Source organism: Clinocottus analis, unplaced genomic scaffold, assembly GCF_023055335.1.
Source record: "Clinocottus analis isolate CAN_PGR_092001 unplaced genomic scaffold, fCliAna1.0.p SCAF_15, whole genome shotgun sequence".
Classification (NCBI taxonomy): Eukaryota; Metazoa; Chordata; class Actinopteri; order Perciformes; family Cottidae; genus Clinocottus; species Clinocottus analis.
In genome coordinates this window covers 13,621,835-13,766,013 of record NW_027175876.1, presented here as the reverse complement: position 1 = coordinate 13,766,013, position 144,179 = coordinate 13,621,835, and the positions used below count along the sequence as shown (strand labels likewise).

General features: G+C 45.8%; 1 protein-coding gene across 4 annotated transcripts; it reads left to right on the top strand.

Moving 5' to 3' along the window:
* Positions 1-49,494: 49,494 nt before the first annotated feature.
* epha7 (eph receptor A7) lies at positions 49,495-135,560 on the top strand. 4 transcript variants are annotated; one of them, XM_068576911.1, is made up of 17 exons: positions 49,495-49,677; positions 51,431-51,495; positions 52,004-52,673; positions 70,966-71,121; positions 80,363-80,698; positions 112,375-112,499; positions 113,663-113,831; positions 115,772-115,880; positions 117,233-117,288; positions 120,091-120,204; positions 120,696-120,881; positions 122,005-122,066; positions 122,301-122,510; positions 123,694-123,843; positions 127,399-127,592; positions 128,241-128,396; positions 130,026-135,560. In XM_068576911.1, exons 1-17 carry the CDS (start codon positions 49,584-49,586, stop codon positions 130,138-130,140), a joined length of 2,967 nt encoding a protein of 988 aa, XP_068433012.1. In that variant the 5' UTR covers positions 49,495-49,583; the 3' UTR covers positions 130,141-135,560. The 4 variants fall into 4 exon arrangements, with proteins under 4 accessions (XP_068433012.1, XP_068433010.1, XP_068433009.1 ...); XM_068576909.1 differs by having other exon boundaries at positions 120,079-120,204; XM_068576908.1 differs by having other exon boundaries at positions 115,772-115,916.
* The last annotated feature ends 8,619 nt before the right edge of the window (positions 135,561-144,179 follow it).

The window sequence follows — 144,179 nt, the reverse complement described above, 5'->3', positions numbered from 1 at the left end:
AAACTGTGGAGTAGAAATTAAAATACCAGTTAAATACGCTCCATAGTTCCCATCTGAACCACACAAGCCTTTAATGTATCACACAGCTAATACATTACACTTAATAAACTACAGCTTCACAAGTCATGCTTGAGCTATGAAGGGATTTGAATCATGTGAAAGAAGAAAAAATCAAGACGAGTTTATGAAACCTAAATGTGAATGTGTGGCCCAGGCGTTCTAACGTTACGCAACATGTGTAAAGCCGACGCTTACCTTTGTCTTCACACGGGACCTGAACAGCGGTCACCTGGTTGAAAGTGTTTGTTTAGCTCCTCCCACTCTTAGCGGACCTTCTTGCGCGTTATATTCGTTATACCATGCAGCTGTATGGAAAGTAGTTAATTATGTCATCCACTAACATGCATATTGATGCAGTAATCACATTACTTTTTACATATGACCAACATTTTTCAGACAGTAATACAAAGAACTCGCTAAAGTAATTTTATATCATCATCGACATATAAAGGATCTAATAACTCCAACAGAAAAAGAGTTACAACTGCATTGTGGGTAATGTAGTCACCAGGTTTGAGGAGAGGAAGAAAGGAGGGGGGGGGGGTCACCCTGTCTGTGTGGCGGTTACCACGTGGCATTGTGCATCTCTCTGCAAGTGTCATATGAAGCTGATATGACACTAATACATAAAATGTGTTTGGTCGACAGTCAACGCATCCTGTGGTTGGCAGGAATGTATAATGGCAAAAATATTTTTATGCGACTGGTTCGCATTTGATCAGATGAACGATGTGAGAGGAAAAAACCCAGAACTAAACCATCAAACGTGTGGAGCTTCTAAATGGGAAGACCACCCAAAATATTTGACTTTGACCGAGAACCAAGAGCTTTAATTTCATGCATTAAACATTTCTGGATATCTGTTTAATAATGTTTATCTCCTGATTCTGTTGTTTCAAATCAAAGAGAGCAGAAACACCATCGCAATTCTCCATGTAGAAACGGAGAAAACATCCATTGTTTGAACTTCCTGAGAGACACGACAGACCCTGGGATGCTGGGCGGCCCCAACCCTCATTAGGAGAGTATTACACTTTGTCACATTGACCGTGTACGCACCCAAAAAATAAATAGACGGGGTCATGCTTATTCACGGCCAGTTATACATTTGCCTTCGCTGGGGCTGCGCGTGATGAGACCTCTGCGGCTACGAAGAGGAGTAAAGCCCTAAACTCTGTCATCAAAAGGCAGCTGACAGTTATTCAATAAGAGGACAGCAAGGGGTGTTAAAGATTTTACTGAGAAGGGATTTTCACTGAAGGCAGGGCACATAAATCTGGACAAACAGGGCGCCCGGCCTGTTCGGATGACACAAATCGTCGCCTCGTTAGGATCAATAAAGTAAAACACAATGCTGCAAAAGCACAAGTGCAAACTGTGAGGCTCCGGAGGGATTCAATAGCCCCAAAGAATGCGTGGGAATGGGGAGCTGGGGTTGGAGGCGAGCTTCAATCCCACCAACTCTGCCATGAAATAGAAAGGGAGAGAGCAATTGACCCGTGAACCAGGCTGAAAGAGAAATCACTCGTTCCCGTAATGACCGCCTTCCACCTCGGCAGAGGGCTGGTGGATGTGGCCTCGCAGTTGGGCAACTGTGCCGAGAGGGAGGCTGAGGAGAAGGGCGGTTTGTCCAGCTCCTATGGTCTCCAGCTGGTGGGCAGAATGATGATCAGCCTCTTCAACGCTTACTACCCCCCCTCTTTCCTATCCAAACAGGCGCTATGAGATAAACACAAACACGGCTGCGTCTCGTAAAAACCGAATCGGAGACAAATTAGCCAGCCCATTAGGCAGCTGAGGTGAGTTTCCTGAATGAATAGCCGAATTGGAAGGGTTTTTTATTCAGCTCTTGTTTATTTACAGAGAACAGCCCGCTCATTTGCATTCTCCTCTCCAAGTACAGGAAGACTGAAGTGGGTGCTTATGTCTTCTGTGATAGAGGGGCTTATCCGGCTCTTTAGGGAGCATCTGTGGGCCGCTGCGTTCCAAACATTCCTTGCTTCCAAGCGCCACTCGCCTCAGTTCCAAACACAACCGGTGTTAGTTAAGGAAACCTCGACGTGCCAACTAGATGAGCCATGGATCAGACCGGACGATTGTCCGATTAGGCACACAGACTGTCCATGTACACACAATAATATATTCATACTCATGCCCAATTAAACTACAAAATGTACATTTGATAACACACACAGATCTTTATACGCCAGAATATAATATTGCACATTGCCTCTTTAGAATCCATATAAGTAGACTTAGTTATCTTCTCTTTTGAAGCCCAGAGTTCAGCCTTTTGGCTGTCGCCATCTTGTTTTTTTTGGAACCAGAAGGTTTGAGGAGAGGGTGGAGTTTAGTTAGTGTAACCAAATGATGAATAAGACATTTTTAAGTTGACCAAAACGATAAAATTATCTTTCAAGAACTGAAAACAGAGTGAAAGGGTTTAAGTTCTAAGACAAAAACAAGGACAAATCCCAGACCGGACGAAGCTGTGGTAGCAACCAATCAATCACAAGATATCCACGCTCGAAAGAATAGCCTTTATCGTCTATTATTTTTTTTAAATGGGACCATAATTTACTAAATGAACATCATGCTGTATTGTAGAAGACTTGAGACGAGTGATTAAGGCCATAAAATTCATTTTTCAATGTTAAGTGAGGTAATAAATTAAGTGAAAAGTCAAGTCCTTTTCTCAGAGACTTCTATACAATTCATTTTGCAACCAGAGGAGTCGCCCTCTGATGGCTTTTAGAAAGAGTACATGCATTTCTGGATTCATATTCATATGTAATAAACATGTTTTTGCCAGACATTATATTTTTTCTTCCCTTCCTTCTTTACAGGAATCCTTTTGTATTCATGTGTACACCACAATATATCTGGTATACGCGTACATATATCCCATATTACCATCTTACCTCAATCGACACCCCTAAATCACCCATTAACAGGATCACACATCCAAAAGGCAAACACAAACAAACACACATCCATATATATATATATATATATATATATATATATATATATATATATATATATGCTGATTATGTTACTTTTTTTTACATTTGCAGTCGTATTTAATCATAAACAAGTCACAGCGCTGTAGCTGTTGTCGAGGTTGTCGCCGGCGCAGCTGTGCTGCAATGTCGTGTCTGCACTGTGCCGGGTCAGTGTCGCGGTTTTGTCCGCTCTGGTGGTTGAAGTGGCTTCGTGGCTCATTGCTGTCCACACATGTATGAACGCGCCGTGTATTGAGGGGGTCGGTCTGTGAGAGTAACTCCGGGCACACTTTCCCCCCCCAGTCCTCTCGTCATGTGGACTATACGGCACTGATTGAAGGCCTAGGTCTGAAACCCACGGCCCGCAACTGATATAGATAGATATTTTGTACTTACTTTTCTGAAAATTACAAATGGAAAAAAGTCACTGATACAACTTCAGAAGAAAGAAGCAAATTAACATGAAGAAAAAAAAAGCACAGGAAGGAGTTAATGCATACACAGAAATGAGTAGAAACACAAAAAATGTCCATTCACTTACAAAAACTAGATTTTAAATGTTAATACATCGGCATGTTCAATGCGTTGTCTCAACCCAAGCTGGTGGAACAGTGGCTCGGCAGGAAGTGGTGTCAGTGGTGTAACGGGACACACACATGGTTAAATGGTTAATCTCAACTCTCTGCGGTTGATTCCGGTGTTGAGCGTGTGTCCCCATGTGTTAAATTGGCCTCACCCCGGCCTCCCAAAGCCTCCCTGTGATCCTGATGAGCAGCATTAACTCCCCCTCATGACCCCCCCATGCCTCCAGTCATGTATTAACTGCCCTCCCTCTCGGTGACAGCCCCTTACAAACGGCTCCTCGATAGCCGGGTATCCCTTTGCACTGCTTGCACGCACTCAGCGCTGCCCGCTACAGGTCATCCGTCTTCCTCAAATCTATCTAATGGCGTGTTTCACGGCCCTCTCGGCGCTACACCAGCCTGTCCCGGAGGGTGGAGGGCTGGGGGTGGGACGGGGCTGAGTATCTGATGGCCCCTAGATATTTTTAGAGCCACAGGAATAGATGTACGGCCTGGATGGCATGAGCGAGACAGGTCGGCTCGCTGACGGTTCAAATGCACGGAACGGCTGCAAAAATGTTTATGGTCTCGGACACGTTGAAAGTCACAATAGATAAAGGAGGAATCCATCACGTAGCCATAATTCCTCTTCAGTAAAAGCCTATGAATTTTAAAAAGGAATTGTTGGGAATATATATAGCTCCCCCGTGGGGAGAAATAATTCATAAAGGTGGTGAAATGGACTTTTCTTGTAGCATAAATACACCCATATGCAACCATTTGGAGAACTAAAAAGGTAACGCTATGCCACACAAATGACAAGATAATGCTTCTTTGGAAGAGCCTGTATCAATTATCTCTACTGAAGCCAATGACAAATTTAAAAGGTTCCCATAATTATATCTCCAATCGGCTTTAATGCGGCCTGCCGCAGCAAGGGGAGGGGGAGGAGGGGTGTGGGGGGATCCTAGTGCTATTCAGAAGCGTCTCTGACAAAGACGTCGGCTTCTGACAGTTTAACAAAGAGGGGACGAGAGGAGAAAAGAATATATCTGCCAATGCAAATATTGACCCAGTACCACAATTGCTAATTAGTTGCAAAAATCTCAGACGGAGTGACAGCTAATCTGCTCATTTCGGCAGATGAAATTCTTCTGGGGAGGAAAAAGAAAGAGAATTCCTCAAAACACACATCTGCTGTGTGTAATGGCTTTTTCATTACACAGATTGAACCAGTCAATAGGCTGTTCATTCTCTGCATACTAAACCCACAGTCACCTTACTGCTTAGTGTCGATTTCAGCCCTGAAAGATGTGTTGGTGTTTGAAAAATATTAACAAACTCAAATTGGACACGTCCGTTCTTTTACCTGATTACATTTTGCATTTTTTGCTATTTCTATTTTTACTTAAAGGGTCATTTCATTCGAATGAGAAAAAAAAAAGATCTCATTCACTTCTATTGCTTAAACAATACAGCTAAGTCCGGGTTTAAAAGATATCTTATCTGAGATGTTTGCCTTCAACTCAATACAATTGGAACTGGAGTGTTATGGTGCGAACAACATTGGAAAATGACATTAAAAAAATTCTACCTCTCTTTTCAATGACAGTGTATCTGTTATTAATATATAATTATGGTTTATAAATTTATTAATAATGTTTTCAATGTTAAGTGAGTCTTCTTTTTGCAACCAGAGAGGTTGCACACTAATGGTCATCCGAAGGACTGCAAGTGTATGCAGTGGTGTATAAAGTACTCAAAAGCCATACTTGAGTAAAAGTAAGGATACCGTACTGGAAAATGACTCCAGTAAAATTGAAAGTCACCTATTAAAATACTACTTGAGTAAAAGTATTTGATATTTACTGTACTTAATTATCAAAAGTAATTTTCTGATATTAATTGTACTTAAATATTAAAAGTAGAGGTGCAAGTAAAAGCTGTTAATAAAAAAGCAAAGCTTCAGAATTTTGAGAATTATGAAGTTTATTCATTAAGTGCTGTGGTCACCATAACCAAGGACAAGTAGTTGGGTTAACCCTAATCGAGGAGCTTTCTCTGAAACAGTGAGAGAAAGACATTTTGTAAGCATAAAAACTTTAGCTAACCCCACTTGCTACACACACTTTCATGCATCTCCAACTCCGACACGGTACAAATTGTAATGCTGCGCTCTTGCGGCTGCTGTTCCTATGGTGTGGTGGCTAGCTAACGTTAGCCAACTAGTGCTGCAATGGTTATAGCTAAGATGACTCAAATCAACAAAATCTCACAAACTGTCAACACTTCCTCAATTTATTAACTCGCTAGCGATCCGTCTACTACACTAATTGTCTCATTTGATTCACGCTAGCTAGCGAACGTTAGCCTAACATACACCATGTATAGCTAAATTAGAAGATCAGACACCTGTCTTCCCCCTTCCCTGCCAAAGATACGACAATCCTGAAGGAAACACTGCTAGACATCCTAATTTACCTCAATGTGTTTCCTGAAGTTGGATGGGGAATTTTTGAATGGCACTATTTCAATAGCTTTGGGTAAGCATGAGAGGCACTAAACCCGCTACGAAGAATCTTTCACTCCAACAACATAGAAAACATCCCTCGCAAATATGGCCACGGGTGTTCGTCTTCGTCATCAGCGTCGTTTGTTACAGGAGTAGCAGATGCTTCCATCATGAAATCAATCATCGTAGAGTCATAGTTGCTCGCTAGCATCACTGGTAATTCTGTGTCTGTGTTCCACCACATTCCCCGATGTTGGTCTCATGATTTTTTTTCTAAAGATAGATTTGATTTTGTAGCGAGTACCAAAGGTTTCAGGGGAAATGTATTAGAGTCAAAGTATCAGGTTTCTTTGCAAAGTTTAGTGAAGTAAAAGTAATAGTAAACAGAAATATGAATAGTAAAGTTTAGTACAAATATCCAAAAAAACGACTTCAGTATACACCACTGGGCTTAAGGCAGTTTTCAGACCACGCCTCGGCATGAATTCAATGTAATTTTTACCTGCAATTAATTTACAAAAGTTCAACTTTTTAGTCACTTCTGTTGTATTGGGCGGAGATATATGAAACCTGGAGAGATCAAACAAACACTTTCTGCATGAGCAAAAACCATGAGAGGTAAGCATAAAAATGCTTAAAATAGAAGAAAAAAATGTACCTAAAAATCAAACATTTTGCTCATGATATCAGAGAGGTGTGTGATTTTGGAAAACTAACCAGATATCAGAACACGAAGGTAAAACATTTAAAAGTCACGCGATGGTGGGCTTTCCTTGTGTACATATGTGCACATTTTCACTGCAGCTCTGTTTGGGTGAAACTTGAACGCTGGAATGCGGCGTCCCTCATTCACTGGAATGTTTACTTCCCAATATGACTAGGCATGGAAAAGGGCAAAATGTCAGCCTCTCCGGGGGAGCTTCCAAGAATAATTTGGAGGAGATGGTTGGATTTCACTTAGAAGAAGTTGAAAGGAAAGGAAAGGAGGTCGGAGGTCAGCGAAGGATGAATAATCAATTACAGAGGAATTACAGGCGTTACACTTATTTGCAAACAATATAACTTCCCTGATTGAATCTGGCAGCCAGAGAATGGTCTATTCTGAGGCGGCACGCAGCCTCACTTCACGTATGAGTAATGGATATGAACATGGCTGCTGCACAAAGAGCAATGGATACAAGAGAGCGGATAAAATGGCACATTTTTTAATTGAATGTGGAGTCCACAGCCGAGCACACAGGCCCCTTTCAATCGCCCGTATGACTTATGATCCGTACTTTTCAATAGTTTCGCTTTGCACGTTTAAATTGCTTCTATTGTTGTGTGTCCTCCCTTTGCTCAAAGCTTGCCTTCTCCAGCCTATCAAGTTAAATATTAATTGTGTGCCTCAGGAGGATCGCCTATCAGGCTGAAATCAAACACTGCAGTGAGTCCCTTTGGTGACAACAGAAAAAGAAAAAAAAAGTTGCCTTTTCCTCCGTGCCTATTGTTTTCCTCCAAATCGTTTTTACACCGCTCTGTGGGTTGTGTATCCGTGTGGACGGACACAATAAGGAGGTTTTGTCCCGGGGCTGAATTTCAGCATCATGAAATTCTGGAAATAAATGTCCACCGCACCTCAGACAACACTTTTCACCGGAGAGAAGAGGAGCTGATGGACATTCTGTGACTCGTATGATTTCCTCTGGTTTGGAATGGCAAAGAAATCAGAGTCAAGCCAAGTAGAAAGCAAAAGAAAGAAGAAATCGTAACGATTGCATTCACAGAATCACATCCAAAAGTTTTGAGGATCTTTAGGAAACCGGCTTTGAACTTTATTCATTTCAGTCTTGAAACTTTTCCTGCGACGTGTGTGTGTGCGCGTGTGTGTGCGTGTGTGTGCGTGTGTGTGCGTGTGTGTGCGTGTGTGTGCGTGTGTGTGCGTGTGTGTGTTCTGTAGCTTGAGATTGCAGGGTCAAAGAGGTCAAGGAGTTTGTGATATCACTGGGATGAAATGTGCCTAATGAAATCTCTCTTCCCAGGGTGGCCTGGGAAACACATGAGCACGCACGCACATGCGCACGCGCACACACACACACACACAGTGAGTGGGGAAGATATAGACACGCTCACGCTGGTACACATGCATATTACACACTTTCAGAACTTGTGACGCAGATCTGCGTTTTCCTATGTTTACGTTTTTTAAATATTCATATCTTCGCGATAAAACGGCACAGCAATAAGACTTAAATGTTGCTGGAGGCACAAGGCTTTCACTTCCTTGTTGTGCGTTAGATCCTACGTGACCCGCACAGGAGAACTCAGCCTGTGGCATTTTTGTCGAGGTCCGCCTTTCACCGTGATTTGTCAATTCAGGTGTCCATCAACATTTTGTGTGAAACGACCCAATGAACACTCAGGAAATCCCTAAGGACCTACCCACACCCTAAAAACACTAGCTTTTAGTTAAATAGACAACACACTACACACCTGAGAAGAAAAGAAGTGTTATCTTGCACTGTACTAAAACACAACGCTTGCCACTTGTTTTTTTGCGGTCACACAATCTTGCAGTCACTAGTACACACACACACACACACACACACACACACACACACACACACATACATACATACATACATACATACATACATACATACATACATACATACATACATACATACTTACATACGTATGTAAGTATGTATGTATGTACTTACATACATACATACATACATCATACATACATCATACATACATACATACATACATACATACATACATACATACATACATACATACATACATACATACATACATACAGAGTAAATATGTTGTTCTTGTTCTGAAAACTGTTCTTGAAAATACGAAACTGAAACATGCACATTGTGTAATCATTGTAAATAGTTTGTTTTTCTATAGTACACATTTTGACTCATATAGTGCTTATTTAGTTTGACAAAAACTGTTGTAATTTCAGGTTCTGCAATATTCCATGCAACACATGGGTATGCATCTCATATCCAAATGCCTATAAAAGGTGAATTTAAGAAATTATGTAAAATCAAGAAAATGACCTCAGTCCCCAGAGGGTTAAACCATAAACATACAGACATATGGCTGATATTTTTCTGAAATTGGGTCTTGCTTTTGGCCTTCATCATTTCGGTCAATCAGGATTGCACTCAGCAGCTTCTGGGAGCTTCAGGACGTCGCCAGAGCAAAGTCCAACAGAAAGAAACACGAGCAGTCGGACGCACCAGACGGAATTCTTAAAACAAAAATGAAGAAACTGCATCTGACAACTTAATCTTAACTTAAGGTCAAACAAAGTCGTTGTGACGATGGGCATGAGAAAGCATTTAAAGAGTTTGTTTACATGGGACATATTTAGTTGAGCGTGGAAGCTCATCCCTGACCTCGGAGAAGGTACTTGGACAAAACAATCTTGACTCGAGGTCTGCTCAAAAACAATGGTTCGGGTCTTTTGAAGTGACGCTTTCTGAGGTACTTATCCATTGTAATTGCGTTACCGACAGTAGACCCCCAGCTTGAGGAAACACAGCGGTTATATTTAGACAGTTTTTTCTGCTTTACCCTTCCGTCACACAGCCCTTACTCTGGCTCTCTTCAAAGCCACAAGACTCCTTTGTCCAAAAGAGTCCTTTTACCTTGCTGGTCAGCTACTGCCTCTTCTGCTTATTTGGTTTGAGATTTTGTGTCACGTTTGGTGTTTTAAAGGCTTAGCTCGGACTCACCTATAATGATATCCAGCCCCATTTCCTCTTTGTGGTTTGAAGTGGGGGTTTTTTTGTTTTTAGGGAGGGGTGTTGGTTCTATTTGCTTCTGAATGTTATTTTTCACTCATTCCATTCCTGATTTAATTTGCTTATTGCTAATTTGGTTATCTTTAAGAGACAAGAGGAATGCTGGCTTGCATTAAAGCATGCGGTTCTCCACATAGTGCGGATACATTGTAGTAGTTCTTCAAAACACTGTGAGTATAAGAAGATATGAGGAGTTACAGATGACAACGGCTTTGCGTGGCAAGCGGAATTGCAACATGCTGTCGTTTCACATGATTTGGGTACGTTAAGGATCAGGATGCTGTGAGTGTACACCCACATCTTAGCTGACTTAAGGGTAGGGAGTTGTCCGAGCTTCATTTCAGATCAGAAGGGCTTTACGTTGCGTTTGAGGCAAATTGCAACGAGCTCATTGCACAGATGCAGGATGGAGGTTTTACGCGTCCTAATGCGCTCGCTGATTATTAAACGGGGGAGCAATCGTTTTGTTTTGGCGGGGGATTAGCTCACTGAGCAGAATCCTCCTCGTTGCTTGGATTATTGAGGATTCTTTGTAAGCAGCCAGGCCTTTTGCTGCTAAATCTAACCATTTCATAAATGGTGGATTCCTGCGCAACGTGTTAAGGTCAGGCAGAGCGCACTGACGTCGCGTTGTAAGGCCCGATCGCTGGCAGCTGAGATACGCTTCATCATGATAGGCTCAGGCTCAGTTGTGCCGCTGGGAATGTCCAATCAGTGAAAGGGTTGGGATCCAGCAAATCCGACCAGACAGTGATGTTCGGGTTCAGCTGTAGTTCGGACGACTTGGAATTGTGCTTGAAGTTCTTTGTACTGAAAAGTTAGGGTCCAGATCACACTGTCTGTGCTTGTGCCGATCGGTGCCCTACTTTTTCTTGGGAATAAGTGACTCCTATTTTGTGCTAAAAACCAACAGTAAGCTTATCCGAAATGTGATAATCCCTCATTTCACGGGGAGGCTTTACTGTACAGTGGGCCAAAGTTAAAGTGGCATGTTGCATTATTGTAAAATTGTTTTATTTTTTTTACCTTGTCGGATCATTTAACTGCTCATGTATTGGGCCCAAAACGATGAAAATAAAACCAACGGACCAGAAGGATCCTTTTATTTGATCATCATTCGCGGAATGTCTTAGGTCTGCTGGTAATGACAAGCGATGCTGCTGGAAGGAGACCAGCTGTCAAACTGTAGTGAAAACAAAGCGTAATTGGCACAAGGTCAGGAGGCGTATGGGCGGAATGAAGTCAGGGCAATTGCCTGTGAGCATGTTAGATGCAGAGTGATGTGATAATTTATTGACCGCTATGGGGAAACTCTCTTCTCTTCCAGCGGGGAGGTCAGAGGTCAGGGTCGGCTTCGCAGCAGCTCACTGGCTCCACCGCTATGTTTTTTCCCGTACGCTCAACCCATGGATGGAATGAAAAGCATGCGCGTCGATTGACGTCCCGTCTCGGTGTCGATTGAGTCGGCTGCGTGCCGAGACAGGCTCCTCCGCTTCAGTGTTAGTTAACACAATGGGTTAGTGGCTGTGCAACTCCTTTAATGCGCCGGCTCTGTGAGAGGTGATGAAATGGATGAAGGGAGAGTTCAGAGGGAAGCAGTTCAAACAAACAAGCGCCTCAGTGATGCAAAACGTTAGCAAGATGCTCCCAGCCTGGCATGACACCAGTTTTCCAACACTTTTTTTTTCTCTTTCTAATTTCTGATCCTCATGCTTTGATTTCCTGGTTTTGACAAAAGTCACAAGTGTAAAGGATAATTCCCTTGCATGTTTTTTTTTCCTTTTTCTTATAGCATTGAAAGCATTCTGGCCGATGACTTTGCGCCCGCCAAGTTAATTGCCCAGACTTGGTAACAAAAGAAACGAGAGCCGTCAGATGATCAGACGGGTTGTGAGTCAAACCTGTCCTTCAAGGAAACGGCACACACACTCTCACAGTTAACAAACCGGATCATCATCATCACGTCCAACCAGCAACACAGCTCGGCGCCCAAGCTTCATGGACTCCGTTTGTGGCCGAATGCTTAGCCGACCTGAATGCGCACAAGCGTTTAAAGCGACGTATTAGAAATAATAATCTCCATCCATTTTGTTAATACGCTTCATAACGCATATCAAATGACTATGTGCCACCGATACGCATTGGTACCACAGGTCGCTGTGGTAGCTACCTGAAGGTAGCCATGCACTAAAGCACACCCTGCTTTATTGTCTACTTGACTGTAAATGGACCATAATTTACTAAGTGAACATCATGCTGTATTGAAGAAGACTATAAACTAGAGATTGAGACCATAAACTCACGATTACAATGTTTAGTGAGGGAATAAATCCAGGGAGAAGTAGGATTATTTTCTCATAGACTTCTATACAGCCAGATTTCTTATTGCAAACGGAGGAGTCGCCCCCTGATGGCCTTCAGAAAGAATGCAGGTTTAGGGCACTTTTGCCATGGCTTCACTTTTCACAGCCGGAAATTGCCCCTCATTGGCGACATAGTTTTTATTGAGTGAGCGATTATTCAGCCGAAGCGATGTAGATAAGCTCGCCCGATCGTCATAGTTTCTTTTTTGGTGACAGTTCCCAGATCATAGCAATTACTTTGATGTGCCAAGTTGTAATAAAGTGAAGATTAATAAAAACAGTGACAAGTTGGAGGAAGAAGAACTCTCCTGAGAGCAAATCGGCTCACTTCCCGCCGGGGTTAGATGCGAGACAGTCGGGTGTAATTGTTCTCACCATTCCACCCCGCTGTCACGGACCGGGCCACGCAGACCTGTTAATTGGTTGTCCTGTGTACGCCGCTGAGGGAATCAAAGTGTGAGCTTTGCATATGAAGCAAAGGCGCCTCATGTCGTGTCATGCAGCTCGTGTGTGCCTGACAGGAGTGAATCCATCCACCACTGCCTCAAGCGTTGCTTTTATTTTGGGAAACCCCACAGATTCCTACAACGGTGCAGATTAAATCCCCTCGCCGTCACACCGTGCTTATTTCTGCATCATTTTGCTGTTACGCTGTAAAGACAGTCAGCATGGATTTGTGATTTTACCTGCAGCAGGGCTGTTTGTTTAAAAAACATTTAGTTTGATAAAATGTGGCGGGGCGGCCAAAGCTGAAGTAGACTCTTTAGGTCTGGATGCATAGGCGCATGCTCTAGAAGGCGAAGGGTTTGACATGTGCGAGCAGGTATGTGTGAGTGAGGAGGGGACGAGCACGGGGAGGAGAGGGAATGGCTGGAATCACCGCACAGCAGATCAAGAGTATCGGGTGAGAAACAAGAACACGGCTCTCGGCGCAAACTGAGATTTTTCCGTGTTTCCTGTGGCCCGGACATGCACACACTCCCCTCCCAACCTCCCCGCCTCAGCTTCCAGCCACGCTCAATCACAGAGCAACTCTTGAGAAAGCAGACAAAAAGTCGGCGGAGCGTGAACGACGCTGACGTTCCCCCCTCAATCCTTCCAGCGAGAGGCCTCAGGTTCAGGTTTTGGTATGCCCCGCGCGTCCCCGGGTTGCCAGATGGACGGACGCTCATGTTTTCTTTTTCTTCTTCTTGACATGCCGCCTCACAGTTCCCATCCTGTGAATGTACAACCAGCAGAAGTCCAGAGCGAGACGTGGCGTCGGAGCGAGCGGAGATCGGCTCGTAATCGCTCACACCGATGATGTGCGCGGTCGATGAATCAGATCGGACGACCTGCAGCGCAATCAGCCTCCGATCAATATAATCCCCCATGGCATTGTTTCACTTTGGGTTTCCCTCCCACGGCCTCCCTTCTGTCTCTTACCGAGTTACGCAACACACACCGACCTGTGTTCACACTGCAGGCTTTCAAGCTCTAATAGAAATTACTTGTATCTGACTTTTCAGTAAAAATGTTGATATCGTTGTACACATCTTGATAGCCTATAAACGGACGGCAAGCTTTACATGCTCAAAGTTAAAACTAAGGAACATCTGTTTCGGTCTCCTGCCTGGTTAAGAAAGAGTTGAATTCCAGCACACTGTCAGCATGAGGTTATTGAAAATGCAACAGTGCAAGTTATGGACTATCGCCAGGCATCAGATTCATAATCCGTAACAGCAACCTCTTCATACTGGAACCATGTGCTGCAATAACCAACCAAAAATGGAGTCAAATCACAACCCGTGAGAGAGAAATTAAAACATATCTACTGTGTGTGTAGTATAGGATATATAATACAATAAAACACCATTAAATGTAGCACACTATACATCTCAATTACCCTAGAATATATTTACTACAGGGATAGAAAATGTTTTTTCATTTATTTGATGCTTGTTAAATATCAATTGCAAGAAATCTTGCAATTGATATTTTTTCACATTTGTTGTTACAGTATTTTTTTTTTTTTTTAGCATGGCTGTATGGAGGGCAGGAGCTTACAGACAACCCTTTGTTATCTATTAACTCTTCGAAGCCACAAGACTCCTCGGACAAAATACCACCCAGAACATGGCAGTTGTCGGTCTCCCGCTGCGTCGATAAGCCAGTTTCATTGTGTTATTTTGTGACAAAAATGTAAGTCGCATTGGATAAAAGCGTCAGCTAGATGTAATGTAATGTAACATTCTGATTGCAAAACACATTAATTCAACCAAATATCTAATGTGTTTATGAATACTTAAGGAACAACACTGGGAAGCTACAGAAGTATCTAAAAAAATGTCGAACAAAATATTTTTAATAATGTAATAGCCTTTTTAAATCAAGAGACGTTCAACACAGTTGTATTGTTGTATTGTACGGGTGTACTTTCAAATGCCGTGTGAACATTTCCTCTCCCTCTCCCTCGCTCTCTGGAGTTAGATGTAGGATGCTGTATAGGCCCTGCAGAGGTGACCTGCTGCCACGCCGCACAGCGCTGTGTTGCTGGAGAAGGCGGGTGCAGTGCCAGGGGCATCTCTCTGACAAACAGAGCAGATGCCTTGCACTAACAAACAGCCCACCGGGGCTCGGGCAGCCTCCCCGTCAATCCTCTGCTGCTACATCAACTCAAAAGTGCTGAGACTTGCAGCTGCTGCAGCAAAGACTCTGTGCCCTTACCGCTCTCTATCACAACCAAACACGTAAAAGCAACCCAACGGGGTCACTTTCTTGTATTCGTCCGTGTGTAAGCCTCCGCCTCCGTCACCTGCAGCTACGGAGCTTCATATGATTGCGTTCTCGGTCATGGGCAAAAGGCTATTGTGAATATGCAGCTCATATTTATCTACACAAAGGGACTATTGTGAGAAGCTTATCCACACATTAAAGTTAAGCTGTTTATGCACTGTGGGCCGCGGTGGCTGTAATCGCAACTGACTGCAGAGAAGTGTGGAGAGATTGTGATGTCACTGTTTAAAACTCGAGCACTCTGAAGGCCTTTCTTCCATCATTACACACGACCAAAAGATCTGAAGATCCTGACTTTGTTAAACACAACTTTCTGTTTTTTGGAGGGTTTTTTCTATCAGCACATCCCCCATATGGAGTTTGTTTGTTGCCTTAATTGTGAGGTCAATCCTGACTTCAAACAACACCCACCCACACGCATCCATCGTATCCACATTTGCACACAAGCACGCGCACATAATGGATGCCAATACAGAGGCGGGGAAGAAGTCTCATTATCAGGAAATTTTGGGTTCGGCCAAAGTGCACAGCAGCGCCTTGGGCTTTGAAATAAGACACAAACAGATATTTAATGAATTTATCTTGAATTTTTCACAGCAGGATTATTATTCTAATTTAGTGTCTTGGGTTATGGATAAATTATGACGGGAAACAGGCCCAGTTTACATGCATTTTAATCTCAGACTGCAGGGGAAGTAAAAATACTTTTATCCGCTGCCAAGTGATGGCCCACCGACAGCAGCAGCAGGATGACGCCCGCTCTGATGAGTGCCGCTCTGGCCGACTCTGCCGACTGGTAATAGACACCTTACAATTCAGCATCAGTGTGACATTTCCAAACACAAGCCCTGCATATGATTTGGGATTATGGACACGAGTCAGCATGCAAATAACACGGATGGTCACAGGTAAATCATTGTCGTCACAGTTCAGACCCAGGTCAGTGTACTTCCATACACATCGCTGCTAAACCATGTAGTCACACCAATGCTGCCATATTTAGTGTCAAAGAGTGAATTATTTTCTCATCATATGAGAGCTTCATGCAGCCGATTATGTTCTAATACAGGGCTCCTCAAGCTGTGGATGATGAATGATTCATTTCCATTCACTACACTGTGGGTAGTTTTTCAGAAAGTACCTCCTCAGTGTAGGCGGGAATACAGTTTCAGAGTTTGGGTCCATGCTACCTAGCTCTGTGGGGCCGCATTGAGATAAACACCTCTTCAGCGTGTCAGCATGCAGATATTTTCGGAGGAAGAAAAAAAACACAGAGCAGCCTACAGCGCAGGCTGATGGGAATGCCATTCGTTTTGCAGGCATTTAGTCAGAAGCCGAAGCACTGTGGCATATTTCAGGGCAACCCATCCAATAGTTATAAGAGCATGTCACTAAAAGCCAAAAATGTCAAAGACAAATGTCATGAATCATGGATGAGTCTTAAGGATTCATCCCCTGGAGAGCAGGAATGTCTGGAGCAAATTTCACGGCAATCCATCTAATGGATGTTAAGTTGTTTCACTGTGGACCAAAGCGGTGGAGATACCTTCGTACCTTTTAGCCCCCAAGCCACATCATATATACTGTAGATAGATTCAGTTGACATAACTTTTATATTACATCTCCCTGTGACAAGGGGTTCAGAGTTCTATGCTCCGACTTAAGGGTTCTATGCTCTGACCTAAAGGTTCTATGCTCTGAACTCAGGGTTCTATGCTCTGACTTAAGGGTTCTATGCTCTGAGCTCAGGGTTCTATGCTCTGATCTCAATGTTCTATGCTCTGAGCTCAGGGTTCTATGCTCTGACTTAAGGGTTCTATGCTCTGACTTAAGGGTTCTATGCTCTGACCTAACAGTTCTAAGCTCTGACCTCAGAGTTCTATTCTCTGACCTAAAGGTTCTATGCTCTGACCTCAGGGTTCTATACCCTGATCTCAAGGTTCTATGCTTTGACCTAAAGGTTCAATGCTCTGACCTAAAGGTTCTATGCTCTGACCTCAGGGTTCTATACCCTGATCTCAAGGTTCTATGCTTTGACCTAAAGGTTCAATGCTCTGACCTAAAGGTTCTATGCTCTGACCTCAGGGTTCTAAGCTCTGAGCTCAGGGTTCTGTGCTCTGATCTCCAGGTTCTATGCTTTGATCTCAAGGTTATATGCTCTGACGGTCCCTTAAACGTAACCCCTTGAAACCTCACCGTCACCGTGTCAGTCAGTTCAACCCCCCGAACTTTTTCTGAAATTCTTGAAGACATCAACCCTAGGCAATGAGCCAGGTCACATTAACTTGTTGACCCATTAAAAGGCACATTTTTCTGGGGTTGTTGGTAAATCAGGGTAATGATGATGATCTACAGACGGTGCTTGGGGCCTCCAAACTACACAGCTGGAGAATTGTGACAGCTGCTTTGCAGAGGAAAGCATCTTTTATGTGACGGAGCTGAAGAGGCAAAATACAAGCACGCTCACCTCGGCTCGCTCCGTCTGGCCATTGAAGAGACGTCGAAACAAATCTGATCACAGTCTGTAACCTTAGCTAAGCATAATGGACTTACTTCAGGCCATTTACCCTCTCTGGTGTTCATACCTGTTAAACATGCTTGAAGAAATAGCTGACTTTAAGCATCAGTGAAGACTGGGAATTACACTCCCTTTGTTATGCTAATCCCTTCACACATCGACTTTCAGCTATCAGAAGACAATTTGTGTCACCTTGTGCCCATGACACCATGTAGTTTGGATCAAGATTCCATTACTTTAGGTGGATCCCCAAAAAGTATATTGCCCCTCATTCTCTCCACTACCAAATGTCCTCACTCCTTCTCAGGAGTGCCCTTGTCACAAAGCTGGCATGTATCTTATGAGTTCAGTTGTCATGACAAGACATTAGTGTGGAAAAAAATATGCAGTTGCTGAAAACAAACTCATAATTGCAACCATGACTGAATGTTATACATTTAAATCCAGACTGTGGTTGACCCAGATTGGCGTCGTACATCCTCCGCTTCACAATATATTCAGTGGATCAACACGTTGACGACCAACAACAGGCCAACATTCATCATCATGCTTTCTGCAGGACATTATACAACCCGTATGTAAGCTATATATTTACAAGAAACCTTTTTTGGGGCAATGTACGTTTCTGCTAACCACAGAATATATTTCTAAACTGAGAATACATTTGTGATGTCACGTCACAAGAAGGATTACTACAAGAAACACAACAACAGCAAGCAGGATTTTACAACTGGATCTTTTATCAACCAGGACAGGCAGTAATTTAACAAAAGAAGAACAGCAGAGAACATTTAAACCAACCAACATGTCTAGGCCGGACATAATTTCCATTTTGGGAGAGGGGTTCAGAAGGAGCTCGGGTCACCAGTTACAAACCAACAGATTTCTGAGGGTGAAATTTGCCCAGACGACCAGCCAACAAGATGACACCTTAGTCAGATTAGCCACTACTTTATTCGGAGGGAAAACTGAAAGTCGCCATACCTGTAATGTAAGAGTTCATCATTGGGCAACAGAACTATATGAAAGGTCAAAGTTGAACCAGGAAGTAAAATTCTAAACGGTGGTAAATGTTTACGATGGACAGTTTGGGTCATACTTTGACTGTTCGCCGTAATACTTTCTTAACCTTTGAGTATTGGAGAACACTTCATCTTCCTCTTGTTTTGTTTAAAGGCTATTTTAGTTTACACCTCTTGACAATAGCTCCCCTTCACCCAAGCTAAATGTGGTCCTCTTTTTTTTGCAGGCCATAATGTGCCACGCTAGATTCATGGTCTGAATGTTCCAGTCCAGAGGAAAAGCAAAAGGAGTGAAAAAAGCTTTAGTGTCAGCCAATTATCTCAGTTAACAAACTGCGCTCTTCTAATCTGTCCAAATGAACCCAGATGAGAAAAAGGTTCCAGAGTTTGAACAAACCAAAGCCAGCGGCGAACATACTCTCACTGAAAAGATAACCAAACACCATTTGATACAGCCAGTCGTCTCATTTACACACTTTAGCTGTCAGCATTCCCACACGTCTGTATTACAACATGACAAACTAATCAAGCACCATGGGAACGGGGTGAGCCCGGGAGCCATCTGCAGCCGTATGGAGGGTGGGACGTGCAAAGCTATTCTATTCACTACGCCTCGTTCTATTTCTAATAAGTCATCAAGTACCGTCCTGCCGGCCCCCTGAGCTGTTAAGCTCTTGCTCAAACATGATCCTTGCCATGTTAGTGATTTGCAGGACAATTGGCCCACTAGGGATGTGAAAAAGGTCAGGCAGAGGTGCTTGTCCGGTCCACTATTTTAAAGCTGATACACAAGCAAACCCTAATCTCTCTCAGACTATGCCACTGGCCACCTAGCTAGGGATTAGAAACTTTGCTGCTTCACTTTCTCCTGGAGGACATGTGAGACCTCCGGGTCTGGACCGGGTTCAATAAGGACGAGATGCAAACCTGCTGGACCGGGCATTAATGTCAGTTTGGGTCTTTTGGTGGAAGTCCCCAGAAAATCAGTCCTGCGCTGTACCAAAATGAAAATACAGGACAGACAATTGTTTTCCCCAGAGGAAGCATCCCATTGACGTTGGTGGTTGCCAGACTTTCCAAGTCAAAACATCACTTTGTTTCATGCACATTTATTTGCATATGTATAAGGATTTTACTATCAGCCTGAGTTCTGATTTGCAGCAGCATTTAGTCACAATTAGTTTCTAGCATGTTAAAACATCAACTGCTATAATAAAAAGACACATTTTTAAATACTGACTCCAAACCAGATATGCATTTAAATAAACAATTTTCCGATCCCAGTCAGATCTTCAACAGTTTCAAAATATATGTAATGGTTACTACACCACTATAGCTATACAGGCTCTGTGAAGACGGGGAGGTTAACCATCCAACCTGCTTAAGATACTGAATCTGAAATCAACGACATAAACAGTATCCAAGTAAAACTAAAGGCACATGCATCCCCAATAGCAGGATTACAAAGAGAATGCATATATACTTATGTATTTAAATGAAAATACAGTTGTAAGATAAAAGAAAAACATCATATTTTGGTACATCGCAAAAAACCCTGTTTATCCTGCTTAACATCAGCTTTTTACCCGTCATTGTTAGCCTGTTAGCATCTGTGATCAAACCTTTGTGCTGAACTACAGCGTAATGGAGTCACCGCTGTAGACTGAAATTTGTTTTAATTATTTGGCAAGTGGTGTGATTTGTATGAGGAAGTAGTTCAAATGGGAGGGGCTTAGCTTGTTGGGGGATTTTCCGAATGTACCATAATACTGCTGATTGACAATTTTTATAAAGGCAACCTGGAGACAACCCACACTGGTTTATGTGTGATAAAATGATAGGACATTATCTTTATGTTTCTTCTATTCACTGCACAATTGCATTGTAATATTCACTATGAAGAATTATCCATTTGCAATCAGGACATACATCCAGAGTAATTCACCACATGCCATATTATTCTTTTATTACACGGACATCTTTGATGCATAGTAGTCATCACTGCACTATATCTGCACTGCACAACCCAGGGATCTCTTGTCAAACACTTTTCTTTTGATTTACTGCTGATGAGGTCTGACTCTCTTCAGCTATATTCATTCTTCGGTCTTCTTCTGCTCTGCTGATGCCAAACATTCATCTTCTGCTGCAGCCAGTAGCTGGTGCTTTTTTTTTTTTTTTTGAAGTGCAACATATTTGTCTGCACGTATCTCTGTTTCTTCGAGGAGAAAATAAAAGATAAGCTGAAATAAATACTTGGTTGCAGTGCTGTTTACAGGCCTCGGAGTAAATGGATATTAATTCATCCTCTTCCTGTTACATGTTGCGCAACACTTTTCACACCCTTGTGTGTGCGTGCGTGTAGTTCTGTGTGTTGGTCGGGGTTGCGTCGTCGCAGCCCTGAAGAGAAATCGGTGTGTGGTCGTTTTGTTTTGCATTTCATTCTCGACTGAGAGGGACATGGAGGAGCAAGTCGAGAGCTGTTTACCAGAATAACAGAATGATTAACAATTGGAAAAGATATGTCCCATTTCATAATAGAAAGGCCTAATTCGCAGCCGGGAGGCTCGGTTGAGCTCCAGCTGGCTCTGGTTCAGTAGGATGACATACACTGTAAATTATACGCTGATTAAGTTTTGACCTGTCCGTTGCCTCAAAAGTCTCTGAATCAAGGGTACGTTTTTCTATGTAAACCACAGAAGTTGTGGCGGTAGTTTGATGTATTCATTTGTGATTGTAGCTGCAGTGGACAACGGCTAATTCAGCTTCTGCTTCGGGACCAACAGTAGAGGTTTTCACAACTTCAGACCTGATCCAGGAGGTGCAGTTTATTCTTTCTGATCAGGCCAAGTAGGATTATGTACTTTTGCAGCGATGCCATGGAAGTTACTTGAGATATGATGATGATTTGGATGAAGAATTTGACATGTTTCTGCAGGAAACGGTGGTGGAGGTAGGATGAATGGACCTGATTTTGAATTAATTGGTTGAAATTGCCAAATAGTGGCAACATTCGGAATCCTTGGACACTTTGCATTGCAACGTATAATATTTTATGAAAATGTATCTTATAATTCTTCTTGCGTTTTTTGTCAAATGTTTAGCAAGCTTCTGCAGTGTTTTGGCATCAAAACTACTTAGTTAGGTTTAGGAAAATACTGTAGTTTGGCTTATAAATTTGACATTTTTGGTTAGTTGTGTTACTTACGGACGGAAGTTACTAAATTAAGAAAATGTTGACTTCCGATTTCACACGGGACACTAACGGTGGTCTCCTGGCTGAAAGTCAATGTTTTTAGTCCTGCCCACTCCAACCTTCTCCCTGACCTGACTTTTTTTTATATTACGCCATGGCTCAAGATGACTTTAAATACATCTGAATCGATTACTTGGGCTACAAAGGGATTATAGTGCATTACTTTTAGTAGGTATAGTTACAAACATTGCATGAGAACAGGCTGTGCTTTCAGATCAGATTTCCACAATCTTGTGATTACAAGCCCTGATTACTACCTCGATGTAAAACTGCTCGACTTTAAGCCCTTTTCCACTGCAGAAAATCAAAACATAATGTACCATTGTCTAAAGTTCTGCTGTTGCACTGCGCAGACAGAAGATGAAACTGAGCGCTGAAACGTTGCTCGTAATTTCAGTGCTGACGACTGTGACCGATCAAGAAGATGTGCCATGTCGTCACGTCACAAATAACCACGACATCTGTGACCGTCATTTCCTTGCTCCATTTGTTTCAACCGGCACAACTGATACTTGAGAAGAGAACAAAGGAGAAAGATTGTTGGGTAAACCAAGATGTTTCAGACCCTCGTTGTTGGAGAGGAGGCCATTCAGTGCTGTAGACAGCGGTTACAAACCAAAATGTTTTTCAGCATCTGGCAGAAATTAGGATACAACAAAGCCATGCTAGCAGCTGTGTGAGGCTGTACACAGCTGTGCTTTGAGCTAGATGCTATATCCAGCATGCTAATGTGATCACAATGACAATGTTAACAAGCTGATGTTGAGCAGGTATAATGTCTCCCATTTTCATTATCTTAGCTTAGCTGGTTAGCGTGCTAACATTATGATGATTGGCGTTAAACACAATACAAATGAAGCTGAAGGGAATGTCAATAGTTCTGCAGCTGTTTGGTCATAATGTATTGGACAAACTTAGATTTTGACCTGATGGCGGCACTCAAAAAGTCAAACATTTACCATACCATTCACGACCATCTCTGTAATATTCATATCTACTTACTGTAAATTGCAGTGTAACACGAGACGACGAGAAATACGCGCCGCCGCAAACAGCTGTGTGTCGGGAGGGCGTGACTTAAGACCGTAATGAGTGACAGTCACGTTCAACGCGTGAGACTTGAGAGCCCCGATACCTCCGTCTCTCTGCTCCTCTCTGCCGGCGGTCCCACAGTCGCGGACACAGTCCCGCGACCTTTTTGGGGTAAACAGGATGTCTATGCAGCGAATAGGTTTACAGATGCGCTCCTTAGCGCCATCTATCGTCGGGGAGTTAAAAAAGGAAGGAACGCGTCCAAGACTTTTTTTTTGGCGTGAGATATTGGTTGTGTGGCGTGTGAGTGTGTGAAAACATGAAAAAGCGTGTGTCACACGGCGAAAGCGTGAGAGTTGGTGGCTCTGTTACACCTATAAGCACAAGTGCGGATTACTCATCAAACCAACCAGTAATCCAACAAATGGAACTTGTTCAGTGCCCCTCAGCGTCTGATATGGACGATCTGCATAGGACGCCAATGTAATATAAGATTTTATTGAAAAAAATATTTTTAAGAGTCTATAAAATATCTACGAGCAGTAATGCTGTGTTCACACCGAACGCGACAAAATTTGGTCGCCCGACCAGATTAGATGCAAAGTCGATGCACAACTGCAAAGACGCGACTTTTCTGGCGAGCGATGCGACAGGCGCGTTTGACGCGACACGAACAGCGAGTTTGCCGCGGGGCGAACAGAGCGTCGGACGGCGAGTTGAAATTTCCCAACTCCAGCCACAAAAACGTGTGAGTCATAGTTGCGTCAGCCAATCAGCGTTGAGATGTTCCGCTCGTCACCGCCGTCCTGTTGTTGAATCAAACTTCTGCCGGTGATTGTGGGACTATGGATGATATTATGAACCCAGACACGATGGAGTTTCATGTTCTGACGTATGCGGGATTTACACAACAAGTATAAAGCAGAACTAGTGGTTATTTCCATGGTCGATGACTGCTGGTTACCGTTGTAGTAAGCTAGACGCAGTTCCTGGAGTCGGTGAAATTCAACAACTGTGTGCTGCTACAGATGCTGTTATGAACCCAAACAGGAGGGCGTTTGATGTTCCCACGTTTTTGTGACTTCCACAACAAGTACAAAGCAGAACTAGTGGTTATTTCTTCCATAGTTTATTGCGTAAAAGATCGTTATTTTACCGGAGAGAAGTGACGGGGATAAGCCACGCCCCCTTTGTGGCGGCTACATTAGTCAAAATTGTGTCGCGTTCGGTGTGAACGGTGTGATTGTGGTTTGAAATGTGGCAGCTTAGTTCACTCTTCATATGTTTTATGAATTGCCATAACTCGGACACTGATACTGACAATTTCAACAGTGTATTTTGTTCCTCCGTTCTGCAGCAGCAACATGGCCACTATTATTTTCAGCCCTGCATGCCTCCACAGCAGTTTTCAGTGCGGGAAGGCACCTGCAGGGCCGCAGATGAGATTGCTGATACGGGGGGTTCCGGTTGTCCCCAACCTTGGTTCGTCCGAGCACCCCCCCCCCCCTGTCGTCACCCCTCGCCTGTACATTTTGAGCGAGGGATTATGGGTTCATTTGCCCGTCCGTTTAGCCCCGCAAAGCCGCCGTCGGCCTTTGACTGGAGGGGCCTCCGCAACATGGGCCCTGCCGCATGGGGTCTGAATGCTAAAACGTAGACCGAGATTAAGGAGGCGGGCCCCCCTTCCTCCCTGACAGTCCCTGCCCCGCCGCTTGACGCGGTGTCAAGCCCAGGTGCCGCGGAGGCTCAGTTCCTCTCAGCGCTCCAGACAGGCCGGATCCGGGCTTTGACAGGCTCGGTCTGTGGGGAGAGTCTGAGTCCAGACGCTGCTCTGACCCCGCTGCCCTCATGTATGTTGTTTACCTTCAGGTGTTGGCACCTGCTCAAAGAGAGAAAGGAGGGGAAGGAGGAAAAAAAAGAAAAAGCGTGGATGTCTGCTTCTACCTCTCCCAGACAGGAATCAGAAACTGACAATGCTGGGGCTCAACACAGCCAGACCTTGTGGGTCCTGTGGGGCTGCCTAGAACTGACTGGACCTTGACCATGGCTTAAGCAGGTTCTCTAGGCCAAATGGACGTGAATTCATCTTTTTTTTTTACCTTGACAAGAAAAAGAACAGTTTAATCATACGTTTTCTCTGTTGCCGCTTAAAGGAGAGAAAAACAAACCCACTTTTATTTCAACTTAAGTTTGTATTACGGATTTTAAGTACATAATGAATGGCTTTCAGGTCATGCTGCATTTGAATTGACTAACTCCAACCAAACCTTCAATTACTGCCAGAATAAAAGAGGAGACGGCGGCCACGTGGGCAACCCCTACGTGATCTCACGCTGAGCAGACGCCCATGTGGGCAGCGCCGAACCTCCACCTCCTTCCCCCGGCCTCAGTGTGAATGCACTCTTTTTCATTAGCTTGATTTGATATAATTTCCCGCATTTAGTCCAACAATGTGACGTCCAAATGAGGATGCCAAAACACAATGCGGACTAAAATACATTTGGCCTCTCAAATTGGAGGTTAAAAAAAGACCGGACGGCAGTCGCGGCAGACACACTTGCTCGCCGACGGCTTTACTGCACACTGCTCCATTCTTGGTGAGCATCAGTGCATGGGTAATTATGGAGAATTATTCAACGAAGGCATAATTATGCAAAGTCTTTTAAATGACGGACAAATGTGTCGCATTATGTGCATTGTTTTGCAAATGCGGTTGACGGTTTTTCGTTATCTGTATCTTGCTCTGCAACACCTGTTTTGTATAATTAAAACAAACTTTGACATGGGATTTTTGACTGAGGCAATTTAATAGAATCATAAATGCCATTCAACTTCGCGGAAGGCTCACAGGGATTTATTTTCACGTGGCCGTTCTCTCTTTTCCCCGCGTGGGCGGCGAGTGCCAAACTTGACGACGAGTGTGGACTTGAACGTATGCCTCTCGGAGACTTCAGAGTGAATAGTGTAATTTTAGAATCCTCACAAAAGAGGGCTTCACTCACTCTTTTGCATGTTATTTTTAGTATGGCATGCCTTCATTATGTGTTCTGCTCAAAGACACCCACAATCCTGCCAATCCATCCGGGTTTACACGTACACCGCTGCGATAAACATGAGCTGAAGTGCTGTTTGGATGCTGTTCTTGGTGCCGCTTAAGTGAGGTAACTTACATTCAATCATCCCCATTCAACATTCGCAGGAGTTGTATAAACACACAAATACAACACATGATGTGACGTTTTAAACTCCTCAAATGAATCCTCCATCACCGGTGTAGTTTCTTTGTAACTGATAACACAGAAAAACATCATATTAGTGTGTGTTATGAATCTATTCTATCTACACCGGTAAAAATAATTTGTAAGCCGCTATAACACAATATGTCATTACAGACGATTAGCAAATGTTATAGAGCAGTTATTACCTGTTTTTATGGTGAATACATTGTTCTTGTTTAGCTCTTTTCTAGTCTTCCGAACAAGCGGTTTTAACACTACTTCATCATTGACCCACAGTCTTTCATACACTGATGGGAGCAGCTAGCATGCAAGGTGCCTGCCCTCAGGACTAACTTACATTCACACACATTGACTCACCGTAGGCACAGCTAATGGGAGCAAGTTTTGGACTAGCGGGCCGGGGATCGAACCGTTGATCCTCTGATTGAAGGACGACCCTGCTCATATGTTAAATATCAAAGTAACTGTAAGAACTTACATTTGTTGTATTGTGATACAATCAGTATAATAATGTCCCCAATATGTGCATGAGCAAATGTGAATTTGCAAACATTTATGCATCCAGGATTATCAAAGAGGGCGTGGTGTAAATATCGGGGCAGGGCTAACATACACCTTTCAACAAAGGAAGTCTCTGCTCAAACCAGTGATGCAAACGGTTGATGAGTTAGGCCATGTTGACGAAACGGAGGTGTAGATCTATTTGGATTGTGCTATTAATGGAACTCTAGTGTAAGTACAAAAAGGTCTCATCCCATGTCTGATCATGTAATCCCCCCGGGGGTCAAAGTCAATAGCCCATTACATGAATTAAAAGAGCCTCTTGTCCTCCACCGCTCACTTCCGGACAGCAAATAGTGGCTGATTTTTATTCATTGGTTTCTATCACAAAGACATAGTTGGTAAAGTAAGTGTCAAAGCAATTTACTCCCTAACATAGACTCCCACACAGAACAGGACTCCTGCTGCTCGCTTAAGCATTGGACTTCCTGACTCACAAAGAGAGGCAGAATAAAAAAGAGGAAGAAAAAGAAAGAATCCCATCTCGGAGGGAATCTTAAGCAGATGCATGGAAGCAGGAAAATCCCCCTGGATAAGCCGTTACGGTGCGACAAGCTCTTTCTGGTTATGAGCTGACAACACACTGCCTTTATTAAACACAGGTTTCATCTGTGACAGATCTAGGAAAAGGTATTTCAGAGCGACGCACCGCGGGGCTGCGTCTAACACAATCGGCCGATCCGAGCCGGGCGCGGGGGCCGTTCACGGCGCTCAAACTGCTGCAGCGGAGAAACCAGACGAGATCCGTGCCTCCAATCTCGCCCATGGAATTTCAGGTTCATGCTTGACGAGGTATTTACCCCGTTGATGTGTGTGTGGGTTAGTTCTAACAGACTGACATTTATCATCACGCTACATCCACAGGATCCAAGAATTCCTCCAGCAAAGCCCTGATATGTCCACATCAATTCAGAATAATCCTTTGTATATACCTAGATGCTGTATCTATAGATTTTTTTCTCCCCTTGTCTTTTTTTCTTCTCTGTTCTTTTCTTAATTTGATTTTCAAAAAGTTCACGCTCATGGTAATAGTACCAAAAATGAGGATAGTGTTAATATGAGAAATTTAAATAATTAATAACGATGATGTGTAGGCCCCTGACCATCGGTGGACAGATGTTGGGTCGGCAAACAGAACTGACATCGCATACAAATGGGTGAAATGAGCAGCGGGTATGACAACCAGCTGAGGGGAACTGGTTTGTGCCCAGTTGGATTATCACCTGTGTTGAACTGTGGGAAATGTGAAATAGCGCATTATGCCAAATTGTGAAATAGATGTAATTTACCGGTTTTACATTGGCGCTAAAGTAGTTGTTGCTCCTGGGACTGCATGCTGGGACCCGGATTAATCTCTAAAACCCTACCACAGCACTATAGGCCCATTAAAAACATATCAGCACTGCACCTCAGTGAAGCAAACTCTCCACAGGTCCAATCTCCTCAGCACTCGGGTGCTTGTGGATTCATAGCCAGCTGGTGCGATGCAAAAACTACAGTATCGAGACTCGGCCAACGCTGCTGTTTCTCCAATGCGTCCCGGTGACCTCGGGAGTCGATATCCTTATTTGCTTACTTAGTCCAAGGAACGCCATGGCGCGCCACAGTTGTTAACGGCAAAGCAGTGATTTATTTAGCCAATTAAACTTGGGGATAATTAGGTGGAGACAACGAGGGAGCCGGGCGGGGAATTTGTCCAGTACGCAGAGGTTAATGATAATCCTCTTTGAGATAAGTGCCATGTGACCAATGGGAGCTGAGACCGGAGCGGCCGGTCCAGCAGACGCCGGGATAAGGCAAGCCCGGCGGCTGATTTACTGTAACTCCCGAGTGTCGCGCTCATTATTGTAACGTCTTCTCCACACACCCTTCCACTCATTTCACCGTGTTTATTTCGACCTGATTAGCCCCATTTTATTTATTTTTTCTAGAAAGTGGATTAATTGAACGAATGGAGAGCGACTCCAATGTGGTGGAGCGGGCTGACAAACATTGCGGGTCTTCTGCTGCTGCTGCTTTCCACACTATTGACAGCAGCGTGTATAATGAAGTAATCATTGTCTACTCAGACAGATTAGGTGCTGTTTTTTTTTTCTTCTCGCACTCGATCATTAAAAGGAAATTTTGAGCATTTAAATACAGATTGATTGGCTGACTGCTCCTTTAATTTGGGGTAGGTGCGAGATAATCGCGGCACAATAATTGATAACATGCGAAGTCATCATCAGACAATCATATTCAGTAAATAGATCAAAATGTAAAGTGCTCTCACGTGATCATAGCATTTAAGATAACAGTGGGTAATTTAATTGATTACAATTTTGTGTGTGTTTTTCTCTTTTTTTGCCCAATGGTGACGATATGTGAGCGTGACTCATTGGTTATGGAGTGAAACGCTGTCTTTTCCACACGTGAGTTTAATTTTTTCAAATGTATATTGTCCTTAAAAACTGGAGATACAAGGTTTCCCCGTGAGACTGCGGGTCCAGTGTGTTGTAGCCACCTTGCGGCAGAGGAAGCGATGCGTTGTGTTAATATCTCTGCAAACATGTAGATACTTGTTTGCGCGGCTACGTCGTCGTCTGTCCATGAAGCGTGCCTCATCGCAGCTGCTCACGATCTGCTGTATTTTACGTGACAGCGGCACAGCCGGTGAGTCACATATTACAGCCCAAACCAGAGAGAAAGAAAACACCTTTTCCCATTCCTGTTACATTCTGTACAATCAGCCATACTATTACAGACAGACTTGAGTCAGAGCAAAGTGAGTCAGGAAAGGATTTCACCGCGGAGACGCGTCCCACGTGTCTCATCCCAGTGCAGGTCCAGACGGGAGTCAAATGGGAAGTCGTCCCCTCTGCAGCTTCACACCTTGCGCCGTCGTGTATTCCTCGTGACTCAGACGGAGGACATAAGCCGGGCTCGGCGGCGGTCTGCTCGCGATGACAGGTTTGTGCGATGCACCGCTGAGTACAGTTATTTAAAAACGCACACACTCAAGTGCATGTAGAAAAGCTCCTCTCGGGGGGAGCAACGAAATAAGTGGCCGATGGATTTGAGACACAGGTGGACGGAGCTGCGGCTGTTCGTGTGTCCATTTCTACCTGCTGGTAGAGCTGAGGGGGAGGGGGTCGAGGGAGGGGAGGGGTGAGAGTATTGAGCCCCTCCCCTACCCACGATGCAGCAGGCCTGCAAATCCATAAACAGCTCTGGTCCTTCAGGCAGCCAAGTTCCATGGACCCTAAAGTTTGGAAACAATCATGATGAATGTCCTCGAGCCTTAGAACTACGTCATCTTGGAAACTACTTTATCAGTGCTCATGAACAGAACGTCAAAAACCTTGTATGAGACAGTTTAGTAGCACTTAAATGTCACTTACTTCATAGCACTTATAAGCACTAGTTTAGCCTTCTTGGAGAAATTGTACTTTGTTGATTATTGTTATTCTGAGTTTGCACTCATGGTTGAACGCACTTATTTTAAGTCGCCTCGGATAAAAGCGTCAGCTAAATGCAGCGTCGCAGCCAGAGAGGGGTTTCAGCTTAACGAGTGGCCGTGTTAGCTGGTGACTCTCAGCCAAACACTTGCTCATAATTACCATCCGTGTGGGAGTAATCGTGAAAGCCTTGGAGCTATTTTAACTCCACGCTCTGTTTATTATATACTCCAAGAATTTAGGTAGATTACCGCGAGCATTCGGCTGAAAGTCACCGATGGACACGGTCGCTGGTTAAGAGTGGAAACACCTCTTCTGTGACGCTCGTGATGCCGTCCCAATGGAGTGGAACTCCACGCTGACATTCGAACACGCAACAGTCAGACATTTCTGATGCTTGTATTCAATGTTTAAATGGACGGCATGGGGGCCAAACACCACTTCCTGTAAAAGGCTCTGTGGGTGCACCGGCAGCAGCCCAAAAACAAACAAAGGAAGTGCTTTGGGAAGGGCGGCCGAATGCTTATCCGCACGGACATTAACATGAACACAGTGTGCGAGCTCTAATAAACAGACATATACCAGATTCCATCATTTCTAAAAGTGGGGAGTAATGATAAGTATAAGTAATGCATTCATAAGTGTATGAAGAGCAGAGAATTCCTGATTGAACGATGTAAATTTACATATTCCGGGGCACTTATTAATTCCAAACCCATCCACAAAATGATCCAACTGTGGGTAAAATTATGATTTGTTCCAGCAGTGAGCAATAAAAGAAATGTGATTATTGTCACTAATTTAGAATTATCTTTGTACCGTCTTATATCTAGCAGTAACCATACGGCAGTGGTTATGAATGGCAATAGTAATCACTGATTGTTTTTTAAATGTGACATTCAGAATGCTGTACACTCATCATAGCATACAAGCAATGTATTATGTATTAATGTGTGATTATGGAATGCTATTTTTCCTTGTGGCATTTGCATGTTCGCTCCACTGTGTGCCTCCCAGTCACATCTTTGATGACTATTGTCATCGTTTGGCTGCTGCTGGCATATACAACAAATATTTCAACAGATATAGCGCGTATTGACGTCCTTCATCCTGCGTACGACATCCTGAGCTATAATAAGCACAGTGCACAGTGCATTTAAAGAAATGGTAGAACAGGAAGTGGAAAACATCCAAGAAAACCAATCTGGCTTCAAGGTTGTTGCCAAAGTCAGAGCTATCCCTTCCAAATTTCATTCAATATATGAATATGTGTGTATATGCCCTTGTATATGTACATCTTGTGGGTGACTTTTTTTTTAGACTGAAACAAGAGGAAATGTCTTCGACTTTGTTCACAGAACAGAACCTTTCCCCGATAATACTGCTGGTTCAGTGGGGTTGTCATCAATATATGAATGACTTGTCTCAAATTGGTCTATGTGGAAGACGCTGTGAGGAAAACAATGAGCTTCCTGATGGTTAAAATTGTCATGGAGACTTATAAAGGTTGATGGCTGGAAATGCCATGGGGGTCATTGAAGTCAAAGGGTTGATCCCAGTGAGCTAGACCCTTCTGGGCTCATTCCCTGGGGACCATGGATGTGGACAGTATTGTCATTTCGATCTGCCTATTAGACTTTGAAATTTTTGCCTGATGGTGGATGCTGTGGAAAAGGTCATGGAGGAGAGGGTCACAGACATCAGCAAGAATGGTCCTCTGGGGACCATTAAAAACCCAGATCAGATTCCACAGCAATCTGGCCCGTAGTGGTTGAGATTGTTGCTCATGGACAGTCTTGGATCAGCATCGCCGGCCCTGATTCTTGTAAAAGTCGCCTAAATTCCTTCCAAGGGAAGCGTCACATCTCCATGACCTCTAGAGCGGAACCCTTTTTTAAGATGATTTCTGAGACAGTCATTGCTTTATTAAGGAGTTCACAGTGCATGGAAATATAAAGTGAGATGTGAAATCGAGCCACAAAATGTCTTGACACTGAATTTGTACTTACAGGCCAGAAAGTGAGCCACCAGGGCATTTCACCAGCAGCTTTTTATGGAGATTTGAGTTCCTCCTATTCTTGCCTGGCTGCCTCTTTCCCACTGGACAAAAACACCCATTAACATCTTTGGCTTTCAGTGGGAAAGGTTGCAATCAGCATTTATTCCAGGGACAATTGGCTCTGCAGTAGTCACAGGTATGTGTCTGCTCCAGCTCCGATGGGCCGAGGAGGAACCAGCCAATTTCTGCTCTGGACACAATGCTATGTGACGAACATTCAAGTATACAATATATAAAAAAGAGGTATTTGGAAAAGACCTAAAAATGATACTCATCAAGAACATCTTTGTTGGTCTTTCTACTCTTGCAACTCTGGAAACAAACTCCTAATTCAACTAGTTCGATATGAACAGCCCTCATATGCGCTCTGAAAAGGCACAAGGCTCCATGGACAGAAGCAGTAATTAAAACTCAACAGAAGCAGAACCAAACTCATCAAAACCGTCTGTGTTCGCCCTTCTACTGTTGCAACCATCTCCAACTCTGGTTTAAAAAAAAAGAGAAGAAAATGTGTAACATTGTGTGACGTAGATCGTGACACACCAGAAAGAAGAAAAAAAACAATAAAGGTATACTCATCTGGCAATGGGAAAGGAGTCACAAAAAAACATGCATGTACGTGCTCATTTTGATGGGAAAGTCCATGACTCGCCCGTACAGTTCCCCGAACACCTCGGCAGATTACTTGATTTTTGGTTTTCGCCGGGACCCAATAATATCCAGTGGGAAAGGAAAGGAATTTACAGCGCCTGCCGAGCATGAGCTCCAATCCTCGCAAAGACAAACTGCAGGTAAAAATAAAGTTGACAGGAATCTGATGAGATGCCTGAACTGCTTAGTACTCCGAGACATCAAAACGATGAGCGATTGCATGTGACAGACCTCAGCATGGGACGTGTGGCATTCTAAACAAGTGATTACGAGTTGCAATACAAGACAAGAGAGAGGGACGGAGACTCGTCTGCGCGTGGAAATTCTGTGGGTGGGACGCACAAACAAAAAAATTCGACGCACCCACTCTCACAGCTCGCACTTTTCATGCTTGAGTGTTGGTGACAGGTCATGAAAGGAGAGAACGCTGAGAGAGATATCTGTCACGGTGTGAAAGACGAGGAATGAAGACAACAACCATGACCGGGGGGAAAAGAAGACGGGAAACAACAGGTTAGATGTGAGGGGAAACTCTGATGAAAGCGTTCGCCACGACAGAAATACATGAAATAAAAGAGATATAAAAGACGACTGATAGCATCTAGCACATACAACTGAATCATTATACAGGATGAAACGCTCAAACGGAACATGGCTTGTTTGCATCGCGGCCATTTTGACTTGTATGTATTCAGGAAGGTTTCTCTGGGCGACGATCACACTGGAGGCCATCCCCGGTCACATACGTTACCTCTCGAATACTCCATCGCAACTTTGCTTGGGTATTGAAGTGTCATCAGTTTTTTTGTGAGCCGCCTGGTGCAGAAAGCGTGATTAAAAAAGCCTTTCAGTGTTGGCTTCTCTTTCTACGTCGCGTGCAGGCTCATTGTACCACTTCTTGAGAACGACTGTTGCAAAGCTTCACCATAGTTTTCAATCAGAGGAGACAGGGGTTTTTTTTTCCAGCAGGAAGTCTTAAAGAGACAGGTGCTGAAATGGAGCGTTTCAAACAGAGTAATACGGATATATTCAGACAAACATTATACGTTTTTTCAACATTAAAGCATGTAAATATATTCAGAAAGCCAGTGTGAATTTGAAAATGAGCATGACACGTCCCCTTTCAAATATTTTGTCCATTTGAAATCAAGAACAGTATCGAGAAGAATTATTGACACTGTTTTCCCCCTTTATTTCTACCTAATAAATACTAAAATATAGTTATTTAAAAAATATGAGCGAGCCGGACATCGTTTATTGTGTTCTCTCAACTCGCATAATAAAACATGTATTCAAATAAAAATAAAAAAGACGTCAGGACTATTGTCACCGAGTCATTTCTAATTGAAAGCCAAGACGCGTTTGATGGAAAGACAATCTGCTTTTTGTGTTACAAAGAAAACGCTTCCCTCCAGCAGCGATCAGCGCTGACACTCACTGTACGCTCCCGTGTGAATGAACCGCCGCGGTGTTTCCACTTGTATCTCTATCAGCTGGATATTGGTGGAGGCAACACATATTTCTCTGCCATAAACAGTGCAGAGGGGAAACAGTCTCTTTGCTGTGTGTATGAAGGCTCCATGGATGCATGTACTCTGGAAGCTGGTCTTTCCCACACAGGGAGGAGGAGCAACACACTGATCAGCATGCCCGAGCCGGCGCTTGGATTCAAGCTCGCTCCACTGTAGCCTGAAGTCATCAGATAGAGTGGGGAAAAGAAGAAGAGGAAGAAAAAAAGCTGTAAATCTAGAAAGATCACCAAGCCCTGACAAGGAAGCGAGGAGGCAATCAACACATTTAAAAACCACTGTATCCACTGCATCGCGTTCTGCACTGAAGTTTTGGGACTCGGCGGCGGAGGGACTAATGGGATTATCATGAATATCATGTGGTGATGTGGCAGCTACGCTGATGACTAGCCCAAGGGTGTGGAAAAACAATTATTGTGCAAAAGCACCACGGGGAAAAGAGAGCGCATTTTAAAAAAAGAAAGAAAAAAATGGTCCCCCCCACCCCCACCCACTCTTCATCTTCATAAACCTGCATGGAGAGAGAGGGAGATGCTTCGATAACTGTCACAGGACGTCACTCACGTTTCGGCAGCTATGACAGGTCCAACATTAACCCTCGAGCCTCGCAAGTGTGGACTGCAAAGTTGATGAGCTGTTAAAATGACTTAATACGTTGTTTTTTCCCCCCCGATGCCTTATCTATTATGTCAAGGGAACAGGGTTTCAATTTACCGGCAAATATAACTTTACAACGGCTCCAGCCTCATAAAGTGCGTATTTTTTCCCTCAGTCCTTTTGTTATATGGAGGCTATTATTAAGCAATGCGCTCAAAATGAGGAATAAGTGCTTCCCCTCGGTCTTTATTGTCCTCTGATGTTGCGATGCGTCCTCAGGGGTCGGAGTGGCAGCGTTCGATTTCACATGTTGAATCCGACATGTACGGCGACGTGAGGCACAATTGTTTGGAGATTTAATTATCTGATAGCATTGTATGAAGTATGGCTTTTCCGATTATTGGACGCTCTTGCGCGGCGCCCTGTCTTGTCGGTCAAGCTTCCGCGGCCCCTTTCTGAGCATCTTCTGGATCATAAACCGTATCGCGTGTCTTTATCTGCTCCTGTGTCTGGCATCTACGTCCTCTCATTCAATCTCTCAGCCACAAATCATACTGTCACTTTTTTTATTGCTTCCATCTTTCGATTCCACGTCGTCGACTCCCCTCAGGTCCTTCTTTGAAATAAGACAAAACTGTGTTCGTCTGATCTCAGTCAAACAGGCCCACCATCGAGACACACACACACACACACACACACACACACACACAGCTGGCATTAAAACACATTCTCACACCAAAAGCATCACATGTAAATATGTAATTGCCTTACATACTCTCTAGAATCAGTTTGGGGCCCGTCAGGGAGGCCAAAAAGATGCTCATGAAAGCGTCTTTTCGAGACAAATTCACGTCTTCACAGGAAGTTAGGCTCAGGGGACAAAAACAAGCCGGTGTTTAATGCGCTGGCGATCCGAGAGCCGATTAAAAGTGGGCAGCTCTGCCGCATGCGCGGACGAACCGCTTGTTTTCCCGCCAAATATGCAGGCAAACACATTCGTAATTCCCGTTCGAAGAGACCAAATATGTTATTGTTTTCAGCCATTTTTTTGGTGTTTTGAATGATTTTATTTACTGACTTGTGCTGCGCAAACAAAGCAATCAGAGCTATTGACGACATTTTTTGCATTGCGCTCACAGTGGAATGTTTTTCTGAAACGGCGCTCAATGCGAGGCTCGACACCTTGAACGTCACCACGACACATTTGACGATTCCTTTTGTTTTTCTTGGCTCTCTTGCATGAGCTACGCTTTAGCGATGGTTAGATCTTCCAACTCGTAAATCTATAACGTCTAGATAACGCAAAGTGGGAAAAAAGGGGGCGGGGTTTCTTTGGTAGCGATACACACGCGATGCTCACTTGTACTCGTGACTTTGGAAGGACACTGATTGCATAAACCCAATCCAAATAGTCACTTGGACCCTTAAACCAAGACTAAACCCTCAAACTGGCTTTTTGACAAAACATTTCCCCAGTTGGGTAAAATAATGTGTAAAGATGCTAATTGTCGACAACCGCCGATAACGCCCAGTCGGCTGATAACATGAAGCAGTTGGAGTCATTCTAGTTTAACTTCACTGATCCGTGCTGTTCAGGAAACACATTTCACGGAAGCATATTTCTCATTGTGGAAAAAAAAGTCTCGTTGCAGTGATGTCTCAAACTGTCTCTCCGTGCCCGACATTTCATAACAGCCTTTAATAAACCCATTACTGGTTTCTCTTGCAAGCGCTTATATGCATAGTGGTGGGATTTATGCAGGAAACATGGGAGGTGATGGGCTTCACACTATTTCACACTGGATATGTTTTGTGACAGCGAGCTGTAATGGATTGAAAGGTGCAAATCCATATGGATTTACCATAGGGAAGTAATAAAACATGTCGGCGGGCTTTTTTCCCCTTCTTTTTCAGGGGGAGTGGGCGACCCAGCTGCAGACCCCGGAAGATGAACAGTCTTTCTCTGTTTAGCGGGAACACAGACACATTTCACATAATCACAAATGTGCCGTTTCAATCCTCACCTCCCAACAAACGCGGGGAAACAAAGTGCTGCAAAAGGTTGGAGCTTCACACGCGTTAATCAAAAAAGTTGTGCCTTTCGCCTGTTTTTGACTTTCATTTTGTTTGTTTGTGATTAGAAAACAAGAATTGTTAAAATATTAGTTTATGTTAATTTGTTCATCTTTACTTCCATATTAATTTATTGAATGGATACAAACTCTACTCTCTCCTCCTCATATATATTGCTTCTCTAATTGCCTGCATCTCTGTTTAATCTCCCTTTTAATCCTTCATTTGTGTTTGATTTGCGTATTAAACTTTCCTCTTTTTTTCTCATTCGGATCCTTTTCATGGCTTTTTTTTTTTGCTTTCTGGTTGAATTGTGTGTGTGTGTGTGTTTTGTCAAAAGACCATTGAGGTTTCTGTCTCTCACCCACTCCCTGCTCATTTCTTCACTGGGAATCTGCCGCTACCAGTTGGATCATGCAAATAAAGCAAATGTGTAAAGCCGTGCAGCCGTATTGCTGTGAAAGGGACAGAAAAGGAAAGAAAAAACCTGGAAAGCAGGTGAGAGCAAAATAAAAAAGACATTCCTTTGCACAACATCAGTAAAATGTAAATTATCTGAAGGGCGCTATAACGTTGCCAAGGACATGAATTATGTGCCGTTCCATTATCTTTATCAATGCTTCTTACATTTAACATCTAATACAGACGAACTTCATCTCAAATACATTCTTCAAAGTATCCTTCAGTGTGACCCCCCCCCCCCACACTCCTTCCCCTCTTTTTATCTACATCACAGAACAACAAACACAAGTCTTGCCTCCGTGGTTCTGACAGCCACGCGGATCCCAAAGTCACCCAAGTTAACAAGTGGCATATTATAATTCCGCCGCTCTGGGAAGTGGGCACGCAACGGTGACCTCTCGCTGCGTCGAAGTACGCCGCCGGCATATTAATGCCGATGTAAACATAGTCCAGGGCTAAATGACAACGCTGCGACGGCATCCTCCACATTTTAATGAAAAGGATGCCGGTAGCTCCCGGTGTCTGTTAGCAGTGGAGCGTCTCAAAGGGCAGCGCGGTCACTCCAAGCCATCGCTGTGAAAGAGGCCTGAGGGCACGGCGTACATGTCTGTCAGAGGGAACTCATGCGGCGGGGTCGCCGCGTCAGAAAGTGATCAGAGATCTCATTTCACAGGGAGACGTGAGCACACAGAGGGAAAAAGGGATTCTCAATGTTGGTATATTGTAACGTGTATTATTAGATGTACGAACCAAATAAACACCATGAAAATGTTAAAATCCAAAACTGGATGTTTGTGTCTGACCCAGAACCTGATTTTAAATGTTGACAATATGTCGCATACATCTCCAAATTAATCGTCGATTATAGCTACCAGATAAATGTATTGGTGGGAAAAAAAAAGTGAAAATATAAGTAGATGAGATGAGATTTAACTTCAGGAATAAATGAAGAACAGCGGTTTCTATGTTGTAGATTAGTGAGGTGGTCAGGTTTAAGAATTACTAAATAGAAATAGCCGGTCTTCTCACTGATGGCATGTCATATAGAAGCATCAGTACATCCTTGAGTCTGTTTCATAACCAGTTGAAGTATCTAATTGAGACGTGCAGTACGATAGAAGCTCGAAATCAAAGAAGAAGAAGCAGAATTGAGAAAGTGACGAGTCAGAACTTCCCAACCCATAATTATCTGAATCAGAAGATAATTCTGAGAGTGCCGATCTCTATATAAAACCCTTTTCCCCCTCTAAAAGGCAAAGAGAACATAATCTGGAGTAAAAAAAAAAGGTGAGATGCAGGGTGTTTTAATGACAGAGAGGAGTCTGAGAGTTTGGAGCTCGCCGGTGGCGTCTCATTAATATAAACACACGGCGTGGGGCGGGCTGGGGCCGGCGTTAAAGGATGACTACCTGCTCCCGTATTCCACCTCAGTCAGTGATGATGCACTGCAGCCGAAGCGAGTGGTGATGAGGAAGGAGTTTAAGGGCGGCGAGTGGTGATTGATGTTATAATGATAGCGCGTTTCACCCAAGGCTTCAGCCTCGCTGCTGCAGAGCTGTAGGCCGAGCTGGGACCTGTTGAGGATGCTACACCTTTCCTCTGACTCGCTTTAACATTCAGGCTAAATGTATAAGATAAGATTGCAGTGCTGCAGTGCTTGAGCCTGATCTGATGCTCACAACTCTCCTTGTTTTCGTCTTCTCCTTTTCTTTTTTCAACCAAAGTATCTTCCCACATCGGCTCGTAAAAGAAAGTTACTTCTCGTTTTTGGTGCATTTTTTTCTACGAAAGCCAGCAACAGATGTCAATTTATGCTCGTTGCATCCCTGCAGTCTTTTCAAAATAAACTTCTGTCTTCTCAGGAAACACCTCAGTTCGGAGGGTTTAATCAACAAGCTGAGTTATGTTTAGTCATCAAGCTGGGTAAGGTTCACTCAACAAGCTGGGTTAGGTTCACTCAACAAGCTGGGTAAGGTTCACTCAACAAGCTGGGTTAGGTTCACTCAACAAGCTGGGTTAGGTTCACTCAACAAGCTGGGTTAGGTTCAGTCAACAAGCTAAGTTAGGTTTAGTCAACAAGCTGAGTTAGGTTTAGTCAAGAAGCTGAGTTAGGTTTAGTCAACGAGCTGAGTTAGGTTTAGTCACGAAGCTGAGTTAGGTTTAGTCAAGAAGCTGAGTTAGCTTTAGTCAACAAGCTGAGTTAGGTTTAGTCAACAAGCTGAGTTAGCTTTAGTCAACAAGCTGAGTTAGGTTTAATGAACAAGCTGAGTTAGGTTTAGTGAACGAGCTGAGTTAGGTCAGGAATAGTTTGTGAAATACGTAAAGAAATACATATTTCCAACATAACATCCTATCCACAAAAAAGAAAGCCATAAAAAAGACTAACTGAAATTCTGAAGGCAGTTGCATTGCATTCATTCTTACTTAACCACATGTTGTGAAAACAATCAACATTTGCTGATACATGAGCCACCTGACTTGGGAAGTACGTGAGGCGAGGTTGCTACTAAGCAGTGTGTGGCTAGCATTGTAGCATTGACATTACTATGCCTCATATTGAGTAAATCTGTAGGAAATAATATCCTAATACCAGAGATCTTAGTTTCTGCTTTGTTGGCTCAAATGTGTTCTTCTTATTTCCTGGACTTAGTTTGTCTCTGGAGTAGATTTAGGTTGTCTTCACCACAGCCTAGAGTTGCTCTTTAGGAAGCAATTTCCACATTGCAAGCGGCAATCAATTGCACGTGCAAATGATCACCAACACACATTTTAAAGTGAACCGCCATGTCACTGCCACGAAAAGGAAAGACCGCCCTGCTCGGCAAAACGTCCAGATGATATGCAGGGCTCATTATTTTTGGTTATATTCAGACTTCTGTGTGCCTCTCAGCAACATATCTTAATGTCTCCGAGTCAAGAGAACACAGGGCATGAACTTTATTGCATTTCATTTTTTTCCCCCCCATGGACATTAATAATATTTGCAAGTCATGAAATAAAAAAAAAATGTCCATTGGATGTTGTTGGCTCGAACAGATAAGCACTAAAATGAATATTATTTTCCTCCAGTGGCAAAATGCAGCAAACAACACGGACTAGAATGTTTCCATACCCAGTCTGCAACGGCTCCATCTGCATGCTAAAACATTCAGCCCATTGTGCGAGCAGCTGATTAAAGAGCGATCGTAAAAAAGGAGGAAAAAGAGAGGACATCTTTTTCTCAGGGGTCTTGAGTGCCAGACAGGCAGCTTGGCTGAAGGCTGCGTCTGGGCGGCGGACAGCCGTCGGACAGCCGCTGCCCGGTGGGAGACGCAGGCCGAACATCGGCCCGAACTGAATGCTGTCAGACTGCAGCGCGGGCAGCTGGAGAAACAGTGAAATAAGGCACCTTTTCTGCCGCTCATCCTTCGGGTTTGAGGAAAGGGGGGCGAGTAGGGGCTAGCTTCTTCTCTTTCAAGTCGCTGGAACCCTCCAGCGCCGAGGAGACGGTCAAGTAAGTCGACACTGTTGCTGCATTTGGATCGGGGTGATATACAGTAACAGTCAGTACCTGCAGGGCCATACGAGCCCCGTGGAGTCTCGTTAATCCTCCGCCACTTCATAAAATGAGATTTACAGCTGAGCGGGCAGCTGTACGATCCCATCGCTACACCGCGGGTTCGCAGTTGTGCCGCGACATATGTGAATCAACCAGAAAATTCTAGCAAATCAATAAATCAAGAGCAATATTAAAAGCTCAACTGTGATCGCTGGGAATGTATATTGTTCTTATTTTCTTTTTAACATTTCCTTAATTTATTTCTTGACTTACTTTATTTGAAAATGCCCCGATTCAAATGAATTTCTTTTTCCAACTTCATCATCAGCTAACGTAGCTGATGCTGGACGTCAATTGAGAAAAACACGTGCACGTTGACAGTTTTTCTACTTTGTCCACGGGTGTTTGCGACTAGCTAGCAGGAAACCGGAAGACAAATAGTCCCTGACTGAGCTGGGAGCTCAGCAGGGACTGGGAATGAGCTGAGCACAAACTTAAGCTTTGTTAATGGACTACGAGTAAAGGCCTTTATGCTCGACAGGCTGTTTGTTGCATTATTCTCCCAAATGCCAGCGGCCATACGAACAGTGTGCACTGTGAAGAGGCGAGATGATAACGAGTGTAACCGGAAAAACACCATAAACCAACCTCCACAACACCAAGGAGGGATTGTAATAACTGTAAACACATATCTCATATTCATACATATCATTTATTGCCTGTATATAACCCATGTAAAGAAAGAAGGCACAAATTAAATGCATTATAAAGAAACAAAGGTTGAACATCCTGTAAAGCCATTTGATGTGGTTGGCAAAGACGCGGATTTCTTAGCCTCCGGGTTCGAAAGCATTTCAAAATGAATCGTCCATCTTCATGAAATCCCCCCGGACATTTTGTTCGTCTGAAAAGCGCAAAAAGAAATCCTGATGCGCAGGCAATTCCGTCGTTTCCTGTGGCTGAGGAATGCCACAAACAGGAGCTCCCGACTTCCTCGGCAACTCACGTTTCACTATTCCGCTTTCAGACGTCCCGGCCGATTGGGAAGCCGTTTCAATCAGCGATAAGTAAACAAACAACCCAGCGGCGCGTCGGCCCACATGAACGATGCGGAGTGAGGCCGACCACATGGTGCCCGTAAGTGCAGACGTCTGGCTATCTTCATTTGTCAACAACCATTTCAACAATCCCGCCATTGTATAGAGAGAGCCGCGAAAGAACCGCGATCCGGAATGACGAGAAATTGGACTACAACCGCGGTGTCTGATGTTAATAAATTAGCACTACAGTTGACATTCATCTGCGTGTCAATATGAAACAGACTAAGAGGCTCGTCTTTACATGTGGTTCTGTCTTTAATTTGGATACATCATCGTGGCAACAATTACTACCGCTGTGTTTTATTAACGACGAGAATGTCGAGTCATTTGAGGCTCCATTAGTTCTGTTTGTGTCTCATTTTTCATTCGGGCTTGCAGATCTTCCCGTAATTACAGCAAATTAATTTATATATGGTTTATTTCTGTGCTGCGGGGAGGAAAAAAAAAACGAGTTGGCTGTGAAATCTTCTTCACTCTGAAGTTGCAATATCACCCTTCCTGTGACCCTTAAGTAAGTTGCAACACACTAGAAACCTCCCCCGAACAACTTTAAAATAATAGGACAACATTCCAGACAGCAATGTGCTTAACAAATACAAGCGCACACTTCTGTCTTTGAATCTCCTAATTGGATCACGGAGCATCGGGGCTTTCTGATGTACTTCCTTGTCTCCCGATGAACCCATTTTCCTAATTGTGACTCGAGGCACATGTGAGTTTTAAGCACAGGGGAAATTTTGTGTGGCGTGATGAGTCGTTCTCCGGCGCTTGGCGCTCTAGAACTTCACCGGGAGTCGTGGGCCGCCGTCTCCGTCAGGAATGTGATTATATCAACAAAAAACGGTGTCAGGTGCAAATGGCTTTGAGCTGCCCCACAACAATACCAGTTGAGTTTCCAACACTTGAGATTTCCTCTGGGACGGCCTTTCCATATTACCGATCTATAAAAAGAAGCAAATTGCCTGCCTGCTACAACCCAAACCGCCATTTGACGAGGAGGGGGGGCTCTGGGCTGCTCCTCATGGCCGCTATTAATGCTCTGGGTGGTGTTTTCCTCCAGTGGGGAGGGGTAGGGCTGACAGGCAGACTTCAGACCGCCACCCCCCCCCTCCCTCCTCCTTCCTTCCCCTCCTCCTCTTCCTCCTGGACGCCTGGATCAGCCACCGGCTGTGGACGACACTTACTGGCACAGCCCGAGAAGGAAGGGTGCACGGGAACAAGATACAACTGTGTACATAAGTAGCTCCAACTTCTTTACACATCTCAGCAGCAGTCGGAGACGGGTAATTCGAGCCTAGAGGGGAGGAAACACTGGTGGAGGAGTTAAGTGCTGCCTGCTGATGAGGACACCGGGTGAATGTTTAACAGATTCCTCTGGAAAGGGAAGACAAATTGTAAGCGGTTGTCTGTGTGGACTTTTTTTTTTTTTATACACAGTAATGCCTTGAGAAACATTTAGACCATCATGGGGCACTTAAACTTTCCACTTGACACCGGAGCTGGTGATATTTTTAAAAAGGGAAGGGTTGGTCCCCTTCAGTGTCAGAAGATTGTTTGTTTGCTGAACAAGGCTGTATTAACAAGCTCCGGTCAATCAAACACAGAAAACAGAAACGTGGCGGAGCAGAATGTGTCAGCAGCTGCCAAACTATCGAAAAAGTATTCTTCATTATTTCAGGAAAAAAAAGGGCGATACGTTTAAATTGCCGTCCTGTCCCTCGTCAGTGATGTCGACGCAGCCGGGAGTCCGATAGCACGGGGTCCATGAGGGGAGTGTCAGTCCACAGTTTGCAGTGACAACAGCTGCGTCTTCTTACAGCCACTCCCTCGCCCGTTGTTGCCCGGTGTGACAGAGCTCCTGTTGGGCCTAAATTAGCTTGAAAAGCGCCCGCCCCTCCACCCCGGCACGGAGCTGTTGGGGCTCCGACACGCAGAGCATCAGAGCTCCAGCAGCGACCTTTGACATGTCGCACAATTATGCTTTCCCCACTGTTCGCCAATCAATTTGGCGGCGACAAGGCGAAGGCGACGGCGGCTTCATTACCCTCGCTGCCGAGCATAATAGCTCCGAACGCTTAGTGTCACTTCCATATGAGGATGGCAGGAAGGCTTTAATTAGAGGACGCCACGGCAACGCCGGACGTGTTTACAGGTTCGGTACGATGATGGGAAACAGGCAGCTTCTAATGTAGAAGAGGAGTCTGAGCGTGTGACGAGGAAACTGGTGAAATCTAGGAATATGACCACGCTGCGGGGAGGAAAAAAGAAGCCAGAAAAGGCAAGAGGTATTAGCCAGGGTTCTGCTGCTTGGATGTGTCAGCGAGGGAAAGGATCGTCCAGTTTGTTGGAGGGATGGACTCGTCAGATGATCAACAGCAGTGCTGCCAATGGTGGAACAAGCTATAGATCACAGCAATAGAAGGGTCTATTGACCGTGTTGTTGTTTTAATGCATCCATCCAACATCCTTTTTCTCATTTTTTGAGAGGCATCAAGAATATTGGCTACCATCCCAACGAGATGAGCATTTTTATATAAAGGTGTTTAAAAACAATAAATGGTACTGACACTAAAGAGTACGAGAAGAAAACACCGTTTTTCTCGAGTACTTTCACACGGAACACAAATATTACACAGCTGAAAGAAGCAGCTATTTTTTTCAAATTGAGGTTGATTTTTCTCAGCTTTTGCGCTCCGAATAAAGGCACTGACATATCACGTTGCATTGAGACGGACATATTCAAAATGTCCACTACAACACTCATGAGGATTGCTGCATTTTACCACTTTTGAAAAAGGGCTAGTTAAGTGTCCGTCTATGGAACAAATGGCATCGCGTGACCAGGACGCTGTCATGCCATGGTTTGGCCACTGTTTAAACCTTACTTCAAAGCACGGAGCTCTTCCCGATCCACTACTTCCATTTTTTTTACCTTTCACAATAAAAGCCCTAGTTATACGTGCTGCCTAATTGTTTACCAGAGGGAACTATAATTCCTTCAGAGCATTTCAATGAAAGGAAAGTCAATAAAAAAAAGCTTGCAGTAGCTTAAGTTATACAACAATTTAGCTCAGACAGACAGCCAGATGCTTCTCTGGGTCAATAGGAGCTGTGTTGTTGGTCCACTGGTTGCACAACTCCATGGGATCCTTTGATAAACAAGTGTTGCAACTGTGGCACAAATTCGCTGGGAAGCATTTTGTATTTTCTGCAATGCTTATTTGTCACATCCCCGCGGTGTGTAAAAGGCCTCAAGGCTGGAAAAGAATCACCATGTGCACTTGGTTTGCAATTGTGCACTCGGCTCCTTAAAATCCATCAAATTCTCAGAAACCCGACAGAGGACTTTGGAGACCGAGGAAGCTACGCACGACCGACGCAGATAAGACCCAAGTTGTAATATATGGAGAAAAAAACTAGTTCAGTGATGGTGTGACACAGACGGTTTATGATAAAGGTAACAGTAATCCAGATTAATTCAACAATCATTAGTTACACACTTTCATGCAGGACTCGGCTGTGTATCAAGGGCAAAAAGGATTAGCGGCAATTTGCATAATAAACAGGCCAAACAAACACACAAATAGAGAAAAGCAGAGGTAAATAAACCTTGAAGGGAGTCCTTGTCTGCTTCTGTCCATTTTTATGTACACAGTTTATTAATCAATATTTGTGGCCATAATTACAGCTGTTTTGCGTGTTGGGAGGTAATGGAGATTAATTAGTGACCTGCATCGAAATGCTGTATGTGTAGAGGGATAATGAGCTCCGCTTCATGCTTTCATTTTTAAGTGATATTTCAAGTCATCCACGAAAGTTGGAAATTAACTTTCGACTTCTTAATTGCGTTCGTTGACGTTGACGTCGCCGTCGTTGTTTATCTTTGTTTCCTGTTCAAGGCCCCCGGCGGTTTCCTCCATCTTCTCGGTGAAAGTCTCTCAAGCAGCAGAGCGATAATGAACCGGGTGCCGTGGTCGCAGTGGGACTCTCCCTGGTCTAAGGTGACCTTCCACAGATTAAAAACAGCGTTTAGTGTCTCGCCGCGTGGCTCAAACGTTAACCACGCCGTCACAAACTAGAACTCAGCAGCTGAAGGGAAAAGACTTTCACACGGACTTGAACACTCTTTAACTGCTTATAAAATGTATGTGTATATATATATATGTATATAAATTATTGCTGTCACATTAGCGTGTTATTAACGGCGTTAACGCAAACCAGTTGTAGCTCAACCGGATGTAGCTCAACCGGAAGCAAAACAATAGGCACGCCGTTGGCGCTAGGAAGCTAGGCTAACGTTACGGTTTGAAATGAATGAATGGTGAGCGCGATACGGCAAAATGAATGATAAGAGGAGGGGGGAACAAATACGCGCCGCCAGCTCCAGTCCCGCCTGTCATTACATCTTACACAGATACAAGAGATACGTTTTTCTGAGTGGGTATCCGTGTGGCCCATTTCTTTTTTTTTGATTGGCTGATGAGTGGCTCCTCCAGGAGATTCAGGGGAGACGCGCTTGATTCCTCCGTGGTGAGGGCAGCGCGACCACGTCATGTTTACACACTGTAGGCCTGGTAACGTTGTGGAGGACGAGGATCTCGCTGAAAAATATGCATCGCATCCAAAGACAGGACCTACAAAGCCTCACTGCTATGTGTGTGTGTGAGTGTGTATATTTCTCTCTCTCTCTCTCTCTCTCTCTCTCTCTCTCTCTCGCTCCCTCGCTCATGAATGTTCCAACAACAATATTGCCAAAGTATCAAAACACATCAGAAAAACAGCAACAATAATAATAAAACAATAAGTAATTAAAATAATCTATCTCTCTCTCTCTCTCTCTCTCTCTCTCTCTCTCTCTCTCTCGCTCCCTCGCCCTTGTTTACCTGAATTGTGCACCTTATCATTTTATTTTGAACGGCCCTGTTTGGCAGTTGTTTTTCAATGAAATAAAACATTTGCATAAAGTAAACCAATCCACTTTTTCATGGTAAGAGCAACCAGATTGCTCCATCTGACAAAAACTAATAACACGCGCAATCACCTTTGTTAAAACAATGCAAATAAAGTTATATATGTGAAAAAAAAGATGTATATTTGGCAAAAAAGATACCAAGAACACCAGTTGGATCCCAGTTTTCTCCCCATAGTTTCATGTTGAAGTGTCCTTGAGCAAGACACTGAAGCCCCAGAGCTTCACAGCAGCACAAAGCTCCTTAATTACTAAGGATGATGGGTAAAATGCAGAGAATGATTCCCCCACTGTGGGATTAATAAAGGATTCAGAAACAAAATTAAGAAGAAGAATTTGCATCTTCTCCCGCGCCCCACCCGCAATACCTCCGCGCCCCACTAGAGGGTCGCGCCCCACAGTTTGAAACCACTGGTTGAGGGGAAGATGATGAGTCAACAGTAAATACCACGTAGTGATAAATATCAATGAATGAACTGTGAGAGTGTATGAAGGTGTAGAACAGTATTATAAAGGTACATGATGGACATTCCTTTGCTCATAAACATCAACAAGACTCAAACTCAACCTTTCGTCTTGTTGATCTGACAGCAGGAGGTTTCTGTTTGGTTACAAACGTGAAACTGTGTTCAGTGTTTTGTTCATTTTGAATTTGAACACGTGCCACAGGGCGATAGGCTGTAGGAAAATGATGATCTATGTTTTTTTATTATGTCTCAGAAAATGTTGCAGCAATTTTTTGGGGTTGATACTATTTGTTACACAGAATTGGTGCTAAACTCAATCATAAATTCAATCATTTCAATCATGTTTGAGCATTATAGTATATATATATATATATATATATATATATATATATATTATAATATATATAATATATATATATATACATATATATATACGTATATATATATATATATATATATATATATATATATATATATATATATATATATATATATATATATATATATATATATATATATGTATTCTATCTTATCCCAGAGGTCATAACAGGTCATTTCATACGGTGAAGCCAAGATTTAAAAAGCAAACTCCCTGTGAAATGGCTAAGATGGAGACGAACATAATCGCACATGAATATGATTGGACTCATTGAATCTGCAAAAGTCCCAGACTTTACAGTTACTCACAATTCCTGCAATTACAAAACTGTTTAGTTTAGAACTATTCAAAGCTCATAGCTATAAAACGGAGCCCTGCACAGCCGCTAAAAGACAGTGATGATCGTCTCTGAATAAATTATATTTGTTTTTATATTTGTATTTGTGCTTTATTTTTTTTATTAACATCTCCAGTTTGTCTGTCCTATGTTTGGAAAATCAAGATGGATGTATTTTTTCTCCACCTGTACTGTGTTGAATTGTGACAGATCTACTGTGGGTTCACCTATAGAGGCAGAAATCACCTGTTTTCTATTATATTTTTAGGGTTTTAGGAACAACAATATAGTTTTAGCTGACTTGTAATGTTATTTTTCTGGAATTATATCCAGATATCATGGCAGGCTGAGCTCTATTGCCTCTGTGGAGGTCTCTGATGTGCCCTCCTGCTTGGCCTCTGACAGGTTGGCCCCTGCTCCTCCTGGCCATGCCAAGAATGGAAGAAATAAGTCAAAAATATGTAATTAAATTTATGCAAAACTCAAATGAGCCAAGTGAGCTTCGAGTTTGTCGTTACGTCAGCCGAAATAAGAAGTGGGAAAATAGAAAAAACTAAAACAAAACAAACAGAAAATACCTTGCTAAACTATGTCTTTAAAACAGGCCGATTAAAAGTCACATGCACAAGATGGACGTTTAATAAAGTCTCAAAGGTGACGGAACAGGAACATGAAACACACTTTGAACACTGTGGGAGCTCATTGAGCATCAGAGGAGCGACTTCAACCTACCGGAATCCTCTTGTCCTGTGTGTGTGTGTGTGTGTGTGTGTGTGTGTGTGTGTGTGTGTGTGTGTGTGTGTGTGTGTGTGTGTGTGTGTGTGTCTGCGAGTGTGTGTGTGTGTGTGTGCGCGTGCGTATGCGTGTGTGTGTGTGTGTGTGTGTTTCGTGAACAGCCGAACAAGAGCGTGCAGATTCCCGAAGAAAACAAGAAATATCTAACTCAAGTTGTGACATTTCTTCCGCCGTGCGCGAGCCTCCAAAAAAAAAAAAGCCCCTTCTCCTTCCGCGCGCCCATTGGCTCACAGCGTTCCATCCCGTCCCCGCCCCCGCGCAGCGACTGGAGGAGCGCGCCGCCCGTCACTTTGACAGACACCGCCGGAGCCTCAGACTCCGCCCAGCGGCGGCAGACGCTATTTGAGTGGGGACCAGCGGATTGTTGTACATAGAGCCGGTCTCAGTGTCGTCAATGGGAAGCACGCGAGGCAGTGGCACAGAGAGTTACGGTCGAGATTAAAAAAGAGAAGAAAAAGAAACCCGCGGCTGCACCATGCTCTCCAGGTCCACCTCGTGTCTGTGGATTACATTTTGCCTTCATGTTTGCTGTCATGTAGACAGCGGAGAAGCACAGAACGCGAAGGAAGGTAAGTTCCGAAAGTTTGGGCTCTCTTCCCCTCATCGCGCTGCGGGGAAAACGACCTCCGGAACGAGCGGAGAGCTGTCCACGCATTCAGCAGCGGGCTTTTCTTGTGTTTTCTTGCTATGTTTCCCTGTTCGCAAAAGCCCACGCGAACCTTTGACAAATAGCTGGACGGTTTTTTTGGGGGGGGGGGGGGGGTAGTTTTTGTAAAGCCAAAGCGCCCTCAGACGAGGCCGGTGTGCGGGGATGACAGCGTCTGCTCCCGGGGCTGCTCCAGCGACCTCTCGGTGTTTTTTACGCACGGCGACGAGACGCCGGACAACATGGATTATAGACGCCGGAGCTGTTTTAAAAAGACATTTATTAGATATTATTTTACACCAGCGTTATCGGCACAACTCGTTATAGATTATCAATCCATCACGGCACAACTAGGTAGGCTAATATCGGCGGATCGATGGTCCCAGCGGGGCTCGTGAGTGAGCTGTCTTTAGTCTGGACGCAGTTCTTCTGGAGGGTTATTTCCTCCCCAAAAGTGGCCTCGGCTCTTAACTGTCTGTGTCTTGCGGGAAAGGAGGGGGTGGTGTGAGGGGGATTGATGCGGAGCCGTAATCTGCACCGAGACGCTCCAGCTGATCGGAGTCAAAGCTATAAAGCACCACAATAACAGGAGGAGGTGTTAAAATATCAGCAGAGAGCTGGAAAAAAAAAAATGTCACGTTTAGTCGATCGGATTCTGGTGGAATTAAGTGAAATGATGTCGTGCGTAAAAACAGTAAATCACAAGGGCAGGTATTGGTTGTGTCTCCAGCGGGACTACGGCGTTATAACCGCGCGCCGTGCGGATGTTATAGCTGATATGGATTGTAAACCCTCGGCATTTAAAATGCGGGATTTCAGCAGACCTCCACACGCGTGTCCTGTAACATATAACCGGAGCAGAATTATTTTTATATATGTCTATATCTACAGATATATATATATATTTTTTTACAACGATGCGTTCTGGCTGCTGCCCCCTCTCACAATGCTGCCTGCTGATATTAAATAAAACAACTTCGCCGTGGTTGCCGCTATGCGCTCTCCCGGACGCTTCCGGGACATAAAAACAGGCACATTTGGACAAATCTCCGTTTTATGTATTATTATTATTATTATTGTTATTTATTTTAAGCTGAAAATGTTCTTGAGTTGAAGCGCATTCGCCGTGTGTGTGTGCGTCGGGAAGAAAAGCAGCAGCGGCAGCAGCTTTGACCTTAACGCAACAACTTTCAATAATAAACGGATGCGTAAAAACCAAAACGCGTAAATGCGCTTAAATATCACGCGTAATGATTCCCGGCACGTTCGAATGCGCGTGTTTTTTTTTTAAAGGCTCTTTATTTAATCTCAATGCGCACTGTCAGTGTCTTCATTTGTCTCCCAGAAAGTTCCCCCGCAGACACGAGGACCTGTCTGCTGCAGTGCATATCTCTGTCTGTGTGTGTGCGTGTAAATGCATGGATGGATGTGTGTGTGTGTGTGTGTGTGTATATATATATATATATATATATATATATATATATATATATATATATATATATATATGGGGCTATAGGGGCTATATATTAATGAATGTTCCAGCTTTAGCTGCTTCTGGTAGGAATTAGGTCACGGGTATATGCGCTATAGGTATCGATGTGTGGCCTATCAGTAATACGCAGTCCCGGTGTCCCCGGTGAGATTTAACCACCTGCCTCTCGGTTTCCTGTCACTAGTGATTCTGCTGGACTCCAAGGCACAGCAGACAGAACTGGAGTGGATCTCCTATCCTCCCAATGGGGTAAGTCCGTAGAATGTCTGCATCACACCGGCGCGCTCCGCATCTATCCATTTGTTCTTCTTCCAGCTTCCTCTCCGATGTCCCACATCTGTGACGGGAATAATAATATTTAGAGGAGGGCACTGGGACACACATGAGGACCAGTGGCTGATATCACTCCTCCTTTAAACAAAAGATAAAGAATGCTCTCCTGGCCTTTGACATTCACTGCACAAAAGGGCCGTGGGCTACACGTCCAACCTGCTAGTCTGATTAAAAGCAGGCTGTGGGAAACTTTGTTTTTAATAAGTCATGCGAGCAGGAGCAGATAAACCTGAGCATTCGTCAGAGACATTCACTCACGGCAGTTTATTGTTTCCAATAAAGTCCGAGACGACTATATTTCTTATACCTTTCGTCACATTCACGACAGAGTAGCCGCCAGACTTTTACATCCATGTGGCCACATGGCGACCTCCTCAAATGTACGCGTTGATTCCCGAATGTCTTTTTGCTTTTTTTTCTCCAGTGGGAAGAGATCAGCGGCTTGGACGAGAACTACACGCCCATCCGCACGTACCAGGTGTGCCAAGTCATGGAGCCCAATCAGAACAACTGGCTTCGGACTAACTGGATAGAGAAGGGCACTGCCCAGAGAATTTTTGTGGAACTGAAGTTCACCCTGAGGGATTGTAACAGCCTGCCCGGTGTGGTGGGCACGTGCAAGGAGACGTTCAACCTGTATTACCAGGAGACGGATTCGGAGGTGGGCCGGAGCCTGCGGGAGAACCAGTACGTGAAGATCGACACGATCGCCGCGGACGAGAGCTTCACGCAGGGCGACCTGGGCGAGCGGAAGATGAAGCTGAACACAGAGGTGCGCATCATCGGGCCCCTGTCCCGGCGGGGCTTCTACCTGGCCTTCCAGGACGTGGGCGCCTGCATCGCCCTGGTCTCGGTCAAGGTCTACTACAAGAAGTGCTGGTCCATCATCGAGAACCTGGCCACGTTCCCGGACACCGTGACGGGCTCCGAGTTCTCCTCGCTGGTGGAGGTGGAGGGCGCGTGCGTGAGCGACGCCGAGGAGGAGGCCGAGAACTCCCCCAAGATGCACTGCAGCGCCGAAGGGGAGTGGCTCGTGCCCATCGGGAAATGTATATGCAAGGCTGGATTTCACCAGAAAGGGGACGCGTGTGAACGTGAGTACCCTTTATTTTATTTTTTGATTTGCTCATTATTGTTGTTTGTTCTTGAATTAGCTTTCAGAAATAAGTCAGGGGCGTCCTTGTTTTTCACACAACAAAAAGGCGGGCCAAGATGGGGAAGAAGGGAAAAACAACACAATCAACTGGGGAATATTTGTGATTTGATTATGCAAAGCAGGCGATTGGCAATTCGGCCACCGCCGGCTGAATAGTTGTTGGCAAATGGGATTCAAGCGTCTGACTTGACAGCAGTGAAGATGGACAAAATATAGAGGCCAAACGGTGTCATAGCCTCAGCGCTAATTGATCGCGAGGCTCTTAAACAGCCGTGATTGTGTTGACTCACTGGGATCAAACAAGAGCTCGAGTTCACTCCGACCCCTCCACTGTCTTCCTCACTGGCCCGGAACCAAGACAATCATACCGCTCTAGAGGAAGTCCAGACTGTTTTTTTTCTTCTTTTCCCCCGTATCGTCGTCCCACCGCCGGAACCAGACGACCCCGACAGAGAGGCAAAACAAATAGCCGGCCGCGCCGTGGCATTTAGGGCCTCGGGGGTGTTTGCGAAGGAGCCCAACAGGAAGGGCAAAGACGGCCTTCGCGAGCGGCTCGCTCCGGCCTTGTTGTGGTGCCGGATCGTGCCGCTACAATTAACAATAACGTGCTCTCTGTCACTCGGGGGGGATTATTTCCAGCGGGCACCTGACTTGAAAGATAAAAATCACAGTGGATTTTAAAAAAGAGGGTGGAGGGGGTGAGTTAGGTCACACAACTTAAGTGGCCTGCCCCTGTCAGCCGAGCTTATTTTTCCCCTCCTCTCTGGGCAACCTCAATCTAAGCAGCTTATGAGGAGCAGCAGCCAGCAATAATTGAATGGAATGTGTCTAAGAACAAATTAGTGTCCCTAGCAGGACGAGCTTTTACGCCACGCCGTCATCCATTAGGGACCCCACTGAGGGAGGTGTGCTAATGAAATGTATTAGGCCGTGTCATTTAGAGCAACACAGCCCGCCGCGAGTCGCCTCTGGTGCTGGCGTGTTCAACGGCAAGGAGCTCCTTCTATTGTTCTTTGTGGTTTTATCCAGCCGTGCACCACTGTGGGAAGAAAGCCCGCTGTTTATTTTCCACGGGGGGAAAGCGACTGCACGACGGCAACGAGGAAGTCTCAGCCCCCGCGACCCGTAGACTGTTGCATGTCTCTGTGAATCGTGTCAACTAAAACAAATACCACGGCACAGACGGCATTGCGGCGGTCCGGCCCCCCCCCCCACCCTCTCCGGCTGGTTTTAGAGTCTGCGTGCGGATCAAATTCCAGCCTCGACGCCGCACCTTTTTTATGAGCTTTATCTCCACCGGGGCATGAGAGGCCTTTTTGTAGTAACGGGTAGTTAATCTAAATAAAATGAGCATCGCGGTGCACCATCAGCACTTCTTCCGGCGGCTGACATTAAAACGTCCATTCGGTGGTCCCCCCCCCCCATCCACCCCTGAGCACAATCTCTAAAGCCGTTCAAAGTATTGCTGGAGGCCGAAACCCGCAGAGCTATAAGTCCAAGTGACCGTGACCGTTAAACATGAAGTCCGTGGCATTTGGACCAACTTGTCTTGGTGGGGCAAAAGCACGTCTTTATGTTATGGTGCCTCCGGGTGATGCTGCACCTTTTTTTTTTTTAGTTTGAATGGGTTCATTCAGTCCGCCCCGAGCAAACAAATGTGGTCCGAAACGGCAAAAAAGTCTTGTTTTGAATGGGCAAACTGGAGGAGGAGGGGGAGGAGCCTGCCGTCATTTGGAGAGAGGAATGATGACAGTGCACACCTGTGAACTTGTTTGTACAGATAGATGAAAATAATTGTATGAAAAACTTTTTTTTTTAAAAGAGCGCTTGAGAAAATGAATGCCAAGTCTTTGATCATAGGTGTGTGTGTGTGTGTGTGTGTGTGTGTGTGTCTGCGTGTGTGTGGTACATTTTCATTTAACTGTTCAAACAAGTTCCTCAGTAGATTTGATCTCCGAGCCCAAAAATAAAATCACATTAAAATGAACTCCCACATTCCAACATTGGAAAGTAGTGAGGGTTTCCAGATTGTGTTGACAGTCACAATGATGACTCTGTATTGACTTATCGTTCAATATATGGAATTAGCTTATCACCTCAGGCTCTGGTGTGTTTCGGGTGAAGCCAAATGTTGTTGTTCGTGTCTAACTTATCTCTAATATATTGATATGAGGATTATTCTTACCAAAATCCCAACTGATTGTCAGGATATTGTCTTAAGTAATGAGTGTTATATGCCGCTGTGCCAAAGTGTCCATTTTATTTATTGTGCCGGCTGTGCGGTTTTATTTGATTTGTTTTATTTATTAAGGATATGACATTTTTTACAGTCCAATTCCAATGTCTGAATATTCTTAAGAATTAAAAGTGTGTTGCTCTTTAAATGGGTTTACTAGCATTGCTATCATATTATCTCATGATAAGAGCAGTGGCACAAAGTCATCTCACGATGACAATAATATCGTGTATCGCACTGATTTCTGGGACGATGCGTCCGGTTATCGGCGAAGGACCACGACGTGGCGCTCCCTTCGTCGCCCCCCCCCCCCCCCCCCCCGCCCCCCTCGCTCTGGTATCGCCGTTGTGCTACGATTTACAACATGGCCGCCGGCAGGTGGAGCGAAGCAAGTTGAGCTGTCAGCCTTGTCATTTGAGAAGCCCCTCCCCCTCCTTCTGTGGATGCGAAAGGCCTCCTCTGAAAACGTGTTGCGGTCCACTCATTCATCACCGTCAGTGATGAGAGACCCCTTGTCTCTCCCCCCCCCCAAAACCCCCTCCACTGTCTCTCTTTAACTCTTTGTGTGGCAACTCTTTGGCAGTAAATGTCACTCCCCCGCCCCGCCTGCTGCGTTCACTGGTCTCAGTGTAATGGGTGTTTGGAAAAGGCCAGTTGAAGTGTCCCCGCAGCCTGCCGCGCGCGGGGGTTCTTCATTTTGCGAAAGCCGTGCGTGTGGCGGAAAAATAGCGGCCATTCATCCTGCTGGTCTTGTTCAGCGCCGGCCACTGGCGGCCGTGGGGCCGCGGAGCCGTTCGGGACGGAGAGAGGGCCCTTGTAGGGGCACATTGGCGCCTTTGTTCGCGCTCAATCCCGGGAATGTATGTTGTCCCTTTTTTTGACACATCGCATCATTGTGGCACTAAGTAACCAGTGGCTGGGAAATGATTAACTGTTGACCCTCGACCAGGGGAGAGCGAGAGAGGCCTCTATCTGGTGGAAACCCCAGATAAAACAAGGCTCTATCTTTCTGCTATCGGCGCACGCTAACAAGAGAATTAATGAGAGGATACAGCATCCTGTAGACGCCGGCACCATCCATCTCGACTGTCAGGGAGTTGGACAGAAGTTAGTTGGAGACTGATTGATGATTTGAGCCCCCCGAGGGACGGGAGAGGGAGACGGAGGGGGTGAGCTGTCAAGGGTCTGACCACGGCAGCTAACGTGTACGGAAGGCACCAGGCGGCGAGGCCCACCTCCTGGCCCGGAGGGCGGGGGGGCGGGGGGGGGAAGCTGCATTTAGCATTTCAAATGAAGCCAGGAAGCCAGGAGACAGGAGGTCCTCATGCATCTTGGCGCTCCCTTGATTGATAAGGTGTGAATTTAATACACCAAATGGCTGTCTTTTACAACCGCTCCAGAGCTTAATTATGCAAATGGCAGGTGTGCGTCGAATCCACAAGAGACCCAAACGGACCTAAATCACTCAAGATTGAAATAAATTGGTGACGGATGGGAGCTCATCCCGTCACCGCCGGTGTCGGCTTCCCGTGAATGGCAGCATTCTTCCGCAGCCCAGGGCTTCTACCTCCTTGTTGTCTTGGCCCGGCAGGTAGCAGTCAGACACACAGATGTGCTATTCTCTGCTCGGGATGTTCCACCCGTACAGTACAGGTGGTGTCCCGAGATGGATCACTCTGGATGAGATATACCGAAGGATTGTTCGGGTTTAATCATTAGTCGCGTTACGTAAAAATGCCAGAATTGGAAGTGATGTGAGGAGCTTTAATATCATCGTACATGTAAATGTTTGTGTGTGTGTGTGTGTGTGTGTGTGTGTGTGTCTGTGTTGTGGACTGTTGGTCAGACAAAAGAAGACATTTGAATCTGTCCAGGTAATTGAAATGTCAGAAAATAATGAGATAAGGCAAAGACTCAACAATAAAACATTAACTTGCTCTTTAACCATTATTTTCATTAATATTATTTCCCGATTATAAATTCCCATAATCCATAGCAACACCTGTGTAAGAACTACAGAAAGTATTCACATTAATAAAGGTGGCACAGGGAGATTATTGTATTTCTTTTTGCCCTTTTTGCTTACAAAATATCTCTAAATACACTTATATATATTATAATTATAATATGATTGAATTTAGCACCAATTCTGTGTAACAAATAGTATGAACCCCAAAAAATTGCTTCAACATTTTCTGAGACATAATAAAAAAACATAGATCATCATTTTCCTGCGGCCCATCGCCCTGTGGCACGTTCAAGTTAGATGTCCAGTATTATTAAGGTTCCAACAGCCATTTTCCTTCTGGATTACATATCGATGAATTTGATGTTTAGTACATAGTGTGTGTGTCAGTGGTGACATTTAGACATGTAATACTGATAACATGCCAGTTATACACATGATAATATCATGTAAATATGTCAGCACCTCAAATAATGTCCACGCTGGGATTTTGAGTGTAGTTTATTTCGACAAAACTCACAATGAAAGTTGAATATGGATTTGACGGGCGTTTCAATAGATACAGGGTTTTTTGATACGCCTTGTGAAAATCGTAGAATAGTGACAGTCCGTCCGTTTGTTTGTGTGTAGTTCGTGATCGTGAGCACCAGTCTGGTCACTTTCTCGCTGCACGCTGTCCTGAAAGTTTCCCTTCCTACTTCCTCCACTGCTTTCAAAATAAAAGGTCTCTGTGTCTGCCGTGGACCGCACAAAGACACTGTGATTTCAAAGCAAGTTTCTGCAACAAGAGGAACAATGGTTGTTCAAGATACAAAAAAGAAGAAAAGAAAAGGCCAATGAAAAGGTTGTTAGATTTGAGCTGAAGTTGCTTTACACAGAACAGAATGTAGGCCTGTCTCCATGAGCAGAAGATACTGCTGTATGCCCGTGCTCCACTAATGCCTTCTCATTAGGACGAGCGAAAGCACAGTTACCTCCCGAGGATGAAGAGACTGCAGAATGTTTGAATTGGGGATCTTAGTGAGCTGTAGTGAAACCGTGTTTCCACATCCAGTGCCCCCCCCCCCTCACCGCCCTTTTTTTTAATGCACGTCAAAATGTTAGTAAAGGCAAGAAGAAGTTGTTTCCCGGGATACTCGCCTGAGCTGGTGCCAGCAGGGCTTTCTGTGGGATCCGGCCTCCCTGTCAACATGTCAAATTAAATACAAATGGCTCATTTCAGATGTGAAAAAAACACAACTTTCACCGGGAGGCTCATTCACAAAGTCGTTTGGCTGGGTAAATATTTGTCTCAAAGTTGCATTCATATGATCCGCATGCAGGAACAATGGCAGGAAAGCAAAAGGGCCTGTCGCCACTAATTATTTGCTCCAACTGCTTTCCACTAGAAACACTAGGAAATACTATACAAAGCATTGAAAACAAGTCTACATGTGCACATTTTCCAGATTAACTCTTGAGCCGTGTGCTGTTTGTCGTCCGTATCGACCACGTTTTTTTTTTACCCAAACTCATTACTGGACCTGTCACGATATCTCACACTACATCGTCCCCCAAACTACTCCAAATACTATAAAACATTAATAAAATACCACACAATCAAACAAATGAATACAATTCTGACATGTTGGCTAAAACGTTGGTGTTTTATGTAAACGAATGCGTAGTATCGAGGTCAGCAAAAAGTAATCGGGGTCGATAAACGGACATGAGCTAGCATAAGTCGCTAGGGTAAAAATAATCGCTTCCATGTCTATTTATCGTACGATAAGTCGATAACGGGAAAATGTTCGCGGTCATATCTGTACGATCAGTCACAAACATTTAAGGTCATTTTCACACATTGTATGATGAATAGATAACGTAAAAAATCCCCAGATCTATCGTACCATAAGCCGAAAGCGTTGAGATAATTGATAATTATTTATATTGCGTGATAAGTTGATAACGTAGTTATCCACGCTGGCCTACTTTTCATAATATATCCAGGAATGCCATATCTAGTTACTTCTATTGTTACTTCTGATAGAAAGACAGTCATTGGTAGCTTACCTTACATAGCAAATAGGAACATGATGTAGACAGATCAAAGTTTTACGCAATTTGAAATGGTTGGGTATCGGGTTTCAACGCAGTGCAACCATCTGCAGACGATTAGATAGGACTCTCAATGCTTCAGTCATCAGAAAAGTGCTACGCAGATAATAATCAATAGGACTGCTTCAGATAGCGAGGGGAAAGTCTAAATGTAATGATTATCTAATACAAGGAAGAGCGCATTTCTACTGAGATTCCTCCGCAGCATTTATTGGCGTTTACTCTGCAAATGCAAATCAGCGACGCTGACGTCTCTTAGTGGAGTAACGTCGTGCTGAATTCTGGAATATGTGCACGACGTGTCGGTCGGGTTTGACGTCCGTCTAAAGGAAAAAGGGTGCGTTTTTTTAAGTGCAAATTGTGGCATCTGCTCAAAGAAACCGAACGCTGACTCATCAGTATCCAGGCCTTGGAATCTGACCTGCCGGTCCAACATTGAGGCCCGCCGCTGCATCCCATGAATAGACCGAATCCAAGTAAACAGTCCTCATTCTCACGCAAACAAAAGGCACATGGTCAGCTATGCTGGTGAGAGACTTTGTTTTAACCCCCATCCAAAGAAAAAAGGGAGACCCCAGTGACTTTTCGTCAGATAGTGTTATTTCCAAGGTGACACGGGGGTCCCGCATGTGTCCATGCATGAGGTCAGTGAATATTAACTTCATTTACACATGGCTGCAGACCAGCGCAGCGCCACAATGGAGGCCTGCCCGTTGTGTTTAGTAACACGAGCGCCTCGGCTGACAGGACACTGTCAAGACGGAAGATGGATGATCGTAGCAGTTGACCCCTGATCGCCAGAAGAGTCACCTCCCCGGCCCCCGCCCCCGCCCCCACCCCTCCCACCCTCACCCCTGCATGACAAAAGAGCCCTCCCCGCGGAGCGGCGGCCCTCATCTCCTCTTGCACTAACAGGTTCAGACATCTCCATCGATCCGCGCCTCAATGCCCCTTGCAATTCTAAGCTTTTGCCCTTTTTCTTTTCTTTTTTTGTTTCTTCTCTTTTTTCCCGCTACCCAAACTGTGGCGCAGATGTCGGTGTTTGTAATTGCCTGACTCGTCGTCCGCTGGAGAGCGACGCGATCAGACAGGCGAACTCCGTGTCAGAAGACAATGTCTTCGGTGTTCCGTGTTGCGTCCCCGTGGCATGAGGGTGAAAGTGATATGTGACCGGGGGTCTGGACACCTTGAAGAGGCGGCGAGGAGCGGCTCCTCTGGGAGGCTTCAGAACCCCTGGCTCTGTACTTCAATCTTCCTCTAAGAGGAGAATCGATAAGTTATTACGTAACTTTGCACGTCTTCTTTTTTTTATCCTCTCACCTGCATCAAGAGCAGAGGAAGCAAGACGTACAAGGTGCTGCGAGGATGGCTCTGTTTTGCGGGGACTTCTGGTTCTGTTTCTTTCAGAGACTTTTTTTTTGGTGCACTCAAATGACTCTGCAAAACAGGAGGGATCCAATTTTAGCGGAACCACAGTGGGATAATAAACAACTTTAGGGCTCATATATTTATTATTCTAACTGCGTAATACCCGGCCAGTGATCTTTCTAGAACGTTTGATGAATTGTTTGTTCGACAAAAGGTCAGAATAGAGCAACAAAGTTCCCAAAGCAGAATGAACACGAGTCATTTTCTGTCCACCTATCTTGAATATCTGCTGACCACGATAGTGCTCGGGATAAATATATATATAAAAATCCAGATTTTGCAAAAGCACACGTGGGCATCTAAGGTCAAGCACATTTTCGTGTATCAGGGGAGAACGAGGAGCTAGTTGCACATTGTTCCATTCCTTCCTGTCACAGCTCTGCGACCTGAGCAGGGTGGTGCTGGGTTGGGATGGGATGGGACGGGGGGCTGGGTCAGTGTGGGTTGGTAGTCAGTGACACAATTCAGAGATAATGCTCAGTTGCTGACTGGGGACATTTAGCTCGGGCTGCAGGGGGCTTTGGATCGGTCAGACCTTTGGACCCTCTGCTTTCATCCCCTCTTTTAGCCCTGCTTCCTTTCTTTTTTCTTTTTTCTTTAAAGCTGACCACCTCATCCAGTAAGAGGTGGCCGCGAGGCCAGCTCTTAAAGGGCTCTCCCCCACCCTTCACTGCTTCCATGTGAGTTAAATGAACTAAACAAAAGGCGATTAGGTAGGGTCTCCACGTCACTGACAATCCATTTAAAAAAAAAGAAGAATAAAAAGCTCACTCCGTGTGATAGCTCAAAAGAAGCAGAGTCCTCTCAGGAGGACTGTGGGCAGCGGACTCTATATGCAGCTCCGGCGGAAGGAGAGGTCCGGAAATCCACTGGTATAGCGAGTTTAGTCTTAAAAATGCCCTTCATTGTCCGCCTCCAAATCCATGCAGTAAATTAGCAGGAGGGGCCGAACGAGACAAAGCAGGTGTTCAAGTTGGTTGTTTGCTGCTTTGGACTCGCTGTCAGCGGAGGCCGGGACGCACCAGAAGCAGCTGTGTTGAGCGGGATCGTGTTACCTCCACCTCTATGTTACCCTCAAAACTCCTGGAGATGTTTTTTGCTTGATGGTCTGAGATTGAGTTTTATAAATGAAGCAAGATTGACAATATTCCGGCAAGAAAAGACCAAAACCAACTGCAGCCTGTCTCTCTCAATACTTCATGACTTTGCTACATCGGTACAACTGTCCCAGTAATTCACATTTAGGTTTGAAATACTTGTGTTCGGGACTATTTTCAGCTGCGGACTGATACACATGTTTTGTTCTGGTGATGGAGGTGTATGAGGGATTGCCCCACAATAATAATACATGGCTAGATATATTTTTCATGGTCTTTCAATGATATTTTCTGACAATGAGAAGCTTATTGAGCATCGCCAGCCTTATTCTTTAACTGAAATGCTTCACCCCAGTAACAAAAAACACTTTTCTTCTTTTTCTTTAGAGGTAAGTTAGGTGTCTCGCCATGTTGAAGTTTTGTTTGATTTGTTTCTGGGCTTTGTGCCTCCAAACTAAGTGAGATGAACGAACACCACTTGTCGTGCTAAAAGCAGTGATACTTTATATTTGAATGCCTTCAATGGCAGCATCTCTTTCATGTGATCAAGCGTTGCCATTTAATTTGGGTTAAAGTCTTGTTTTTGGAGGCTGCAGCGCTACTTACACCGCAGCAGGCGCATTAGCTTAAATTTTTTGAGTATAACTTAATCAAGTGTCTGGCTTTGATCTTTTTTAGCTCGCGAACAACCGAGCAGACACTTCCTTCAGCGCTCCCTGCTCGGAGGGGCAAAGCTGCATGCCCTCCAACACGGGCTAAGGGAATGCTAATCTTCTCTCTTTTGTTTCTCATGGAAAGCTACTTATCTCCCGCTAAGCACAGGTACCTCGGATGAATGGGCTGCTTGTCTGTATGTGAGGAGTGTAGCGGCAGCCAGACAGAGTCATTCCAAGTATGCGTGGGGCGGAGGGAAGGATCCAGCACCCTATGACATCAGATCACCTTACCGTTTGAGCTAACGCCTTTTTCACGCATCTTTTCCCACCGCCGCTGGAGCCGAGGTTTTATCATCTTTTTGCGATGGCACTCGGGACCCGTCGCTTGTTTGAAATTAACTTGTTTTTTTTTGTTTGGAAGGGGGTTTGGGAAAAAGCCTCTGTCCTTTTTTCTTTTCTTTATTTGAGGTGGGAGATTAGCAAAAAACACTGCTGCTGAGCGTCTCTTTCTTTATATGAAGCTGGAGATTTGGAGCACTGCAATGGGCTTAGGAGGAAAAGAAGAACAGAATTCACCTGCTGGTTGCTTTGTTGCGCCTGTGATAAGACTTAACAACTAATATTGTGAATATGACAAAAAAAATATTCTTAAGCGCGCCATTAGAATACTCTGAACGCAATTTAGACGATGCAAAGCTGCAAACAAAAATGTCAGCCAGCACTGTTGAGGGCTCAATAAATAACGCACGTCCTACTTCCAGGTGCACTTGATTTCTCCACAACCTTTGCAGCTACAAAAGTCCACACATCACCCGCAAGACGAGATCAATTGAGCTGTCCTTTCGGCTTTTCAAGTAGGAGAAATAGACTTGGATAGAAAGGCGTTGTGTGTTTTTTTCTTCTTCTTCCCTTTCCCTTCTTTCTTTCTTTCCCAGGTCTGCTTCCCTGTGTTGCCCTGAAATTACTCACAAGATGTACGGCCTCTTGCATTGTGGGGGAAAACACCACAGGCTTCAGTCCATAAAAAGAGAAGCAGCCATAGTTCAGCATGCATAAAATGCCAGTAAACAGAGCCTGATGAATGTCCACACCCGGGCCTTCCATTTATTGGAGGCAAAGAACATAAGTCACATCTAATCAGAGCAACACACACACACACACACACACACACTTTCACACACGGGCCCCAGGCTGCATTGATGCATATGGAATAAGCTCTGTGTTGAGCTATTGACATCCCTCTCTATAGTGACAACACGCGGTCACGGTCTCTAATTGCATGCCCTGGAAGTACAAAAAAAACGTGAAAAACATGAAGCAGGAGTTGTTTAGTTTTTTTATAAACAGCATTTCATGCTTGTCTGAACATTCAGCGGGACACGGGACATTTTGAAATGGCTGACAGAGAACGCTCATGACAGCATTAACAATATGCCGCAGCGTAAAGGAGAGTTTTAGGGAGAGAGTGCATTTTGTTTCCCCACGCGTTGCACCGCAGCGAAACCCCCAAAAAACCCGCCGTTGGAGTTAACGCCATGTGTTGAGACCACAGACTGTACACAGGAAGTGGAACTGGCCACCGTGACGTCACCCATCGGTCTGTGGACGGCCTTCTTGTGAAGCCTTGAGTTGGGGCAGTTATTTTGGCTGTTGGCATCTTGGGTCACGGCGATCGCCATCTTGGCTTTTTTTCGCAACCAGTGAATGAACGTGACCATATTTGGCGAGGGACACGGAGAGGGTAGCGGGTAGCAACCTGTCAATCACAGTAAAGCAGGTCCTGCAACATACTCTGCTTTATGGTCCATTTGAATTGGGACCATGACAACGACAAAAAATAAAGACAACATTGGCTTTTTTTAGAACCGGAGGTTAGCTCCTGGTTAGCGTGGGCGGGTCAACCTGCCAAGGAGCAAAAACACAAGCTCCCATGCCACCATGAAGCGAGATCGTGCCCTGCCCGAAAATGTTTTTTTCTTCCTCTCCAGACATGGGAATATTTCAGATGATGCACAGGCTTGTTCAGAGGTACGTGAAAAAGGGCCAGCTCAGCATCGGATGTCTGAATCACACAGACAAAAGGGAAAAAGACACTGGGTGGAAACACACTCCTATAAACCACAGGCGACAGGCTCCCCATCGTACCGGGCGTGTGTTGAGAGTTGATATTCATAAAGACGTTTCCCCAACCGAGCGGCTGTGAGCGCTTTCTTTTTTTTTTTAAATAAGAAAATGAACTGTTTCCTTTATCGCGCTTGACCCGTTCCACCTGGCATTCATCAGCAGGGGGGGGGGGGGGACTGCACGTCGGTCCTGTCGTTCGCTCTCCTCCCTCTGCCTCTTTTATCACTCTAATGGGGTGCTATCTCCAGGCCGCTCTCCCCGGGTCTCCCCCCCCCCCTCCCTCCCCCTCCCATGCGCATTCTTTCCACATCCATCCCGACACACGAGCGGATTTCACACATAATCAGGCTGGACGGGAGGGCAGCAGGAGAAGGTGTGTGGGGTGGGGTGGCCTGACAGGACTCATCACATCCGAGGACCTCGGACAGAAAGGCCCACACGAGCCATTCGTGCTCGGGCAGTCTGTTCAAAATCAAAAAGGGGAATGTCCCACGTTTCCTCACACTGCGATATTGAGATAGAGGAGGGGGAGTGCGAGGGGAAGAAACTCAAAGTCCCAGCTGCCCTGCTCGGGCCAGCAAGAGTTCTGCACGCTCGGTCGTATCCAGGGTTGTGACCTTGATTGGATTTGTGGGTTGTAAGCGAGCGAGGAAGACACTTGTTTTGTTTTCCCCGAGTGGACGCCGCTTCTCGTGCAGACGTCTACACACAGCTCCCACGATCAATGTATGATGTATGGATCACGTCCGCCCATGCGGGACACCCGGTGGAGCACAAACATGAAGCGAGGACGCCGGGTAGAGGGCGGGCCGCAGGCTTTCTCCACTCGGCTTTGGTCAGAGATGTTCGAGGTTCCAGACTCTTGAAACGCCCCCACGGCCCCGGACAAATACATGGCAGAAAAGCATGGTGGAAAAATGAATGCTCGAAAAGCTACGCGGGACAACAAAATAGGGGCACATCTGGGATCCGGCCTGTCGGCCGAGGTCTAGATTAACTGTAAAAGAAACCGCCGCCTCTCAGACAAGGGAAAAATTATTTTCTATTTTGGCCAGGAAGGGATATGTCAAGCTGTCGCATAAGCAGTAAGTCATCCCCTCTCGCTCCCCGCCTCCTCCCCTCCTCCTCCCTCTCTGTCCCTCACCCCGGAGTGTCATGACACTGCCAAAGCGCGTGAGAAACTGGATGCAATTCAGGAATGTTAAGAAGCTCAGCACTGAGAGGGGGAGAGAGAAATAAACCGAGATCTTAGAAAAATACAGATTATTTTTTGTGTGCGTATATATGTGTGTCTGCATAAGATAAGGAGACTTTGTTTTATTCTCTGGGCCAGTGTCTGTGTGTGTGTGTGTGTGTGTGTGTGTGTGTGTGTGTGCGCGTGTGTGTGTGTGTGTGTGTCGTGATTGAGACGCCAAAGTCACAGGAGCGTTTGATTATGTCTGTCTCCTTATCCCCGACTCCTCTTCCTCCCTCCGTATAAAATTGCTGACAGCAGCTTGTCGCCCCCCTCTCCACCACCAACACCCCACACACACACACACACACACACACACACACACACACACACACACACACACACCAATGAATCAAAGTGCTTGACCACTGGAAGGGAAACTACAGATGCTGGGCTCTGCAGCCCGCTGTAGCCCACGAGCTGGCTACAATGTGAGACTTCTTTTCTTCCCCTCTCTGCGAAAGCTCAACCCGCTTCTCTGAGGGAATGACTAATTTCTCAGCGTCGTAAATAAGCCGACTGTTGTGTGTCTGCCGCTGAGCTTTTTTATTTTTTTTAAAGGGCCGGTGTCAACGAGCTCAAAACCATTAGTCTGCCTTTATCTGTGCCAGAAGAGGACCAGACTTGCATAAATGGGCCCCTTTTCCTTTTTTTCCCTTCTCCCCCCCTTTCCAAGGAGTCACTCCTTGTACACTTCATCCTGACAAATGTAATTACACGTTGGACTGTTAAACCCTCCCGTCAGTGGAAGTAGTTCCGTACGGTGTTTTAACGCGTCATGTTGGCCGCATGGGCCGACTAGATATTCCCCACTCGGAAGGGAAGTGTTGCCGAGGGGGCGGTCGACAAAGAACCTCTCGCTCGCGATCATCCTCCCTTCTCCGACTGAGGGTGTTCTCCTCGGCGTCTGGTGCCAGCGGCGGGGGAGTCGCCAGCAGCGAGTCAGTGTTTAGCCGCTGGGACTGGAATGCCGGGCCGGGCCGGCTGTGTTTGTACTTGTCACTCATTGCTCCGCCAGCGGTGGCAGAGCTGCAGGAGCACTTAGTTGCCCCCTTGTCATACAGGCAATTTTTTTTTTTGAGGCCTCATTTGCCGCCGTGTTGCTTCTGTAAACATTTCTGGGTGCCAAAACCCAGTCTTGATTATCCAGGAGGATTTGTTTTTGCCGAGAAAAGCATTGGAAAATGAGCTGTTTTTTTTGTGGTTCAGGGAAAGTCCGGGTTGCTTTTTGTAGTTGGGGCCGTCGTTTCTATCCGTTGATGCGGCGTTGATCTCAACGTAATTACTTCGATTGATGCTGGGTGTCGATACCGGCCATTTGCAGCACATTGGGCATCGGCCCCGTTGAATGTGTTCCTGGCCCGTGTGCTGCCGACAGCTAGCGCTGGACAAAGCCACCGCTGATACCGCGTCACTTCCCGCATTAGCTTTGCAGAAGTGCATTTTGACACGGAGATGGTAATTGGCCTCCACTGTGAAAACCGTTGAAAATGGCATTCATGTTCAGCATTTAACATTTGTGCCTCCCTGCCCGGGGACTGCACATCCAGTGACGGGGGCTTGGAGCTAAATGTGGTTAAAAAGGATCTCTGGGTGTAGAGTGGTGTTTCCATTAGAAGCCTAAAAAGGTAAATGTAGGTGTTTTGACAGGCTTGGACACTGATTAGTTGCGCTGAGCAACATAATGGAAAGGACATGGCAGAGAAATAAACATTTTTATTTGAGGGGTGTTCGATCCGGTCTGATTGTCATCGGCGAAACCGAGCACTCCTATTGGACGGTGAGGAGTTGCCCTGAGCGATTACATTGCGCGGATTTCAGAACCGTTGTCCCCATTAGTTACTCTACGAACACCAACATAGGGAAATACGTTGCCACCCTGTTAATAAAAAAAAAAAGCCAGACTGACACTGTAAGTTTGTTCTGGTAAACTAGAATGAGACATTATTTCGGGTTAGGGTTAGGGTTAGGGTTAGGAGCTTTGCTTTAAAACGTTGAATGTCAAAAACAGTTCTTGTTGCATGTTCAACAAAGTTTGATGAAAGGAGACGGCCTCAGTACCGCAGAGGACCTGAAGCATTCGCCGCTGCAAAATAATAAAATACAGCTTTTGAATTTCAATTTCGTGCACATTCAGCGCACCTCACCTTGAGTTTGAGTATTGGCGTGAATGGAGAGAGAGCGCCTGTCTTCCCAACAGAAATGCTCTTAAAGCCATGAGTGGTAACACAAATAAAAATGGTAGTTATCTAGTCAAGTTACCTTGAGACGCCCTCCCTTCCCTCAGCCCTCAGCGCGTCTTAATCCCAGTTTGGAACACTGTCGTCTGCCGGACTGGCGGCGGTCACGTCGGGAGATAGCCCGCCGGCCACCCAGCAGACGAGCTCTTAGAAGAAAAAAAACCCAACGGCAAACAGACCCGCGAGCTTATCAGAATGTTTAAACAGCCCCAGCGAGCCGTTCTTGAACCTGCGGGAGAAAGCCCTCCAGTGTCACCGCCACCATCCGTGGAGGGATGTGTGTGTGTGTGTGTGTGTGTGTGTGTGTGTGTGTGTGTGTGTGTGTGTGGCGGGGTGTGGCGGGGTGTTTACTTTGCGCATCAGATAGGCGGCTTCTTCCCTCGGCCCCGTCTCGTCAGAATGCTGCCGCTCATCCGACGCGAAACACGCGGCAAATAAAGCAGCTGGATATGACGAGTAAGCGCTCTTGTGGGCACGTTTCGCCCGGTCAGCATTCGGGAGGGGGGGGGGGGGGGGCGCTCACACAGAGCCTCCTCGCGGCTCTGTTTTCAATTACCGGCTTGGGAAAGGTAAAGAAAGATTAGAGATAAAATCATGTCTTTTTTTTTTTTTTTTTTTGAAAGGGGGTTAAAAAAAGAAGAAGGGAAAGAAAAAGGTCTTGTTCCAGGAGGCCGTGGCAGTGCGATAAATGGAGAATGACAGGTCTTTCATGTCGCTGGAGCAGGGATACCCTAAGCCCCGGCCTCCGCTTCACGCCGTTCTGGAAGTGGTACGACAAGAAAGATTCCGATCCCTTTATCCCTCGTGTTCCGGAACCTGTCACAGGAGGCGTCGGCCAATATATTTCCCTCGGGGGGCCAAAAAAAAAAAGGAAGGAAATAAAGAAATAGCAGAACCCAGATCTGTAATAGTGGGGTGCGTCTGTGTGAGTGTGTGTGTGTGTGTGTGTTGGGGTGGGTACGACAACCTTTACTCATTTCCCCCTGCGGCTCATGAAAAATGCATTTTGATTATAATTTCATGGTTTGTATGCAGAGCTATTCACAGAAGTATAGATTTCTTGCAGATTGTTGAAGAAATCATGTGGCCCGGATTGCAAAGCCTTTTTTTTTTTTCTTTCTCCCTTCTTTTTTTTTTTCTTCGGCAGGCTGCGTTTTGCACACACAGCCGGTCACTGTGGATTAGGTCGACTCGAAAAGGCTGAAATAGCCCGACCCGGAATAGACATTTCACTCCTCGCCGATGCGTGCGAGTCGCAACGAGCCGGTGTTTTTTTTTTGTTTTTTTTCCCCCCGCCGCTTCACTTCCATCTTACTCGTTTGCTCGCCGTCGTGGGAATCATTTGTAACTTAAAAGGAAACGCTGGGTGGGTGAACCATTTCGGGTGTAAGTGTGTAATTGGGACCGGCCTGAATGTTACGTTCCCCAGGCCGAGAAACTGCATCGCCAATTATGTCATTATTTTAGTTTTTGACATATGGGTCGGGCAAACACAGGACTTTCACGCAGGAGACCGCTGTTCCAAAAAAAAAATCAATGCTGACTCATTTAAGTTCACGTCTGTGACTTAAATAACTTAAACAAACGTATAAGAAGCACATCCATGAGGTTTGACAAAACCTACTAAAAAAGGTAAATGTCGACTTTTTCTCCTTTCTTGTTGTTTTGTTTCATTTTCCAACACGTGTTTGAAACTGCAACCGTAATCCGGAAGATGAGCGTAATTGCAGTTCAGCCGTATGGGAGTGTAATTTCGTCGGAGACAGGGTTTGCAGTGGAAACCTCTCTCCCCACACGGGCAGCGCCGGGTCCTCTGATTAGTCGTGTCACTCACTCGGCTTTGTTTACCGTCTGGCTCCGAAAAGGTAAAAAAAAAAAAAACGTTGAACCGATGCCACGAGCTCCGTGTGTAAAACGCTCATCTCCTCCTCATGTTTCCTCTCCGAGATAAGGCATGTCGTAAACAAGTCGGACCCCTCCGCCGACCCGAGCATTCGTCCGCCTCGTTATTCACCTCCAGGAGGCCTCGACGGGAGATTTGCGGTGGCTGTTTTTTTCTTCCCGCGCTCCGCTCGGTGGAGGCTGCGGGTTGAGACGAAATACCGGCTGCTGCGAGACGTGAACACGGTGGTTTGTTCTGTCATGCCCTACTCTCTTCCTGATGGAGTTCAGGTGTGAAGCGACGGCTCTTCCAGGCTGTGTTTGCACAGGACCGAATTAAATATCACCTGGAGACGTTTGTCTGTGAAGCTAACGCCGTGTGAGCGGGTTTCTCAGCCGGGGTTTACTGAATATAAACTGAGTTTCTGGTTAAGGGTGGGAGTAATTACGCTTTTTGTTTTGTTCCATGCCAGCTCGGCTGTATTTACCCATCGCTGACTGCTTAGTTAGCACATATCTTGGTCATAATCCTTATTTGAACCACATTTAAGGGCTCAGATTCTTTTTAAACTTCATTATAGGGACTTTAAATCAATTTATTTTGTATAGCCCTGAATCATAAATTTGCCTCAGAGCTTTCGGGCTCGGTCATCAGTGGAAGATGGAACTTGACTCATCTGGTTCACAACAAAATTAAAAATATATAAAGGACAATCTATGCAACATGCGATATCCTCTGTAACAGGAAGACCCGCCCCCAACAAAAGCACCTTGAAGGGGAGAAAAGGATGTGACAGGATGTGCGGGATTAAAAATAAATATGACGTAGGATGCTGACATCAGTTTGAAAGTTCTTCAAAAGTACATTTGCAGCTGTCCTCTTATGGGGATGCAAGAAGATGAACACAAAGAAAGAACACAAATGTCTTTGATACGAAGGAGTTTGTTCTCTAAACATTTGCTTCTTTTGGTATCATGAATTATTGAAAAGGGACTCAAAACAACAACAAGAAAATGCCTTATTCAGTCGTCTTTTTCTTCTTCGTTTTATGTCTTTAAAGATTGAATATGACAAATTGAGAAATTGAGCACCTGTTTCTCATTTTCGCAGATTGCATGAGGCCGGGATTGTGGAGGAACCGATGTATTACATGACACACAATACTGTCTGCAAGAAGGGAATGTGTTTTTCTCCTTGCATTGACCCTCATCCTTCTTCTCTCCTCCCCCCTTCTCTCTCTCTCTCCCCCTCTCTCTCTCTCTCTCTCCAGCCTGCGGCCGTGGTTTCTACAAGTCTTCCTCGCAGGACCTCCAGTGCTCTCGCTGTCCGGCGCACAGCTTCAACGACCGCGAGGGCTCCTGGCGCTGCGACTGCGAGGACGGCTACTACCGGGCGCTCTCCGACCCGCCGTCCGTGGCCTGCACCAGTGAGTCCGCCCGCCCGCCCCGTCCCGTTTTCCATGCAAACACAGCGCTTGTTGGGCTGTGAATTTAAACAGAAGCACATGCGAAGGACCGAGGGAGGAAAAAAAAACACACACACACACACACACACACACACACACACACACACACTCCAGAGCTCCACGGCAGGCCTGTTCCGTCAGTCCGCATTGGCTCCATGAAAGCCCCAGATGTGTTCCGTGGCAGTTCTTCTGCCTCCCAGTGTGTCATTATAATTATGTTCGCAGGCTCCGCGTGTCTGTTTTCTGTCTTCGCTGGTCGCTAATGACGAGAGGAGCAATTTGCCATTTCCCGTCTGAAAGATTACAATTACAGTCGGCAGCCCGGGCAGCGGCCCCGCGTCCTCATTCGTCCCGGGCCAGTGCGACGGTCATGTGACGGCCATTGATGGCTTATTTACACAGGCCGAGAGGGGCGGGGAGGCTGATTTGCTCCAAATCCATTCTCTAGCGAGTTTATTTCAAGGTGCTCCTGGATGGGCCTCCCCTCCCCCTCCTGGTGCCTTCAGCCGCTGTGCAACAGGGAGTTTTACACCCCAGCAGGGCGATGTTAGCACTCTGCTTTATCTCTGGAGGTAAACACCCCTTCTCCCCCCTCTTTCCTCCCTCTAAACATAATCTCTGCACCTTATCGGCGTGCCGGCTTCATTCTACTGATAATGTATCGCAAGACTCCCGGATGGGCCCACAGGCTTCTGGCTGCTACATACGCACCCTTTATTTATATATTTATATATATATATATATAATTTTGTTTTGACACGTCTCTTGAGAAGTTAAACGAACAATTTAAGAGTACGATCATTTATTCTGCAGCACTTTTCATGTGGACGAGAAACAACAAGAAACAGATACGCGTATGCGGTTAAATCAGCACGCTTTGTTCTCATCCCAGAACACCCAAAGTAGGCCAAGTTTATATGTGTGTGTGTGTGTGTGTGTGTGTGTGTGTGTGTGTGTCTGACAAAGAGTAAGACCGCTGGTGAGATCATGCAAACAGTGGAATGTGACGAGCGACACGTGAACTTGTCTAAATCTGAGGATTAAAAGAGAGTACTACACAGGTTGGAGTTTGGATTTGATATGGTTCATATCCCGTATCAAAGGATTTCCTGGTTCTTATTGGCGTCTACCGAACTCTCTTTCCGTTGGTTTTTCAACACTCGGGTGCGTTCAGTGTTCTCCGGCCGTGAGTTATTTGGCACGGGCCTCGGGAGAGTTTGCACCTTATTTTTTCTCCGATTTGTTTGAATTCCGCTTATTGGTCGGCGAAAAAGTTCTGTTTCTGTTGCAGGTTCATTAAAGTGAAAGTGCATTATCGAGAAGAAGAAGAAGAAAAAAAACCACATTAAAACAGCGGGGGCAAGATAGAGGGTGGCGAGGAAAAGTAGATCATTACTTGGATAAGAAAGTTTTCTCTCCCGTTGTTAATGAGCTATGGTTTCCCAGAAGCATGATCTGTCATCCACATATCAACCTCCTGTTTCTGCATTTCAGCTGGCTGTGTTTCTCTCAGTTTCTTGGACAATTTGTACGAAGTGTGTTCAGCATTCGGGTCTGGAACCGCTCCCTCAGCACAAGCGGACTGTCCGGAGAGTCGGCCGTGTCCTCTTTGCCTGTAGCCCTGTGGGCTGGATTCACCACAGCAGGAGCAGACGCAGGGAGCCATCCCATAAATGCTCTCCTTGGAGTCAGGTGTTGAGCACATCGAGGGTTCCTCTGGAACACAGACTTTCTCTCAATGCTGCTATTCGGTCTGTAAATCCCGTTTCGATACATCCACGCTATAGACTGTGGAGAAGAAGCGGACGCAGTCCGCTGGACGTCATCCATATTTGGGTATTGGACGACGGCTTTTGGGCCTCGAGTCGCTCCAAGCACAAAGAATGAAACGGTGTGAATCCATTCAGTCCATTCAATTTGTTAAATTAGGGTTCACGCGAATGTAAAAATAAATACAAATGTCAAAAAGGTGTCATGATATTAGTACATTTGTATTCATCATTGCTTTGAGTTTCGTGGCCAAAACAAGTTTAAAACCATTTTAACAACAATGAATCAGACTTGACTCCAGAGTTGACTTGGTAGTTTTACGTCTTTACTTGGGAATTGACTTGGGGCATGCCAGTCCTGACTTGGTTCATGGGACTTGCCAGTCTTGACTTGGGACTTGCCTGTCTGGACTTGGCTCCAGAGTTGACAGTCTTGACTTGGTAGGTTTATGTCTTTACTTGGGAGTTGACTCGGGACGTGTCAGTCTTGACTTGGGCGTTTTTGTCTTGAGTCTGATCTTGTCAGTCTTGAACTGGGACTTGGGACTTGCTGGTCGAGACTCAGGAGTTTATGTCTTGACTCTGGAGTTTATATCTTGAACTGGGACTCGTCAGTCTCCATCTGGAACTCGATTCGAGGCTTGAGTGCAAAGACTTGAGACTTACTTTTGACTTGCAAAAACAATGGCTCGGCCCCACCCGTCCTTTCTTAGCCCGTCACAGATTAACATTCCGATGTTTTATTCTTTCTTTAATCTCCGATGTAAACAAAGACAAACAGAGTGCAGCTCAGCAGGAGACATGTTTGTTGTCTGCTGGTGACTCTGAGTCAGCCCTCCTAATGATGGAGTCTTTAAAGCAGCTGAAGTGGCTTCATCCCCTAACTGTCACTTGTGGCTGCGGTGTCTGCTGTTGAGAAGAAGTTACCGAGAGGCCAACCAGGCTCGCGTTGCCTCATGGTTTCAGACGAGTGTAAAAAAAAAAAAAAAAAGGAAATAAAGTCTGACGGAAGAATTCGTAGAAATAGAAAATGAGCTCTGTCTGCTGAGTGAAAGCCGTGACCTCAATTTGAACGCACAACGTTCCGACAGAAGGGCTGGGATCCGTCTGTCGCGCTCCGTGCCCGTCCCGTCGGGCACAAACAAGGCCATAACTCAAGCTAAGCTAATTTGAGGCCGGCCCGATGCCCACAAACCACCAGTCTCTCTGTGTAGCGGGAAGGCGACCGTACGGACCCCTGTTCCCCAAGACGGGTCCATTACTCACGTCTCCAGCCATCCCGATCAGACGTCAGCGCTCCGCTCCGACGTCTCCCGCTGGACGAGGGCGGGGACTCCAGAAAGTTCCCTTTTCTTTGCCGTGTCCTCTGGCTGTTCCTCTCTCTGGGTAATCACCTTGGCCAAGTAGCGTAGTAATTACTGAAGTTGCCTAATGCACACTTTCCATTATTCATTTTCATTAACGCCGGGTCTACACTTGATGACCTCATACCATTATATGTAAATATGTATTTTCAGCTTGTGTGAATAGCTTCGCTCTGCTCCTCGTTCACCCGGCACCATTTTATTTTTTCACGCCTCCGTTCGTGCGTTTCCTCATTCATCGCTGGATTAAGTCACTGTGACCAACAGTCACTGTGATTTCTTTTTTATTTCTCCAGACGTATTCACAGCAGGAGAGAATTGTAATTGAACATGAATTTGCGCTGCTTGAACAAATAAGCGTGATTGACAGATTGTCTTGTATTTCGATTTTTTTTGTATTTTTTGAAATAGGGGTTTGTAAAGGCAGGCCAGTGAGATGGATCTGTGGCCCACAGAGATTAAGGAAGTGTCGGTGCGGATTTGAGAGGAAATGAGACGAAGATGTAACGTGGGGAGGCGTAGAGAAACCCTGAATAAAGATGATGGGAGAGGTTTCAAAAACATGTACTTCCAGAAACATTGTTTCCCATGTGGTGTGTGTGTGTGAGGAGAGAGAGAGAGAGAAAAGGGGGCGGGAGGATGAACACTTGTTGTTTTAAATTTCTGGTTCACGCCATTCATATGCAAAGTTGTAAGATAATGAGGGATGTACGGAGAGGGAGGGGATGGGGGGGGGGGGGGCGGGGGCATGGCGGGGCGTCTTCTCCCGGGGCTCGACACAGGCAGGGGCCGCTGACAGGTTTGGCGGAGTGGACATCAATCACGCAACAGCTGCGAGCGGCGCTGGTGCTGGCTTCGGGGGCCGAGAAGGCCGGTTTGTGAGAAGTCCTCGCCCCCCACCACACACACACACACAAACACACACTGCCGCCGCTCCCCTTAAAAATGTGCCAGCTCGACAAGTTGCCTGTCCGTTAAAGAGGGAAAGAGGCTTCGTCCTGCTTTGTGAGTTGCTGTTGGAAGGCCTGCAGAAGGTGGAGGGCTGACCAGATGTCAGAAGGCCCCGGATTCACCTCAACGGGATCTCCAGTTTGATCCGCCACGCCTGGTCATCGTGCTATTCTTAAACCTGTCTGATAGCGGGACTGCTTGAGTTTCTCGCCCCGTCAGCACATCCTGTGGGCTAGGTGGGCCAGTAACTAACTAATCTAAGGTTTGACACGAGACCCTTTAACAAGACAGGACCTCCTGGGTCCGGGCCTCAGTGACTCGCCATTGCCAGGAGGAGATTAATCCCGCCGCACTTTCTGTTTTTTTGTACGCACTTCATCGTCTTCTTAGTTTACATGGAAAGCTAAAACTGATCTCAAAAGGACGTGCGTCTTATTTTTTCAGTAGTGTCGTTAAACTCGGCCGTAATGATCGGAAATTAAGCTGATACAAACAGAACGCCTCCCCGTCCCGTCCCGACCACGCACATGTGAATTAGATGTAAATTGCTGTGTGATTTTATTCCTCCTCATCATGATTTACGAGGGCGGGGCTGGGGTGGGGGTGGGGCTATGCAGAAATGGTTTTGCAGCCACTTCAATCACAATCAGATGTCCTTTATATAGGGTGGCATTTAAGAGTTTCTGTGAAAACGTCCCGTCTTCCTGATGCATTCCTTTTACTTTTATCATTTTAATCCGTTTCCATGTGCCACTGTGCTCTCTCCAGAGGCTGAAATGGACTTTTTTTGCTCGCACGGGCACCAAAATCCATTATTGAATGCAGCGTGGCACTGGAGTGGTCTCGAAACGTTGTTTATTAAGACGACATCCGGAGGTTCTTCTACTCCTTCTCGGCTTCCCTCATGCGGGTCCTGCTACCGCCACTTCATTAGAGCCTGGGTCACGGGAGGAAAGGGGGGGGGACAACGACACACATTTGTAGAGCCAGGATTACCTCATGGGCGATTTGAATGCCACTCACCCCCGCCCGCCCGCTCTTATCCATCCCTCCACCGCTCCCCAATTAGAGCAGAGCTGGCTAATAGGCTGTGGAGGGTTAAGGCAGCCCCCGAGCACCTCTCAAGGCAGATAAGCGCCGGATTCTTCTCTCCTAAGCTCGGATTTACTCAGGTCTCACAACTCTGCACAGAGTGGAGACGGGGTTGTGAAACGTGACCTAAAAAAAAACCCTTCCCGATGCTGCCGCACCGTGTTTTTCTTTATGGTCGATGATGAGATGTAGTGGACGCTTCGGTGCGGCCGAGGTCTCGCACCGGAGTACTTAGTTCAGTCACGGGTTCGGCGCCACGTCGGCACGCAGGAGGCGTGGGCCGCTCTGATTTGCCGCTTCTTCGCCGTCGCACATACGGGATGCGAGCGCGGCGGCGGCGGCGTTTGGGAAGCGGAAGCCAGCCGGCGATTGAGACGTTTCAGGCTGTGGGGGCTCCAGCAGGCTAATCCGTGAAATGAAACTTGACTGGGAGGAGGAGGGTGCGAGAGAGGGGAGAACACGAAAAGATAAGAAAGAGTGGGGAGGGGTAAAAAGAAATGGGAAGAGCGACAAGCCCTTGAGCTATGAGGATGAGCAGACAGACAGACAGCGGAGGGGCTCAGGCTGCAGCGCAAATCCTGCTGCAGGTGAAGAGGGGGCAGAGTTTCAGACTCAGGAAAACACCGACTGAGCATATTCTGAGGCACAACGTGGCGCCGAGGCAGGGGAAGAAGAAAGATGGATGATAGGGGTTCAGTATGCTTGTGGATAGTGGGTAGTGCGATTGTGTCATCTCCCCACTTTTTCCCCATTTTCATTTCATTTTGGTGTTGCTTCCAGGTGTGACGTTGCACACAAATGAGAAATGACAAAGAGAGCTCAACCGCTACCTGGCGTTTCCTCTACTCTGCACATATTGGGGTTGTCTTTGACAAGAACAGAGGCCTCCTTTACGCCTCGCCTCGACACGCGTTCTGTATCTGAACTTCATCCGGATATGATTGAACCTGATCACGTTGGCACCTGCTAGGTTATTAATATGCGCCTCCAGTGTCCACGATGAGCTCTGATGGCGATCTGATCGTTCTTTTGAGCTCAAACAACCAACCGCATTGTTCCAGTGTGTGAACCCGGCCAGTTATGAGGAGCCAATCAAAAACGCCCAATTCATATGGCAGCGTGAGTGACCTTGCTTGTTTGTCACTTGTTGACCCTCGATTATCTTCGAGTCGACCCGACCTCAGCGCCTCACATCCGCTAAAGCTAAAGCTGTTGCCGGCTTTAATGTGGCTTGATGGCATCACAACCAAAAGGTGCATTTACGGCGTCACTTCACGCGATCCAGCGCAGTGGGAAAAGACTATCGGCTGTAAGGTGATCTGACAAGCATTTCGTTTGAAGCGTCTGACCCTCCTCTGAAAAAAACAAGGGATGATTCTTCCAGATCCAGGGTCAGCCCAATCTCATTTCCTTTCGCCTCTCGTTGCCTGAGATCTCGCCCGCTTTGATCTGAGACCTGAACGAGAGTGGCACGGGCAAAATGAGATGTAATCATCCCTCGCCGTGGCCATGGAAATGCACGGGTGGAGGGTCGGGGGGGGAAAGATTCAGACTGGGAAAGTGCTCGTTGCACAAGTGCGCGGGCATCCCGAGGGTGGATGTGCTCGAGGCGCGCCTCTCCCCCTCCCCCACCCTTTTTTTTTTGTCTGCGAGGAAGATTGAGAGCGCACGGTCGATTGTCGGCGCCAAGGCCCAAAGTGCAGCGGCGCTATCGGCAGCCGCTCGTCTCCGCTCCGCCGGCCACAGGTGGCTCTTTCATCTTCCCGGTCCGCAGTCTGCTATCTGGCCCGATAATCATGAATATGGATGTCTCCCGTTGAGCCCCTGGGTTCTAAAGGGCGGGACAGGGGGAAAACAACCTAAGTGCTGTATTAATGAGCCTGGATATTGTGGTAGCAGTTTTGGGCTCGGCGCATATGCATGACCCATTTTCTTAACCTAATGTGACAAATTGAGCGAGTGGCGAGGTCCCTCCCCGAGATTCCGCTCCAAGAGTCTTTTCCTGAGAAAAGCAGTGTTTAAAAAAGAGAACAGACCGAAGATGTTCTCCGCGTATTCATAAACAAAGAATACAAGTCATATAATCTTCACTGCGTTAGGGTGGGGGGAGTTAATTCATATCAACATCTGGGACCATAAAAGCCAACAGCCTGGAATTTGAAAGATGAAAGCGGCAATTGGTTATTCATTGTTTTACGAGATGAGCTAATCTCTCCGCCGTCGCGTGGACATTTACAGGCGAGCGCTTTGCGGTCCCGCGCGCTCTGGACGGCGTGGAGCTATTCCTTATTGGGTTCCAAGGGAAACTCTAGACGGCAGTTACAGGGCGGTGATAATCCAGGTTTAAATCTCGTCCATAAATCCTGTGGGCGAGTCAGCCTTTGAGTCTTTTTTCGGAGGACGTTAACTTTAAGTGTCCCGCTTGCCTGGATGATATAGCTCTCCAAGGCAACCATGTAAAGCCATCATCTCCTGCTGGGTTCGCTGTATATTTTTGGAGAACTGGAAGGCCATTAACCCCCGACTCAATCGTTTTCAAAGCAGCTGCGGATTTGACGCCGTCAAAAGAATCGGTATCTAAACAAAGCCCGTGGTCCGTCGGGATGAGTCAGCGGCTATGTTTGCATGCACCAGTACACCGTAGTAAAAAACTGAAAGGTCATGTAGCTTCAACCCTTAAGATCCATGGAGCTCTTAAGCCTCTTTCATATTTCTTTCAGATATAATTTATGCATGTGTGTAACCCATTGGCTATCTGCTTGGTGCAAAACAGCAGACAAACTGGCATAAATCAGGCGCCACAGAAGTATTTATTGCCATATCTGCTCCGTGTCCTCTGCGCGAGGGCCGCAAAAGCGTTGCCTCCCGAACAGATTGCAAGTCGCTTTGAAACTGGACGTCAACTGAAACGGTACTTACACCCATTCGCCTGATTCGATGTCATCAACATGGAACTGTAACTGGATTTGAGACTGCAAGTTAGAAACTCAAGGAGCTGAGGTCAGCTCATAACTGTCGAGTCACATTTACCCGCGTGGCGAGAAAAGGCATCGTCTCCCTCGTAAAGCAGCTTCAGGTTGGTTTTTACGCCTAATTATCACAGCTTTTGCTGCGCTGGCGGCGTAATGAAGTGTGGATCCGTGCTCATGCATGCTTACGAGCGCATGTGGCTTGGCGCCGCGTGTGAGTCACCGCGGCAGAATGTGGTCGTGGAGACACCGGGTTTCGCAGGAGTGACCGCAGAAGAGGTTGGGAGCACTTTGCCAGGTGTCTCATGGACAGATTTCGCCGCCGCGGCCGCGGCTGTCCTCTTTGTAGTCGACTAACACAGACGCCGTTTGTCATGAAATTGATGTAACCGTTGCCCCTCCAGCTGGCACGGTGCTGGTGTTGTGTGGCGGGTGTGATTCCCAGAGCTAGATTATGTCATTGAGGTGCTCTGGCACATGAAATAAAAATCACAAAAAACACAGCGGGAAAAAAAAAGGCTGTGTGGAGAGTTTCAAGCCAAATACGAGACCTGTCGGGATGCAAATGAGCTAACAATCGTTTTCAACACCTTGATGTCAGAAAGCGACCAGTTGGGCATTTTTTTAAAATCATTTTTTGTTACAAGACAAGAAACTCTGAATGTGAATACCTCGGCAATCGAGTGATAAGGAAAAACAGACGTGTGACCGCGCTGCATGAACTCTGCTATGAAGTGATTCCCCCTTTGAAACTCTGGGCTCCATTACACAGCCCTCCAACACTGACCTTGTGCCTGCCAGAGCTGACTTCTTTTCAGTGTAGGCTACCTGTACTGGTCTTATTATAATTGAGTGTCAGTGTTTGGCTCCAGGGCTGGAGCTGGCATATCCTGTATAGTGTGTTTGTGTGTGTGTGTGTATATATGTGTGTGTGTGTATGGGTTTCTTCTTCTTTTCCTTCTCGGAGCACAGATTCAGTCATTGCACCCTCTTGGCTGTCACTTTCCCTGGCACTCAGTTGTTTCATTCTGGCTTCCTCCGTGTCCACCTCTGACAGGACCTCCCTCCGCGCCACAGAACCTGGTCTACAACATCAACCAGACCACCGTGGGCCTGGAGTGGGGCCCGCCGGCCGACACGGGCGGCCGCAACGACGTCACCTACAGGGTCATCTGCCGACGTTGCAGCTGGGAACCCGAGGAGTGCGTGCCGTGCGGGCCGAATGTGGGATACTCTCCGGCGCAGTCGGGATTAGTGGACACTTACCTGAGCGTCGTGGATCTGCTCGCCCACGCCAACTACACGTTCGAGGTGGAGGCCGTCAACGGCGTGTCGGACCTGAGCCGCACGCAGCGGCTGTTTGCGGCGGTCAGCATCGCGACCGGTCAAGCAGGTAAGGGCTTTTTTTTACGTCACGCGAAACAGCACGTCGTAGCGGGTTTGTTTGACCCGCACACAAACAGAAATGTAGGAGTTGACCAACGGTGTCTGGGAAGCCGGAATTGTTACAGCACCTAAAACGCCCTAAAAGTGAATGTGTTTGTGTTCACATTTGTTTTTGATAGTGGATCAAACGCACAAGGTACAATGTGTTAATCTGCGATTTTCTTTTAGAAGTGCTAGCTGCTAAGCACTTAGCCTTAGCTAGGCTAACCTTGTCCTTTTCTTTTACTCAACAACCCTGTTTCCTCCAAAATTATGTTCCCACACAACTAAACTACATTCTCAATTATGTTTAGAGGGAAATGTACTTCCTCCCGGATTTGAGTTTTACGGATTTACGCTGTAGATTGAAAAACAACAAAACAACATGACTATAAAAAAAATAAAAACGAGCCAATGTTACCTTTCGGTTGGACACTGGACATCCTGGGTTAAAGTCCTGTGTTTGTCTGACCTGTCTAACTTAACAAGTCCATTACGTTGTCTGAGAGCGCAATGTTTCTGGAGAGAAATTGGCATTGATCCTTTCGTCTGACCCACTTAAAGCGAGTGAATAACCGCGTTCCACAAAATATTTCCCTCGACGCTGGAGTTGTAAATGTTTGGCTCTTACCGGTCTGTGCACAGTTCACCCGCTGCTCCAGCTGAGCGAGAGTTAGGCGACTGACAATTTAGTTTCTGGAAACATCTCATATGCAAACTACAGTAATGATTCACCATTAGCATTAATGATCATAGTCTGATATTATCCAGTAATATATCCACTATGCATATTACCCAGATTAACGTAATGTGTGTATCAGCACTACAGTAGCCAACATTATTATTTTAGCAACGATGCACACGCTCAGTGGTACCCGAAGAGCTTTATTTGCAGTGCGGTCTCCGGGGAACGCAGTGTAATTAAAATGCTATATTTTGTGGTGACAAACTCTGAAGCCCTTTCCGTATTAATTATTTCTGCGGATCCCCGCAACAAGATTCCTCTTTCGTGCTCGAGCATCCATGAAACACAGTGGGCCAAAAGCGCTCCGGCCGTGGTGATTAAAAGAAGAGAGAACTGAAGCTCCGGCCGCACGTGTGAACCGCCGTCTCTCCGCTCATTCGCGCTCGCGCCATGGTTCCCATGGAGGGTTAGGCCGCTCACCCGCCACACATACGACGACATAAGCGGTGGTTTGCAACCACAAGTGGCTCACGACACGTGGGTGTGTCTCGGTGGACTCGACGTTCGCATCCGGGAGAGGGAGAGAGAAGAAAGGGGGCGTTCAAATGAACGGACGGGGATGATGCATTTCGGCGCGCTCCATTTGTGACATAGACGCACGCTGGAATGTGACCAGGGTTTGTCCGGCCAAGGGCAGGAGGATGGCGGGGAAAGGAGGGCAACCCGCAGGAGGGGGGAAAAAGATAGGAAAAAAAAAAACAATTAACACAAGCTCTGTGAGAGTCACTCATGATTATACGTGGCACGCTGACAATTCACAATTACTCAGCTGACCCGGCGGAATATTTCGCCATTAGCCGTCAGGAAGGCGAGCAGCGCGCTTAGCCAAGACGGTGTCACGTTTATTATTTTGAGTAAGTGGCACCATTTAAAGAGCTGTAACACTGTAATCAGTGTAATGGGTCAGCAGGGACGAGGCAGCTGATGATTTTGTTGGCCAGTTGCATGAACTTCTGACAGCCAATAATATGTGCCGATCAATATCTGTGATGATTTTCGTAAAGAAAGAAATAAAGACATCCTTGGTTTTCCCAAAGTATCTTGGATACTTGGGCGGACGAGCCTCTGAAACACAGTTTAGGCCAGTGGTTCTACTGGTGGGTCGGCAGAGTTAGTTTAGGTTCTATTTACTTATCTTATTGTATTGTTATACACCTTTAACACCCCTACACACACACAATCACAGACCCAGCATGCAACACGACTGTCACCATACTATCTCAGGTTCAAACGTCACCATCTTTTCATTAAATACATTTGAGATGTAGCACCTCTTTGAAACTCGTCTCATTGCTTTTGGGTTTGCGGCGTGTGAAGGTGAGCCGGCCCACTTCGTCTGCTTGACTGATACCTTGAAAGCAGAGGCTGTTTTTTGTGCCCAGGACCCCGAAAATGATACTGGAAAAGTGTCCGACCCCGATATGATTTTGCTTCAAGGGCCTCCATCGGAAAAATATATGTGGTTTTAAAACTACAACTATAGTTGGAGGAAGTGAGTTTTAATCACTTTGGGCTCACCTCTACTGTGTATTTATGGGTGATAATAAACTATTCCCTGTTCCCCTTCCTCCATCCAGGGGGGTCTGGAAATGACGGAAAATGTCAGTTGCTGAAAAAGCTCTTCAAGCTCCGGCTGAATTGCACGTCGATAGTCGGCAATCGGTTGATATCGACGGCCGCGTGACGCGTCTCTCTTGTTTCCCTTCGTCTCCGTCGGACATTAGCTCCACTCTGCCGGGCTCATCGTCCTGCTCGCCGGACCCTCACTGCGTCCGGCGCTCTCTGGGCTGCTCGGGAACGCTCCGACGCCTTGTAATTGGAACGCCGGCGCTTCCTAAAACAATCGGCCCCCTTCCTGAGCGGGCGTGCAGGACCACTCGATAAGAGAACGGCTGCATTATTAAAGCCTTTATGGCTCATCATTCAGAATTGATTAACCTTTCGTGTGGCGAGGCACCCCATCGCAGCGAAAGAACCGTAATATAAAAAAAAAAAAAAGGAAGGGAAGAGTCGCTCCCCGTCTCCTGCATGGTTAATCGCGTGCACGGGCGCCGCAGCTCGGCACTGGAGGGGATGAACGCGCGCGGCGTGTGAATGCAGATGGCGATCCATCTGATGCGGCATTCACACCTCCCCTAATTACACCGAAGGCGCGGCGAGGCTGGAGCTGCAACACGAGGTGCTGAGTGCTTATTGTTCCCAGAAACCTAATTACCTCTCAGCTCCGTCTTAAATGAGTTTAAGTGGAGGCTGCGAGTTCATAAGCTTGATTTCTCCAGCTCCGTCCTCGCGGTGGTTCAATAGAGATTGTTTTTCCCTCTTTTTTTTCCCCTCCTCCCTCCGTCACGTTGAGGATTTTTTTGCCGTCTTTGCCGCCTTTGCCGTACGCTGGAAGTTAGGCGCGCGTTTCAATCAGCGCTCCATTGTGAGTCGACGAGCGCCGCAGAGCCGCCCCCTCGGAGGCCCTCCGGGGGGCCTTGGCTTTCCTCAAGCGCACTCGTAAACAGGGCCTTTTGTTCCTCCGGCACACTTGCGAGCGGGCGCTGCTCTTAGAGCGAGCGTTAATATTTATTCAGGCGGATGTTCACATCTCTGAGCCAGGAAAATGGCTGTGGAGAAGGGCACAGCAGTAGGATTGGAAATTGGTTATGTGAAAGGCTACAGGAGCCGTGTGTGTGTGAGCGTGTGTGTGTGTGTGTGTGTGTGTGTGTGTGTGTGTGTGTGTGTGTGTGTACACGACCAAAGAAATGGGGTTTAGGTGCGATCAGCAAGAGGTATAAACAATATAATGGGTGAAAGGAAGAGCCGGTGGAAATTGATTTTAATGTTGACTGCGTTGTGTTAGCCAGCAGCACAAAGCCTGTTCCACTCAGATAGCAACTTGTACAATAGTTGGGCTGTGCTCTGATGTATCTACGGGCTCGGTGGGTGAGTCAGAGCAGAAAAACAGTGGGTGTGACACGGCCAATGGATTATTTAGACTTTGGCGAGTTTCGACCAGAGATGCCTCAGAAGGCCCGGGTCGGCGTTTCCAAAACACTTCGATAAGATAAAGACATCCTTTCCCAAAATTCTGACCCATCTCAGTTTGCGAAGCCCTCTCTCTCTCCCTCTCTCTCTCTCTCTCTCTCTCGCTCTCCCGCGGCGCCTGCCCACCACACAGGGGGGAGGTGTTTTGTGATCTCTCACTTCTGGATTTAAAAAAAAGCAACTGAAGCAACTAAAGAACAGGAAATGAGTCAATTTTTCTAAATTTGTCCACGAAGTAATCCGCGAATATTAGTAACTCTCCAACCTGAAAACTCGAGTGCGAAAGCTTGAGTGTGTGCCGTCATGAAGTGTGAAGTGCGGAGCTGCTCCACAGACGATTATAGGGCAGAGTAGCCAGAAAAGGCATGCTGGCTGGAATACTGCAAAATGCAACCTGGATGCAGTGGTATATTGTTGCCAAAACGTATTGGGACTCCATCCTTCTCTGGCATATCATACCGTATGGTAATACTGGTATTGGAGCGCAACGTTTCCTCAGAGCCTGAACCTGAACATGAGCGTGGTTTGTCCCCTTTATAATCATATCTTTTCCCCAACAGAATTAGCATGTATAGGTTTTCCAAAACGCATGAAAACTGGCTACAAATAGGTGATTTTTTTCCCATAAGCCTTTCTGCTTTTGCTCTGGTGTGTCACGTTTGCCGAGAAGAAGTGGAAAACAGTGCAAATGTTATACGGTGTCTAATTATTCAGTCTCTCTGTCAAACACTCCAACCGGAGTTGGTGATTGTGTGAACAGTAGAAAGACTCGCTGATGACTTGCGTTTTATTGGTTTCACTGAAGTGTGTGGTTTTCTGTCTTGTGGCTTTTCTGAAAGCATATTAATTGTTTGTTTTGTACTTTTTTTTATATATATAAAAGTGATTCAAATTGTCCCAAATCCCTGTTGATTTCCTTTAGTACACATTCACCACAACTCACGTCACACACACACACACACACACACACACACCATCGCACCAGAAAAGTGGCTAAAATTAGCACTTCCACCCGGAGCGTCATGCTTCCATCCCTCTGAATCGGAGCCCAAGCCGATAAACACCTGCGACTACTGCGGAGCCATTTGTCCCTGGGAATGAATGCTGATTGTAACCTTTCCCACTGAACACAAAAGCCAATGTTAGTGTGTGTGTGTTGTTTTTTTTTGTTTTTTTTTTGTCAAGCAAGAACAGGGCTATAGAGGAATCTCAAAATCAGCAAACAGCGTTATCTCTCCTGGTTCTTTCTCGCCCCGTCCCTACATTTGTTTTTGCAACAGACGACGTTCCACTGCAGTCCCTCCTCAAGAGCAAACCTAGTTAAACATTCAAAGAGAGCAACGCGCTATTCCCTTTATACAATCTCTCAATGCAAAGGGGACGAGGAGGGGGACAAGAATGTGAGCGAAGCATTTATACTTTGATCGGAAAATCCTCTGTGCCCCTGCACTGCGTGAAACGCAAACATTCCTGTATTCAGAGGAGAAGCTGTAGCAATATATACATACATATATATATATACATATATATAGATAGTTTCGTGAATGATGTGATGATCAGTTACCCGCTACAAGAGAGGAGCAATGATCGTGTGAATAAAACATGTTGGGTGGGTGCAAATCGACTCCCCGTGCTCCACAGTGGTAATCCATACGGCCACGTTATTGACACCTCATCATCACTAAATGGATCTTGGTCAGTGCGTTTGTGAAAGTAACACTCGGGGAACAATAAGGCCATTGATTTATCCCTTTCTGTGTTCTAATCTGCCATGGTGGCCTTAAACAGAAGGATTGATTGATTCGGAGCAGTCCCCTCTGACCGGTGCCAGCCAGTGTAATTTTCTAGTTAAGCGGATCCTCCTTTGTAGCATTTGTCCCCGGTTTTACGTTACCTGGGAGCCCATTCACTCCCCCCCCCCCACCCATGCTCCACATGCTCGCGGTAATTTGATGAGAGCCGGGCAAAGCGGCGAGATTCAACAGCTGCAATAAAACTGTGGTGGTCTCAGAGCAGCAGCTCGGAGCACTTAACCTGTAGCTTTTCTGTAAATGCCTCCTGATTTGTCTGTCACCCAATCCGTCAGCAATGAATAATTTTCATGGAAGGTGCACTTTAATTACTTTCCCATTTAAATGGCATTATCGTGGCCTATCTAGGTAATTAATCTCACCAAGTATCCTGTTTCAGCCTTTTATTGCTGGCAGACGAGCTCCCTAAATCCCCCCCCCCCCACCTCCACCCACCCTCTTCCCCAGAATCTGCCATGCTTGAACGGGCCCTCCCTCATTGAAGCTGGCGTTGCCTCTTTCCCCTTCACTTGGTCCCTATCGCATTCATTGGACGGTCCTTTCTTTCTGTGCAGGCAGCCTGTCGGAGCAACGGGCTGTTTCGCCGTCTTGGAAAGGACACATCCGTGTGCGGCGCTGTATAGTCAAGAAAAGGCCTCGCAAACCAGCGCCGGTTTCTCGGGGGCCCGATGGCAGCAGATATCTCGTGTTGTTATTCAGCATGAGCTTTTCTTCTTACCAACAAATTGCGTGACAAGATTCAACCCAACAATGAGCGCGTCTCAATGACTAACAAGGGCCGTGGGTGTTTCACAGCGTGATACATCTTATTCCTCCGCGCCTCGGAGCGCCATTGTTGTCTAAAAATTATTGAATACATCAATTGCACTGGTTGAAACGTGGTACACACACACACACACACACACACACACACACACACAGTGCTGTTTATTTGGACTCAGTCCCACATGCACCGTCCTGCTGCTGGTAACACAGAACACAGCGTGTGGATTAATCGGCCACTGAAAGTGATTCTGTACTCGTTGAGATAAAAAAGGTACTAACTAGATCCAGATAGGTTCCTCAGCTTGTCCCCTCAGGAGAACCTTTAGAACCTTTTTATATGAAAAATGTTCCACTTGGAACATTAAAGAATATACCTAGAACAAAGCTGTGAAAGGTACCACCCAGAACCCTCTGCAGAGGTCTTATCGAGATCCTTTAAATCTTCTAAGGGTGCTGACGAGAACCTTTTTAATTATCCAATAGTTTAATCTAGAACCTACCCAGAGGATATTACTGAGAAACTTTTTTCCATTCCAAAGTTTTCATTTAAACCGACCAAAGGGGTTCCACCATAAGTTCCTTTCATATTCCAAGGGTTTCATCGAGAACCTTCCTAGAGAGTACTACTGAGAAGGTTTTTTTTCCATTCCAAGGGTTTCATCTAAACCGACCAAAGAACCCATTTCATGTTGCAAGGCTTTCATCCAGACCCCACCCACAAGGTTCTACCAAGAACCCTTTCATATCCCAAGGGTTTCATCCGAACCCCCCTAGGCGTTCCACTATGAACCTTTTTATACTCCAAGGGTTTCATCTAGAGCTTCCTCTATAAAGATACAAGGGAACCCAAATGTGCATGTGCTGTCTTTTCTACAGCTACTGATTTCACTGTTTGTTTGTTTTTTGGAGTACATAATTCAAGACAATCAATCAGCGGTAGAAATCTCTTTTCGCATCTCAGCAATATAATACATAGTACTTCTAGAGCTTTTTCGGGGATCACAGAGATGTAGATATTACAGAGAATCAGAAAGAAAAGGAGAGTCAGCATCCAGTTGTGGAACAAAGGAAAACCAAGACATCAGCGGAAAGTGTCGTAAGATTGAAGATGTGCAGTCCGGACACACAAAGAAATCTCCTCATTGTTCCTTTGTACCGGCAGCTGATTAACAGGTGGTTCTGCTCATATGATGTTAAAGGAACAGGAAGGTTTTCCTTTGACTCTTCCTCGTTTTTATTTTGGTCCACACCCACAGAAACTCTGTCTCCAGCCGTGTTTATTTTGGGTGTGGATGCTGTGTTATTAAGTCTGTACATTTGGCAGGGAGCGGTATTATTTCATTCTGAAAGCTGTCTGAAAAGTTGCAACATTCTGATGTTTCTGGCCCCAGTTGGGAATATGTGGAAGTTTAAAAAAGAGAGCGCTGATTCGCATGCAGCTCGGTCCTATGGGCTGGCTTCCCCTCCCGGAGCAGACACAAGACACAGCTTTAATTATTCAGACCTCTGTGAGGCAACAGAAAGAGATTGAGGCGATGTTTACCTTCCCGACAGAAACTCAGCTTCTCAGTCAGACCCTCACCTTTCTGGCATCACTTCTTTTCCTCTCTCAGACGTCAGCCGCTCGCATTTATCAGCAGAGACATTTGACAAGTCATGTTTTTAATTTCTTTTTGGCGGAAGTTGGCCACGAAACAAGTTCCCCCCCCCCCCCCCCCCCCCCAGCATTATCAACGTTTTAGGGCGGATATTAAATGTGCGAGTGTATTTTTTTCCCAATATCTTCAGCCCTCGTAAAAACAAACAAAAGAGCGAGAAAGCGGGAAGCTCGGGAATGGAAATGTTTGACGGGAGACGCGCATGTTGCCCGGTCAAACGTGGTTAGAGTGACGGTACCGCTGAGGCGGGGGGGGGTTCACCTCACACGGCGGCCCCGTGACACACTGTTAACCCGCTGCGTCCCTCCGGGTGACACGGCCATCCAGATGCCTCGGACGTGCAACGTGGAGAATCAAAGTGTCGGCGTGGCTCGGATCACCGGGATCCCTCCGTCACCATACCTGTGTGTGTGCAGAAGCCGCTCTGCGACCTGGCAGTACGGCGTGCCGGTACGCCCGTAACTCTCGCCAGACCTGCAGCACGGCGGACAGGCTGTGGCCGCCGCCGTGCGCGCGGGTGGCTTTTAATATCCTTGCGGCTCTTCGTGGGCACCTCTCGTCATTAATATCTCCCGCTGCTCGGTAGGTGTGTGCGAATGACATTCTGGGCGGTCGTAATCCCCACGCTGCAGACCTGTCCCGTCCTTGGCGGCACCACATCCCCAGTTTGTAATGTTTCCAGTCTGGATGATTTCTATTGTGTGTGTGTGTGTGTGTGTGTGTGTGTGGGAGGGCGGTTATTAGTTTTAGTTTCAGACTGAACCAGAAGTCTTCAAGAACGTCAGCAGCACCCTCACATACACTAAGCCAGGTTCCTTCCTATTTATACTCTGAAGGTTCCCACAAAGATATTTGTTCATCTATCATTCATAACCTAATTGGCAGAATATTTCGGTCCTTTAAAAAAAAAAAAAAAAAAAGAGTTGAAAATAGATTTGTACGGCTGTCGACAGTATTTTCTGATTAATGGAGTGAGAGAGAGATTCCTGCTGTTTATTTCAACAGAAATTTAACAATTTGTAGCCTGGCTTCCTCCAATGTTCAGATTCCTGCTCTGGAAATGTATGCTAATTAGCATGTTTTAGCATTTTTAAACTTTCAGAAAGATTCCAATGTTAAGAACAGCAAACAACTTATTTGCATGAATGTAAGTACGCTCGTAGTTTTGACTGCTCACTTGGGATTAACCCACATGAGAACTAATCCATGAGGGTAGTGTTGCTTTAATTAGTCCAGTTTCTGAAGATCATGTGATCCTTTAACATGTGACGCCCCAATAGTACAACGGAGGTTGTGTGAATGTACATTTTCGGCTGCTGCTGACTTTTACAGATGTTATTTTTAATAGCTCTGAGTGGAACACAATGTATTCCATGAGTTATATCGGGTGGAGGCAGACCTGCATGTTCCTGCTCCATCACAGAAACTGGACCAAAATGCAAACGGCACACGACCAGGCGGAGGGTCCGCCTCCGAGCCACCGGCGCACGGTGACGGATCACGAGCGCGGAGCATTCGCTCAGTGAAATTACAGACCTGAGGGGGAGTTGATGAGAAATGTCACTGTCGACAAAAATGGAACTGTAATGTATTCCGTCTCAGGTTTGGTGGACGCGTATTAATGTCTCTCGGCGAGCGCCACTAATTAAGGGAGTCGGCGCGGCAGATGAAGCGTCGGACAAATAACGGTGTGACCCGAGAAGAAAAGAGCGGCAGTGAGCGAGTGTACATATTTAGAAGAAACAGCAGAGAAACGCAGCCGGTTATTTGTCATCTGTCTTTAAGTGGGGATTTTTGGTTTTCAGCAGAATAATGATAATAATAATAATGTAGGAGGTTTTTTTTTCTTTTTTTCTCCTGCTTTGGCATTGTACATCTTTAGAGCAGCATTATAGCCAGGGATATGGGACAGTTTTTTTATTTAGCATTTCAAAGATCAAAGTAAAAATGTCTTCACTGTCACTTGGTTGCATATCTAGAAAATCAAAACAAATGTGATCACAAAAAAAAGTCATAATGTTAAGAATAAAGTCAAACTTTCTGTATTCCAGGCATAAGAAGCAGGCATTAGTAGTTCCCAGCATAAGAAACATGTTAACCCTAATGTTTACATTTTGAAAATATAATCCCAATCAAGAATGAAAATTTGAGGAAAAACATTTCCCTTTTGATACTAAAACCAACAAGCTGGATTCTTTACTTTAATCTCAACAGTTTGACTTCATCCTTCCATATTCAGTTGCAAAAGAAAACATCTAAAAAAGTCTAAGGATGAACTATAATGATTGTTTCTCGACATAAAGCAACAGCAGCTCTTGGTGACTTATTTCATCTTCGTGAGCAAACTAAACCAGAAACACCCGACACCGCATCCTGAAATCAGCATCCTCGCTTCTCTCCCCGAGAAGTCCTCGGCTGGAAAGTGCTCTTCGGCGTCCGTATTTAAAGTTGCCCCGTGTGTTCTCAAGCGTTGACCGGTCAGTGGAGGCAGCTGGCTTTGGCTCTGGAATGCAGCCGCTCTCCGGCTTACTGCCCACGGGTGACTCCGAGGCCTCGGTAAACACCAAAATACTTTCTTTGCTTCTCTCTCTTTATCCACTCCCTCGCCCCGCACTCCCTCTCTGCTCTCATATACATTCAATCAAATACACATACGTACCACACACACACACACACACACACGCACACACACACCCTGTCAGCTTGCACCTGTGACTCCCAGAGCCTCTCTTTATATGGGACACATGCTCTGGAATGTCACGCCCCTGGCTGCAAATGGCGCCGGCACTTTGCAGTAGAGCCATTCGAGTGTTTCATTTCCTGCTGAAGGAGTTAAAAGGACTTCCAAGGGTAATAAAAGCCAAGCAGGGTTGCACGCCGTAGGTGCCCAATAGCAGCGAATTCCCCCGACTGGAAAACACACACACACACACCCACACACACACACACACAGACAAAAGCAATCCCAGGTCAATTGCTAAACTTTGATCGCTGGTTCCCGTAGGCGATGGTATTTTGTCCGGTGGTGCAGAGGCATCGTTCGTAGCTGACCAAGTGTTAGCATGTTAGCTGGAGAGGGAACATATTATTTCATCGATCTCTCTCTCACACACACACACACACACACGTTAAAGAGGATATACCGTAAAATACCATCTTTTCTAGTGCTTGTGCACACATCAGGGCTGCCTGGATCGGAGACCATGTGAGCGGCTTTCCCCTCCCTCAAGTGGCCTCTTGGTGAACACTCATGCATTCGGACAGATAGCATCATGCTCTATATGTCCAAGGTGAAACCCCAAATTAACCTAAAAATGACCCTTTTCATAATTTATATTACATCGGCTTTTAAAGAACAATATATCACACGGGAGGAACGTAAAAACTAGCAATCAGGTGAATGCCGGTTCCATCCCTCCATCCGATTTAGTCCCGAGCAGCGAGCATGCGATCAATCACGGGGTCTCTTTAAAAGGACCCTTAAAAGTACCCTTTTAAAGGCAGATTCCAAGTGCTGCGAGTAAGAGGAGGTCGCTTGATTAATGAGTCCCATTCCTCGAGGGACTCGTAAGATGGGCTTTCCAAACATTCCTGAAGGTCGGAGGTTCTCAGACCTGCCGTGACGATGGATGTTGGATTTATATATCTGGTGTCGAACATTTGTACTTGTTTTCCAGCGCATGACCTGGATTATGTCGCTTGCCAGAGAGCGTCCTCTTTAAAAACAAGTGTTTGGGTTCGTCTTCCCTTCCCGAGGTCTGCGGAGTGGTTTCTGGTGGCGGAGCTGGCGGAGGGTTGCGCTGCGTAACACACAGGAGCCGTGAGCTGCGGCGGCAGGGTGTGTGGGGATTTCTTTTTTTTTGGGGGTGGGATGGGGGGGGGAGGGGAGGGCGGGCGGGTGGGAGGTTGTCTGTGAGCATTGCTCACTGGTGCTTTGTGAGATGAAAAGAATTGAGGGAGATTGACAGCTCGACTTTTTTCCCCGTCTTTCATTGTCTCATCAGCATACTGTCTCCTGCAGTGAGGAAAACTAATTATGTCTTCAACCCCCTGCTACACCCCCCCCCTCCCCAACCTCCCCCCACCTCCACCTCCCACCCTCCCCTTTTATTCAGATCATCACACTTGGAAATCATAATGAGTTTGTGGCAGACCACTTTGGCTTTGGAGAAAGGAAGGAAGGGAGGGGAGAAAAAAAAAAAAGATTCTGAAAGTCCGTTTGCCTCCACTCAAACCGTCCGCTTGCAATTACAGACGACCTTTTGACCCCCAAAAGCTGTTGCTTCAAATTCTTTCAGGGCCTAACCAAAACTTGGTTCAGTGCTGCACACCTGCTCGCTTCCTCAGCTGTACGGATTCTGCTTAAAAACCAGCGCTCACCGGTATAAAACCTTTTTGTTATCAAAGCAGAGGGCGAATGACAGCCATCTGGCGCGCTGCTTTTAATCATTCGGTAAAAAACGACGGTAAAAAGATTACGGCGGCCGAGGATCCGAAAGGGACGTCGGCGTTGGCTGTGGAGCAGATGGCCTTCACATCTGGGCTCGGGGAAGTTAGTGGGGGCGTGAGGGATGCTGTGACGGGGTAACACGGCCAAGAGTCCCTTTGTATCCGATGATCTCCGTCACCCGGCCGCCCTCTCTGCTCATTCCGCCGCATCCTTGGAAAGCCGGGACAAAGAGTTCGTGGAAAGTGTTTTCCGGTCAGACCCAAGCACTCGCGAAGTCCCGCTGGGGTGCAAATGACTGCCCATTTAACCTTGTAGTGGAAGAGATTGTGGACAAAATGCCGGAGACCACCGTGTTTTAGCTTGAAATAGATCTGTTGGAGACTTGTGGGGGGGAAAAAAAACATTGCTTTTGGGAAACCGAATATTTGTTGAGGGGGGTAAAAAAGTGAATCCTTGGATGCATCTCTGCTGTTTTTGATGGAATGAGTTTCTTTGGGGGTTATTTGGTGCACTCTTTTGCTTAACCTGCCTTTGTCTACTTTTACCTCACTCAATGGCTTTCTACACTTCCCAGAGTCAAACAATGCTATTGTATTGCACTGTGATCTAGTAAGGCTATTGCGATGAGTTTATAGTCTGTAAAATTGAACGTTAGCGCATAATGGGGAGAGTATTAGTTTAATGGTCTTGCTTTAGATCTCTGAAAGACTTCTTTGCATATTTGTGTTATTAACAGAGGATTTTATTATTGGCACGGATGCCAGTTGCCTTTGTGCAAAATAAAAAAATACCAACATGGCACGACACCATCCAACCCTAACCCATGGAGGAACCAAATCAAGGGGTCTAAATTAGGACCTCCAGAATTGACCTTTGTTAGGCCACGCAGCTCGACAGAGCCACCGTGGAGCCCACAGCGCCACCAACTGCACTCCCCGAAGAAACATTATCCACTGGAGCTAATGCATGTGCTAAGCTAAAGCATGTGCTAACCTTCCGGGTTAATTATCCCTACAACGTAACATTTAACCATTGCATGAGAGTCTAAAGATCAGAATCCTGTCGGCAGACGATGCCAAGCTATGATTAGCCAGTCTGCTTTGACGGGGGCGGGACTTATCTAAAGGTGATGTCCCCCAAAACTTGCTGCCAGTGTGTGTGTGTTATTTTTACAGACAGATCTTCTGCCACTTCCTGGAACCAAGCAGCCAGCATCTCGCACTGAATGTGGAGCTGCTCTTTTGTGAGAACCGTGTGCCGAAATGTATTCTCCGAAGAAAGATTACATCTAAATGAAAGTTGGAAGAGCCTGTGTCCGCAGAGACCGAGCTAATTAAATTTGTAAAATTCCTCCCAAATCATCTCCCCAACGCGCTGGCGACTCGCCGCCGAGTGCCGCCAAAAAGTATGTCACAATGTGTTAAGGTGTACTTTGGCAGTAGACGTCTTGATGAGGCCTGCGGGAGACACCGCCCCCTCACGTGCTTTTAGCCGCGTTTTTGGTAAAAGAAAAATTAAAATTGAAAAAAAAAAACACACACCTCCAGTGCTCAGGAAGAGAGATAATCACTTATTAATGTCACGACGTCGTTTGATTTTGTCTATTATGCAAAATGAAATTACATCCAGCTTGCGAGAGTCGGCCCCTTAATGCATCGACTGGATGCATATTAATCTGACACATATTACAGATAACATCCAGTCTGGATGAAATTAAATCGGGATGAATTCAGTGTAACCGTAAAGTCAGCCCGCCACACACACACACACACACACACACACACACACACACTGAAAGCATATGCATGGTGTGCTGCAGGAGACTTCGCCCCCGGACTGCCATCACCATTTTTTTTCTCCCTTCTTTTTTTTTTTTTTGCGTGTGTTATTTTCTCACCTCATAATAACTGAAGGTAGAGCTTGCTTTAAATTGTGTGAACATGTCTGGCATTTGCATTCGAATGGCCCGGCGCTCTCCAATTAACTGGTGACAAAGTGGATCGGGGCGACGCTCGGCAAACACGCCGGACGTCTGACACAAAGAGGCAAAAGCCACTGTCTGTCATTGTTCCCTCGGAGGGTAATTGGGTGGAGGTTTGGGAGAAGCACCCACCCCCAGAAAAACAAACTGTTGCCCGCGTCCTTTGACTAAGTCCCTATCAGACAGAGATCACCAATTACAGTAGCGGCAAATCCCGCCGCCGATACACAAAGGCAGACGATGATGCGACACCTTGCAAACCGGCCTTGATCAGGATGTCGGGCTTCGCCTCTCAATTTGCGAGCCCGCAACTTTAAGCCGCTTTGGCCCAATTTCACATGGCGCTGCTCCCTTGTTTGGACTTTATGAGGAGGAGAACAATCCCTGCAGACTCGCAGCCATTATCTCAGGGGGGGAACTTTGACTTTATTTTGTGTCTCGTCCTTTCGAGACTATTTTTTTTTTTTGCAACTGAAGTAGCCGTCAAAGTATTTCATGGCTTAATGTTAAGCTGAAAGTTATGTTGGGTTTGTGAAGTCGGTCGGGACTTTTTCTGAAAGAAAAAGGAAGGCAGGAATGTACATTCTGAGTGAGCAAACAAGTCTGTTTGATGCATGAGGATGTGTTGGTGGTGTCAGTGGAGACGCTATAAGCATTTTAATGTCGTGTTGAGCACTTTTGAGCACTTAGGCAATTAATGAGAACAAAAAAAAACGTCTTTCATGACCTTTCATATTCTGTCACCTGCCGGCCAATCAGTGAGGACCAATGGAATCAGTGCCCCGTTAACCAGCTAGTGTCAGTCTCCCGTCATGTTTTGCAATGCTGCTGATGATGTATATTATATTATATTCAGTAGTCAGTTCTTTCCAGGTCAATCAATAAACTTCAGCTCGTGTTTTAATCAGGTCATTTGTGGTCTTGTTTTTATTGCTGTTATACGATTATTACCCGCTGTGTTTACATGTCAACAATACGATGCCAGACTAAACATTAGGTCTTTTTTTCTCCCTGTGGCACGAAATACTCTAAAAATGACAATTACATTACTCATATTTATTTATTTTTATTATTTTATTTATATTATATTGAGCAGCGACCGTGTCGCCTGAGTGTTATTTTACCTTGAGGAACTTTCTGCACAAAAAAAAAAAGAACAAAAAAAAAAGCTGAAATGCAGAAAAGCACCCGATAAGAATTAAATTCTCTCCTCGGCTTGTAAACGCTGCCGAGGCGGAGCGACACCTCCAACCCGCTTCCATCACGCTGGATGTGTGTGTGTGTGTGTTAGTGCCCCCCCCCCCCCTCTGCTGCTGGTGGTCCTCTTCCTCGTCAGGAATCTGCATCACAAACACCCCCCCCCCCACCCCCCCCGCTGCTTTCTGAGCCTGAATCCACACCGCAGCCGCTATATAGATATCAATGGTCCCAGAAAACTCTTCTTGAGTTTAATAATGAAGGATTAAGGCAATTCAGACTTCAGCTTTGTTTTTTTTCCCTCCATTTCTTTGTATTTTATGGCCCCCGTGTGACTAATGGGAGTTACGTTAGACCGGCCGCTTTACGGAGACATCACAATGTGTTCAAGGCATCGACTGATAATTATTTCCATGTGGAGGCTGGGAATTTATTTGACCAGAGCACGGTATTCACAGCGGGGAAAGATTAAGAGAAGAACAAATATATTTTATCCTCCTTAAAGAACCTCTTTGACACCGCTTTTCTCCCCCCTCTGAAAGGAAATTGAGCGCTGTATAATATACAATATAAAAAAAACAAACAGGTTTTTTTCCTTTTTTTGTCTGTCCAATCGGCAAACTTTAATCGTAGTTCAAGGAGGTACAGCACTTTCCACAGGCTTCTCTGGGAGAGCAAGTCATCCGCTCAGCCCTCAGTTTTTCTTGTCTTAGTTCTTTTTTTATTCACTGCCGACTGTTCCCTGCTTCTGTCGTCTCAAGCCGCCCTCCGTAAGCTCACCACAAAGCCACCAAACAGCCAAAATGAGAAGACATTCTCCAGCTAATAGAGCCGTTACGCAGGGGAAAAAAAAAGAGAGTAAAAAATCCTTTTCGGATCGCTTAACGCCACGAGGTGCCACCTTGAGCGTGCCGGCTGTATTATGTTGCTCGGCTCGGTCGTGTTTTTTTGAAGTCCTTCTCGATATCGCCGGCGTTCCCTCCGCCGGCTCCGCTGATGATCTCTGACATCTCATTAGAGCGCCGGTTATTCGTATTACCCGCACTAAGGCGAAGTGATCACGGCGGATATTGTGAGGTAGATTCCTGTAACCAGCCGAAAGAGAGAAAACGAGTCATTATCGAGTCCAATATATGGTTGGCAGCGACACAGAGACATTTCTGCTGGAACGGGGAGAGTCGAAGCTATGAGATTGTTTCCCGAGATACATTTTCAAGGCTAATTATCTCGCAATAATGACATCATTAGAATGATAGTGAGCCAGCGCGCAGACTGTTGAAGAATGAGGCTTTGTTCACACGACACACACACACGCACACACACGCACACGCACACGCACACGCACAGCCGTGAAATCTTGACATGTTTTTAGTTTGTTTTTTTTCCTCTCAGAAAAATGATTTCACAGAGAATAACTAAAAGCTGCAGGTGTATTTTTTCTCTTCTAAATAAACATCTCTGCTGAGAATTATGAATGTAAACATAAGCTTTCAAGGGAAATGCAGTGCTGCAAACGCTCTGCTGAGCTGTGATGTCCTCCACATCATATATATATATACCGAGAATTACAATATATATATGTATAATATTGCAGTTCTCGGTTGTTTTCATTGGCTTTATCTCTGCTGAGCAGTGAGTATGAGTGATTTTCGACATCCCCCAGTCTTTTGACAGCCCGCCTGGGAGGAGGCGTGAACTTGTTGCTGTCAGCTGTGGGTTTTAATGCACAGGTGTAGAGAGCATCAGTGGGAGGACAAAAAGGGAAAGTCACGACCCTGAGTGCAATCCGGTACCTCCGTCTCCTCCGTGATTGGATATCTACCTTGGGATAGCTCAACGTTGCTGAAAAAAAAAAAGGCCTCTGAAAAATGTTTTCCTGAATGTGTCATCTTTAAGTAACGAAAGAAAAAAGAAGCCATCTAGTAGTCGTTTGGATTGTATACGACACAAAGAAAGCAACGTGCAGACATTCCCTTCACTCGCGGCAATTGTGGACATTTTGTACTACGAGGAATGAATTGATTACATAATAATTAAAAGATAATGGACTCATTTAGATGTAATACATTCTGTGAGAGAATATTTCACTCATTAGCTTTAGCGAAGATGATCCCTTTGGCTCGAGGACGAATCGAGATGCCGCTGCGCTTGTTCCCTCACTGTCTGTCCCCCCGGGTCAAAGGTCACATTTGGTCGCTCCTGAAGCCTGGCATCATTATGACCCTCCCCACAGGAGAGAATGGGGAAAGAGGCTTGCAGTGTCCGCCCTCTTTTGTCTGTCGAGCAGGTGTTCCAGCATTACCGGGTGTCTCTCTGCACGCAGCCAATCTGACTCTGTGCCCGGCCCAATGCGGCCAGTCACTTACCCTGGAAGCCAGTGCTGACTGGAGGTAGGGAGGGGTGGGACAAAGGACAGCGGACGTGCCTTTTGTAGGGCACAGGGAGCCACGGGAGGGGAGGGGGGGGGGGGGGTCCGTGCCGAGTTCAGCCGGGCAACCTGAGAGCGGGCTTTGTCTCCACAAGCGGGCCGATCACTCAGCGCGGTTTCGGTTGGAGAAAGAAAGAAAAGGCCGTTCCGAGGCTTTAGAGGGCAGGCCGCGTTGTCCCCGAGTCTGGGAATGATCAGCTCTTGTTAGACTCCGCTGCCTTTTTAGCACGGCGAGAACAGCTTCTCCGCGACACTTGATAATAAATCATGGTTATGAATTTGATCTACACCGATTGTTACGAGCAGCGAGTTGTGGCAAACCAACACTTTTTCTTGTTCTTTTCTTTTTTTGGGGGGCTGGGGGGGAGAGATATCCCACACAAGTCCCACAGAGGTTGAGTCGCTGCTTGTCTCGGCCTGTGCGTGGCGGCCATTAATCACAATCAGTCGGCTGCTTCCGTAAGTTAACAGAACATAAAGAAGAAAAGACGCGGCTCCGGAGGTCAATCGCTGAACGGATCAGCACTTTCACGCACACGAGCTGTCGTTCCCGTAAAAAGCGTTCCTCCGGGACAAATATGCTCGGCATGTGTGTGCGTGCGTGTGTGTGTGCGTGTGCGTGTTTGTGAATGTTTTTTTTTCTTCTTCTTCTTCTTCTTCTTCCGCCGAGCACACCCAGTCGTGAGCGTTCGCGCGCTGCCGTCTGGTTCCCTTCACGTCCTGTCATTTGCTCTTTGTCTGCGCATAAAGAAGACATCAAGTGAGCTCATAGCAGACAGATGAGTGATGGAATAGCTCAGCGCTGATGACAGACGGAGAACAAGCCAATCCCCCAAAACTACAGTCAGCCACTAAGTAGGCTTTTGTGCAATCTCTTTTTTCTTCTTCTTCTTCTTTTTTCTCCCGCATGCCGTCTGGCTGGAGGCCTGTCTGAAGTGTCTGGCCGGGTGGAGGGGGGGGGGGGGGCGTTACTCATCATGAGCGTGGCTGCCAGCATCAGGTCGTCCCCTTGATTACAGGGCTGCTGCTGCTGCTGCTGAGTCGGCGGGGCGTTCCAGTCTTATCCCTCATCACCAGGTGCTTTTGCTCTGGCTATTTCCTGCAGACGCACTCGGTGGACTCGTTCTTCCCCCCCCCCCCCACCCGCCTCCCGGTCGCCGTCGTCCGCCAGTTTCTCTTTTCTCACGGCGGAAGTAGGTGTCGGGAGCTCTGAAGTCGACGTAGACACGTATTGGATCAGCGTGGGACCCATTAAACTATCGTAAAAAGTGCACCTGTGGTATTTTTTAAATAGACATCAGATTCACAAGAGCATCAGGAGTCTTCATCGAGAGGTTCCTTTGAGGTGAATAACACACAGCCACTAATTGTTTCCCAATTCTAAACTAATGGACTCAATATGACAATATCATATCTCCGCTAATGTTCTAACTAACAGACTAACATTTTAACACTGGAATAGTACTTTCCCTGTTGGCACACCATCAGCTGATTTGTTTAACATGGCTTCTCTACATTATACACACCTCATTATACACTGCAGATAAGCAGTGAACACCCATTGGTTTGTGGACAGCGAGAGGGGTGGGACTAAGTACAACATCATGCTGAACTAGACACAATCGTGCAATAAACTCACTGCTCAGGGTTCAAAGTTCTAAAACAAAAGCGAGCACAACTCCCAGACCGGACAACGTTGTGTTAGCGACCTGTCAATCACACGGTAGCCACGCCATAAAGCATACCCGGCTTTATGGTCTATTTGACTCTAAATGGGACCATAATTTACTGCATGAACATCATGCTGTATTGAATTAATTGATTGATTGAGACCATAAACTCATGTTTACTGGGGGAATAAATCATTAGAGAAGCGGGTCATTTTTTCATAGACTTCTATGCAATCTTCTGCAACCAGAGAAGTCGCCCCCTGTGGCCATTCGAGAGAGTGCACTCGTGCGTTGGCTTCACTTTTCATAACCAGAGGTGATTATTGTGCTTTATTAGCGCTGGGATTTAAATTCTAGTGGAGGGCGCTTGGATTTCCCAATAATGGTTTGTGGTCTGAACAAAGCTCGAACGCACAATGTGAGTCTGCACTAAAGAGGCCAGCGTGGTTTAACAGCTTTTAAATTGATTTTATATTCGTCTCAAACTGCTTCATTCTCACTTTTTGAGACGAGGGCGATGCCTCTCGATTGAAATTCTCGTGCAATGAAACACCTGAACGACAGCCCGAGCCGCGAGAATGAACAAACCTGGCCGTCTCCTCCTCTGGCAGAGTGCCCAACCGCTTGACAGACGGCGCTCTACATCCGGCGCCTTGCACGACGGTCAGCAGCAGAGCGGGGTCACTGCCAGTGCCCGTCGGACCCGTCTCGGGGCCCCCGATCTGATGAAGCCGCATGGTGTCTCGGAGAGCTGCGGGCCTGGCCTAGATCTGTTGGCAATCAGCAGCGCGTTGGACTCGACCGCTCTGTGCAGAATTACAGAGGCGGCTGGAGGGGGCCGCGGATATGATTTCCCTGGCACGGAGCCTGTCCAAGACTGTGATTAAAGAGCATATGAGCGCTGATTAACACGATCACTGGCCTATTTCGATAATAAACGGATGTTTACGATGCCAGCCCTCAGCGATCATATGTCCGGGTGTTCCGCAAAAAGGCGGCGGCGGCGGCGGCTTTAATTTGAAATTTGAATATTTCCCATGCCGGATGCCAAGCATTAGATTTATTCGGCGATAATAGGGGAATGGGAGCAGCTGCCTCCGTGTGAAGATAAGTGCGACGATTGGGGCTTGAAACTTTGGAAATAATAGCAGTGCCTCAGGATCCCGACTCCGGTGTGCGCCATCGGTCGGCGGCGCAGTTGCATTCCGCGAATTATCGCGCTTTTCAATCCCCGCGGAGCTCAGATGTCCAATCAGGGCTTCAGATTGGAGCGCGAGGGGCCCCGCAGGCTGCGCTTTGACATTTAAGGGGTGGGGAAGGCCGGCCGGCTGCTTAGGCTCCGGCATCTCGCCGTAATCGGCTTTGTGCCTTTTTTCTCTTTTTTTTCCTCCCCTTTCTCTGTTCTACTCCGCAGTCTTTGTTTTATTAAGATAAACGATAAAGCCACTGTGTATGCAAACGCATATCTCTGCTTAGCCCGGGCATGTATTTGGAAAGACATGCCTCGCAGCTGCTCGCAGCAGAAAGGTCAGCGAGGCGGCGGATAAGCAACACCAAGCGTGTACATTATAACGAGTACCAGAGCTTTCATTTCTCATCTGGCCGTGTGTTTGTTTCCCAGCGTACTCGCTCCTCGACAGTCGATAGCATCGTCATAACACTGCTCGCCATCAAGCGGTGGGGGACGCAGACAAAGGGCGGCGTGACCTCATCAGGACCGTCTGGGGGCCAGCGGGTTCCCGCCGATCTCGGGGTAAACTTTGTGATGAGTGTGAGGATGTCGTGGGTCTGTGCGTCACGCAGCCGGGCGGTTCCCGGGGGGATTTACGCTCGATTAAAGTGGGTTCAGATGGGAAAGCGTTTTGTCTGCGAGCGCCACCGAGGTTTTATTTACAAACTGGCCGAGCTCTTCCTTCGGATTGACGGTTAACCCCCGCCCCCCTCCCCTCCCGCCGCTCATTCCCGGCGACCTCCCTGAAAACGAGCCCGGCACCTCAAAAGGCGCCCTCACGTCACGTTGCATCCAGCACACACCGCGCTGTGTATTGTCACTGTAATTACGATCGCCAGAATACGTCAACACATGTTCTTGTTGGCAGCCTGCGGCGTGGCGAGTACACCGGTTCTGGCGCGACCACGCCGCGGCGCACATTGACTTTATGTTCCGTGTCCTCCGAGTCGGTCTCGCTGCTTCCCATCTGTCCGGCTGATCACGAGGACTTTCTGAAACGTGACCCGGTTCCTGCGAGACGGAGGAGGAAATTACTGCTCACACCTGGCGTTTATTGAAATGCGCCGCAGCTGATTGCTTGTGATCGCGTTTGCTTCAGCGCGCATGGGCGACGGGGCGCGTGGAAAGAGGAAACCTACAGTTTCTATGTGTGTGTGTGTGTGTGTGTGTGTGTGTGTGTGTCTCAGAATTTGAATGTGATTAAATCTCCCCGGGACAGTAATTGGCCGTCTTGCATTGCCTTTTAGAATGTCTCGCCCCCGTGTGAATTTTGGGCAATTTGAAGTCGTTTGACCATTTGCAAATTTCTATTGTCAAATGATAAAGAATGTGCTGTACTGTCTGTAGCTCGGTAGCTATCCTTTATATATATATATATATATATATATATATATATATATATATATATATATATATATATATAAAATACTGCTATATTTGAGTTCTGCAATGATAAAATGATTTAAGGTTATGAGATTTTATTCAAAAACTATAATATACGAAATGACTTGTTTCACTATCGTCATTTGATGATTTCAGTTCGATAACATTTTGAAAGTCTAGAAGAGCCACACAATTGAAAGGCAACAAATGTACAAATTTAAATTGGGCATTATTATTATTATTAAATAGATACAGTAATAATTATCAGCACGGATCAATCTTTTCCGAAAGAATATTGTGTAAATATATTGTGATTAGAGCCTGATTGCTCGATCGCCTGTACTGATACATCGCCCACTATTAGCCAACAGATGTTGTTGTTGTCAAATATGAGGTAATAACGACGTTTGTTTATCTCATGTGATAATGAATACAGCTCTTATTTTGTCTTATAATCAGATGAACAGCAATCTGGTGGAAGTGGCTTAAAATTTGTCTTTTTTCCCCGTGAAAACCTGGGAGAAAAAGAGCCTGTGAGCCTTCTTCCTTGTCGGCGTATTTCTGGTGCACTCACGGCCGTGTGTTAACCTCTCCCTTTATGAAAGAATCCCCCCCGAGATGCATTTCAGGGCTCTGTGTGAACCGGGCCATCATTTCACCATTACTGGGGTATGATTATGTAAATGTCCGCCATGCTACAATGCTGTCGGGATGACTCTATTCTTGCCCTACGTGAGGGGAAAAAAAAATAGATATGCCGATTGCAGACCCCCCCGATTCTCGCTGCCGAAAATCAGGGAGTGTGCTCCGAGTGGCTGATGATAGGCTGCCAGCCCTGCTCCCTAATTTGGACACTGACACAGGAAAGCTGAGTGCCTCGTCAGTAAGTGGGATCCACGCTGGCTTGACAATTATGTAACAAAGCTGACCCATGATTTCTGCATCTGTTACAGCGGCGTATGGCATTTTGATATTATACGGTGGGAGGCGGGGGGCACGCGGCGCGGGGGCTACCGCCGCATGTTAAAGTGAACTCCCTGTCAGGAGGCGTCGGCGGGGCAATCATGCACAGTGGGCCTCGTGTGCGCATGTAGCATGAATGCAATCCCCCCCCTCCCTTCCTTACCTCCCCCACACTGACCTTCCGCCGCTGGTTCTGATTCCCGGCTTCGCGGCGGCACACGGGGCTATACTTAAGCTGTTAGGTGCGGCCGATGCACTCAGCAAATCACACAGCGAGAAGAAACATTTACTTGCTTGAGCGCGGGGAGAATTCAAGGAGAGATTCTATTAGCCCGGAGAAGCTATTCTCATTGACACCTAATGCATTTACTTTCTGGCCAAACGCATCCAGCCGTCGCTCGGCGAGCATTTATTTGACGATCGCGCTTAAGAAAAACAAAAAAGGCGATTGGATTTGATACCCCTCTGTTGATCGAGAGACTTGATGGGAATATATGATGGTGGGGCCCTTGAACTGGGAAATAATGAGGCGGGAACTTGATGGCTGTGTTGAGCTGTCAGTAGTGAAAGCGTCTGAAATATATTAATACTCATCCCGTCACCTCTGGAGCTGTCAGCCCTATGGAACATGAAAGACCCAGCCCAGGCCTCCTTCACATCAGGCGCGGCTAATTGCTTTCAAACGGAGCCGCCTTTGACCCTCCCGCATGGTCACTAAAGGTGTCCCCGCCTCGAACCGGCATTGTTATGCAGCGAGCGCCTCGTCCTCTGCCGGGCTCTTTTTAAAAACTCTATTTTCAAACACACTTGGTTCAAGGGTATTTCGTGCGCCTCCGCCAGAAGTGTTGGCGGTGAATAGGAATCGTCGGGCCGTCCAAATGTCCCGGAGATGGTACCATTAGCTGCTGATGGGAGGACACGCTGCAGCTTCACCTGCTGTTTGGCCCGGAGCCACGTGATCTTTGTGAACGCCGAGCTTGTAAAGGCATTAGATTGATCGTATCGGGTAATATACAAGGGTGTAGGTTTGGTTCGAGAAGGGAGGGGCCACAAGGACTTTTCTCTCTGTGAACAGCCGCCTCCATGAGAGCAGAGTTAGTGGGCCAGAGAGCCGAGATAGTGCAACCTTTTACGGCCGATGTCATCGGCAGTGTGCGTTGGCGTGTTGGAGGTGAACACGGCGTTTTTCGCCTCCGCCGTCAAGACGAGTTCGCCAGCTTCAAACATTGGATCGGAACCGTGAGCGGCATCATCACGTCTGGTTGCTGCAAATTTGGTTGTCAGGATTGGCGGACCAACCGTGGAGTTCGCCAGAATTCAGACGCTTCCAGGGAACGAGTGACGGCTCTAACCGGGGACGTTCGGACGAATACCTTGCTCAAAGTCTCCATGGTTGTTTCAGTGGGTCGTCTTCTACGTCCGACCGTCGGCTCATTTGTCGATATATTCTTCCTTCCTTTTTTAGCTACAAGCTTCCGTTTGTGTTGTCTTTTCTTTACACGGCCAACTGATTTATTTTTGCGGCATTGGCTCACACGTTGAACCAATCAGCGTCCACTTGAGTCACTCGCGGTTCCTGCCGTGCTTGGAGAGTAACCTACTCTGTAATAAGAGCTGTAAAAGTCCCTTTAGGCCTTCGAAGAACTGCGATCCTTCCTGGTCCTCGCGGTGCGGACACATTCCTGGAACTATGTTCCTCGAACGACAAAAAAGTTCCTGAAAAGGTCTTGAAATACTTTGAGAAACTCTCCTGTTGAAGCAATGATCATGACGGAGCAAAAAGCCGAATGAGTCATTCCTCTTCCGTTTTTTTTTCCCTCCATGTTTGCGTCCGAGCGGAGGTGACATGTTACAGGCCGGCAGCGGTCGGCTGAAACGCGATGGTGCCGTGTGGAGTCCCAAAGCCGCCGGCCAGACACGGGGCTCGCGAGCCCAAGAGCGAAGAAGCTTGTCACACCAATTCGGAGCGTTCCCCTCATATTCATCACAGCCCCGGTCTATTATTGTCCTTCATCCGTTACCGTGTGACTCACCGGCGGTTGCAAAAAAAAAAGAAAAAGAAGGGAATTTGTGTTTTTTATCCAGTCATTGGATGAATGGCCTTCAGAGCTACGCTACACGCCACGTTCAGACAGGGCCAGCTCCAAAAGACAGGAGGAGATTGGCAGCATGCAGATGAACATCCTCCCCCCCCCCCCCACACACACACACACAGACACACTTTCTCCTGGGGTTCACAAGTGAGCCGCCGTACGCCCACGCACCGACATGCGCAGGCATTCCAGCTGTAAAAACCAGCTGGGGGTCGCAGGAAATTTGGTGAAATGATCTGGCTGTCTTGAAATGCAAATTGCATCCTCCGTGCAGGCAGAGACAAACGCCCCCCCACCAGGAGAGCATCATATCGAGAGGAGCAGACAGCAGTTTGACTCTGAGACGGTGGTTTGATAGTGAGAGAATTTGGAGGTCGGGGGGTGGCGGGCGCTGGCTGCTCAGATACATTTGCTTTCAGATCCAGCGACCCACGTGCAATTCTCAACTCATGCAAGTATTTTTTTTTTCTCCCTCAGCCTGAGCGAAGTCTTTATTTTCAGCTAAAGTGGTTTTCATTTAACCGTGAGCCAAACTGCCCGATATTAACCTTAAAGGGTAATCTCACCAATTTTACACATGACAGTCGTTTTTACCAGTCGCCCTGTGGCTCTGGAGGAGCTTTGTCAGGTCTTTTTAATGTCTGGGAAAGAAATGACGATGTCATCAAGGGTTACCTCAGTTCAGGATACAATCTGCAGAGCGCCTGGGCTACAAACAAAACTATTGGGGGCATTGTGGGAAATGGAGGAGCCAGATGTTTAGGAAGCCATCCCCTTACAAGGGACTAAAAGGATGTTTAGAATATATCTGTTGCTGGGGATTTAAATAGTAACGTGAAATTGCCTGAATGCACCTTTAATTTCATGTCTCGTGATCCCCAACAGAGAGCACTATTTGTATCCGTAACAATCATGTCGCGGTGTCATTTTTTTTCTCCCCCCCCAAAGATGTCACCGTTTAAGAGCAGTCTGGCTCGGCCCGGTTATGGGAGTCACAACACAGAGCAGAAGTAATCTTGATTATGTCATACCTCGTTAGCATCAAGCCAGCCAAACCAAACTGTCGCCGGGCTTTTTGTTTCACGGGCTGCTGGAGATGATGTGTTGAAGAAGAAAAAAAGGAAGAAAAAAAAGAAAAAGGCTTCAGTCTAACCGGCACACTCCCCTGAACTGTAAATATGCAGCTCTGCGGTGGTGACGGAGGAAACTGAATCCTACCTATGCAGCGTGTTAAAGGCAGCGATGGCTGTCAATGTGTGAAATACTTGAGGCGATGGAGAGCAGGGCCAGCTGGCAAAGCAGGACTATAAGTGTATTAACATAGTTTCCTGAACTATACAGCCTTTGAATGGTTGAACGGACTTTTATTAGTATGTGTCAAATGTGTTTTTATCCGACACTTATTGCAGTCTCAAACACGTCCCACGGGCGTTGCCTGACTAGAAATCATGCATTCAGTTTGTTTATGTGCCCATATTCCATATTGGGCCCAAAGGAGTCTTTGTTTATTACAATAACTTTCTCTCGGAGACGTTATAATCTCCTGTTTCAAATTATAAGCCTGTTTAAGAACCTTTAAAACGCCACCAAACTCCGCGCGATGACGGTGCCGTCGGCGCGAGGATGCAAACCGCAGTAATTATTAATATACAAGTTTATGGCGTCGGCGTGCTCCGTGAGGCGGGCACGCAGGCGGAGGAAAGCGCTCGGGTAATGAACTACCTCCCAGCTTCTTGCTCCTCGCCTCGGGGTCCTCCAAAAAGATCCGACGGCTGAATGAAAGAGGAGGATATTAAAACGTTCATAAGACGCTCGGATGCAGCGCACGGTGGCGAGCGGGCTCCTGGATCAGTTGGCTTTACAGCAGGAAGTGTTCAGGGTCACTGACACATTTTTCTAATATTGCAAAAATGAATGCACAAATGGCGTTCCAGTCTCTTTGAGACCGGCAGGACAATTATAGAATGTTCCGCCGCGCTAAGCCCCCGGAGGCGTGTTGAGAGTGTGGCTGACTGGTTTCGGTCTCCTTCATATCCAGTTTGTCATTAATGGACCACCTGAGTGAGCCACGGGGACGGTAGAGAGGGAGGTAGGGGGGGGGCGGAGAGGAGCCAGAGGAGCGGGTTTTACTTTCCAGTTGATGCTCAAATCTGGCCTCCACTCGAGGCCCCCTGAGGAATCGAGAGTGAGCGCTTTTTCCCCAATTCTGAAAATGAAAGAAAAAAAAAAACCCCATCGGCCCTTTTAAGCCCCGCGTGGTACGCCGCCGCGTCCGCTAATGCCGCTCACTGATCTCATGATCTCTGTGGAAACATAGCCCACACCCCCCGGCTCTCTGTCAGGGGGTAAAGGGAGTGAAGCTTGGGGGCTGAGTCATCGGCGCTTCACAGCCAAGGGCCAAAGGGGGGTAAATGGGGCAGATCTGCTGCCTGAGCCGGAGTCACACTCTAGGGGGGGTTAGCAGTGTGGGGGAAAAAGGTGGCCCGTTGTGCTGAACGCCAGCTCTACGGCTCTTATCGCGGCAATGAACCTTCTGCCACTCGAAAACTATGCATCTCTGCTAATTATGTGGGCGTTTTATTTCGTAAATGAAGAGCCAATTAGCATAGCGGTACAAATAGCTCATCTGCGCGTGTGTGACATTTCCAAACATTGATTTGAGGAAGTGAAAGGCCAACGTTGGAGGCAGAGAAGATCAATACGGAGTCCCAAACAATGGATCAATCCAGCACTTCATTGTCATTTTGCGAGCACAACAATATTGCAGTCGCGTCAACCTCAAATGCATCGTATTATACGAGTATACGCACGTATACTAGTACAAATGAAATAAAAGATACAAATGAATGTAGTTCGAGACCCGGGTCGGACCAAAAACACAGCAGAGTGGCTTCATGGGAAATGTAGGATAGGATCTAAAAAGCCAACTCTGGTCCCGAGGTTGGTAGTTTGAGACAATATGTCGGAGCTTGAGCCACACTAAGGCGGGAACGATTGAGTACTTCAAATTCCTCAGGTACTTCATAAGCCACAACTAGGGGGTCGGTAGTTTGATCGGTAGACCTGACCCCCCTCAGTCCCCTCCGATCTAAACTAAACCCCCAAGTAGAGCGCCAGGCTTTAAGGCAACTGTGACACGGTGGTCGAACGGTGGAATTACAACCTCCTATATCATATGACGGACTCAACGTGTCTTGTGGGTGGGCCTTTCACGTTTTTATATGAAGACATGTTTGACATTTCAGATCCTTTTTGAACAGTTCTTTGTTTCCTCTGCTGGGTGGCGTCGGGTCTGGATAGGACCATCTGCAGCTTTGGGCTGAATCAATGGGTTTGTTTTGGTGCTTTCTTCTTGAAAACAGCATCAAGGCTCTATTTTTCTTTCGGATTGACTGATTTTCGTAAGAGAAGTAGAAAAACTCAAAATCTCAAAGTATAACTAGATAAACACCGGTTGGTCCTGAAGGAGCTCGGTGCTGCATGTTGAGAGGTCTATAGCTGGAATCGCCATTCAATCGGCAGTTTGATTCCTCTGTCCTACTTTACATGAACGTTGCGATGAATTCAGTCCCAAACGAAGAATTACAAAAAGATAAATGCACTCCCACAGCTTGGTTTACAAGCATATCAAACACACCACGGGGCCAGTAAGCAACTCAATGTGTCTTATTTGCTCACCGAAGTCCAGGAGCTCCTCACAGGGTAAATATCTATCCCGACTACAGCAGTGTGCCACTTTGCAGCAAAAAAAAAAAAGAAAAAGAAAAGAGCGTCTGCAGGGGATGAAAGCAAATGTCAGATTAAAGCAGTAAACGCAGACAAGGAGCATCATTTAGTGGCCGTAAAGCCCTCAAACCCGATTTTAGGCGAGGTCCGTATATCAAGGACGCCGTCTGGATGAGGAGGGGCGGAAGAAAGCGGCCAAATTGGATGAGGTTAAGCTGCACTAACTGCTTGTTGTGACTCTGGAGGGAAAACTCAATCGTCCCCTTTGACCGTCCGCCCCGCGCCCAGAAAGGATGCATTGTTCCTGTGTTTTGGTTGGATTATGAGGGAACGTCACAACAGCAGGTTTTTTTTTGTTTGTTTTGTTTAGTTACTTTTTTTGTGACCAGGTCTTGGGTGTCAGGAGTGCTGATGAGGACTAATGAGGTTTTGAACCAGCCGGAGTCATTAGTGGAAGGGTCATCTTGAAACAATCTCGGGTCACTGGGCACGGCACGTCCAGGGAGAGAGCTTTGTATCTCCCGTCGGATGCTGTCCAGAGTTTCACGTTTGAGACTTGTACGTACGCTGCAGGTGTGTCGTATGCCAGTGGAGAACCATGAGCTTGTTTGTAAAAGTGCTGCCGAAAAAAATAAATACCCAAAAAATCGGCCAAATCCACATCACCACGCCGTCATTAAAGAATTCGCGTCTCCTCGGGCGTCGATCCGCCGGCTCGCTTTTTCTAGTGAGAGGCACGTCCCTGATCCGTGAGAGACCCCGGAAAAATAAATAAAGAAATCAAAGTACAGCGTCTGACAAGTGGCTCCCACTTCAGAGTCCACGTCGTCCCCGGGACGCCTTTTCAAACTCGCTAAGACGCCTTAATTAATATGTTTTTGCCCCGGGAGCAGCATGAGTCATCACGATTTCACAGTGTGTTTACAGAATGGATTTTTGAGGCTGTTGAAAGTGAAGATTACAGTTTTTCTTCTTTTTTTTTTTTTTAAAGGATCATCTCCTTGGGGTGAGGTTTAGTAAGCCAAAAAGCTTTCCTTGTTTTTTTTGTTTTTTCTCTCTCACTTGGGTCTTTAAGAAAAATGCTGTTAAAATGCTGGTGATTATAATCAAGAGCGCGATGATGTAAAGGTGATGGAAGTGGAACCAGAAGCCGAAAGGCACAGCTGCAGAACTCACAGCAGCCGTGACACTCTGCAGAAGTCAGAAGAAGTGGGACTCTTTCTAATAAAAGATATTATCTTCCAAGAACTTTCAGGAATAAATTTGCAGATTCTGAAACTAGAAAATGAAAATTATATATATATATATATATATATATATATATATATATATATATATATATATATATATATATATATATATATATATAGTTGGATTAGCTTTGGAAGTAGTTTTGCTGGGATTCTGCCTTGGCCCTTCTTTCTACAGAAGAGTTTTCCTGTAACCCAAATGTTTCAGTACATTTCATTGCAATGTCATATAAATATAATATTTATAAAGTATATATTTAAGACAGAAATAAGATTAGAAGTGTGTGCTCATTTGTAAATAACAAGCCACATTTAAAAAAAAGTTGAAAATGCAAATATCTCAGAATTGTTGGTAACAAATGAAGGGATTCTGTCCACTGGGAGAAGTGAGAGGGCTTTTATTTTGAAACAAAAACAGGAAGTATTGAGTAAAAAGTAATGTTCGTGTCATTTTTGCTGACACACACACACACACACACACACACACACACACACACACCTTTTGAAAAGGTGCACCACGTTGTTCTCAATAGCCAATCAGAGCAGACTTGGCTTTTTTGGGTCTTAAAGAGACAGCGACACACCAAACCCAGCATTTCAGACCGAGGGTAAAACCAGGCATATTCATATTCAGACCTAATGAGAAAAGAGAAAAAAAAGGTTTATTTTTAACATCAAATCATATAAACGGATTCTAGCGTAAACCCCAAAATACAAGCATGAACCTGAAAAGGAGCTTGACACGTCCCCTTTAAATTCCAGCTCGGCTTGTTCCCATCATTCACCTTGACGACTAAAAGATGGAAGTGTGTGTTTGTGTGTGTGTGTGCGCGTGTGTGTGTGTGTGTGCGTGTGCGTACTGTTAGCAAGTCTAAATGTGGCAGCAGTTAATCCAGGCAGCCAGACACTTCAAATGAGTCACGCAAAAAGCCAGAGACAATCGGTGTGCATAAGACTGATGTCGGAAGGTTACAGGTACACCGCTCCCCCTGTGAGAGGATGTCTCAATAGAGCTGTCATCACCGGGGAGCGCGAGCTCCTCTGCCTGCTCCCCCGCTGGAAACATTGAAGATGAATCCAGCGCAATTTCACCCTCACTCCACATTTTCCCAACTTTTCCAAGAGCCGGCTGCCTTTTTTTTTCCGTGTGTGTCTCTGCTGCCGATTGGAATTCCGATCGCGTGGCGTAACCGCCGGTCGGCCGGAAAGGCCCGCCGGTGCTCGGTGAACCTCGCTTATTGAGAACTGTTCTCGTCCCAACAGCCCCGTCCCAGGTCAGCGAGGTCATCAAGGAGAAAGTGCAGCAGCGCAGCATCCAGCTGTCCTGGCAGGAGCCCCAGCAGCCCAACGGCGTCATCACCGAGTACGAAATCAAGTACTACGAAAAGGTGAGTGCCGCCGTCGATTCATTTAGCGTCCTTGTCTTCTTGTCTCCTCGTCTCCCCCCTACCTCCCCCGCCCTCCCGCCTCCCCTTCTTCCATTTCTCGGCTACTTCACATTCACTTCCGCCGACTCTTCATTTTGTATTCAATCTGCGACGCGGCCGTGAGTGGAATTCACAAGGTTCCCGCAAGTGCCTTCTTTGTCTCATAATTGCAATAATGAATGAAGATGCTCATAAGATTTTAATCAGGCCGCAGTCCTTCACCACCACCCCCGGCAAGCGTACGCATGTTGGCACACACGCACACATAACACACGCGAGCCGCGGCTGCCGCACTGCCAGAATTAGTAATCTGTCACCGTTATCTCTCTCCGCGCATTTCAAGCCTGAACACATTAGCTCTTTACGGCAAAGGTTTAATGGAGCGACTTCAACCCGGCGAGAATCAAAGGCCTGGCATACCACTTGGGCTCTCGCCGCGCAGGAAAAACTCAAAACATTTACAGGCCGACGGGCACGTACACATCCCGTGCGTCCAAATGTATTTTCTCTTCTTGATGAAGAACATTTGGTCACGCGCCGGCGCCGGCGCGCAGCCTGTGATGGGGAGATTATAATCTCACTCGTGATGTACAATCTGCTATTTTTTTCTTCAATTCTGTAAATTCGAAAAGCCGGTATTGAAAAAGGGGATGGGTATTCTGTTTGTTTTGTATGGCTGTGAACAGGCGTAATAGGTTACATCATTGGATACACTTCCACTGATTTGATTTCCGATTGTCTTTTTCAGACAAACACTAACTCGCCCGACCGATCGGCTCCATTCGCTTTGATTTTGATCTTCTTTTTTTTTTCCAGAACCGCCGTGATGCCTCAATCTTGTGTCGCCTTAAAAATCCGCCATAGAAAGGGGAAGGATTTCTAGATAGATCATTGCAAAGCTTTGAACATGAAACATCTGAGCCGGGGGGGTAAAGTTTCCTTATAGTTAGCTGAGCAGCGATGAAAAGGAAACGACTGGAATGGACCTCCACATGTGGAAATGCACATTATATTAAAAGTATCGAGGTGGAGCAAAGTGTTGAGGGCCACCCTGCCTGTATCGAGTCGCTACGTGTGGTGACAATCTGACTTTTTGGATCACACACGGTTTATTCCTTGCGCAGGACCAGAAGGACCGGGTCTACTCCACGGTGAGGTCCAAGTCCACGTCGGCCACGGTGAACAACCTGAAGCCCAGCACGGCCTACGTGTTCCAGATCCGGGCCTTCACCGAGGCCGGGTACGGAACCTTCGGCCCCCGGCTGGAGATCACCACCAAGGAGGAGGCCACAGGTAGGACGACGCACCTTAATGAGGCTTCATGCGCAGTGGGGATGCAGACAAATACCACTACATTGTTCAGAAATTCAACCAAAAATGGACCCAAGAACCTTTCGGCAGAGTTCTCTGAATTTGTTGTGGAATATCTTCACCAAAGATTTGTGTATAGATAGGAAAACGACGAGGTAGATTCAAACTTGTGTCAACCAGAGTGAACGCCAGAGTTTTCATTCAGATTTACCTTCATGACAGAAGAAGAAAAAATAAGAGATGACTTTGAATTGGACAATAAAGTTTGAATAAGTGCCCATTCCTCCATTATTTATTTATTCCTTCAGTCAAAAATGGTCGGCCAATCAATTTTTTTTAATTTTTTTAAATGTGTTATGTCGATATATATGAATATCCGTTCATACTATTGAAATGCGTTTGGTGAAGATCTGCATGAAAGTGGAAAAGTGAAGATTGGTTTGGCGCGAGGAGACTGAAGCGTTTCTTTTGACAGCTCAGTGTTCATCCCTCTGATCATCTTTAAAATATAAACTGAGAACGTCGAATGTCTCCAAACGCACCGACACCTGATAGGGTGGGAGTCTGACCACAGAGATATATATCTATATATATATATGTTTATACATATATCATCACATCGTTTTAGATCCCAGGCTCCACCTCTAAATCGAGCCCAACCTGTTGATGCCCCTGCAGTAATGGCCCAGGGAAGTAATTTGCTTCCTCGCAAAGCAAACAGAAATTGCGTTTGACTTTGTGCTGACGACACGTCATGGGAGAAATCAGCGCGCGTGAGGACAAGCTACTGTAGCGTCATGAGGATAAACTCATTTAAATCTAATCAGCCGCATTAGCTCTGCCCCGAGTGCCGCAGCGTGCCGGCGGGGAGTCGAGGTGAGAGACGCCGCTCCGAGGTGTCGTGGATCACGACGCCTGGCGCTGTGATGTATCGTTGGGTCGCGTGAGGTGTGAGGCAATCAGACTAAACAAACATGGTAGGTGCTTTTAGGGAAAAAAAGGAGTATTAACATTTGTGAGGGAAGAAAAAACAAACCCGCTCTTTGAGTCGCTGTTTAATTCCTCTTCGCATCCAACCTGCCCACCCTGACAAGCCCCTCCCCCACCTCCTTTCACCTCACATCCAATATTTCTTCATGAAAACAAAATAAAAGAGGACACATTAGTTACTCGCGCCGCATGCAGAGCGTGTCCGCGTGACAAGGTTAGACGTTTTGCAGAGAGTCCTTGACCAGTGTGGCCTCAGGAGGGGAAACCTGCAATATGACAGCCCGCCAACCCCCCCCGCCCCCCCCCCGAAAGAAGAACAGAAAAACCTCCAGACAATTTGTGCTTTATCCAACGCTGGAAACAACTGATCGAATGTCGCCAAACATTTCAGCCTCCCCCCCCCCAGATAGGCCACAACAACAACAACAACAAACGTTTTGCAAGTATTTATACAGTGCAGATCCACTTGATTTAAAATGCATGAACCCTCACACACACACACACACACACACACACACACACAACTCAGTTGACTTTACACAGCGACGCCGCTCTCGATCGGCAGCGTGGGAGCTCCGACCGTGGAAACAATCCAACCTGAATGTGTCTTTGTTTGAGATGAAGGGCATCGCCGTCGCCGTCTGGGACTATTAAGCCCACTTTCTGAAACAGTGGAGCCGTGTGTGTGTGAGGACGGCTCAAAAATAGAAGCCGTCCCTCCTCCTCCTCCTCCTCTTCCCCCTCCTCTTCATATTCCTCCGCTCCCTCAGAGGGGAGGACAGGGAGGGGAGGGGTCATCAATCCCCCCACGCCTCTCGTCTGGGCCTCAAACATGTCGCCGACGTTTGATGTGTCAAAGTTCTCACAAAGCTCTTTTTTCTCTGCATGTCTTGTCCATGTGTGTGTGTGTGTGTGTGTGTTGGTCTCGTCAGCGGCGATCGTGTCCAGCGAGCAGAACCCCGTCATCATCATCGCGGTGGTGGCCGTGGCGGGGACCATCATCCTGGTGTTCATGGTGTTCGGCTTCATCATCGGGAGAAGGTACGCTCTCGCGGGCCCCATTGACTCTCCGCTCCTGTGAGTCTGCGCTTGTCATATTAGCCCTTCTCTTGTCCCCTCACGGGGGCCTCCGCGCCCGCGGTCGTCCTCTCACACACGCACACGCACACACACGAGCACGCCCACGTGCACGCACCCACACGAGCACGCACGCACGCACACACACACACACGTGCCCGCCCGTCATCTCGTGGCATGCTGTGCTAATGGCTTGTGATGTATCATCTTTTTTTTTTTTTTTGTTCATTCCCACCACCCACCTCCCTCCAGCCCCGACAACATTTTTAAGCTTTTTTTTTTTTTTTGCAGAGCCATTATGAGACAAACACTCCAGAGCGACAGAGAGAGAGAGAGAGAGCTTCGGCTCTGCATGCCTGTGTGTGTGTCTGTGTGTGTGTGTGTGTGTGTCTGTGTGTGTGTGTGTGTGTGTGTGTGCGATCCGGAGGGCAGGATGAAGAGTGGCACAGATTTTTTTCTTTTTTTCTTTTCTTCCCAAAGCACCCAGCCCATTGTCATCAGCATCACTCCATCACACACCTCATCAGGGTTTTCATCTGCATGAATGACGTTTGATCAGAACTTGCTGTGGTTGGTCAGGATTAGCCTTCTGCCCCGCCCCCTTCCGCTGTAAATCAAGTCAGGCTGATGTTCATCCACGTCCCGCCGGTGTTGGGCTGACTTTTCACTCTCCGGCGAAGATAAAGATCCTCACGTGTGAACATGCTGTTCAGAATCATCTCATGCAGATTATGCGACACGCTAATCTGCCACAAACATCTTCCTCTCCAAGGTCCACTCATTGGCTCCGTCCTGACCCCAGAACAGTTCAGAACAGCTGCAGGCGCAGTGAAAGGGAACAGAACGACCAGCTCCATCAACAGCTCGTGCATGTCCATCACTTGTGGCTTGTTCCACCGTCCACACGTCGTCCGTCTTCTTCTTTTCCTTTTCTTTCTCCCCAGTTTGTGCTCAAAGACCAACTTTGTGCCGCAAAACACCTGCTGGACGGGAACCTTCAACACGTTGATATTGCAAAAGGAAGGGAAAAAAAAGGAATATTACAAGACGCGTTGAACCGTCCTCTAGTCTGCGGCGCATGCTTCGTTTGATGTGTGACGTGATTGGCTATCGGGAGCCCGGCTACATGGGGGAGGGAGGGGCTCACGGCTCTCGCTCCCTCAGCTGGGTTCCTCTGAGGATTTGTCATGCGCGGCGTGAGCCGGCGCATTCAAATTCTTGTAATTTAGGGCGTTCATTTCCTCCGCACAATCAGTTGATTCTGCCACCCTCTTCCTCCCTCTTCCTCCCCCCTCCCTCCCTCCTCCCCTGTGCAGGCACTGCGGGTACAGCAAAGCCGATCAGGAGGGAGACGAGGAGCTCTACTTTCAGTGTGAGTGTCTAAAGTTCATGGGTACACACGCACACACACACACACACACACACACACACACAACAGACAACACTGCATGCTGAATAAGAAGGGGTGCCTTAATAAAAAAGAAGAATAAACATTAGCACCCACAGGCACGAGCGTTTGATCCCAGCTCATTTGATTGGTGTCAAAGCCGGGGAACAATCAGCCGAACATCTGCCGCTGATTGGCTGAACTCTGTTCGTGGAGATGAAGGCGTCGGGGAACTACAAACGCGGCGTCGTGACAGCTGTCAGGGAGGGAGGAGAGGTCGACCCTGAGGAGCGTGAGGGAGTGTTCTGTTCTAAGAGAAGAAAAAAAAACCACGACGGTGGGGTCCGGCAGTACCGAGAGAGAAGGTCGACAGCAGCTTCCTGCCCAAAAAAAAAACAGCGGACACGACAGAACGCGCGCTCGCATTACGACAAGAACACACATCTGCTGACGTTACGGCGACCTCCGCCGGCGAGGTCGTGTTTGCAGCCCGGTCGGTCTGTTCGCGTCATGTTCCTCTCTCGCGCCAACCAGGGAATGTGTGCTGCGTTTCATGCGGCGTCGGGATATTTGGAGCAAACTGTAATTCCCGACAGGAAAAATCCAACACATCTTCTTTGCTGCGCCCGTGTTTGTTTCCACGCTCCGACCTAACGCTCTTGAACACATCACGACGCGACATTGCAGATGTGTGCCGTGATGGGACAAAGTGTTCTACATTTGAAAGTTTTGCCCCCATTCACAGTCGCTCATGTGGCACTTACCATTTAAATAATTAGTTAGCTCTTTCCTACACCATGCAGGCGTCAGAGACTGTAATGTGTGTGCTAAAGGAGGCATGAAGATGAGGTGGGAGGATAACAATATGAAGGGATAAAAGGTTGGAGTGCTAGTACTCAGGAACTTCCATCTACGGGAGCTTCTGGAGCTCACACAGCTCGCTGTGTGGAAGAGGCTCCTCTTCTAGGCCTCTTCCATCAGCACGAGTGGCTTTTTTTCCTCTTTTTTTTTCCTACACCAACCCCTAATGATGCCCCTGGAGATGCAGCTGCAGACTGCCTCCCCAAGTGGAGCCGTAATGATCTACGCTGTAGGCAAACTGCTGATTTGGTAACAAAATAAGGGGTCAGGGGGTGACGCCGCGAACGGCTGCAGCGCCGGCGAGTCCGCCCCCGGCCGACGTTAAGTGTCCCGCGGAGCCACGTCGGCGGGCGGAACGGGAAGTGGCGCCGGCGCCCGGCCCCTAATGGGGCGATCCGCCGCGCAGTATCAAAACGACGAGAGGCCGCCGGTGGCGACAGAAGCCAGATAGCCGCGAGTCCAACACGCGGGAACCCAATTTGTCTGGCGTGTGGCGGCGAGGAGGTCGCGATAAGACGTCTGCTATCAGATCCGCTGACATCTCGGATGGACGAAGCAATTACGGGGAGCGAGTGGAGGGGAATCTGGGCCCGGGCGTTCGTTGTGTCCACGGCGGCGGGATGGGCCGCATCGAGATGGGGATCCAGAGCCTCTCCAATCCGGATGAGCTTGCAGTTTCCGCTCTGTTGTGTTGGTCCGGCGCTTATCCGGCGCGTTGCGGCTGGAGCTCATTAAATTTTAAAGTTGACAGGTCGTATTGTTATCCGTGGAATTTAAAATGCACAGCGGAATCGCCCCCGTGAGCGGATGTGTTTGCTTAATAGTGCAGAATACTGTAATTTGCTGTTAATTTGTGATAAGTGTATATCCCCCCCCCCCCTCCGTCTCTGGCCTCACTCGAACCTTGTTTGTTTTCCTTATTGGTTACAAACTGCTTCCACTATCACTTCATGAACTCCTCTCATAACAGCAAAAAAAAAAAAAAAAGGACTGCGGCGATGCAGTTTTCTGCCGCGGCTCAACTTGTCTTTTCAACTTTTGTCAACAGTTTTCTTTTGAGCGGGAACTCTGATAGAATATTCAACTATATTAAATCTGCTCCCATTCATTTGCTCCCTTTTGTGAGCTGGAAATCAAATTGGATGGCTTCAACTCAGGCGCCGACATGAAGAAATGGGTCATTTAAACACGAGCGTTAGCGCCCGGGACAATTGAGCCTGAACACACCATCTCACACGTCGGTCCTGTGGTAGCTCGTCGTATGATGGAAAAGACAAGTTGAGCGACCGGAAACGCTTCAATCTCCTACAAAAATAAAAGAACTTGAGTGAAACGACCCTGTGGTGATGGCAAAGCCGTATTTGAAGCACACGAATTCAACGAGACGGTTTTTCAAGTGAAAGCTGTAAAATGGAATTGAGATGTTATTGTTAAAGAGGACGTGTCATGCTCATTATCATAATTACACCTATTTTGTTATTATAAAAACAACAACACGGTGCACCACAGTGGGTACTGAAGTGTTTTTAATCATACAACATTATAAAGGCGGTTAATCAATAAAGGGTTTTACTGTCGAATGAGTAGAATCCTGTTCTATGTTCCACTGGAAACTGTCTACTGAAACAAGCCCACACGACGATATCCTGTATCAATAAGCGAGATGAACCGACATAGCCGGCGCGACAGACTCTTTTCTTCAGCGAGGTGCTCTCAGGTTACAGGTTACTCAAATCTTTGCTTCCTATTTGTGATGGATTTTTTTCCCGCACGGAAACACTTTCTTTTCTCTGACACCGCTCGCCGACTGCTCAGCAATTCCCTCTGGTCTCAGTAATCGTTTGCCTGTCAAGTGCCCGCCGGTGCGCAGCGTGCGTATTTATTCATAACAGTAATCCTCTTACCTTTCTACAGTTAAATTTCCAGGCACCAAGACCTACATCGACCCCGAGACCTACGAGGACCCCAACCGGGCCGTCCATCAGTTTGCCAAGGAGCTGGACGCCTCCTGCATTAAAATTGAGCGGGTCATCGGAGCAGGTGAGCGCCGTTTCCCGAATTGTCTGGGCCCCTTTTTCTGTCGAGTCACTCCGTGCTCTCGTACGTCACACTGACAGCCAGATATTTACGCCTCGGCACGGCGTTATGCATTGTATAGCGATGGCGCCATCGCAAAGAAGGGGTGGGCGATGGAGGGGAGTTCACTGCCATTAACATGTGGGCTTGGCCTGGCGGAGGCAGTCACCGAGATCTTTTCCACAGCTGAGAAATTGCTGCCACATGGGTTTTACAGAGGCGGTCAATGACAGTATCTATGCAACACCAGCGTGTCTTATTATAGGTCTCGGTTTCACTCCCTCGAGTGTAACAAGATGTCGCACTCCCAATTTGTAGTCCACCGCTGCACAGCTGCTTTGTCTGAAAATACGCTAATACATCTGTCATTGTGAAGCGCTTTTAAAAACTATATATATTATTATGATAAGCTCAGCCACACCTCAATCCTAAACCGCGTTGGTTCCCCATCACAGGGGAGTTCGGGGAGGTGTGCAGCGGCCGGCTCAAGCTGCCCGGGAAGCGGGACACGTCGGTCGCCATCAAGACGCTGAAAGTGGGCTACACGGAGAAGCAGAGGCGGGACTTCCTGTGCGAGGCCAGCATCATGGGCCAGTTCGACCATCCCAACGTGGTTCACCTGGAGGGAGTCGTGACGAGAGGTAATCTCACACCTGATAGGGCGAATAACAGAGGCAAAAACACAGTTTTTTATGCACTTTGAGGTACGTTTTGAAAATGTTTAGTCTTTTTTTTTTTTCTTTTTTTTGCTTCCATAACGTGTCTTCTGTCAGAAAAGTACAAAGCAAAAAGCTAAAGTAGTACTTTAGATGCTTTCATTCCACTTTTCTGTCTCCAAGCCATTATGTAATGCTTACTTTGCATATTTAAACACAACATTTCAGAGAAAAAAAATGTATTTAAGTAATCCACTGAGAAAGTTTCATAGTGAAACTTTTTTTTATTGTTACTTTTTTTATCCTATTCAACTGTTTTTCTCTCAGACTGTTGCATGTAAGTGCAACTAAAGTGGAGATTGCCGGCTCAAAGCTTCCAGTTTCATTCCTCTCTATATTCTGAAGGTTTTTTACTGAGGGGTTTGTTCATATATAATTCATATCCTCATTTATAGAACATTTTTATACCTAAAACCATGGCCACAATTGATATTTGTATTGCTGTTGACAGTCTTTTCTGATTTGTGGAGTCACACAAAGAGATATCCAAAATCTGTTAAAAAAAAAAATACAACTTTGAATCTAATATGTCAACAAAGGAAACGCTTTGGAGCCTGACTTCATGCAATGTTCAGATTTCTGTTCTGGAAATGAATACACTGCAGCACATATTAAATAAGATATTGCATCATCCTACTTTTTAAAGCTGCAATTTCAGAAAAAAAATGTAATATTCGGGATGAACTGTGGAAGTTTCATGGTGGCAACTATTAATTAGGACGATTACCCCATTAACTCGGGGTGTCTCCCCCTTAAAAATCCTCCAAGATCAGTTTCATCAAAGCATATTTAGCTTTGGGAGGTAAACGCGTTGTAGTCAGAGTGATATTATATCTGATTAAATTAGCCACAGTCCTTGTTTAACATTTTCTCATTTAGACACTGTAATAAAAGGAGCAGATGGTAACTTTTAATTAAAAGCCAATACAGGCGGCTAAAAATAACTCCAAAGCACTTCCGTACTTGTTTATTGTGAAGCATTTTCTTTTGCGAGCAAACAAACTCTGCTATGAATTGATCATCCGCCTCCCCTCTCTGTGTTCACCAGGGAAGCCCGTGATGATTGTCATCGAGTACATGGAGAACGGCTCATTAGATGGCTTCCTCAGGGTGAGTGTCACCTTCCGAGCATCTCTTGTAACTTTCCTTTTTTTTCCCGCCCCTGCTCGCGAGCGTCCCAGAGAGCAGGCGGTCCGCGGGAGGATCTGTGCGTCGCATAATAAATATCATAAATCTTGTGCTCGGAGCTGCTGCAGTGCTGTGACCTACATTTCCCTCATGGTCGGCGAAGAGACGGCTGACCCGCCTGTGTCCCCCCCCCCCCCTCCCCCCTCCTCTGTGCAGAAACACGATGGTCAGTTCACAGTCATCCAGTTGGTGGGGATGCTGCGGGGCATAGCGGCGGGAATGAGATACCTCTCCGACATGGGATACGTCCACCGAGATCTGGCCGCGCGAAACATCCTTGTCAACAGCAATCTCGTATGTAAAGTGTCTGACTTCGGCCTGTCAAGGGTGATCGACGACGATCCCGATGCTGTCTACACAACAACTGTGAGTCAATTAAAGTGCTTGCTCTCTCTCCCTCTCTCTCTCTCTCTCTCTCTCTCTCTCTCTCTCTCTCTCTCTCTCTCGCCCTGTCTGAATCCTCTAATCAAGTCACAGCCGGTGCATGAAAATAGAGCAGGGCCAGTGGTGCACGCTCAAGTGGTCTGCACCCTTTTTAAGTTGCAACACAAGATATGTCTGGCTGCAACCTTCTGATGAGTCACCCTTTGTGTGAAGGGTTCACATGTTGTAACTAATGTCCTATTCAAGGTTAATTAATCACTTACTAACGCTTTATAAAGCAGTTATAAGCCATTAATAAGAACAACTGTAGGTTTTTGGGAAATGTCTTGGCTTGCTTATCAGACACATACTGAGTTCATTACAGATGCAACATATGGGTCATGGATCTTTTTTAAGCATCAAATTCGGTATATGGAACAACTATATTTATATGAAAGCCATGCTGCAACAACCAATCACAAGCAAACCCCAACAATCTGAAAGGGAATGGCCAAGATTATTGACTGATTTTCATAATTCATTCATTGTAAGCCTTTTTGGGGGCAGAAAGGCCAACAAATGAGCAGGTCTTTGCTTCGCAAGTGTGATGATTTGCTTGTTTTATCTGAGTCCTATAACACAAAATAAGTAATCTTGTCTTTTTAAACTGCTAACAGGGGAAAAAAAGAAGTATTCCTCACTAAAATGTGCATGCCAACAGGTCATGGAGCCAACGCACTTCTAATATAGATGAATGTGGAATAGCAATTCTTAAAGGGGTCATGAGATTCTTACTTTCCACTGATCCAATGAGTCATAGTCTGTCGTTGTAATCGCAGATGCGCTGTTAATAACCAAACTGAAGGCGAGATGCCCTGCAGCAACAGCCAACAGCGGGATATGACGCAACCTTGTTGTTCTTATTAATGATTAATCAATGAAACATAAATACATGATTAACTATGCATTACTAAAGCCACAGATTACATCATATGAACCCGTGCCTCATTAGAAAGTGGCGCCAGTATTTTGGCTCAAGTTTGTGGAAAAGTCACTTGTTTCTTTTGTGTTTTTTGTAACCGTGTGTGTAACTGAAACTCTCTGTAATTGATGTTTTTAGGGGAAGATGCAGGATATTATGCATTTGATCTTTACTCCAGCCTCTGACCTGCGTTTTACTGCACAGGGCGGCAAAATACCCGTCCGATGGACCGCGCCGGAAGCCATACAGTATCGAAAATTCACCTCCGCGAGTGACGTGTGGAGTTACGGCATTGTCATGTGGGAGGTCATGTCCTATGGGGAGCGGCCCTACTGGGACATGTCCAATCAAGATGTAAGTTACTAGCTGCTATGGAAACAGTTGCGTTGCTTTCATTCTGCTGATGGACTGCCTCAAAACCAAAGACCAGAATTTCTGATTTGAAAGAGTTTACTAGAAATATGCAATTTTGCAGTTGTCTACCACTTCTTTGATATGTTTCTGAACCATAAACCATGTGTTGCTGGCAAATAATAAGCTCATCAAAAAAGAGAGCGTCAGTGCAGTCTGAGAAAACCACTTTTTATTCTACCAACTGTCATCTGAAACGTTGCAGGGATTTTCCCAAAGTTCATCCCTAATCCATTCTCATGAAGTCACTCCACGAAAAACATAAATATCGCAAACAATACTCACACTTTGTGGTTCTCCTGCGAGTCGTCTCTCGCAGCTCGGCCGGGACGGTAACCTCGCGCTTAATTAGTTCAAGAAGTCTCGCTGTGATCACGCAAGTCTGGATGCGTCTGAAGGGGGAACAGACCCGCTATGGGATCCGCGTAGCGATGAAGTCCTGAGAACGAGGATTTGATGCTGGCTTCACTGTAAACAACGGGAGTGGAAAGAACTTGTCATGCAGAAGCGTTTGGATTCAAATGCCCTTAAAAGTTTCATAATTACTTATGGTAATTCGAACCAGTGCGAGGAGCCGTGTTGAACCAATTAAAGAGACGGCAGCGCGAGCGTTTGCGTGACATTCGTTACGGACATCCGAGTCGAGGATGTAAAGACATTGACACGCTCTGAATTTTAAAAAAAGGGGGCCGTGGTCATGTCCCCGTCTGAGAGGCTCTAATGGGAATGTTATGTGTTGCATTATGGGAAGTTAAGGATCAAGTGTTTTCCGAGCTGGGCCCATGCTTGGGTGTCAAGATCACAAGCATGGGTCCAGCTCCAGCAGTATGTGCTGCTTTGATTTTTATTATTTTTTTTGTTTTATCTGTCTCTTGCAAACTTAATGAAGTGCAGTAGAAAAGTGTATAAAATACTTCTTTAATAATCCCTTTTATAGGCGTTTTGACACCTTTCAATGAAACTTGTAAAGACCTCTGTGCCGTCACTGCAGAAAAGGGAAATAATTCTCATCTCTCTTGTCGTACATGAAACCTAACTAGATTCCTGTTGGATATTTACAACAGTAATGAGTATTTTCTTTCAAATAGAAGAAAATTTAATGAAGTCAAACCTCAGTCAAGCACAACACAATCAAAAACAATATATATATTTCAGCTCCATCAATGCAGCTCTAAAAAAAAAACCCCTGAAGAAAACAAAGAATACATAAATATACACACAGCTTCAAAGCCTCAGAATCGTCTCCCACCTGACTGCTGATGTTGTGAAACATCTGATGTCGGAGGGGTTCTTTTAGGTGCTGTAATTTAATCAGAAACTCTATCTTTTAAAGTGCCTCAGCATCAAGTACATCTTGGGAGCTGACTTCTGACATTGACCAAACTTTTCCTCCTCATAGAACACAGTCCCACAATTCTTTTCTTTTTTTTTTTTTACAAATGTCACAAATTGCCATAATGATTCACTCACCCGCAGTTCTCTGAGTGCTGTCGCCGGCCTTCCTGCCAACTCCAACCGAGGGAGTCCAACTGCGGCGGACCGCTCGAAGCTGTCCCTTATTGTCGGACGTTTGGCACATTTTGATTGATGGCGAGTTTGTGCGGGCCCTCACGGTTTCTATATGGTGCATATTGTTTAGCACCCACAGCGGCAGGCCCAAACATTATTAAGATTCTCCGGCGCTCCAAAGCAGAGGCTCGCTGATTCAACAATCGGATGTTAGAAATGCTAAACAAGATGGCCGGGGCATTAAAGAGCCGTATGTGGTGCTACTTGCCAGACATCAATGTCAGACGTTTTTTTTTTGCACTTCGTCAAAGATGTCAGCAAACATCCTCCGGGGTCTGCAGGAAGAACGTTATTTGCATTTTTCCCAAGAGTTTCAGTGTTTTGACACCTTTTTCCCGCCGTGAGTCACTCTCGTCTGAGCGATCCTGACTGAAATAGCTGATGGAAATATGCGAAAGTGTACACAGCTCCTTATCCGCACAATAAATAAAAGGGGGAGCTAATCAAATCAAATCAAATCAAAGTGCCCACTGCACCTACTGCTCTCACGTCATTGACTTTTAATGAACTCAGAGCTAAACTGCATGCACGATGCAGAGTGACAATAGATTAGGTTTACTGTGGAAAGATTATTTCAAGAGCTGTATAAATATAGGCTTTTGTTTATTCACATGCAATATATATAAGGTGCTTAATATTTCAAATGTAACTTTGACCTTGCATAACCTTAAAGGTTATCAGTAAAATGTCAGCCAATAAAGACAGGTGTAATACAATCCTATCTCCTGAAGAGAGTAAAAGCTTAGCTGCAGGGTTCAGCACTAAATGAAGTGTTTTTTATGGCTGAGCCCAGCAAGAGGAGAGCTCCAATACTCGAGCAAAGGCAAACTAAAAGCTTATACTGTATTTTCAGGACCGGTAAATGAGAGAAAGGGTCTGATTTTGGTAATGTGCCTGGTCTGAATAAATTTCACAACCTTTTGATCATACACCATCAAATAAAAGCCCATTTATTGATAACACGCTGGCTCTCACATCCTATGTTTAGGCCATTATATATATCATCTTCATCAACTGTAGTAATGACTACTAGTTAAAGCGACAAAGGTGTAACAACAGAGCGCAATAGACAAACACACAAGCTAACAGCCGAGTTAGCCATTTACACGAATGTAGAAATGTTTAAAAGTCAAGTTAAGCTGCCAATATACTGCCTCAGAAGTGTCTGTCAGATGGTCCTGCAGCTTTGCCAACCCTCACCCACCACACCTTTGTTGTTCAATACTTGTCCGAACGTGTGACTGCTTGTTTCTACCCTTCTGGTGCTACTTAACGCTATTTATAAAGGGTTTAATGAAGGTAATACCAAAGGCTGATTCTTAAGAGTTTGGGTTTGGGGAGCTACTAATGGCTGATACCAAAGAGTTTGGGGTTAGGGGAATAGTATAAGCTGATACCAAAGTGTTTTGGGTGAGGAAAGTCCTAAAGGCTGACTCTTAAGGGTTAGTGTCAGCGGTTGGGATTAGAATTTGGTTGATGTTAAAAGCGGATACCAAATGCTTTGGGGTTATGGTTTGGTGGGAAATAAAGGCTAATCCCCTAGGGTTTAGGGTTAGGTAGATACTAAAGGCTTATGCCAAAGGGTTTTGGGTTAGGTCTAGGAACATAGTAAAGGGTGGTACCAAAGCATTTCGGGTTAGGTAGATACTAAGGGCTGATACCAAATGGTTTGTGGTTAGGTTTAGGAACATGCTAAAGGGTGGTACCAAAGGGTATTGGGTTCGGTAGATACTAAAGGCTGATACCAAACTATTTAGGGTTAGGATAGGGTAGGTCCTAAAGGCTCCTACGAGAGGGTTTAGGGTTAGGAAGATCCTAAAAGTTGTTTAGTTAGATTTGAGTGGGTACTAACGGCTCATACCAAAGTGCTTGGGGTTAGGCTGAGAATAATGCTGATACTGATGACTCCATCTGATTTGCATCTCCCAGGTCATAAAGGCAATAGAGGAAGGCTACCGTCTTCCAGCCCCGATGGACTGCCCACCAGGCCTGCACCAGCTAATGCTGGACTGCTGGCAGAAAGACAGAGCTGAACGTCCCAAGTTCGATCAGATAGTTGGCATCCTAGATAAGATGATCCGCAACCCTAACACATTGAAAACGCCAGTGGGAACATGTACAAGGTGAGGAAAAAGAAACCAAATGAATCATTTTAAAATGTGGCTTCATACAATAAAGAATTTGAACTTTTATTTTAGTGCATTAGTGGAAGATCCAAAGTGTCCAGAGGATGATTTAGCCTCTGTAGTTCACAGATGAAAGATAAATCCCGGGGGATCGATACCACAAAGCTGCTTCCATGGCTTTATGGTCAATAGCAGGGCTTTTAAATCAATCTCTGTAATGAGTTCTTGGTACTTTAAAGTGCAGTGGGAACTCCAGACCTCAGTCTGACGTTTGTCAGATGAATTCTATTTGCAGTCAGAACATACTATCCTGAGGTGAGATCGAGAGGTTACAGCTGGTTAAAAAGAGCTTTATTACACAGAGACAGTATGCGCAGAATTTAATCAGATTCAAAAGATATATATATATATATATATATCAAAAAAATAGTTTTCAGAAGCAAGCTGACGCGCTGCATGTCTTTGTGAATTCCTTATTGATTGAAGCCTCCAATCAGTTTGTCCTCCCCCTCTTTGCAATTTGCTGCACCGCTGGATGCCTTTGGTCGTCACTTTGTCTCGTCTTCTCCCGGCTTGATTGTGTTTCCAGCGGAACGTTTCCTTTTCCACGCGAGACATAAACACCGTTCTGTGCTCATCCCGCAGACCAATTAGTCCACTGCTGGATCAGAGCACACCAGACTTCACCGCTTTCCGCTCAGTGGGAGAGTGGCTGGAAGCCATCAAGATGGAGCGATACAGAGACAACTTCACGGCGGCTGGCTACGGTTCCCTGGAATCTGTGGCCAGGATGTCAATCGAGTAAGTAGATGTGAAGCCCTCACGCGGTTCGGCATGAGTAGAGGACATTAATACCGGCCACACTTTAAGACTGTGAGCTCACCTCCACTTCCTTCCATACCGACATGACTAAACAATTCTACTTTTTTTTGTTGCATTTTTTGCCTCTAATCAGTTTCTGTTAGACCCCATGAGGTTCATGGCACTTCAATCACTGGCCTGAGCCTTTATCTCCCCAAACTTGAGAGATGACCAGGCCGTTATATCTTCCATGGTTTAACACTGTATATAAGATGCATTTTTTTAAGGAAGAAGCCTCTCTGACAGCAAATCAAAACAGGAGCAAATCAATGAACAATGCAAACTCAATCGTGTTTATCGGTCCTGACAAATTCAATGTAATGTACATTTCCACATCACTAATTCCATCCCATCCTATACACACCGCTCTATTGCCCAGAGTTTGTCTTTATATCAGAGAGAGTATTTTCCAATCTTTCCTAGTTTGCGGTTGTTTCACTGCTACCCTCAATGAAAAACGTCCACAGATGTTTCACATTAAAAGCCTTCTCGGGGCTCATAGCTCCTCTCTATCCTGGTTCGCTTTGAAGACAAAAAATCCACATAAACAATTGAGTTTTGTTTATTGTGGCGGATGGAAAACAGCGAATTAGAAGTTATTGGATTTGTTAGTGAGAACCGGGTTTCTGTTACAGATCGCCGTAGCTCCTATAAATAATTTCATAACTGACTTCAAAATAAAAGCATCTCTCAGTAGTAATTAAAGACGTAAATACAAGTACAAGGAATTAACCACAATAAGTATTACATAATGAATAAAATCATTGATAATTAAACAAACAACTTCCGCCTGACAACTATTTCAAACTATTTGTGACTAAATAGTCAGGCATACATTTCCAAAGACCAATCTGAATTCAATCTGAGTGTCACTGAGAAACGTCCAGTTTCCACGGAGCAATTTCACTCAGAATGAGAGCAGACCACGTCAGAGTGTTCGACTCAGACAATATCAGGACATTCTGATGTGGAATATCTAAGCGAAGGCTCTCCAGAAGGCCATACGTCAGCTGTGTTCCCTCTAAATTCAAATGAGTTTGCCCGAAGGATCGGGCTGATACAATCATGAGCATCGAAAGGTTCAATTTAAAAAGTTATGTTATGTCAGAGAAAATGTGGGCGAGGGGAAAAGATATGTATATTATAAGTCCCAGCTTGTGCACGCAAGTTTAGCTACATGAAAGATACAAAATCTATAAGGTTCTTATTCGTGGCGTTTCACAGTTCCTTAAACATTCACATCTAGTGTGATAAGCCTCATGAACTTGTGTGAACTCTTTTTTTTACATTTTTTTTTATTGCATTGCATAAACATGGACGTCAGCCCGACTGAGGCTTGCCCTTCAGTCGTCACATTGACCATCAGACGTCAACATTCGTCTCGGCGTTCCCATAAAAAGCTCCAGGGTTCAAATGAACTCCCAAACATTCTTCCCAAGATAAAACAAAACGTCAGTTGTTGTTTTGTTGTGGGAGATTCATAAACAAAAGCCTGCTGCTTTTTTTAGCTGTCTTTGTGGTGTTTTTTTTTTGGTCCAGTGCATTGATTGATGTGTCTTGTCTTCCCAGGGACGTGATGAGCTTGGGGATCACGCTGGTGGGCCATCAGAAGAAGATCATGAGCAGCATACAGACTATGAGAGCCCAGATGCTGCACCTCCACGGCACGGGCGTCCAGGTGTGACGACGAGGGGAAAAAAAACAAAACAAACTAAAACAAGAACAAAGAAAAAAACAGAACTTATCTGGAGCAGTGCCTGGGACGTAAAGCGGGATAATCGTCAAAGTAAACGGACATCTGTCGTGTCTGACTCTTCCGGCTTGTGTCTGGAGTGAAATCATTCCTTTGTTCCTCAGTGAAGGAGTGCGGTCCGCCTCTTCAAAAGGGCACTAAAGAGAGGAAGGGGCGGGGCGGGGGGGGGGGGGGGGGAACCTGCAACACACAAAGAAAAAAAAGAAACTACCTGGACGAGATAACTTTCTTTTCACTTTTCTTTTTCCTTTTTTTGAAGAAGCGCTTATGAACTCAACCATATATCAAATGGCGCATTGGAAAGGAGTTTGACAGCGTCTTTTCATTTTTTTATTTAATGAATGACTTAAGTGCACACCATGGCTATGGATAACCTTTAAAAAAAAAAGAACAAAAAAAACCAACAAAAAAAACAATGTGTCTACTTGCGGTGCTTTCACTTAATTCTCTTTCTAATTTGTTTATTTTGCATCTGTCTGCCACAGTGACATGTTGTGGCCCACGCAGCAGTTGTTTTTCTCTCTCTCTGTCTCTCTCTCTCTCTCTTTCTCTCTCTCCCCTCTACTTGGACTTGACAACAGGGTAAACTCTCTTTTATCCAAACGCAGAGAGAACTTTTTAGGCGCTGATTCAAAAGGTACTTTTTGTGCTGCCGACACACGCTGGACTGTTTGAGCCGTTTGCAGTGACTCGTGTTTCCCTTCATGTGCTGTTGGAGTGAAAACAGTAACCTCTCGTGCTTCTTTGCAGCTTCCGGGAGTGTGAATGTGTGTGTGTGTGTGTGTGTGTGTGTGTGTGTGTGTGTGTGTGTGTGTAGGGGGGTGAGGTTCCGACATTGTTTTCAACCTCTCAATTTTATTATTTTTTTTTTAATCAAGGAATTTCCTGAAGAGTGCAACACTGAGGAGGCGACTTGTTCTTCGAATCAAAAGACTTTTATATCAGAGTAGCAATATCCTTTGTCTTAGTGTTCGCTGCAGGAAACGCAGAGCGGCTACATGGGTGTTGCGGCGGCTACATGGGTGTTGCGGCGGCTCTCGCGGCGCCGTTGAGAGATTTTGATTTGAAATTGAAGCCACCATTTTTTTTGCCATCACGTCGCACACACGGTGTTCGTTTCGGGGCGCGGTCGAGCTGCAGAGTGCAATTTTCAAAAGGGTGGATCCAAGAACGTTGTAGACGTAACACTGCCTTAAAGAAATGCGTTCGATGAAGCGTTGCCACTCTTTTAGGCACTTCGGTGGCAATGCTTCCTGCATTCATTTTAAAAGGGTGGACAAGCTCCCTGTTTTTTATTTGATTTTCTTTTCCTTGTAGTGTGATGTCTTTTTATCTGGAACTTGAACTGGTGAAATCGAGCGCACGGACGCCGTTTAATACCACGAGTGACGCGGTCGGCGAAGAGACGGAGTAAACAGAGCAATAATTACCAGGTAGAAGCGGCCCGGGCCTGAAGAACTACATTTTTTAAAGGTGCTAGGTTTTATCGCATGTGTGTGCGCTGTGCTGAGACAAGCCCTTTGGAAACCATTCAGTCACCGCACGGAAAGGAAAGGAATGTACCACTTAGACCTGAAAACGGTTTGAAAAAAAAAACAAAAAACAAGTGCTCGGGAAATCGGCCGCGGCCAAGTCATCAAAAGAAATAATCTTGTCGTATTTTTGGCCACCGCGATACACTAAAACGCCTGGCGGAAATCAAACGCCGGCCGTGGAAATGTTGAATTGGGTGGCTGGAGAGATGAAAGAGGCGCCTCCTCGTTCGGAAAAAAAGGTGCCGCTTAGACATGCTGACATCATCTCCCGACGCCGTTGTCCAGAAATCAAAGAGCCCTCCTTCAGGGTTCCGGGGGTCTGGAAATCAGGACCAAACGACGGAGCTCCAGACGGACGCGGATCGCGCCATTAAATCCCCCCCTCTTCCCCTCCCTCCATCCCACCGCCCCCAGCTCTGTAGACATGCCATGTAGAGATCCCTTATTTATCCCCGCGTCTCCGCCGCTCATCCCTCACAGGCGTGACGGAACATGCATTAAAGTGTCTCTCAAGATTGCGCCTCTTTTCTCCCGTAGCTCTTTTGTACGGAGAACAGAGACGAGGGGCCTTTTGCAGAAGATGTGCTGAAAGCCAATCAACCTATTCTGTGCCATCTGTCTTCACTTCAAATGCAAAAGAAAGAAAAAAAAGGTTCCCATGTTGAAGTGTATTTTCAGTGCAGTGATCTTTCATGAGAAAATGCATTTATTCGGCTGTCACGTAAACAGGAGTGGTGTTCATGGAGAGAAAAACCATTACAACCGTGTCTCGTAACCTGAGATACGTCTGTGTATCCAGTCATTTCTGTCGACCGTTTTCATCTCCAATGCATAGCTAAAGCATTGTCCCTCGCTGACGGAAAGTACAAACCATTACTAGCTTTCTTCAATCTGCCGGTTATCGCTTCAACTGCAACCACATGGAGCCGGGTACCTTTTGAAAAAAAGAAACACTTGAAAGATTGATTCACGCCTGCCGGGACCCTGGTGAGTAAAGTCGGTCGCCTCTAAAAGAGGTAACTAGAATCTTAAAACGGATGTGGACACCAGACGCGTACATTTGTCTGCACGTGTCGTCATACATGTTGGGCAGGGTGCCGGTGGCCCGCTCAGACCTGATCGACCCTCCAAAGCAGATGGACCCCTTCACAGCTGAACGCCAACAGAAATATGCTCGCGCATCCGGAAGACTTAGCAAGCGCCAAGCTTTACGTTAAAACTGCTACCATCGTCAACAAATGTCTGGTTGCCGCACATTCGGTGGTCAGAATCAATGATCCCACAGCGGACTTTTAGAGAAACCAGACCGCCGCTCCATCGTTTCACAGCAACAGCGCGTGTGGTCGCGTCGTGACCGCTGACTTTCAGCCCAATACGCCCGTGGTCGCGCGTAGAGACTCATGTAAACGCTTGGTGTAGATGATAAACAAAGATGTTGTCCACAGCTGGACCTCAAAACTGCTCACGTTTGGAGTGGCCATTTTAAAACCCAGTGTAGTTAGTTTGGGTTGCGTTAGCGATCCTTGGTGGTTCACGCTCTTGCATGGCCTGAGGAGCTTTTGCATTATTCCTCGCGTGGGTCATCATCGTTTACAGATCACTGATTTTGAATGGCAGATGAAGATGATCACATAATCTAGAAGGGTTTTTCATTAAACCTGTTTGTTTTTGTCTGACATATTTGCGATCGTAAAATATAAATGGTCCGGGAACGCCTCAGGACGCCTCAGGAGTAATTGTATCATCAGTAACTCCACGGATCCACAGATATCCAATGAGAGAGCATAAAGGACGACAAAATCCAGCAAACATTCACATGCAACTGAGAATTTACCATTTCCGGTTGATTTATTCATCAAGATAAAATTTCAGCTCTGGATTTCATTGCGTCAGAATTTATATCAATTAATATTGATGAGCTGCAATTAAATAACTGACTGATGACTACTAACTGTTGAGTTTGGCTGTATGAGAACACGGTAGGAGCGATGACAGAAACCAGGAGGCGTAACCGGGCTCTGCCTGTGCCACTGTTTTAACTGGACGCTGTTTTAACCGGACGCTGTTATAACCGGACGCTGTTATAACCAGACGCACCGTTTTAACCGCAAGCCGTTTCAACCAGACGACCGTTAGCTGGACGCCGTTTTAACAAGACGCTGTTATAACCAGACGCTGGCTGTGATTGTGGTTCCAAGGGGACAACATGTCCTGTTGTCCAGCTGCTTTGGTGAGGACACAGATCTTAATCTCTTTAGGTTCGGGGTTCAGGGTTTAGAGTTTTGGATGATGGTAAAAGGTTTTATCGTCATCAAAAATGCAGTATCTGCCCAATTGCTTTTGCTCCTTTCTGAAGCACTTTTGATGACTATATAAAACCCTTTTACCGCCTTTTACCTTCGCTGCCTTTAACAAGTGAACGTAAATGTCTCTGAAACAGCGAGCGCGGACTGCATTTCGTCTTCGCACCTGAACACTGTTTTCAGGATGATCCAGCTTAGCGTTATAGGATGGATAGAGTTGGATCCATTTCCACTGTGGGACTCACCTTTGTCAGGAGACACCAGGAATTAGCCCTGACCGACTCTGAGCCCCCTCCCCACCACCACATACCCCCCCCCCCATGTCACACACACTCTCCCTTTATCCATACAGCAGAGCTCAGCAATTGGACCTTGGCCAGACCTTTGAATTGAATACCGGCATGAAGTCATTCAGTCAGCACAAAACTCCCCGGTTCGCAGGCGGCTCTCTCTCTCTCTTTCTCTCTCTCTCTCTCACCCCTCCCACCCCCCACTCCACTCGCCGCTCTGACCGGGTCCCTGGAGGCCTCTTTACACCCCAGGGTAGAATGCCTCTGTCCTCGTTTTTTCTTCTTCTTCTCCTCCCTGTGCTGGGGAAACAGCAGTTTGAGCCAAATTGAGATTAAGGCCGGGATGCAATCGATTCGACGTCCGACTCACCTGGAAACCTTCACCGCCAGAAGTCACTTTATTGTCCGTTTTCAGCTCGTTTCATCCCCGTTTTTAAACTGCAGGTCGCTCAACTCTGGACACGAAAAGTTTTGTTGTGGCTCTATTTCAGCAAAAAAAAAAAAAAACACACACAAAAAAATTAAATACAAAATGTAAAAAAATGAAAATAAAAAAAAAAAAAACTTGCAGGATGTAGAGGGGTTGGCTGGAATCAGGAATAGCAGATAGAGTATGAAGTTATTTTTCAAATCTTGTGGTTCAACAGTTGGAAATTAGTTTCACCGCCGTGGTCGAGGCGGTGGATGATTCCAAAGAGTGCAGCGCTGTCGATTGTGTCAGAGAGAGACGAGATTTGAGGGGATCTTTGTATATGTACTAATTGTAAAACTTGTACATTTTATTTATATTGTTTTTTACACATATTACTCAGTAGAGAGCTCTGAATACATTGAAAATGCACTATATTTTTCTATCTCGCAGATGAATTATTGTCAACCACCAAGATTTCAGTTGTACATATTTTTTTTTTTTTCATATTTTTTTTTCTTCATTTAGGACCAAAGACAGCTGATAGGATTTCCATCTTTACTTTCACTTTGTTTCTGATTTTTTTGTGTTTTTTAGTTTGTTGTACAGTAATGCAAATGGTCAATTTATTATTTATTTTTCTGTGATGAAAGTATTGAGAATATCCACTGGTCAAAAGTATTTTCCCCAACAGCAGAACTGTAAAATCATTTAATTAGACAATTTCTTGTTACATAGACAATTCTTTTTGCTTTGTAACCTTTGTAATAGACTGTACATATATTTTTGGAAATATAATACAATCTCTATAGAAGTTTTGGGTGTCCTTTGCAGTGATTCTTTTCATCATTACTCATTTTCATACCGGATGTGTTCACTTTATCAGCTAGTTTTTTTACCGTTGAGATCAGACATCCATGTGAGTCATTTTAAGTCAAGTAAAGATGTTTTTATTTGTAATCCATTTTTAATCCATGATAACTATGGATGGCCATTTTAGTCCAACCCGTTCTCACTCCCAACTCATTTCACTACAAATAATTGCCATTTCTATGATTTAAGAGTTATTTTTTTCTATTTTTGAAAGTGTTTTTGGTCTGATGCCATAGAATTAGAGGGTAGCATTTTCTAATGAAGCAGCTTTTGCGGTAGAAAGCATTTATAAGGTATAACTCATAACTCAGTAATGAAGAACACATGTTCTACTGGGAAGATTGATTTGATTGTTGATGCTTTATAGATTTTAATCCTCAAGACATTAGTCATGACCAAGACTTCTTTATTTTTGAGTGAACTCTGCATGACATGAACTCATTTAAACAAACTTAATAATAGTGTTCTGTTATGAACAGAAACGGAAGACATGAAAATTGAGATGATTTGTTTGAATGCTACACTTTGAAGTTGTTCACACTGCGCTTAGCCCCAGGCTAATGGAGCTGTTGGCCCCGGGCTGAGACAGCTGCCACATTGGCACAACCCTGACACATGTGGGGACGTGGGGAAGCACTGAGTTTCAGGGGTTATCCCTTGAAAATAGCCCCAACACAAGGCTACAAGTTAACAATGTAAAACAGGGAGAAAGTTACAAAGCAGTGGTTTGAAATGCTAGAAGGCAAAAAGTAGTAGTCATGTGATTACGGACATTTAACCCATGACTACTAGAAGTGCAGTGTGAATGGTATATCCCTGGGCTGAGGTCAACTCTGGGTTAACAATGTGCGTGGGAAAAGGGGCCAACTTAGCCTATGGGGTCAACTCTCAGCCCAGGGATAAGGATAGCTTAAAATGTGCAGGGTGAAAAACCGATTTATGAAATGTTCTCGCTAGACTTTATTCACAACGATAACTTCACTGGAAATGGTCCATACAGGTAAACGCACTAGAATTGATATTAGAATAGCAGCCCTGTTTGGTTTACACGCGTGTAAGGTAGGACATTTTGTCTGGCAGGAGCTTTCAATTATGAAGAACCTCGGCAGAGGTCAAATATGAGATTCATGAGGCGCACTTAGCTTAAAATCCACACAACAACTCAATGAATAATAATAGGAAAAGCCTCACTTATTATACACACATCATCACTGGAAACATTGTGGAGCACAACGTGAAAGCCAAGCGGCAGTAACAATGCTGGAACACAAATAAAATGGGGCATATACCCATCAGTCTGCTGCCCCCAGTGCATGCTGGGAAGGGTTCCCTACACACCTACCGCACAAAAGGGCAAATCATCTAAGGTCCAATCACAAAAGTATTTGGTTTCAAAATAAGAGCGCCCCGACATAATCTACGTAAATTACGTACAGAATTTAAGTTGTGTAACACTTTTTCAGCCCAAACCATTATTTGGAGTAGTTTTTGGTCACTGGTGGGTCGACAGAGAACGATTTTTATCAATGGATTTCCATTTTGTTTGGATCGTGAACGTGCACGAGGCCACGTGCACATTGGCGGTGCAATTACTTTTCCTGCGGCTGGTCCCACATTACACCACTGATTGACGGGTGGCATCAATAACGTGCAACAGAAAAAAAGCCCAGCATTGTGCCAACAAAGGCGAGGAAGAAGAAGAAAAGCCTCACGCCATCAGACATGTAATCAATGCAGGATTTAAAGTCTTCAAAAACATGTGCTTTACAAATGTTTTATGAGCAAGGAAATGTATTCAACAAATATTTTCTATTATTTATCTTCTCCCTGCAGCTGCTATGGCGGTCTGGACATGCTCACAAGCTTGTTGGCACATGCATGCACGATAAGGCTGCCCAAACAGTCCTCCAAACTGTCCTGTTTTGTTCTTTAATCTTCCAGAAATTCCAGTTCTTTGAAGGAGCTTGAACGGATCTCTTCTGATCATGTCTTTCAGCAGTTTTAGTATTTATTTTAGTAAGTCCGGTAGTGGCTCAACATGCCGTCTCCAATTCTGCTCCACTCTCTCTGTGAGTTTGGATTACACATAAATCTGGCTTGCATCCATGTATTTCTCCGTAGCTACGCGGCGCTTCCCATTAGCTTAAACTGCACAGTCTCCTCCTGCTTAATAGATCATCTGCAGAGGTATTCCCGTCTGAAAGCCTGCTCGTGCGTTGGTGATTTGTCTCTGGGCCTGGCTTTGAAATCTGAAACTGGATACTTAATCATAAAAAAAGGTAACGTACTCTTAATCTGTGACCAAAAATGGTCGACTTTACACTGTTCCTTCTTTTTTTGTTGTTAAGTAGTTAGACGCTTAAGCCAAAGTTATACTTTCATTGTATGCTGGGGTCCGTGTGAAATGTTTTAATGGCCGTATGGTGTAGAAAGACATTAAAAACATGTTACAGCTAATTATTTACAATAAAAATGTGTACATGCTTCCAAAAACTTCAAATTGATAATGATTAGTTTTGCTTTAAAACACATCTCAATGATTTTACAGCAGTTTACCAGCTGTGTGTGTGTTTGGGAAGTAAGTAAAGATTCTCACACCACACACACACACACACACACACACACACACACACACACACACACACACTGTTTGCTGTTGGAATAAAACTAGTGAAAAAACACAATTTATCTTGTCCGTCATTTTTGCAAGACACAACTCGCTGCCACAAAAGCCACGGCACGAAATAAACAGAATCAGTCGCAGCAGACGTTTGCCAGCAGGGGGCGAACTAAATTTTGGAAGGGCAGCAAGCGCGGATGAAAAAAACCAGCAGGTAGGAAGTGCACAAACACACCGACACTGGAACAATTTAGAAGACAACTAGAATAGCACTCGGAGATGGACGGTGGTGCATTCAAGTGCTCCACGGATGGTTCCTGAGATGCTACTGGTGAATCTTTGAGTGGTGCTTAGTAACGAGCCGTATTGGCCGTCTTCCAACCTTGACTACTGTGTGTACGTACGAGTCCGAGGCTTTAGCCAAGCAGCAGCTTGGTTCACCCAAATCACCTACGTCATTTTCTGAAAATAGTGGACATCAACATCTCTTTCCAGATTCCGGGCCCTGTTACGCTGGATAATCAACCCAACAGACTTTTAGCGACACTTTAAATGCTAACTCACATTTTCTCACCTGCAAATTTTAACAAGCGCATAAGAACAGCTGGATGGAAAAACGCTCGGTGTTCCCCTTGGAGAGATCATTTATTTTCTTTGCCACATTCACATAATAATGCATTCCACATGAGATGGGTAATTTAATTGTGTTAAAAGGCATTTTGAGGGAACTTGTCCGAGCCCATTATCAGAGACAAAAGCCTGCCATTGATCCAAGGCCATGCGTGTTAAACGTCGTCTCTGAGGTCTGAACACCTGCACATCTTGGCACGCTGTTGTGAGAAAGCCACACAAAGCCATGTTGATCAAAGATGGTTTTGTGATATGCCGAGCGAGTACAATACAAAGAGGGTTCTGTGTCTCTTTTATCGCTCCAATGGAATTGATTATCTTTTGTTATTTTGGGCTATACAAAATAAACTGAATGGAATTATGACAGAAATATATCTTCTCTGGGCTCGTACTGCTTGCATGTGGTGGTTCTTCCCTTTATTGCCTCGGGTGGAGCATGTCAGAACATGGAACTTAAAGAGTCACGCTACCTCAGAAAACCCATCGCTATACCATTTGCATTTATATGAAATGCAGAATTAAATATTCTACTTGCTCTTTATCATTTTCAATCATGATGGATTGACTAATAACTAATCATTTGTTTTTATGTTAAGGTTTACGTCACATTGGGTAGTATCGCACGTGTTACGCCCCCCGCATGCTGTCTGACTGCTGCAGATGGGGTTCACCTGCGCCGCACCACCTGAGTGACATCAGGAGATCAGTGGGCGGGATAAATAGACACCCAGACCCCGAGCTCTCGCTCTTCTCTTCCTGTCTGAGCGGCGAGCGGTCGGACCTCGGGGTACATGCTGCATGAAGGCAGGTTACTGCTTGTATCTATTTGTGCAAAGGTTTGTAGGGGTTCTCTGCCATTTTTGTTGTCTCTTCTGTTTTAAGGCTAGACAGGAAGGTCAGTATTGTTTTTTTCTTTTGTTCCGATAGGGAAGAAATACTTTGTGTTCCAGCTAGTGTGGGGGCTTTTATTTGTAGTTTTGGCCTTTGAGACCCTGAGGTTTTTTACTTCAGTTTTAGTAGTTTTCCTTTTGTGCTCTCTGATAAAGCTGTAAATAAACCATAAATTTATTGCCACTTTAATACCTCACCCGCCTTGTTTTTTTTCTCCTTTGTTCCACCTTTTCAAAGGCTCTTTCTTTCTGCATGTGTGTTCCGCCTATGTACCGCTGGGCAGGCTGGACGATTTGCCAAGTTGAGCCTGACGTGAAAGCACATATGCTGTAGTGTTTGGTCTCAACGGTCAACGCGCGAGCGAGTCGCCTAACAAAGCTTCACGGGCGGTCAGTCTACCGGCAGCCTCGCACTGCAGGCTCTGCGTCCCCGGATTAAACATTAATCGTGCATGCGCAAAGCTGCCGCTGATACCTGTCAGCTGTCCGTCACATCGCCACCTCATTCAACCAGACGTCAGCGCACTTGTTCAAGCCAACACAGACTGGACTTTTCTCACTGAGGAAGAAAAACTGAACTGAAAATATGAAAAGCACTTATTGCTTTTGGTTAATGTGAATCAATTGCTTGTCTTTTACATCTGTAAGCTAAGCAACAGACTGAACATGGACCCGAGGAGTGGCTTGTCCCACACCGGGACCTTTTCTACTGAACAGTACCTGTTCAGAAAAAAATAAAAAATGTATGAACTATGTATGTTAACTTGCTGTGGCTCCAGAGTGCCTGTTATAATGTTTTGAAAACATTACTTTAAAGGCATGCAATGCACTATTTTTTTAAAATGTTGTGCATAATGCAATTAATTGTGATTAATCGCGGGAAAACAAGCGATTAATCAGTTTATTTTTTTTCAACTTTGCCCAGCCTTCGTTTAAACAAAACACCGCAATTTCACCCAGGTAATCAATTGCTGAACGCCGCTCTGCATGATCGGTGCTACTGTGGTTCGCATGCCCGTCTTTCAATCAGAGTATCGGTGGTTTGAGCCCCGGCTCTGCTAGTCCTGGCCGTTGTGTACTTGAGCAAGAGACTTAACCCTGAATTGCTCCCCGTGGGTGTGTCTACGGTGTATTGAGCAAAAATGTAAGTCACTTTTGGATAGAAGCGTCAGCTAAATGTAATTTAATGATCCGCACAGAGCAACGTCCAACAAAGTTCTTGAGGTGGTGATGGACAAATTGTAGTTTGCTGATAAAAAATAATAAACTGGTGCGTGTTTAATGGGAATGCATTTCCAGGGCAGAGCCTGCGTGAGTTCAAACAGCTCTTGCTTGAGAAGAGGCACGCTATCTGAGCCAAAGTAGATACCATGCCAAGGTAACCACTGCAGTTATGGCATTACCCATTCATAGAAAAGTCTGAATAAAGCTTTAGTTTACTGCAGATAAATATTAGTCGTTTATGATACCATTGTTGGCTTATCACCATCCGGTAATGGATCACATATTGGATCTTTATACATCAAAATGTCTTCATCTACATCTTCCCCATCAACGGATGCACTGCCACAGAAAAACAGTGGAACCTGGCCGACTGCCAGAGGAAGATAACAGGGAAAGAAATCATTTGTATTTGGCAATTCTGCAATAATCCTGAGCCCCGCTTCGGCATTATTACAGTATCTGACATTTTGCATCGAATTTAGAAGTCAACTGGGGATATGGAGATGAATGGTTTTAAACTGTGTAAATTGATTAGGAGGAACGTGCGGGCTTGACTAATGGTTTACCTGTTGGACTCCGCAGGGAAAACAGATCATGACCCATTTAGAAAACAAAGGCTTTGCTTTTCACCGTTCAGGTGTGTCCTTTGGGGAAGTATAATGTGGTATTTACAGATGCAACAAAGAAGACTTTTCACGTCTAATCTGTTGCTCTTGTCTTGAAGAAAAATAGAGGTGATTTCTTTGGAAAGAGGCCGTGTGTCCTCAAAAGGATTCGGTGCTCCATCAAAAGTTTAGCCATCGACTTGCCTGTAGGAGGAGAGCATCAATCCATTCTCATTATGTTGAGGATATTGTTGAAAGTTTTTATTTCCAAAGTGGTGTTTGCTACTCCGACCAAGTTGTAAATACAGTTTTTGCATGTCTGCAAAATTTGATAAAATATCTTCTCCCCTTGTAGGTTTTTTGGGGTACAAAGTAGATTTTTCTAAGCTTTGGCACCGCCATTAAGGAATCAACCAATCACGATGAGTGGAACTGGTTGAGCTGCCGCTCTTGTTCTGAGGCTAATAAAAAACTACTCAGAGACTCCAATATCCGAACCAAGACTGCAAACCGTATTACTCCTTTATTACTCCAGATCCACTTCCGCCATTCTTACCTTTGACAATGTACGCCATAGAAATATAACATTTGCAGGGAAGTTATGAAAGTATTTTCAATGTTTGTCATCACAACTTCAGTGTGTAAAGGCCCCAAAGTGATGAATGGTTCTCCAGAACTTCCACCAGGCATTCAGCCCGCTTCAGACGAGTCCAACTACCATGCCCCAAACCACCTGAATGGATGTATTCATTCACCAGAGACAGTTAGAATTAATTAATACATTGGTGTCAGTTAGGTAGAGAGCTCTAGTCCCTAGGAAGGTTGTTACAATTTAGTGGTGTAATATATAATCAGTACAATTCAACAACAAACAGTATAGTACAAAACAAAATGCATGAATACATTTATTTGTAAAAACAATGAATTATATAATGGCAGGGCCAGAGATGAGGTGCCATGATCAGTTGTGATTGCCGGTTTGTTCCAGGTTGGCCTCAAGCTAGCAAAGGTTTCCAAAAAAACTCGTGGCAGAGACGACGTTTAAGATAAATAATTATGGTCCAATAATGCCAGGAGACACTCAGGGAACCGAGGCTGGAAGGCGTACTGAAACACTGAAGAGAAACTGGCACAGAGAAAGGGAGGAAGGCTAATGAGGGACAGGTGAAATTAATCAGGGCAGGGTGGGTAATCACACAGGAGGGAAACGCACAAGGGCAGGAAGTGCACTAAGTGGTTTTAATAGATTTGGTTTCTTTAAAATGGGGGAACTAAGCATGAAAAGGTAGAATGCATAGTGTATAGGACAATGTATAAAAAGAGTAACACTGTTCAATTGACGTGGATGTACAGAAAACACCCTCAAATTGACTTTAATTGCATTTACTGATTTCCAAGCACTGCGCCAACACACCAACAAATGCATGGCTGTCACAGTGAGCAAGCGGAGCGGTTCAAGCTCGCTGTGTTGAAGATGATGTGGCGCTTTCTGACTCTCCAAACAGCACAACTTTGCCTTGATTTTCACTTCAATCTTGTGTGTAATTCTCAGTGAGAAGCTACTCAGGCTCTACGTGTCGGATGTCAACAAAAATAATCTGAAAATCAAACATTGTCTCTTGCCTTAATCTTCTCTCTGGTTTCATCATTAGGAGGGTAAACATCATCATATTTTCGGTACAAAGCGCTCGCAATTCCTCCAAAGGCGCTCTCGATCGACAAATCAGCATAAACAATTACGGCGGATGTAATTAAGAACCCTGAGTGACAAGGGCATCTCAAGAAAGGGAACTCAAGAAAGGAAGAAGGACTAAATAATGAGCAGTTGTGGTAAATCATTTGATACAATCTTCTGAGAGGAGGTTGCTGATAGCCACACTGGTCCGGCTCTTATTTTGTGTGAATTCCCAGAGCGTTCTCAATGCCGCCTCCTCAAACGGATGTGCTGGCCTGCCACTCGTACTACTTGGGTAGCAATTATGACAAGATTAAAAGGAGGAAGTTAGCCGACGTAGCATGAAGAGCAATAAAGTCTCCGCCGGCTGGAGGTCTGGCCGGATGGTGTCAAACAAGCACAGGGCTTTCACTGTGGAGGTCGCATCGTATCATTTACACGCTACACAGAAAAGAAAAAGAGAAAAAACACATGCCACTCGATTTACACGATCCGGACATCCTGTTGGATGGATACTGCTCATGTGTAGCGCTCAACGGTGATGAGAAAGAAACGAGATGCAACACTTGTTAGCTACTTCTATCATCAGCGCTGTGGAGACTCCTAGTGTCGTTATGGAAGGTGCTCGCGTAAAATGTTAGCCAGAGTGAGGTAAATGTAACGTTAGCCATAGCTAACAAAATGTAACGTTACCCAGAGCTAGCAAAATGTAACGTTACCCAGAGCTAGCAAAATGTAACGTTACCCAGAGCTAGCAAAATGTCAGCAATCTGGAAACAATCTGTAAAACTCGGCAATAAAAGGTTTGATGACATTCATCCTTCATGTTTTATGAGCCAGTTCATACAACAATGATAGCGACTATCAGGAAGTAAGGAAAACATCGGGGAAGGAAAACTTGACATCTAAACATTTC

Coding starts and splice junctions, on each gene's coding strand:
- epha7 (XM_068576907.1), top strand. CDS start 49,584: ATGCTCTCCAGGTCCACCTCGTGTCTGTGGATTACATTTTGCCTTCAT. Junction 112,500..113,662: donor AAATCAAGTACTACGAAAAG/GTGAGTGCCGCC, acceptor TTCCTTGCGCAG/GACCAGAAGGACCGGGTCTA. Junction 120,882..122,004: donor GGAGGGAGTCGTGACGAGAG/GTAATCTCACAC, acceptor TGTGTTCACCAG/GGAAGCCCGTGATGATTGTC.